The sequence below is a fragment of the Strix aluco genome, chromosome 8 (assembly GCF_031877795.1).
Source record: "Strix aluco isolate bStrAlu1 chromosome 8, bStrAlu1.hap1, whole genome shotgun sequence".
In the NCBI taxonomy this organism is placed as follows: domain Eukaryota; kingdom Metazoa; phylum Chordata; class Aves; order Strigiformes; family Strigidae; genus Strix; species Strix aluco.
In genome coordinates, this window is record NC_133938.1 from 158,270 (window position 1) to 285,666 (window position 127,397).

At 46.9% G+C, this 127,397-nt stretch overlaps 6 protein-coding genes, 1 long non-coding RNA gene and 2 other non-coding genes across 15 annotated transcripts; 1 reads left to right on the plus strand and 8 right to left on the minus strand.

Annotated features, from left to right (window-relative positions):
* Positions 1–5,796: 5,796 nt before the first annotated feature.
* LOC141926764 (uncharacterized) lies at positions 5,797–10,790 on the minus strand. The gene is made up of 3 exons (XM_074833154.1): positions 10,689–10,790; positions 7,081–7,496; positions 5,797–6,906 (listed from the first exon to the last, which is right to left on the minus strand). Exons 1-3 carry the CDS (start codon positions 10,788–10,790, stop codon positions 6,687–6,689), a joined length of 738 nt encoding a protein of 245 aa, XP_074689255.1. The 3' UTR covers positions 5,797–6,686.
* Positions 10,791–38,838: 28,048 nt separating this feature from the next.
* On the minus strand, positions 38,839–42,266 carry LOC141926765 (uncharacterized). Its single transcript, XM_074833155.1, has 4 exons — positions 42,225–42,266; positions 41,437–42,105; positions 41,193–41,283; positions 38,839–40,824 (listed from the first exon to the last, which is right to left on the minus strand). Exons 1-3 carry the CDS (start codon positions 42,264–42,266, stop codon positions 41,242–41,244), a joined length of 753 nt encoding a protein of 250 aa, XP_074689256.1. The 3' UTR covers positions 38,839–40,824; positions 41,193–41,241.
* Positions 42,267–44,351: 2,085 nt separating this feature from the next.
* NAA20 (N-alpha-acetyltransferase 20, NatB catalytic subunit) lies at positions 44,352–50,712 on the minus strand. Its single transcript, XM_074831712.1, has 6 exons — positions 50,432–50,712; positions 50,243–50,267; positions 50,036–50,126; positions 48,606–48,741; positions 47,459–47,604; positions 44,352–44,682 (listed from the first exon to the last, which is right to left on the minus strand). Exons 1-6 carry the CDS (start codon positions 50,482–50,484, stop codon positions 44,597–44,599), a joined length of 537 nt encoding a protein of 178 aa, XP_074687813.1. The 5' UTR covers positions 50,485–50,712; the 3' UTR covers positions 44,352–44,596.
* Positions 50,713–56,293: 5,581 nt separating this feature from the next.
* Positions 56,294–89,621, minus strand: MSH4 (mutS homolog 4). Of its 7 annotated transcripts, XR_012624086.1 has the most exons (21): positions 88,234–89,621; positions 86,167–86,328; positions 81,907–82,070; positions 79,033–79,143; positions 77,839–77,954; positions 77,032–77,205; positions 74,460–74,632; positions 73,610–73,677; positions 70,190–70,264; positions 69,703–69,767; positions 68,988–69,157; positions 66,330–66,466; positions 65,796–65,899; positions 64,841–64,965; positions 62,882–63,082; positions 61,550–61,668; positions 60,866–60,994; positions 59,211–59,385; positions 58,853–58,951; positions 57,461–57,549; positions 57,104–57,121 (listed from the first exon to the last, which is right to left on the minus strand). XR_012624086.1 is itself a non-coding variant. In XM_074831715.1 (20 exons), the coding sequence occupies exons 1-20, from the start codon at positions 88,508–88,510 to the stop codon at positions 56,931–56,933; spliced, it is 2,688 nt and encodes an 895-aa protein (XP_074687816.1). In that variant the 5' UTR covers positions 88,511–89,621; the 3' UTR covers positions 56,294–56,930. The 7 variants fall into 7 exon arrangements, 6 of the variants coding, with proteins under 6 accessions (XP_074687816.1, XP_074687814.1, XP_074687817.1 ...); XM_074831715.1 differs by lacking the exon at positions 58,853–58,951 and having other exon boundaries at positions 56,294–57,116; positions 62,882–62,950; XM_074831713.1 differs by lacking the exon at positions 58,853–58,951 and having other exon boundaries at positions 56,294–57,116.
* A 595-nt stretch (positions 89,622–90,216) lies between these two features.
* RABGGTB (Rab geranylgeranyltransferase subunit beta) lies at positions 90,217–104,394 on the minus strand. The gene is made up of 9 exons (XM_074831720.1): positions 104,369–104,394; positions 103,769–103,876; positions 102,503–102,700; positions 99,913–100,018; positions 98,444–98,496; positions 98,210–98,320; positions 96,132–96,257; positions 95,200–95,349; positions 90,217–92,407 (listed from the first exon to the last, which is right to left on the minus strand). The coding sequence occupies exons 1-9, from the start codon at positions 104,369–104,371 to the stop codon at positions 92,267–92,269; spliced, it is 996 nt and encodes a 331-aa protein (XP_074687821.1). The 5' UTR covers positions 104,372–104,394; the 3' UTR covers positions 90,217–92,266.
* LOC141926854 (small nucleolar RNA SNORD45) lies at positions 101,448–101,532 on the minus strand. The gene has a single exon (XR_012624231.1). It is a non-coding gene; the product is annotated as a small nucleolar RNA SNORD45 (small nucleolar RNA).
* On the minus strand, positions 103,524–103,606 carry LOC141926853 (small nucleolar RNA SNORD45). Its single transcript, XR_012624230.1, has one exon. It is a non-coding gene; the product is annotated as a small nucleolar RNA SNORD45 (small nucleolar RNA).
* A 140-nt stretch (positions 104,395–104,534) lies between the features above and the next one.
* Positions 104,535–107,427, plus strand: LOC141926277 (uncharacterized). The gene is made up of 2 exons (XR_012624087.1): positions 104,535–105,760; positions 107,106–107,427. It is a non-coding gene; the product is annotated as an uncharacterized LOC141926277 (long non-coding RNA).
* On the minus strand, positions 106,147–121,644 carry ACADM (acyl-CoA dehydrogenase medium chain). Its single transcript, XM_074831721.1, has 12 exons — positions 121,262–121,644; positions 117,918–118,017; positions 117,023–117,120; positions 116,842–116,911; positions 114,345–114,445; positions 114,192–114,272; positions 113,219–113,349; positions 112,247–112,355; positions 111,244–111,384; positions 111,073–111,168; positions 110,105–110,353; positions 106,147–106,523 (listed from the first exon to the last, which is right to left on the minus strand). Exons 1-12 carry the CDS (start codon positions 121,283–121,285, stop codon positions 106,452–106,454), a joined length of 1,272 nt encoding a protein of 423 aa, XP_074687822.1. The 5' UTR covers positions 121,286–121,644; the 3' UTR covers positions 106,147–106,451.
* Between the last annotated feature and the right edge of the window lie 5,753 nt (positions 121,645–127,397).

Genomic DNA, 127,397 nt, shown 5'->3' on the forward strand with positions numbered 1-127,397 from the left:
CAAATCCTGCGCTCTTTGAGGAGCCTCTGCTGTCGAGCCAAGGGGTGCTGCAGCCAGTCGACAGCCCGACTGAGCACAGCTCCTGCTCCTCACAGCCGCAGAGAATCGTAGTTCTGGCTAATGCCGGCTCCAGACAGCGGACACCCTGTCTCGTTCCAGCTCCTGCTGGCTACAGGTCTGGCTCGGTGACGCTTCAGCTCTGCACTGAAACTCCGCTTGATTTCAGCTCTTTCTCCTCACAGGCTCCAGCTACCGGCAACAGCCTGGGCTTTGACAAGGCTGTAAATCAATCACTGTCAGAGCTTGAGTATTAGGAGTAAACATCCGCCTTGTACATTCTCTAAGCATTCATTACTTTGTATTATTAATCAGGTCATAATTATTCTAAGCAGCGTACAAATAATTGCTGAACTCAAAGAGGGCACGTAGGGTCTGAAAAGCGTGTTTCCCCCCAGAGACCACCTCAGACGTGGAGTTTGGCCTGGTGCACACCGGCCTCCCAAGCTTCGGGGTCCCATGCCACCCCGACACCCACCCCCTGCTTTCCCCCGCAGCCCCCAGGGCCTTCCCACAACCCTCCGCCTCTCACCTGCCTGCAAAACCAGCCAAACTGCATTTTGCTTTTGGCCCCCAAACCAGCTGCCTTAGTGCCTCTTTATGAGCCCAAAAACCTGCCTGCTGAGCCTCTTCTCAAGTCCCAAAAATGCACGACTTGACCTTTGTTTCTGAGCCCAAAGCCACACAACTCCGTCTGTTTCTGAGCCCCTCAATCAGCCACACGTGTCTGTTCTCAAGCCACAGGAAGGCAAAACGTTGCCTCCATTTCTGGCCCACAGCACAGCTCACCCCGTCTGCTCTCTGACCCCCTCCGCAGTCCCCACGGGCGATGCCGAGGGGTGATGGTGGGGGGGGAATGCAGCCACCCCACAGCCCTGCACTCCCAGAGACCCACGGGCAGGTTTGGGAAGCGCTTGGGGATTGCAGCACTTCCGGGAGACGCCACCGCGCATGCGCACTGCCGGGGCACGGGCACACCGGTCCCGGGGGAGCCGCGGGCAGCCCGCGGGAAACCGCACGAACCCGCCCCAAAACCGCCCCTCGCGCTGCGCCGCGGGGCCGCGCCGGTAGCGAGGACTGTGCCGTGCCGCGCGCGCCCGGGAGCGACGCAGCTGCCGGGCAGCCGAGTGCGCAAAAACTACAGCTCCCGGCGTGTCCCGGGGAGCCAACAGGGCCGACCGGAAGCCCCGCTCACGTGACTACAGCGCCAGCCACGCCGCCTACGCACCCGGAAACCCGGCCTCGCGCGGCCCCGGGAAGCGCCGCCGCCGCCCGGCCCCGACCCGGAGGGGCTTCTGCCTCCGGTCCCGCTGCACTGCACGGCCCGCCCCGTCGCGGCTTTACCCGGCAGCCGCCAGGCGACCGACCGCGCGGCCCCGCTCACCTTCTCTCTGCTGCTCCCTCGGCTCGCACCGGCTCCTCCTCCAGCACCGCCCCGGACAGGGAAGGGCCGCTGCCCGCAGCCTCACTGCCCGCCCCGGGGGCTCCTCCAGCCCGGCCCACGCTCCCTCCCTCCCCCGCCGCGGTAACTCTAGCGAGCAGGACCGGGCTTAAGGCCAGGCAGCGTGTCCTCAGTGCAGTCTCTGGAAGAGGGCAGAGAGCAGCAGCACCGACCGTTATTGCCGCTGATCGCCCCCGGCACTTGTTCACGGGCGGCACCGGCGCTGCTGTTCCGCGCTTTGCGATCCGAGCACTCGCCGACAGCGCGCACGGGGGGGGGAAGCGGCACTTCCCGAGCATGACCCCGCGGGGGAAGGTGCGACCCCGAACAGGGTCCGGGCGGAAACAGTGACCCGCGGTCAGGTGCAACCCGGAATAGGGTCCACGCAGAAACAGTGACTTGGGGCAGATACTGGGGGGGGGGGTGGGGTGGGGGTGGGGGTGGAAGGGGTGTGGTTGCGTTGTGCTTGGGTTGTGATTTTTCAGCTGTGAAGGGAGGTGAAGTTGTTTTGTGGAGGGGGGGTTGTTTGGGGGTGGTTCATTTTGTAGTGGTGTAAGAGTTGTGTATGGAAAAGAACAAAAAAATAATAAGGCCGGTGCAGCAGTAGAATGTGGCCAAAATGCCTAGGAGTAGTCAATTTTATTTTTTAAAATCAAAATTTCATATATTTCATTACTCCCAGGCCACAACCATGTTCCCGTGCTGTTAATTCCCACTTAACTAAACAGAGAGGGACTAAGGGAGACAGAGAGAGACAAAGAGTCAAAGCGAGACAGAGAGAGACAAATACAGACAAACACACAGACGGAGGCTAAGGCAGAAAGAGAGTCAAAGGCAGAGAGACTCAAAGACAAAAGTCAGACCCAGACAGACAGAGAGTCAAAGTCAGACACAGAGGGGGCAAAGTCAGACAAGGAGTAAGACAGAGGAGCAGAGTCAGACAGAGGTAGAGAGAGAGACCAAGTCACACATCCAAAAAAACCACACGGGAGCCAACCCCCCCAACCACACCTTTATTAAAGCTACATTACAAAACAGCTTATACTTCTTTAATAAAGTTAGAACCAAGAGCACATACGCTTTCATTGAGCCTACATTGATCAAAGCCCTTTATTTACTTTGGAAACCTTACAAGCACTGCAAGCACCTTCGCTACATGCACATTACAAACCACCTTTTACATACTTATTAAACCTTGGAACCAACAGCAAATACACCTTTATTGAACCTACCTTACACAAAAACTTATGGACTTCAAAACCCCTACAACCATGATGAGTGCTTTACCTACCACTATTACCTCTCACAGCATTTATGGTCATTTCACACATGACCATTAGCATCATGGTCAGATTCTAACTAGATTCATAACTGTTTAGAGACTATGACATACGTGACTCCAGCAACACCATTCCCAAGGACCACACAAAATCACCCTGCCTGCAAAAATGCCATCCCTAGACTGCTCCATGTCAAAACATGGGCAACAACTGTCACCTCGCTGAGTGGCTAGGACCCGGGTGAAAAATGAAATCCCCCAGTTGGGTTGGTTTTTTTTTTTTTCCTAACTACTCAAAAAACAGCACCTGCAACAAGAAAACCCACATTACATTACGCAGTCATCCACAGGCAAACACATTGTAAACACACCACACATTCAGCTACCCCACTAACCACCCCCTGCTCTCAGCAAAGCCATCCCCCTCCCTGACAACCACAACACACCCTCACCCCGTGGGGGCATGGCTCCTCGGGAACGCTATTCCCGGGGGCCTCCAAAATCGCCCTGCCTGCAAAAACTCAGTCCCTACACCGCTCCGCATCCAAACATTGGCAACGATCGTCGCCTCACAGAGCAGCCAGGACCAGGGAAAAAAAAAAAAACAGCGGAGGGGGAAAAAAAAAAATCCCCCTGCTGGCATTTGTTATTCTATATTTTTTTTCCTAAGTATTCAAGAAACACCAACTACAACAGAAAAACCCATTACATTACGCAGTCATGCACAGGCAGACACATTCTAAACACACCACTCATTCAGCTACCCCACTAACCACCCCCTGCTCTCAGCAAACCCACCCGGCCATCTGACCCCCACAACACTTCCTTGCCCCATTGCTGCGGCACTCCTCAGAACTTGCTTCCCAAAGGCCTCCAAAATCACCCTGCCTGCGAACACCACGGCCTAAGCCTAACCTCCACCCAAACGCTGGCCATGAACATCACCTGACAGAGCAGCCAGGACTAAGCGACAATAAACCAGGTCAGGGAGATAAAGAAATCCCCCTGCTCAACAGTTTCTTCACTGTTTTTAAAAGACGCATTAACTCTCGCTACATTCAATATACCCTGAAATGAAAAACATCCTCACATACAAGGATAGACACCTTCTGAAACTAACACTCATTCAATATCTACTCTATCTAACCATCACCTGTCAGAGTGGCAGACCACCCCAACACCATAACCATGCCTGGAACTGCACCACCATACACCTCAAGCCATCACAACCGCTTCACGTGATTCCACACCACAGGCCCTCATACCTGGAAGAAGAGGAATATGTTTCCCTCTGTGTACCACTCCCGGTACTTCTTTGCTTTATTTTGTACACTGTGGCAAACTTCATGGAAGGATTGGCTTCTGGAATCCCGGTGGCCCTATTGTACCTGCAAAAGACAAAAGAGGGAACTCTAGAGCCTGCTTGCTGATAACTACTGGCCATATTAAGAAAATACTTAAACAGAAATACAACAAACATGGGGAACCCGAGGGGTTACCTCAGGGATAGAGGACACTGTCGAATGCCTGCAAGGGGCAGAGGAAGAAACCAGAGAATACTGAAGAGCGGGTCGGAGCAGTGTAACCTTTACCACGGGAGCGCTAGTAACAGCACGTGCACCTTTCTGCCTTGGCTCCCCAGCTGTCAAAAGGGTTTAACGACCCTTGTCTGGATCTCGTGCATGTATGTCTTTAAGGACTTAGCACAGGGATGATCTCTGTAGGTGAGTCCATGTCAAATGGAACGTGGCACTGGTTTCCTCAGCGCTACCGCAATACGAATCGTAATTGGTATTTCTGAAGGGTAACTGAGTCTTCACCTGGGATTTTTAGCTACATACGAGATCTGAAGAAACTCTTGGAGAACGACTGATCCCGGTGGAAGTGCAAGCTACTTCTCCACTGCATTTGACATCATGAGGTGCTCGGGCGGCACCCCGTCACTCACACCTGCAAGGCTTTCGGGAAAGAAGGAAAAAAGCCAGCCAGGCTCTGCAGCCTTTTAGGGAAAGAAAGCGTTAGCCTGACACGTGATTGTCGTTGGTTCCCGGGCATTCTCTGAGAGTTGCCCCCCGAGGGGGGATGTTGCCCCCCGAGGGGGGATACTGCCCCCGGCCACCTCCACTCCCACTCGCCAGCACTCACCTGCCAACACAACTTCTGAGCTGCGGATGAGCACAACGGGGCTCCGTTGCCTCAAGTTTGGGCACAGGCAGGGCAAACCCTTCCTGAACCGCTCAAGTTTTATTAGAGAAAGTTCAGGAGAAAGGGAGGGAGTGGAGGAAAACACTCCATGGTTGCGGAGTGGCAGCTGCTGCTGCTGCTTCACTTCCTTCACGGAGCTCACGGGTGTGCTGCACTTCTTGGCAGCTCGCTCAGGCACGTTCCGGGGTCTGTCTCAACTTTAACGGCATTAAAATAGAAGGTTCAGAAGTGAAGCGGTCGTGCCGATCGTTTACACCTTTACCGGTAGCAGCACCTTGCATTTCTCAAAAGGAACCTTTCCTGCTTCTGCCCCCAACTGGGCAGCAATTTGACCCCAGTCCACTCCGACGAACACCTTCGCTGTGGAAGCGGCACTCAAACTCACAAGTTCGCGGCGGTGACGCTTTCTTTTGACTTTCCTAAGGCGCAGGTTTGCAGCGCTTCTCGGAAGGAGATGGGAACACTGCAGTTACTGACGGCCTCCTCAGCCTCGAGATGCAGAAGGATGGAGGCCGAGACAGTCAGGGAGGGCCGGGGCCTTGTCCGCTCTCAGAAACCCTCCCCACTTTGCTCTGCACACCAGTCCCGTGCGGAACACGTGCAGCCGCGGCTCTGGCTGGCCCTAACAGCTCGCCCGTCCATCCCCTTGCCAGGAACTAGCGCCCCGCCGGCTACAGCCCAGCCCAAAGCCAAACCAACATAAAATCGCTCCTACAGCGACACCGTCCCACCACCAACCTCGTCTCTGGAAACCGCCACCTGATCTCCCCCTGTTTTGCTGATTAGGGGTATCAATTAAACTCGGACACCAGAGTGAAAAGTGCAGGCGTCTTTTACTAGAAATAATTAAGTAATATAACAGAATAATACAGAAAACATACAGTAAGAAAACACAGAATAGTGCACTCAAACAAACAAGAAAACACAGGGTAATGCATCAAATCATTACTACCCGAGAGAGAGGGAATAGCGATTAAGAAAGACCCATCACCACTTGCACCCGTTCCCATCATCCAGACCCGCAGGCGCTGGGCAGCCCCGGTTACAGCGAGGATTTGGAGAGCCTTTCCCGGCAAGTGGGAAGTCCTACGCGGTGCGTCCACCCGTAAGTGAGGCTTCCAAAGTCGCTGTGAGTGGGTCCAGCCTTATATACCCAAAAATCAGCAAGCCAGAATAGCTGGCACCTTTGATTTGAGCGGAAATATCTGGTTTCAATCTCACATTAGATTCCCCCAGAGCCTGGCCAGGGCTCAGGGGAGAAGCTAAGGGAGTTCCTCGGCTTATCTAATTGCATTAGGTGCAAGGTCTCGCATCAAGCCACAGCAACAGACAACGGTCTCCATGACCCTGTTGTTTTATCCACACACAAAGAAAGATAAATATACATTCAAGATAGCTACGTCTTCCATACGTATCTCGCTAATGATTACATACTGAGTTAGCAGCTTCGGCTCAGGGCCTGCTGCTCAGGCTTCAACACTTCCACTTTTTACATCAGAACCGTGCAGGTGCTGAAAGAGAAGCATTCAGAACAGGGGAAACCACCTCCAAATCCCTGCTCCCGACTGCTCTTCCCCCGGCATGCCACACAGCCTCAAAGGACACTTCGGGTGGCTGCAGAGCCCTCCCTCTCCCCACAGCTGGTGCGGCCACACCAAACTAAACAAAGGAGTTTCCTGACAACTTCAGGGAGTCGAGTCAACTTCAGGTGGATTTGGAGCAGTTTCTAAAACTCTGGGGAACTGCCAAGAACCAAGTACCTGCTTGAGAGGCACAGAAAACATCCCCAAAGGGGCAGGGATGCTTAAAGACTGCTTTCTCTTGCTTCTTCGGCAGTCCGCTGCCGCTCATCCCCCCGCTCGCTCTTACCTTTGCAGGTCCTTCAGCACGCGATGGTCGTCTCTTCCTTCTTCTCCGCCAGCTCCTGTAATGGCAGAAGGACGCCGTCGGGTCTGAGAGGGACGCCGGCCCCCGGACAGAGCTCGCCACAGCACCACCCGAATCCCAGAGGCCCTCCCACCTGCAACCCCGTATAACCTAACACCACCACCACCCCCCGCCTCCCCCAAAAAAAACCTCACAGATCGGCTTTTCTCACCCAATCGACGCTCCGGGGTTGCCACGCATGCAGTCCCGACCGGCGCTGGAGCTGGGCTCGGAGTCGGGAACTCTGGACAAATGGGAGCTGGGCACACAAAAGCGGCGGCCAAGGAAGCTGCGCCCCTGCTTACACAGGGGGCTCAAGCCGCTGCCGGCACTGCAGAGTGCCCGCGCCTGCAGGTCACTGGCCAGCCCCGAACTTACAGGGCAGCCTCTGCTGGCTGCCCAACGCAGGCAGCCTGCCCAGCCCTGATTACAGGGCGGCCGAGCGGCTCCTGGGGACAGAGGGCTCCACGGCTCGTGGCACTCGCCCCGAGTACGGGGCGGGCACGCTGGCAGGTCGCCAGCCAGGACAGGCGGCCACCCAGGCAGAGACCCGGGCTCTGAACACAGGCGGGTCGCATGCTGGCCGCGCTACAGCCACGGGGCTTCGCTCTCTCCTTCGAAAGGAGGGGCAAGGAGGGGCAAGCCGGGACTCGCCCTCCGCTCGCGGGCTCAGAGGGGACCGACCCCCTGTTGCTGCACAGAGCCCTTCTTTCCCTCCCGGGAAGTTTAAGCTAAGTACACTGCAGCGATTTCAACAGGGGCCTAAACGAGAAGCTCATTCGCTCGCTCGCTCACTCACACCCACAGACACAGACACAGGCAGGCACACACACACAGACACACAGACACACAGACACACACACACACACAGGGACAAACAAAACTTCCCGGAAGAGAGAGCGAGCTCTGTGCAGCCAGAGTCTGGGGAGCCATCCCTTCCCACGAGCAGGAGAGCAGAGCCCCAGACCTGCCCCGCAGGACGCACGCAGGCCACAGGGACTCAACGTGCCGCGGGGCTTCACGGGGTGGCCAAGGGACAAATGCCGTGACACGCCCCGACTCCAGGGGGTCACGCTGGCCAGGCCGCCAGCAGCCAGAAAGCCGCCGGGGCCGGGGAAACGGCCCTCCCCTGCTTACAGGGCGGGCGTGGGGTCCGGAGAGCCCCATTTCCCCCTCGGCGCGGAGACAGCGCCGCTCACTCTCCTGACAGGGCCGCCCTTCTCTCCGGGCAGCCAAACCGTGGGGCAAGGTGGCAAAAGACCAGAGACCCGAGCCCTGCTTACAGGGAGGTCACCCAGCGCAGCGCCGGCCAGGACACCAGAAGCGCCGGCAACGGTCTCGTGCGACCGCAGCCCCGGTAACAGGGAGGTCCCCTTTGTCCAGAGCTCCCTTCTCTCGCCCCGCTCCTCTCTTCAGCCCAACGCTCCTCACGATGCCTCGTCTTTCTTCTCCAAGAAGAACTGCTTGGAAGGAGAGTGCAGTCAGGCGCCAGCTTCCCCACCCGGAGGACGGAGCAGAGGCCCCAGCCCTGCTTCCAGGGCGCTGGCCCAGCTCAAAGCACTGCCAGGCCTGCCCGGGCCGGACCTGGGCCCGGCTCGCAGGCACCGTTGCCTCCCAGCCTCCTGCCTTCCCCCGCGCCTCTCTTCCTCCCAAGCTGCTCCTGGGGCTGACAGCACACAGAAAGAGGGCTAGGGCAGGGCACGCCCAGCCCTGCACGTCTCAGCCCCACGCCTCTGAAAGGCCGGGGCCAGGGACACCGGCCTGCTCACAGGGGAGGGTCCCTCGTCCCTCCCAGCACCTCCCCTTAAGCACAGGGGATGCTCACGGCCTTCCTTACAGGGGGTTCTCCCTTGGCTCGGCCCGCTCAACGAGCCCCGTGCACTTCAAGGCTCCCATCTACGCCCGAGTTATGGGCTGGCCGTCCTGACTGCAGCTCACCACCACGGTGGGCTTTAGGAGCCCCGCTTCCCGCCTCGGCTGCGGAGACGGTGCTGCTCAACCCCCTCAGACGCTTGCCACCTGCCCGGGCAGCCGAACCATGGGGCAACGTGGCAAAAGGCCGGCAAAAACCCAAAGACCCGAGCCCCGCTTACAGGGAGATCACCCGGCACAAAGCCGGCCAGGGCACAATGCCGGCCAGGGCACAATGCCGGCCAGGGCACCAAAGGTCCTGGTGACACCCTTGCGCGACCAGAGCCCAGGGACAGGGTGGTCCTGTTGCCCAGAGCGCCCTTCTTTTGCCTCCACTTGTTGCCCAGACTTCCTCCGCTCCTCCCCCCGCTCTCTCTTGCCTTTGAAGGTCTTTCCGCACGCGATGTTTGGCTCTTCCTTCTTCTCCGCCAGCTCCTGTAATGGCAGAAGGACGCCGTCAGGTCTGAGAGGGACACCGGCCCCCGGACAGAGCTCGCCACAGCACCACCCAAATCCCAGAGACCCTCCCACCCGCAACCCCGTATAACCTAACACCACCACCACCCCCCGCCTCCCCCCAAAAAAACCTCACACATCAGCTTTTCTCACCCAATCCACGCTCCGGGGCTGCCACGTGTGCAGTGCCGGCCGGCGCTGGAGCTGGGCTCGGAGTTGGGAACTCTGGACAAAGGGGAGCTGGGCACACAAAAGCGGCGGCCAAGGAAGCTGCGCCCCTGCTTACACAGGGGGCTCGAGCCGCTGCCGGCACTGCAGAGTGCCCGGGCCTGCAGGTCACTGGCCAGCCCCGGACTTACAGGGCAGCCTCTGCTGGCTGCCTACAGCAGCCCGCCCAGCCCTGATTACAGGGCGGCCGAGCGGCTCCTGGGGACAGAGGGCTCCACGCCTCGTGGCACCCGCCCCGAGTACGGGGCGGGCACGCTGGCAGGTCGCCAGCCAGGACGGGCGGCCACCCAGGCAGAGACCCGGGCCCTGAACACAGGCGGGTCGCACGCTGGCCGCGCTACAGCCACGGGGCTTCGCTCTCTCCTTCGAAAGGAGGAGCAAGGAGGGGCAAGCCGGGACTCGCCCTCCGCTCGCGGGCTCAGAGGGGACCGACCCCCTGTTGCTGCACAGAGCCCTTCTTTCCCTCCCGGGAAGTTTAAGCTAAGTACACTGCAGCGATTTCAACAGGGGCCTAAACGAGAAGCTCATTCGCTCGCTCGCTCACTCACACCCACAGACACAGACACAGGCAGGCACACACACACAGACACACAGACACACAGACACACACACACACACAGGGACAAACAAAACTTCCCGGAAGAGAGAGCGAGCTCTGTGCAGCCAGAGTCTGGGGAGCCATCCCTTCCCACAAGCAGGAGAGCAGAGCCCCAGACCTGCCCCGCAGGACGCACGCAGGCCACAGGGACTCAACGTGCCGCGGGGCTTCACGGGGTGGCCAAGGGACAAATGCCGTGACACGCCCCGACTCCAGGGGGTCACGCTGGCCAGGCCGCCAGCAGCCAGAAAGCCGCCGGGGCCGGGGAAACGGCCCTCCCCTGCTTACAGGGCGGGCGTGGGGTCCGGAGAGCCCCATTTCCCCCTCGGCGCGGAGACAGCGCCGCTCACTCTCCTGACAGGGCCGCCCTTCTCTCCGGGCAGCCAAACCGTGGGGCAAGGTGGCAAAAGACCAGAGACCCGAGCCCTGCTTACAGGGAGGTCACCCAGCGCAGCGCCGGCCAGGACACCAGAAGCGCCGGCAACGGTCTCGTGCGACCGCAGCCCCGGTAACAGGGAGGTCCCCTTTGTCCAGAGCTCCCTTCTCTCGCCCCGCTCCTCTCTGCAGCCCAACGCTCCTCACAATACTTCTCTTTCTTCTTCAGGAGCTGCTGCTTGGAAGGAGAGTACGGTCAAACGCCAGCTTCCCCACAGGGAGGACAGACGGAAGCCGGCCCCCCCCCCGCCCATACCCCAACACCCCCCCCCCCCCCCCGAGAAAACCTCACAGATCAGCTTGTCTCACCCAGTTGATGCTTCAATGCTCCCTGCAGGGACGACTGCGACGGCCACTCATCTGCTCCGGGCTCCTGGCTGCATCCAGCGGGGCCTTGGACCCTCCTCAGCCCCTACGGCGACAGTGCTCGCCCCGCTCCCGCCTTTAGACGGCGATGTCGCTGCTCCCCTGTCCCAGACTGCGACCCCCCCGCGTCAGACGGCGACGGCGCTCTTCCCCCCCCACCCCTCCTCCCCCCCCCCCGGGCGCCGGCTTCCCCCCACCCCAGGCGGCGACGGTGCTCCCCCACACAGACGGCTCCACACCACCCCGCCCGCCCCGCGGCGACGACGCTCTCCACCCCCCCACGGCGACGGCGCTCCCCCCCGCCCCAGACTGCGACCCCACCGCCTCGGACGGCGACGGCGCTCTTCCCCCCACCCCTCCCCCCTCCGGCGGCGACGGCACTCTCCCACCCAGGCGGCGACGGTGCTCCCCCACACAGACGGCTCCACACCACCCCCACCCGCCCCGCGGCGACGACCCTCTCCCCCCCCCCCCCCCCCCGCGCCCCCGGCGACGGCGCTCCCCCCCCACCCCAGACAGGTCCCACTACCCTTCCCCTCAGGTGGCCGCTCCGCCCCTCACAGCGGCGCTTTGCCCGGAGCGCCCTTCTCTTTCCTGCACTTGTTGCTCAGACTTCCTCCGCTCCTCCTGCCGCTCTCTCTTGTCTTGCGGGTCCTTCTGCACGCGATGTTTGTCTCTTCTTTCTGCTCCACCACCAGCTGTTGCAAGGGCAAGAAGGCGCCGTCGGGTCTGAGAGGGTCGCCGCCCCCGGACAGAGCTCGCCACAGCACCACCCGAATCTCAGCGCCTCCCCCCCTCCCCCCGCCCCGCCAAAAACTCACAGATCGGCTTTACTCACCCAGTTGTTGCTCCAGTGCTTCCCCCACGGACGACTGCGACGGCCACTCCTCTGCTCCGGACTCCTGGTCGCGTCTGGCGGGGCTGCACCCGCCCCCTTCCCCTCAGGCGGCCGCTCCGCCCCTCACAGCGGCGCGCGACTTTCCCGCCCTTCCCCTTCCCACAGGCGGGTCCCGCCCCCTTCCCCTCAAGCGGCCGCTGCGCCCCCGCATGGACTTTCCCGCCCTCACAGTCTATTACCTGGGCTACAGTACTTGATCTTGTCCAGAGAGTGGCGGTGTGGTTGCCTCTTGCCTCTCTGCCTATAAGCAGCGGATGCCATAATCCAATTATAACTGAAGCGAATTTTGTGTTTTATTAGCTGCTATTAAAAAAAAAATATTTTAGGGAAGTATACACACAGGGATACTTTTGTAACTGAGTGATCTGTTTAACCATCCTCCAAACCTTAATATACAATACTATTAGAAGTAGTAAACATATTAAAGTTGGAATTAGGAAAATCAGACCGAGTCCTGTTGGTGGTGGTGACCATCCAGATAAGCTTTCCCACCATCGATGTTCTTCAAGGAAAGAAAAGAGAACTGTCTCGGGGCGGAGGGGGGGGAAGGCTGAACAGGTTACCCCTTAGGATGCAGGATAAATCCATCTCGTACTGAGTTTCTTTTACTCCATTGTTGTCACTAGCATCCCATGCTAGAGGTAGGGGGGGTGCATCTACAATTGGTGAAGGTTTAAATGGCTGCTGTAATGCTCGTGGGTCAAGTATTAATAGGCATTTGTAATTTAGATATGTTTTTAATTCGAGTATCAGAGTTTTAATCGCTTCTTCATGTTCTGAATGCCAACTCCACCGTTTTCCTTTTTGTAAAAGCCAATGCAGTGGACAGGCAATGGAGAATCCAGGTACCTGTTTTCTCCAATATCCTAAAGTACCCATTACAAAGCTGTTGTAATTTTTTTTCTAGATTGGGGCATTTCTGATTGTTTCTACCCCCCTCTGGGAGTCTGGTAAAGGTATGCTGGCTACCCTCCCATGTAAATGCAAATTTTTGTTTTGCCTTCTTCCCCTAAGGGAAAAACCATGTCTTTGACATGTAGCACTGCCAGCCAAGGACGTGCAGGGACTTGCAGCCTAGTCGTTAAGGCTGCATTGCTGGGGTCTGCCGCTGACAATGGGGCTGTACTTAAGCACTTAAATGCCCATAATGGCCTGTTCAACGCCACCTCCCCCTCTGGTTTACTGACTGGCCAAACAGGAAAATTGGGGGGGGGGGGGGGGGGGGGGGGCGAGTTCTGGAAGTAATCTGTCGTTTTTCTAAATCTGCAATAGAAAGCTGCTTAGCAACTTATTTACTTACTTCTAGCAAGTTATAGTACTACTTATAGTATTTTTTAATATTGCTAAGAATCCTGCTTGCCCAGACTGTTCTGTGGAATTTTACCAAGGACTGCTGTGTTCATCAAAACAAAGCGGTTTACTGTCAAAATCTACCAAGAACTGCAGTGTTCAGCAAAATATCATGTTTTTGTCCTCGAGGAACAGGTGTGCTCTAACTAGTTGGGCCTCGGTAATGAGTAAAGATAGACATATACGGATGGTAGAAGTTTCACTGCTTCCCTTAAATAAGATAGCATGAGTAAACCAGCTGAAAAACATTTTTGTTTTTCAAGAAATTGGCTAAGAGAATCTGCGCATGCTCCGGGGAAAAAACAAGGTGAGAAAGACTACGAGCCTTCCTCCCAAAGACCCCGAAGACGCGCCCCCCCCCAGGAGGCAATGCACAGGTGCAAAGATAACATAAACTGCTGACACCAGCCTCTAGAACTAACCCAGCCTTACTCATGCATATGTATGTTTGTGTTATGTAATCCAGTGAATAAGTGTATCCACACTCTGTAACGTTTTGGTAAAAAGTGCTGTTGGTGTGCAAGGTTTGTGGAGAAATCCCCTTGCACCCCGGCCGGAGTAAAACATACCTGCTTTATAACTCCATTTCGAGTTGTAGAGTCTTTTTCCGCGAATCAAAGACCACTGCAGATCCACTGCAAGCAGCAGCGAAAACGACAGTACAGCGAGGCCTGTGCTGGTCATTATCAGCATCCCGTGGCGCTGCAGCTTCCAAGGTGCTGCTTGGAAGGAAAGTTCAGTCAGGCGCCAGCTCCCCCACACGGAGGACAGAGGGAAGCCGGCCTCTGGAGGGAGGTCCCCAGAGCGCTTCCCCCCACCCGCCCATACCCCAACACCTCCCCACCCCGAAAAGAAACTCACTGATCAGCTTTTCTCACTCAATCGGCGCTCAGGGGCTGCCACGTGTGCAGTACCGGCCGGCGCTGGAGCTGGGCTCAGAGTCGGGAACTCTGGACAAATGGGAGCTGGGCACACAAAGCGGCAGCAAAGCTCCCTTCTCTCGCCCCGCTCCTCTCTTCAGCCTGCCGCGCCTCAAGATGCCTTGTCTTCCACAGGAGCTGCTGCTTGGAAGGAGAGTACGGTCAGGTGCCAGCTCCCCCACCCGGAGGACAGAGGCAATCCGGCCCCCCACCCATACCCCAACACCCCCCTCCCTCCCCACCCCCCCCAAAAAAAAACCTCACAGATCAGCTTTTCTCACCCAATCGGCACTCCGGGGTTGCCACGCATGCAGTCCCGACCGGCGCTGGAGCTGGGCTCGGAGTCGGGAACTCTGGACAAATGGGAGCTGGGCACACAAAGTGGCAGCCAAAGAAGCTGCGCCCCTGCTTACAGGGGTCTCCAGCCGCTGCCGGCACTGCAGAGTGCCCGCGCCTGCAGGTCACTGGCCAGCCCCGAACTTACAGGGCAGCCTCTGCTGGCTGCCCAACGCAGGCAGCCTGCCCAGCCCTGATTACAGGGCGGCCGAGCGGCTCCTGGGGACAGAGGGCTCCACGGCTCGTGGCACTCGCCCCGAGTATGGGGCGGGCACGCTGGCAGGTTGCCAGCCAGGACAGGCGGCCACCCAGGCAGAGACCCGGGCTCTGAACACAGGCGGGTCACACGCTGGCCGCGCTACAGCCACGGGGCTTCGCTCTCTCCTTCGAAAGGAGGGGCAAGGAGGGGCAAGCCGGGACTCGCCCTCCGCTCGCGGGCTCAGAGGGGACCGACCCCCTGTTGCTGCACAGAGCCCTTCTTTCCCTCCCGGGAAGTTTAAGCTAAGTACACTGCAGCGATTTCAACAGGGGCCTAAACGAGAAGCTCATTCGCTCGCTCGCTCACTCACACCCACAGACACAGACACAGGCAGGCACACACACACAGACACACAGACACACAGACACACACACACACACAGGGACAAACAAAACTTCCCGGAAGAGAGAGCGAGCTCTGTGCAGCCAGAGTCTGGGGAGCCATCCCTTCCCACGAGCAGGAGAGCAGAGCCCCAGACCTGCCCCGCAGGACGCACGCAGGCCACAGGGACTCAACGTGCCGCGGGGCTTCACGGGGTGGCCAAGGGACAAATGCCGTGACACGCCCCGACTCCAGGGGGTCACGCTGGCCAGGCCGCCAGCAGCCAGAAAGCCGCCGGGGCCGGGGAAACGGCCCTCCCCTGCTTACAGGGCGGGCGTGGGGTCCGGAGAGCCCCATTTCCCCCTCGGCGCGGAGACAGCGCCGCTCACTCTCCTGACAGGGCCGCCCTTCTCTCCGGGCAGCCAAACCGTGGGGCAAGGTGGCAAAAGACCAGAGACCCGAGCCCTGCTTACAGGGAGGTCACCCAGCGCAGCACCGGCCAGGGCACCAGAAGCGCCGGCAACGGTCTCGTGCGACCGCAGCCCCGGTAACAGGGAGGTCCCCTTTGTCCAGAGCTCCCTTCTCTCGCCCCGCTCCTCTCTTCAGCCCAACGCTCCTCACGATGCCTCGTCTTTCTTCTCCAAGAGGAACTGCTTGGAAGGAGAGTGCAGTCAGGCGCCAGCTTCCCCACCCGGAGGACGGAGCAGAGGCCCCAGCCCTGCTTCCAGGGCGCTGGCCCAGCTCAAAGCACTGCCAGGCCTGCCCGGGCCGGACCTGGGCCCGGCTCGCAGGCACCGTTGCCTCCCAGCCTCCTGCCTTCCCCCGCGCCTCTCTTCCTCCCAAGCTGCTCCTGGGGCTGACAGCACACAGAAAGAGGGCTAGGGCTAGGGCTAGGGCAGGGCACGCCCAGCCCTGCACGTCTCAGCCCCACGCCTCTGAAAGGCCGGGGCCAGGGACACCGGCCTGCTCACAGGGGAGGGTCCCTCGTCCCTCCCAGCACCTCCCCTTAAGCACAGGGGATGCTCACGGCCTTCCTTACAGGGGGTTCTCCCTTGGCTCGGCCCGCTCAACGAGCCCCGTGCACTTCAAGGCTCCCATCTACGCCCGAGTTATGGGCTGGCCGTCCTGACTGCAGCTCACCACCACGGTGGGCTTTAGGAGCCCCGCTTCCCGCCTCGGCTGCGGAGACGGTGCTGCTCAACCCCCTCAGACGCTTGCCACCTGCCCGGGCAGCCGAACCATGGGGCAACGTGGCAAAAGGCCGGCAAAAACCCAAAGACCCGAGCCCCGCTTACAGGGAGATCACCCGGCACAAAGCCGGCCAGGGCACAAAGCCGGCCAGGGCACAAAGCCGGCCAGGGCACAAAGCCGGCCAGGGCACAATGCCGGCCAGGGCACAATGCCGGCCAGGGCACCAAAGGTCCTGGTGACACCCTTGCGCGACCAGAGCCCAGGGACAGGGTGGTCCTGTTGCCCAGAGCGCCCTTCTTTTGCCTCCACTTGTTGCCCAGACTTCCTCCGCTCCTCCCCCCGCTCTCTCTTGCCTTTGAAGGTCTTTCCGCACGCAATGTTTGGCTCTTCCTTCTTCTCCGCCAGCTCCTGTAATGGCAGAAGGACGCCGTCAGGTCTGAGAGGGACACCGGCCCCCGGACAGAGCTCGCCACAGCACCACCCGAATCCCAGAGACCCTCCCACCCGCAACCCCGTATAACCTAACACCACCACCACCCCCCGCCTCCCCCCAAAAAAACCTCACACATCAGCTTTTCTCACCCAATCCACGCTCCGGGGCTGCCACGTGTGCAGTGCCGGCCGGCGCTGGAGCTGGGCTCGGAGTTGGGAACTCTGGACAAAGGGGAGCTGGGCACACAAAAGCGGCGGCCAAGGAAGCTGCGCCCCTGCTTACACAGGGGGCTCGAGCCGCTGCCGGCACTGCAGAGTGCCCGGGCCTGCAGGTCACTGGCCAGCCCCGGACTTACAGGGCAGCCTCTGCTGGCTGCCTACAGCAGCCCGCCCAGCCCTGATTACAGGGCGGCCGAGCGGCTCCTGGGGACAGAGGGCTCCACGCCTCGTGGCACCCGCCCCGAGTACGGGGCGGGCACGCTGGCAGGTCGCCAGCCAGGACAGGCGGCCACCCAGGCAGAGACCCGGGCCCTGAACACAGGCGGGTCGCATGCTGGCCGCGCTACAGCCACGGGGCTTCGCTCTCTCCTTCGAAAGGAGGAGCAAGGAGGGGCAAGCCGGGACTCGCCCTCCGCTCGCGGGCTCAGAGGGGACCGACCCCCTGTTGCTGCACAGAGCCCTTCTTTCCCTCCCGGGAAGTTTAAGCTAAGTACACTGCAGCGATTTCAACAGGGGCCTAAACGAGAAGCTCATTCGCTCGCTCGCTCACTCACACCCACAGACACAGACACAGGTAGGCACACACACACAGACACACAGACACAGACACACACACACACACACAGGGACAAACAAAACTTCCCGGAAGAGAGAGCGAGCTCTGTGCAGCCAGAGTCTGGGGAGCCATCCCTTCCCACGAGCAGGAGAGCAGAGCCCCAGACCTGCCCCGCAGGACGCACGCAGGCCACAGGGACTCAACGTGCCGCGGGGCTTCACGGGGTGGCCAAGGGACAAATGCCGTGACACGCCCCGACTCCAGGGGGTCACGCTGGCCAAGCCGCCAGCAGCCAGAAAGCCGCCGGGGCCGGGGAAACGGCCCTCCCCTGCTTACAGGGCGGGCGTGGGGTCCGGAGAGCCCCATTTCCCCCTCGGCGCGGAGACAGCGCCGCTCACTCTCCTGACAGGGCCGCCCTTCTCTCCGGGCAGCCAAACCGTGGGGCAAGGTGGCAAAAGACCAGAGACCCGAGCCCTGCTTACAGGGAGGTCACCCAGCGCAGCCCCGGCCAGGGCACCAGAAGCGCCGGCAACGGTCTCGTGCGACCGCAGCCCCGGTAACAGGGAGGTCCCCTTTGTCCAGAGCTCCCTTCTCTCGCCCCGCTCCTCTCTGCAGCCCAACGCTCCTCACAATACTTCTCTTTCTTCTTCAGGAGCTGCTGCTTGGAAGGAGAGTACGGTCAAACGCCAGCTTCCCCACAGGGAGGACAGACGGAAGCCGGCCCCCCCCCCGCCCATACCCCAACACCCCCCCCCCCCCCCCGAGAAAACCTCACAGATCAGCTTGTCTCACCCAGTTGATGCTTCAATGCTCCCTGCAGGGACGACTGCGACGGCCACTCATCTGCTCCGGGCTCCTGGCTGCATCCAGCGGGGCCTTGGACCCTCCTCAGCCCCTACGGCGACAGTGCTCGCCCCGCTCCCGCCTTTAGACGGCGATGTCGCTGCTCCCCTGTCCCAGACTGCGACCCCCCCGCGTCAGACGGCGACGGCGCTCTTCCCCCCCCACCCCTCCTCCCCCCACCCCGGGCGCCGGCTTCCCCCCACCCCAGGCGGCGACGGTGCTCCCCCACACAGACGGCTCCACACCACCCCGCCCGCCCCGCGGCGACGACGCTCTCCACCCCCCCACGGCGACGGCGCTCCCCCCCGCCCCAGACTGCGACCCCACCGCCTCGGACGGCGACGGCGCTCTTCCCCCCACCCCTCCCCCCTCCGGCGGCGACGGCACTCTCCCACCCAGGCGGCGACGGTGCTCCCCCACACAGACGGCTCCACACCACCCCCACCCGCCCCGCGGCGACGACCCTCTCCCCCCCCCCCCCCCCCCCCGCGCCCCCGGCGACGGCGCTCCCCCCCCACCCCAGACAGGTCCCACTACCCTTCCCCTCAGGTGGCCGCTCCGCCCCTCACAGCGGCGCTTTGCCCGGAGCGCCCTTCTCTTTCCTGCACTTGTTGCTCAGACTTCCTCCGCTCCTCCTGCCGCTCTCTCTTGTCTTGCGGGTCCTTCTGCACGCGATGTTTGTCTCTTCTTTCTGCTCCACCACCAGCTGTTGCAAGGGCAAGAAGGCGCCGTCGGGTCTGAGAGGGTCGCCGCCCCCGGACAGAGCTCGCCACAGCACCACCCGAATCTCAGCGCCTCCCCCCCTCCCCCCGCCCCGCCAAAAACTCACAGATCGGCTTTACTCACCCAGTTGTTGCTCCAGTGCTTCCCCCACGGACGACTGCGACGGCCACTCCTCTGCTCCGGACTCCTGGTCGCGTCTGGCGGGGCTGCACCCGCCCCCTTCCCCTCAGGCGGCCGCTCCGCCCCTCACAGCGGCGCGCGACTTTCCCGCCCTTCCCCTTCCCACAGGCGGGTCCCGCCCCCTTCCCCTCAAGCGGCCGCTGCGCCCCCGCATGGACTTTCCCGCCCTCACAGTCTATTACCTGGGCTACAGTACTTGATCTTGTCCAGAGAGTGGCGGTGTGGTTGCCTCTTGCCTCTCTGCCTATAAGCAGCGGATGCCATAATCCAATTATAACTGAAGCGAATTTTGTGTTTTATTAGCTGCTATTAAAAAAAAAATATTTTAGGGAAGTATACACACAGGGATACTTTTGTAACTGAGTGATCTGTTTAACCATCCTCCAAACCTTAATATACAATACTATTAGAAGTAGTAAACATATTAAAGTTGGAATTAGGAAAATCAGACCGAGTCCTGTTGGTGGTGGTGACCATCCAGATAAGCTTTCCCACCATCGATGTTCTTCAAGGAAAGAAAAGAGAACTGTCTCGGGGCGGAGGGGGGGGAAGGCTGAACAGGTTACCCCTTAGGATGCAGGATAAATCCATCTCGTACTGAGTTTCTTTTACTCCATTGTTGTCACTAGCATCCCATGCTAGAGGTAGGGGGGGTGCATCTACAATTGGTGAAGGTTTAAATGGCTGCTGTAATGCTCGTGGGTCAAGTATTAATAGGCATTTGTAATTTAGATATGTTTTTAATTCGAGTATCAGAGTTTTAATCGCTTCTTCATGTTCTGAATGCCAACTCCACCGTTTTCCTTTTTGTAAAAGCCAATGCAGTGGACAGGCAATGGAGAATCCAGGTACCTGTTTTCTCCAATATCCTAAAGTACCCATTACAAAGCTGTTGTAATTTTTTTTCTAGATTGGGGCATTTCTGATTGTTTCTACCCCCCTCTGGGAGTCTGGTAAAGGTATGCTGGCTACCCTCCCATGTAAATGCAAATTTTTGTTTTGCCTTCTTCCCCTAAGGGAAAAACCATGTCTTTGACATGTAGCACTGCCAGCCAAGGACGTGCAGGGACTTGCAGCCTAGTCGTTAAGGCTGCATTGCTGGGGTCTGCCGCTGACAATGGGGCTGTACTTAAGCACTTAAATGCCCATAATGGCCTGTTCAACGCCACCTCCCCCTCTGGTTTACTGACTGGCCAAACAGGAAAATTGGGGGGGGGGGGGGGGGGGGGGCGAGTTCTGGAAGTAATCTGTCGTTTTTCTAAATCTGCAATAGAAAGCTGCTTAGCAACTTATTTACTTACTTCTAGCAAGTTATAGTACTACTTATAGTATTTTTTAATATTGCTAAGAATCCTGCTTGCCCAGACTGTTCTGTGGAATTTTACCAAGGACTGCTGTGTTCATCAAAACAAAGCGGTTTACTGTGAAAATCTACCAAGAACTGCAGTGTTCAGCAAAATATCATGTTTTTGTCCTCGAGGAACAGGTGTGCTCTAACTAGTTGGGCCTCGGTAATGAGTAAAGATAGACATATACGGATGGTAGAAGTTTCACTGCTTCCCTTAAATAAGATAGCATGAGTAAACCAGCTGAAAAACATTTTTGTTTTTCAAGAAATTGGCTAAGAGAATCTGCGCATGCTCCGGGGAAAAAACAAGGTGAGAAAGACTACGAGCCTTCCTCCCAAAGACCCCGAAGACGCGCCCCCCCCCAGGAGGCAATGCACAGGTGCAAAGATAACATAAACTGCTGACACCAGCCTCTAGAACTAACCCAGCCTTACTCATGCATATGTATGTTTGTGTTATGTAATCCAGTGAATAAGTGTATCCACACTCTGTAACGTTTTGGTAAAAAGTGCTGTTGGTGTGCAAGGTTTGTGGAGAAATCCCCTTGCACCCCGGCCGGAGTAAAACATACCTGCTTTATAACTCCATTTCGAGTTGTAGAGTCTTTTTCCGCGAATCAAAGACCACTGCAGATCCACTGCAAGCAGCAGCGAAAACGACAGTACAGCGAGGCCTGTGCTGGTCATTATCAGCATCCCGTGGCGCTGCAGCTTCCAAGGTGCTGCTTGGAAGGAAAGTTCAGTCAGGCGCCAGCTCCCCCACACGGAGGACAGAGGGAAGCCGGCCTCTGGAGGGAGGTCCCCAGAGCGCTTCCCCCCACCCGCCCATACCCCAACACCTCCCCACCCCGAAAAGAAACTCACTGATCAGCTTTTCTCACTCAATCGGCGCTCAGGGGCTGCCACGTGTGCAGTACCGGCCGGCGCTGGAGCTGGGCTCAGAGTCGGGAACTCTGGACAAATGGGAGCTGGGCACACAAAGCGGCAGCAAAGCTCCCTTCTCTCGCCCCGCTCCTCTCTTCAGCCTGCCGCGCCTCAAGATGCCTTGTCTTCCACAGGAGCTGCTGCTTGGAAGGAGAGTACGGTCAGGTGCCAGCTCCCCCACCCGGAGGACAGAGGCAATCCGGCCCCCCACCCATACCCCAACACCCCCCTCCCTCCCCACCCCCCCCAAAAAAAAACCTCACAGATCAGCTTTTCTCACCCAATCGGCACTCCGGGGTTGCCACGCATGCAGTCCCGACCGGCGCTGGAGCTGGGCTCGGAGTCGGGAACTCTGGACAAATGGGAGCTGGGCACACAAAGTGGCAGCCAAAGAAGCTGCGCCCCTGCTTACAGGGGTCTCCAGCCGCTGCCGGCACTGCAGAGTGCCCGCGCCTGCAGGTCACTGGCCAGCCCCGAACTTACAGGGCAGCCTCTGCTGGCTGCCCAACGCAGGCAGCCTGCCCAGCCCTGATTACAGGGCGGCCGAGCGGCTCCTGGGGACAGAGGGCTCCACGGCTCGTGGCACTCGCCCCGAGTATGGGGCGGGCACGCTGGCAGGTTGCCAGCCAGGACAGGCGGCCACCCAGGCAGAGACCCGGGCTCTGAACACAGGCGGGTCACACGCTGGCCGCGCTACAGCCACGGGGCTTCGCTCTCTCCTTCGAAAGGAGGGGCAAGGAGGGGCAAGCCGGGACTCGCCCTCCGCTCGCGGGCTCAGAGGGGACCGACCCCCTGTTGCTGCACAGAGCCCTTCTTTCCCTCCCGGGAAGTTTAAGCTAAGTACACTGCAGCGATTTCAACAGGGGCCTAAACGAGAAGCTCATTCGCTCGCTCGCTCACTCACACCCACAGACACAGACACAGGCAGGCACACACACACAGACACACAGACACACACACAGGGACAAACAAAACTTCCCGGAAGAGAGAGCGAGCTCTGTGCAGCCAGAGTCTGGGGAGCCATCCCTTCCCACGAGCAGGAGAGCAGAGCCCCAGACCTGCCCCGCAGGACGCACGCAGGCCACAGGGACTCAACGTGCCGCGGGGCTTCACGGGGTGGCCAAGGGACAAATGCCGTGACACGCCCCGACTCCAGGGGGTCACGCTGGCCAGGCCGCCAGCAGCCAGAAAGCCGCCGGGGCCGGGGAAACGGCCCTCCCCTGCTTACAGGGCGGGCGTGGGGTCCGGAGAGCCCCATTTCCCCCTCGGCGCGGAGACAGCGCCGCTCACTCTCCTGACAGGGCCGCCCTTCTCTCCGGGCAGCCAAACCGTGGGGCAAGGTGGCAAAAGACCAGAGACCCGAGCCCTGCTTACAGGGAGGTCACCCAGCGCAGCACCGGCCAGGGCACCAGAAGCGCCGGCAACGGTCTCGTGCGACCGCAGCCCCGGTAACAGGGAGGTCCCCTTTGTCCAGAGCTCCCTTCTCTCGCCCCGCTCCTCTCTTCAGCCCAACGCTCCTCACGATGCCTCGTCTTTCTTCTCCAAGAGGAACTGCTTGGAAGGAGAGTGCAGTCAGGCGCCAGCTTCCCCACCCGGAGGACGGAGCAGAGGCCCCAGCCCTGCTTCCAGGGCGCTGGCCCAGCTCAAAGCACTGCCAGGCCTGCCCGGGCCGGACCTGGGCCCGGCTCGCAGGCACCGTTGCCTCCCAGCCTCCTGCCTTCCCCCGCGCCTCTCTTCCTCCCAAGCTGCTCCTGGGGCTGACAGCACACAGAAAGAGGGCTAGGGCTAGGGCTAGGGCAGGGCACGCCCAGCCCTGCACGTCTCAGCCCCACGCCTCTGAAAGGCCGGGGCCAGGGACACCGGCCTGCTCACAGGGGAGGGTCCCTCGTCCCTCCCAGCACCTCCCCTTAAGCACAGGGGATGCTCACGGCCTTCCTTACAGGGGGTTCTCCCTTGGCTCGGCCCGCTCAACGAGCCCCGTGCACTTCAAGGCTCCCATCTACGCCCGAGTTATGGGCTGGCCGTCCTGACTGCAGCTCACCACCACGGTGGGCTTTAGGAGCCCCGCTTCCCGCCTCGGCTGCGGAGACGGTGCTGCTCAACCCCCTCAGACGCTTGCCACCTGCCCGGGCAGCCGAACCATGGGGCAACGTGGCAAAAGGCCGGCAAAAACCCAAAGACCCGAGCCCCGCTTACAGGGAGATCACCCGGCACAAAGCCGGCCAGGGCACAAAGCCGGCCAGGGCACAAAGCCGGCCAGGGCACAATGCCGGCCAGGGCACAATGCCGGCCAGGGCACCAAAGGTCCTGGTGACACCCTTGCGCGACCAGAGCCCAGGGACAGGGTGGTCCTGTTGCCCAGAGCGCCCTTCTTTTGCCTCCACTTGTTGCCCAGACTTCCTCCGCTCCTCCCCCCGCTCTCTCTTGCCTTTGAAGGTCTTTCCGCACGCAATGTTTGGCTCTTCCTTCTTCTCCGCCAGCTCCTGTAATGGCAGAAGGACGCCGTCAGGTCTGAGAGGGACACCGGCCCCCGGACAGAGCTCGCCACAGCACCACCCGAATCCCAGAGACCCTCCCACCCGCAACCCCGTATAACCTAACACCACCACCACCCCCCGCCTCCCCCAAAAAAACCTCACACATCAGCTTTTCTCACCCAATCCACGCTCCGGGGCTGCCACGTGTGCAGTGCCGGCCGGCGCTGGAGCTGGGCTCGGAGTTGGGAACTCTGGACAAAGGGGAGCTGGGCACACAAAAGCGGCGGCCAAGGAAGCTGCGCCCCTGCTTACACAGGGGGCTCGAGCCGCTGCCGGCACTGCAGAGTGCCCGGGCCTGCAGGTCACTGGCCAGCCCCGGACTTACAGGGCAGCCTCTGCTGGCTGCCTACAGCAGCCCGCCCAGCCCTGATTACAGGGCGGCCGAGCGGCTCCTGGGGACAGAGGGCTCCACGCCTCGTGGCACCCGCCCCGAGTACGGGGCGGGCACGCTGGCAGGTCGCCAGCCAGGACAGGCGGCCACCCAGGCAGAGACCCGGGCCCTGAACACAGGCGGGTCGCATGCTGGCCGCGCTACAGCCACGGGGCTTCGCTCTCTCCTTCGAAAGGAGGAGCAAGGAGGGGCAAGCCGGGACTCGCCCTCCGCTCGCGGGCTCAGAGGGGACCGACCCCCTGTTGCTGCACAGAGCCCTTCTTTCCCTCCCGGGAAGTTTAAGCTAAGTACACTGCAGCGATTTCAACAGGGGCCTAAACGAGAAGCTCATTCGCTCGCTCGCTCACTCACACCCACAGACACAGACACAGGTAGGCACACACACACAGACACACAGACACAGACACACACACACACACACAGGGACAAACAAAACTTCCCGGAAGAGAGAGCGAGCTCTGTGCAGCCAGAGTCTGGGGAGCCATCCCTTCCCACGAGCAGGAGAGCAGAGCCCCAGACCTGCCCCGCAGGACGCACGCAGGCCACAGGGACTCAACGTGCCGCGGGGCTTCACGGGGTGGCCAAGGGACAAATGCCGTGACACGCCCCGACTCCAGGGGGTCACGCTGGCCAAGCCGCCAGCAGCCAGAAAGCCGCCGGGGCCGGGGAAACGGCCCTCCCCTGCTTACAGGGCGGGCGTGGGGTCCGGAGAGCCCCATTTCCCCCTCGGCGCGGAGACAGCGCCGCTCACTCTCCTGACAGGGCCGCCCTTCTCTCCGGGCAGCCAAACCGTGGGGCAAGGTGGCAAAAGACCAGAGACCCGAGCCCTGCTTACAGGGAGGTCACCCAGCGCAGCACCGGCCAGGGCACCAGAAGCGCCGGCAACGGTCTCGTGCGACCGCAGCCCCGGTAACAGGGAGGTCCCCTTTGTCCAGAGCTCCCTTCTCTCGCCCCGCTCCTCTCTGCAGCCCAACGCTCCTCACAATACTTCTCTTTCTTCTTCAGGAGCTGCTGCTTGGAAGGAGAGTACGGTCAAACGCCAGCTTCCCCACAGGGAGGACAGACGGAAGCCGGCCCCCCCCCCGCCCATACCCCAACACCCCCCCCCCCCCCCCCGAGAAAACCTCACAGATCAGCTTGTCTCACCCAGTTGATGCTTCAATGCTCCCTGCAGGGACGACTGCGACGGCCACTCATCTGCTCCGGGCTCCTGGCTGCATCCAGCGGGGCCTTGGACCCTCCTCAGCCCCTACGGCGACAGTGCTCGCCCCGCTCCCGCCTTTAGACGGCGATGTCGCTGCTCCCCTGTCCCAGACTGCGACCCCCCCGCGTCAGACGGCGACGGCGCTCTTCCCCCCCCACCCCTCCTCCCCCCACCCCGGGCGCCGGCTTCCCCCCACCCCAGGCGGCGACGGTGCTCCCCCACACAGACGGCTCCACACCACCCCGCCCGCCCCGCGGCGACGACGCTCTCCACCCCCCCACGGCGACGGCGCTCCCCCCCGCCCCAGACTGCGACCCCACCGCCTCGGACGGCGACGGCGCTCTTCCCCCCACCCCTCCCCCCTCCGGCGGCGACGGCACTCTCCCACCCAGGCGGCGACGGTGCTCCCCCACACAGACGGCTCCACACCACCCCCACCCGCCCCGCGGCGACGACCCTCTCCCCCCCCCCCCCCCCCCCCGCGCCCCCGGCGACGGCGCTCCCCCCCCACCCCAGACAGGTCCCACTACCCTTCCCCTCAGGTGGCCGCTCCGCCCCTCACAGCGGCGCTTTGCCCGGAGCGCCCTTCTCTTTCCTGCACTTGTTGCTCAGACTTCCTCCGCTCCTCCTGCCGCTCTCTCTTGTCTTGCGGGTCCTTCTGCACGCGATGTTTGTCTCTTCTTTCTGCTCCACCACCAGCTGTTGCAAGGGCAAGAAGGCGCCGTCGGGTCTGAGAGGGTCGCCGCCCCCGGACAGAGCTCGCCACAGCACCACCCGAATCTCAGCGCCTCCCCCCCTCCCCCCGCCCCGCCAAAAACTCACAGATCGGCTTTACTCACCCAGTTGTTGCTCCAGTGCTTCCCCCACGGACGACTGCGACGGCCACTCCTCTGCTCCGGACTCCTGGTCGCGTCTGGCGGGGCTGCACCCGCCCCCTTCCCCTCAGGCGGCCGCTCCGCCCCTCACAGCGGCGCGCGACTTTCCCGCCCTTCCCCTTCCCACAGGCGGGTCCCGCCCCCTTCCCCTCAAGCGGCCGCTGCGCCCCCGCATGGACTTTCCCGCCCTCACAGTCTATTACCTGGGCTACAGTACTTGATCTTGTCCAGAGAGTGGCGGTGTGGTTGCCTCTTGCCTCTCTGCCTATAAGCAGCGGATGCCATAATCCAATTATAACTGAAGCGAATTTTGTGTTTTATTAGCTGCTATTAAAAAAAAAATATTTTAGGGAAGTATACACACAGGGATACTTTTGTAACTGAGTGATCTGTTTAACCATCCTCCAAACCTTAATATACAATACTATTAGAAGTAGTAAACATATTAAAGTTGGAATTAGGAAAATCAGACCGAGTCCTGTTGGTGGTGGTGACCATCCAGATAAGCTTTCCCACCATCGATGTTCTTCAAGGAAAGAAAAGAGAACTGTCTCGGGGCGGAGGGGGGGGAAGGCTGAACAGGTTACCCCTTAGGATGCAGGATAAATCCATCTCGTACTGAGTTTCTTTTACTCCATTGTTGTCACTAGCATCCCATGCTAGAGGTAGGGGGGGTGCATCTACAATTGGTGAAGGTTTAAATGGCTGCTGTAATGCTCGTGGGTCAAGTATTAATAGGCATTTGTAATTTAGATATGTTTTTAATTCGAGTATCAGAGTTTTAATCGCTTCTTCATGTTCTGAATGCCAACTCCACCGTTTTCCTTTTTGTAAAAGCCAATGCAGTGGACAGGCAATGGAGAATCCAGGTACCTGTTTTCTCCAATATCCTAAAGTACCCATTACAAAGCTGTTGTAATTTTTTTTCTAGATTGGGGCATTTCTGATTGTTTCTACCCCCCTCTGGGAGTCTGGTAAAGGTATGCTGGCTACCCTCCCATGTAAATGCAAATTTTTGTTTTGCCTTCTTCCCCTAAGGGAAAAACCATGTCTTTGACATGTAGCACTGCCAGCCAAGGACGTGCAGGGACTTGCAGCCTAGTCGTTAAGGCTGCATTGCTGGGGTCTGCCGCTGACAATGGGGCTGTACTTAAGCACTTAAATGCCCATAATGGCCTGTTCAACGCCACCTCCCCCTCTGGTTTACTGACTGGCCAAACAGGAAAATTGGGGGGGGGGGGGGGGGGGGGGGCGAGTTCTGGAAGTAATCTGTCGTTTTTCTAAATCTGCAATAGAAAGCTGCTTAGCAACTTATTTACTTACTTCTAGCAAGTTATAGTACTACTTATAGTATTTTTTAATATTGCTAAGAATCCTGCTTGCCCAGACTGTTCTGTGGAATTTTACCAAGGACTGCTGTGTTCATCAAAACAAAGCGGTTTACTGTGAAAATCTACCAAGAACTGCAGTGTTCAGCAAAATATCATGTTTTTGTCCTCGAGGAACAGGTGTGCTCTAACTAGTTGGGCCTCGGTAATGAGTAAAGATAGACATATACGGATGGTAGAAGTTTCACTGCTTCCCTTAAATAAGATAGCATGAGTAAACCAGCTGAAAAACATTTTTGTTTTTCAAGAAATTGGCTAAGAGAATCTGCGCATGCTCCGGGGAAAAAACAAGGTGAGAAAGACTACGAGCCTTCCTCCCAAAGACCCCGAAGACGCGCCCCCCCCCAGGAGGCAATGCACAGGTGCAAAGATAACATAAACTGCTGACACCAGCCTCTAGAACTAACCCAGCCTTACTCATGCATATGTATGTTTGTGTTATGTAATCCAGTGAATAAGTGTATCCACACTCTGTAACGTTTTGGTAAAAAGTGCTGTTGGTGTGCAAGGTTTGTGGAGAAATCCCCTTGCACCCCGGCCGGAGTAAAACATACCTGCTTTATAACTCCATTTCGAGTTGTAGAGTCTTTTTCCGCGAATCAAAGACCACTGCAGATCCACTGCAAGCAGCAGCGAAAACGACAGTACAGCGAGGCCTGTGCTGGTCATTATCAGCATCCCGTGGCGCTGCAGCTTCCAAGGTGCTGCTTGGAAGGAAAGTTCAGTCAGGCGCCAGCTCCCCCACACGGAGGACAGAGGGAAGCCGGCCTCTGGAGGGAGGTCCCCAGAGCGCTTCCCCCCACCCGCCCATACCCCAACACCTCCCCACCCCGAAAAGAAACTCACTGATCAGCTTTTCTCACTCAATCGGCGCTCAGGGGCTGCCACGTGTGCAGTACCGGCCGGCGCTGGAGCTGGGCTCAGAGTCGGGAACTCTGGACAAATGGGAGCTGGGCACACAAAGCGGCAGCAAAGCTCCCTTCTCTCGCCCCGCTCCTCTCTTCAGCCTGCCGCGCCTCAAGATGCCTTGTCTTCCACAGGAGCTGCTGCTTGGAAGGAGAGTACGGTCAGGTGCCAGCTCCCCCACCCGGAGGACAGAGGCAATCCGGCCCCCCACCCATACCCCAACACCCCCCTCCCTCCCCACCCCCCCCAAAAAAAAACCTCACAGATCAGCTTTTCTCACCCAATCGGCACTCCGGGGTTGCCACGCATGCAGTCCCGACCGGCGCTGGAGCTGGGCTCGGAGTCGGGAACTCTGGACAAATGGGAGCTGGGCACACAAAGTGGCAGCCAAAGAAGCTGCGCCCCTGCTTACAGGGGTCTCCAGCCGCTGCCGGCACTGCAGAGTGCCCGCGCCTGCAGGTCACTGGCCAGCCCCGAACTTACAGGGCAGCCTCTGCTGGCTGCCCAACGCAGGCAGCCTGCCCAGCCCTGATTACAGGGCGGCCGAGCGGCTCCTGGGGACAGAGGGCTCCACGGCTCGTGGCACTCGCCCCGAGTATGGGGCGGGCACGCTGGCAGGTTGCCAGCCAGGACAGGCGGCCACCCAGGCAGAGACCCGGGCTCTGAACACAGGCGGGTCACACGCTGGCCGCGCTACAGCCACGGGGCTTCGCTCTCTCCTTCGAAAGGAGGGGCAAGGAGGGGCAAGCCGGGACTCGCCCTCCGCTCGCGGGCTCAGAGGGGACCGACCCCCTGTTGCTGCACAGAGCCCTTCTTTCCCTCCCGGGAAGTTTAAGCTAAGTACACTGCAGCGATTTCAACAGGGGCCTAAACGAGAAGCTCATTCGCTCGCTCGCTCACTCACACCCACAGACACAGACACAGGCAGGCACACACACACAGACACACAGACACACAGACACACACACACAGGGACAAACAAAACTTCCCGGAAGAGAGAGCGAGCTCTGTGCAGCCAGAGTCTGGGGAGCCATCCCTTCCCACGAGCAGGAGAGCAGAGCCCCAGACCTGCCCCGCAGGACGCACGCAGGCCACAGGGACTCAACGTGCCGCGGGGCTTCACGGGGTGGCCAAGGGACAAATGCCGTGACACGCCCCGACTCCAGGGGGTCACGCTGGCCAGGCCGCCAGCAGCCAGAAAGCCGCCGGGGCCGGGGAAACGGCCCTCCCCTGCTTACAGGGCGGGCGTGGGGTCCGGAGAGCCCCATTTCCCCCTCGGCGCGGAGACAGCGCCGCTCACTCTCCTGACAGGGCCGCCCTTCTCTCCGGGCAGCCAAACCGTGGGGCAAGGTGGCAAAAGACCAGAGACCCGAGCCCTGCTTACAGGGAGGTCACCCAGCGCAGCACCGGCCAGGGCACCAGAAGCGCCGGCAACGGTCTCGTGCGACCGCAGCCCCGGTAACAGGGAGGTCCCCTTTGTCCAGAGCTCCCTTCTCTCGCCCCGCTCCTCTCTTCAGCCCAACGCTCCTCACGATGCCTCGTCTTTCTTCTCCAAGAGGAACTGCTTGGAAGGAGAGTGCAGTCAGGCGCCAGCTTCCCCACCCGGAGGACGGAGCAGAGGCCCCAGCCCTGCTTCCAGGGCGCTGGCCCAGCTCAAAGCACTGCCAGGCCTGCCCGGGCCGGACCTGGGCCCGGCTCGCAGGCACCGTTGCCTCCCAGCCTCCTGCCTTCCCCCGCGCCTCTCTTCCTCCCAAGCTGCTCCTGGGGCTGACAGCACACAGAAAGAGGGCTAGGGCTAGGGCTAGGGCAGGGCACGCCCAGCCCTGCACGTCTCAGCCCCACGCCTCTGAAAGGCCGGGGCCAGGGACACCGGCCTGCTCACAGGGGAGGGTCCCTCGTCCCTCCCAGCACCTCCCCTTAAGCACAGGGGATGCTCACGGCCTTCCTTACAGGGGGTTCTCCCTTGGCTCGGCCCGCTCAACGAGCCCCGTGCACTTCAAGGCTCCCATCTACGCCCGAGTTATGGGCTGGCCGTCCTGACTGCAGCTCACCACCACGGTGGGCTTTAGGAGCCCCGCTTCCCGCCTCGGCTGCGGAGACGGTGCTGCTCAACCCCCTCAGACGCTTGCCACCTGCCCGGGCAGCCGAACCATGGGGCAACGTGGCAAAAGGCCGGCAAAAACCCAAAGACCCGAGCCCCGCTTACAGGGAGATCACCCGGCACAAAGCCGGCCAGGGCACAAAGCCGGCCAGGGCACAATGCCGGCCAGGGCACAATGCCGGCCAGGGCACAATGCCGGCCAGGGCACAATGCCGGCCAGGGCACCAAAGGTCCTGGTGACACCCTTGCGCGACCAGAGCCCAGGGACAGGGTGGTCCTGTTGCCCAGAGCGCCCTTCTTTTGCCTCCACTTGTTGCCCAGACTTCCTCCGCTCCTCCCCCCGCTCTCTCTTGCCTTTGAAGGTCTTTCCGCACGCAATGTTTGGCTCTTCCTTCTTCTCCGCCAGCTCCTGTAATGGCAGAAGGACGCCGTCAGGTCTGAGAGGGACACCGGCCCCTGGACAGAGCTCGCCACAGCACCACCCGAATCCCAGAGACCCTCCCACCCGCAACCCCGTATAACCTAACACCACCACCACCCCCCGCCTCCCCCCAAAAAAACCTCACATCAGCTTTTCTCACCCAATCCACGCTCCGGGGCTGCCACGTGTGCAGTGCCGGCCGGCGCTGGAGCTGGGCTCGGAGTTGGGAACTCTGGACAAAGGGGAGCTGGGCACACAAAAGCGGCGGCCAAGGAAGCTGCGCCCCTGCTTACACAGGGGGCTCGAGCCGCTGCCGGCACTGCAGAGTGCCCGGGCCTGCAGGTCACTGGCCAGCCCCGGACTTACAGGGCAGCCTCTGCTGGCTGCCTACAGCAGCCCGCCCAGCCCTGATTACAGGGCGGCCGAGCGGCTCCTGGGGACAGAGGGCTCCACGCCTCGTGGCACCCGCCCCGAGTACGGGGCGGGCACGCTGGCAGGTCGCCAGCCAGGACAGGCGGCCACCCAGGCAGAGACCCGGGCCCTGAACACAGGCGGGTCGCATGCTGGCCGCGCTACAGCCACGGGGCTTCGCTCTCTCCTTCGAAAGGAGGGGCAAGGAGGGGCAAGCCGGGACTCGCCCTCCGCTCGCGGGCTCAGAGGGGACCGACCCCCTGTTGCTGCACAGAGCCCTTCTTTCCCTCCCGGGAAGTTTAAGCTAAGTACACTGCAGCGATTTCAACAGGGGCCTAAACGAGAAGCTCATTCGCTCGCTCGCTCACTCACACCCACAGACACAGACACAGGCAGGCACACACACACAGACACACAGACACACAGACACACAGACACACACACACACACAGGGACAAACAAAACTTCCCGGAAGAGAGAGCGAGCTCTGTGCAGCCAGAGTCTGGGGAGCCATCCCTTCCCACGAGCAGGAGAGCAGAGCCCCAGACCTGCCCCGCAGGACGCACGCAGGCCACAGGGACTCAACGTGCCGCGGGGCTTCACGGGGTGGCCAAGGGACAAATGCCGTGACACGCCCCGACTCCAGGGGGTCACGCTGGCCAGGCCGCCAGCAGCCAGAAAGCCGCCGGGGCCGGGGAAACGGCCCTCCCCTGCTTACAGGGCGGGCGTGGGGTCCGGAGAGCCCCATTTCCCCCTCGGCGCGGAGACAGCGCCGCTCACTCTCCTGACAGGGCCGCCCTTCTCTCCGGGCAGCCAAACCGTGGGGCAAGGTGGCAAAAGACCAGAGACCCGAGCCCTGCTTACAGGGAGGTCACCCAGCGCAGCACCGGCCAGGGCACCAGAAGCGCCGGCAACGGTCTCGTGCGACCGCAGCCCCGGTAACAGGGAGGTCCCCTTTGTCCAGAGCTCCCTTCTCTCGCCCCGCTCCTCTCTTCAGCCCAACGCTCCTCACGATGCCTCGTCTTTCTTCTCCAAGAGGAACTGCTTGGAAGGAGAGTGCAGTCAGGCGCCAGCTTCCCCACCCGGAGGACGGAGCAGAGGCCCCAGCCCTGCTTCCAGGGCGCTGGCCCAGCTCAAAGCACTGCCAGGCCTGCCCGGGCCGGACCTGGGCCCGGCTCGCAGGCACCGTTGCCTCCCAGCCTCCTGCCTTCCCCCGCGCCTCTCTTCCTCCCAAGCTGCTCCTGGGGCTGACAGCACACAGAAAGAGGGCTAGGGCTAGGGCTAGGGCAGGGCACGCCCAGCCCTGCACGTCTCAGCCCCACGCCTCTGAAAGGCCGGGGCCAGGGACACCGGCCTGCTCACAGGGGAGGGTCCCTCGTCCCTCCCAGCACCTCCCCTTAAGCACAGGGGATGCTCACGGCCTTCCTTACAGGGGGTTCTCCCTTGGCTCGGCCCGCTCAACGAGCCCCGTGCACTTCAAGGCTCCCATCTACGCCCGAGTTATGGGCTGGCCGTCCTGACTGCAGCTCACCACCACGGTGGGCTTTAGGAGCCCCGCTTCCCGCCTCGGCTGCGGAGACGGTGCTGCTCAACCCCCTCAGACGCTTGCCACCTGCCCGGGCAGCCGAACCATGGGGCAACGTGGCAAAAGGCCGGCAAAAACCCAAAGACCCGAGCCCCGCTTACAGGGAGATCACCCGGCACAAAGCCGGCCAGGGCACAAAGCCGGCCAGGGCACAATGCCGGCCAGGGCACAATGCCGGCCAGGGCACAATGCCGGCCAGGGCACCAAAGGTCCTGGTGACACCCTTGCGCGACCAGAGCCCAGGGACAGGGTGGTCCTGTTGCCCAGAGCGCCCTTCTTTTGCCTCCACTTGTTGCCCAGACTTCCTCCGCTCCTCCCCCCGCTCTCTCTTGCCTTTGAAGGTCTTTCCGCACGCAATGTTTGGCTCTTCCTTCTTCTCCGCCAGCTCCTGTAATGGCAGAAGGACGCCGTCAGGTCTGAGAGGGACACCGGCCCCCGGACAGAGCTCGCCACAGCACCACCCGAATCCCAGAGACCCTCCCACCCGCAACCCCGTATAACCTAACACCACCACCACCCCCCGCCTCCCCCCAAAAAAACCTCACACATCAGCTTTTCTCACCCAATCCACGCTCCGGGGCTGCCACGTGTGCAGTGCCGGCCGGCGCTGGAGCTGGGCTCGGAGTTGGGAACTCTGGACAAAGGGGAGCTGGGCACACAAAAGCGGCGGCCAAGGAAGCTGCGCCCCTGCTTACACAGGGGGCTCGAGCCGCTGCCGGCACTGCAGAGTGCCCGGGCCTGCAGGTCACTGGCCAGCCCCGGACTTACAGGGCAGCCTCTGCTGGCTGCCTACAGCAGCCCGCCCAGCCCTGATTACAGGGCGGCCGAGCGGCTCCTGGGGACAGAGGGCTCCACGCCTCGTGGCACCCGCCCCGAGTACGGGGCGGGCACGCTGGCAGGTCGCCAGCCAGGACAGGCGGCCACCCAGGCAGAGACCCGGGCTCTGAACACAGGCGGGTCGCATGCTGGCCGCGCTACAGCCACGGGGCTTCGCTCTCTCCTTCGAAAGGAGGAGCAAGGAGGGGCAAGCCGGGACTCGCCCTCCGCTCGCGGGCTCAGAGGGGACCGACCCCCTGTTGCTGCACAGAGCCCTTCTTTCCCTCCCGGGAAGTTTAAGCTAAGTACACTGCAGCGATTTCAACAGGGGCCTAAACGAGAAGCTCATTCGCTCGCTCGCTCACTCACACCCACAGACACAGACACAGGCAGGCACACACACACAGACACACAGACACACAGACACACACACACACACAGGGACAAACAAAACTTCCCGGAAGAGAGAGCGAGCTCTGTGCAGCCAGAGTCTGGGGAGCCATCCCTTCCCACGAGCAGGAGAGCAGAGCCCCAGACCTGCCCCGCAGGACGCACGCAGGCCACAGGGACTCAACGTGCCGCGGGGCTTCACGGGGTGGCCAAGGGACAAATGCCGTGACACGCCCCGACTCCAGGGGGTCACGCTGGCCAGGCCGCCAGCAGCCAGAAAGCCGCCGGGGCCGGGGAAACGGCCCTCCCCTGCTTACAGGGCGGGCGTGGGGTCCGGAGAGCCCCATTTCCCCCTCGGCGCGGAGACAGCGCCGCTCACTCTCCTGACAGGGCCGCCCTTCTCTCCGGGCAGCCAAACCGTGGGGCAAGGTGGCAAAAGACCAGAGACCCGAGCCCTGCTTACAGGGAGGTCACCCAGCGCAGCACCGGCCAGGGCACCAGAAGCGCCGGCAACGGTCTCGTGCGACCGCAGCCCCGGTAACAGGGAGGTCCCCTTTGTCCAGAGCTCCCTTCTCTCGCCCCGCTCCTCTCTTCAGCCCAACGCTCCTCACGATGCCTCGTCTTTCTTCTCCAAGAGGAACTGCTTGGAAGGAGAGTGCAGTCAGGCGCCAGCTTCCCCACCCGGAGGACGGAGCAGAGGCCCCAGCCCTGCTTCCAGGGCGCTGGCCCAGCTCAAAGCACTGCCAGGCCTGCCCGGGCCGGACCTGGGCCCGGCTCGCAGGCACCGTTGCCTCCCAGCCTCCTGCCTTCCCCCGCGCCTCTCTTCCTCCCAAGCTGCTCCTGGGGCTGACAGCACACAGAAAGAGGGCTAGGGCTAGGGCTAGGGCAGGGCACGCCCAGCCCTGCACGTCTCAGCCCCACGCCTCTGAAAGGCCGGGGCCAGGGACACCGGCCTGCTCACAGGGGAGGGTCCCTCGTCCCTCCCAGCACCTCCCCTTAAGCACAGGGGATGCTCACGGCCTTCCTTACAGGGGGTTCTCCCTTGGCTCGGCCCGCTCAACGAGCCCCGTGCACTTCAAGGCTCCCATCTACGCCCGAGTTATGGGCTGGCCGTCCTGACTGCAGCTCACCACCACGGTGGGCTTTAGGAGCCCCGCTTCCCGCCTCGGCTGCGGAGACGGTGCTGCTCAACCCCCTCAGACGCTTGCCACCTGCCCGGGCAGCCGAACCATGGGGCAACGTGGCAAAAGGCCGGCAAAAACCCAAAGACCCGAGCCCCGCTTACAGGGAGATCACCCGGCACAAAGCCGGCCAGGGCACAAAGCCGGCCAGGGCACAATGCCGGCCAGGGCACAATGCCGGCCAGGGCACAATGCCGGCCAGGGCACAATGCCGGCCAGGGCACCAAAGGTCCTGGTGACACCCTTGCGCGACCAGAGCCCAGGGACAGGGTGGTCCTGTTGCCCAGAGCGCCCTTCTTTTGCCTCCACTTGTTGCCCAGACTTCCTCCGCTCCTCCCCCCGCTCTCTCTTGCCTTTGAAGGTCTTTCCGCACGCAATGTTTGGCTCTTCCTTCTTCTCCGCCAGCTCCTGTAATGGCAGAAGGACGCCGTCAGGTCTGAGAGGGACACCGGCCCCCGGACAGAGCTCGCCACAGCACCACCCGAATCCCAGAGACCCTCCCACCCGCAACCCCGTATAACCTAACACCACCACCACCCCCCGCCTCCCCCCAAAAAAACCTCACACATCAGCTTTTCTCACCCAATCCACGCTCCGGGGCTGCCACGTGTGCAGTGCCGGCCGGCGCTGGAGCTGGGCTCGGAGTTGGGAACTCTGGACAAAGGGGAGCTGGGCACACAAAAGCGGCGGCCAAGGAAGCTGCGCCCCTGCTTACACAGGGGGCTCGAGCCGCTGCCGGCACTGCAGAGTGCCCGGGCCTGCAGGTCACTGGCCAGCCCCGGACTTACAGGGCAGCCTCTGCTGGCTGCCTACAGCAGCCCGCCCAGCCCTGATTACAGGGCGGCCGAGCGGCTCCTGGGGACAGAGGGCTCCACGCCTCGTGGCACCCGCCCCGAGTACGGGGCGGGCACGCTGGCAGGTCGCCAGCCAGGACAGGCGGCCACCCAGGCAGAGACCCGGGCCCTGAACACAGGCGGGTCGCATGCTGGCCGCGCTACAGCCACGGGGCTTCGCTCTCTCCTTCGAAAGGAGGAGCAAGGAGGGGCAAGCCGGGACTCGCCCTCCGCTCGCGGGCTCAGAGGGGACCGACCCCCTGTTGCTGCACAGAGCCCTTCTTTCCCTCCCGGGAAGTTTAAGCTAAGTACACTGCAGCGATTTCAACAGGGGCCTAAACGAGAAGCTCATTCGCTCGCTCGCTCACTCACACCCACAGACACAGACACAGGCAGGCACACACACACAGACACACAGACACACAGACACACACACACACACAGGGACAAACAAAACTTCCCGGAAGAGAGAGCGAGCTCTGTGCAGCCAGAGTCTGGGGAGCCATCCCTTCCCACGAGCAGGAGAGCAGAGCCCCAGACCTGCCCCGCAGGACGCACGCAGGCCACAGGGACTCAACGTGCCGCGGGGCTTCACGGGGTGGCCAAGGGACAAATGCCGTGACACGCCCCGACTCCAGGGGGTCACGCTGGCCAGGCCGCCAGCAGCCAGAAAGCCGCCGGGGCCGGGGAAACGGCCCTCCCCTGCTTACAGGGCGGGCGTGGGGTCCGGAGAGCCCCATTTCCCCCTCGGCGCGGAGACAGCGCCGCTCACTCTCCTGACAGGGCCGCCCTTCTCTCCGGGCAGCCAAACCGTGGGGCAAGGTGGCAAAAGACCAGAGACCCGAGCCCTGCTTACAGGGAGGTCACCCAGCGCAGCCCCGGCCAGGGCACCAGAAGCGCCGGCAACGGTCTCGTGCGACCGCAGCCCCGGTAACAGGGAGGTCCCCTTTGTCCAGAGCTCCCTTCTCTCGCCCCGCTCCTCTCTGCAGCCCAACGCTCCTCACAATACTTCTCTTTCTTCTTCAGGAGCTGCTGCTTGGAAGGAGAGTACGGTCAAACGCCAGCTTCCCCACAGGGAGGACAGACGGAAGCCGGCCCCCCCCCCCGCCCATACCCCAACACCCCCCCCCCCCCCCCCGAGAAAACCTCACAGATCAGCTTGTCTCACCCAGTTGATGCTTCAATGCTCCCTGCAGGGACGACTGCGACGGCCACTCATCTGCTCCGGGCTCCTGGCTGCATCCAGCGGGGCCTTGGACCCTCCTCAGCCCCTACGGCGACAGTGCTCGCCCCGCTCCCGCCTTTAGACGGCGATGTCGCTGCTCCCCTGTCCCAGACTGCGACCCCCCCGCGTCAGACGGCGACGGCGCTCTTCCCCCCCCACCCCTCCTCCCCCCCCCCCGGGCGCCGGCTTCCCCCCACCCCAGGCGGCGACGGTGCTCCCCCACACAGACGGCTCCACACCACCCCGCCCGCCCCGCGGCGACGACGCTCTCCACCCCCCCACGGCGACGGCGCTCCCCCCCGCCCCAGACTGCGACCCCACCGCCTCGGACGGCGACGGCGCTCTTCCCCCCACCCCTCCCCCCTCCGGCGGCGACGGCACTCTCCCACCCAGGCGGCGACGGTGCTCCCCCACACAGACGGCTCCACACCACCCCCACCCGCCCCGCGGCGACGACCCTCTCCCCCCCCCCCCCCCCCCCCCCCCGCGCCCCCGGCGACGGCGCTCCCCCCCCACCCCAGACAGGTCCCACTACCCTTCCCCTCAGGTGGCCGCTCCGCCCCTCACAGCGGCGCTTTGCCCGGAGCGCCCTTCTCTTTCCTGCACTTGTTGCTCAGACTTCCTCCGCTCCTCCTGCCGCTCTCTCTTGTCTTGCGGGTCCTTCTGCACGCGATGTTTGTCTCTTCTTTCTGCTCCACCACCAGCTGTTGCAAGGGCAAGAAGGCGCCGTCGGGTCTGAGAGGGTCGCCGCCCCCGGACAGAGCTCGCCACAGCACCACCCGAATCTCAGCGCCTCCCCCCCTCCCCCCGCCCCGCCAAAAACTCACAGATCGGCTTTACTCACCCAGTTGTTGCTCCAGTGCTTCCCCCACGGACGACTGCGACGGCCACTCCTCTGCTCCGGACTCCTGGTCGCGTCTGGCGGGGCTGCACCCGCCCCCTTCCCCTCAGGCGGCCGCTCCGCCCCTCACAGCGGCGCGCGACTTTCCCGCCCTTCCCCTTCCCACAGGCGGGTCCCGCCCCCTTCCCCTCAAGCGGCCGCTGCGCCCCCGCATGGACTTTCCCGCCCTCACAGTCTATTACCTGGGCTACAGTACTTGATCTTGTCCAGAGAGTGGCGGTGTGGTTGCCTCTTGCCTCTCTGCCTATAAGCAGCGGATGCCATAATCCAATTATAACTGAAGCGAATTTTGTGTTTTATTAGCTGCTATTAAAAAAAAAATATTTTAGGGAAGTATACACACAGGGATACTTTTGTAACTGAGTGATCTGTTTAACCATCCTCCAAACCTTAATATACAATACTATTAGAAGTAGTAAACATATTAAAGTTGGAATTAGGAAAATCAGACCGAGTCCTGTTGGTGGTGGTGACCATCCAGATAAGCTTTCCCACCATCGATGTTCTTCAAGGAAAGAAAAGAGAACTGTCTCGGGGCGGAGGGGGGGGAAGGCTGAACAGGTTACCCCTTAGGATGCAGGATAAATCCATCTCGTACTGAGTTTCTTTTACTCCATTGTTGTCACTAGCATCCCATGCTAGAGGTAGGGGGGGTGCATCTACAATTGGTGAAGGTTTAAATGGCTGCTGTAATGCTCGTGGGTCAAGTATTAATAGGCATTTGTAATTTAGATATGTTTTTAATTCGAGTATCAGAGTTTTAATCGCTTCTTCATGTTCTGAATGCCAACTCCACCGTTTTCCTTTTTGTAAAAGCCAATGCAGTGGACAGGCAATGGAGAATCCAGGTACCTGTTTTCTCCAATATCCTAAAGTACCCATTACAAAGCTGTTGTAATTTTTTTTCTAGATTGGGGCATTTCTGATTGTTTCTACCCCCCTCTGGGAGTCTGGTAAAGGTATGCTGGCTACCCTCCCATGTAAATGCAAATTTTTGTTTTGCCTTCTTCCCCTAAGGGAAAAACCATGTCTTTGACATGTAGCACTGCCAGCCAAGGACGTGCAGGGACTTGCAGCCTAGTCGTTAAGGCTGCATTGCTGGGGTCTGCCGCTGACAATGGGGCTGTACTTAAGCACTTAAATGCCCATAATGGCCTGTTCAACGCCACCTCCCCCTCTGGTTTACTGACTGGCCAAACAGGAAAATTGGGGGGGGGGGGGGGGGGGGGCGAGTTCTGGAAGTAATCTGTCGTTTTTCTAAATCTGCAATAGAAAGCTGCTTAGCAACTTATTTACTTACTTCTAGCAAGTTATAGTACTACTTATAGTATTTTTTAATATTGCTAAGAATCCTGCTTGCCCAGACTGTTCTGTGGAATTTTACCAAGGACTGCTGTGTTCATCAAAACAAAGCAGTTTACTGTGAAAATCTACCAAGAACTGCAGTGTTCAGCAAAATATCATGTTTTTGTCCTCGAGGAACAGGTGTGCTCTAACTAGTTGGGCCTCGGTAATGAGTAAAGATAGACATATACGGATGGTAGAAGTTTCATTGCTTCCCTTAAATAAGATAGCATGAGTAAACCGGCTGAAAAACATTTCTGTTGTTCAAGAAATTGGCTAAGAGAATCTGCGCATGCTCCGGGGAAAAAACAAGGTGAGAAAGACTACGAGCCTTCCTCACAAAGACCCCCGAAGACGCCCCCCAGGAGGCAATGCACAGGTGCAAAGATAACATAAACTGCTGATACCAGCCTCTAGAACTAACCCAGCCTTACTCATGCATATGCATGTTTGTGTTATGTAATCCAGTGAATATGTGTTTCCACACTGTGTAAGGTTTTGGTAAAATGTGCTGTTGGTGTGCAAGGTTTGTGGAGAAATCCCCTTGCACCCCGGCCGGAGTAAAACATACCTGCTTTATAACTCCATTTCGAGTTGTAGAGTCTTTTTCCGCGAATCAAAGACCACTGCAGATCCACTGCAAGCAGCAGCGAAAACGACAGTACAGCGAGGCCTGTGCTGGTCATTATCAGCATCCCGTGGTGCTGACGGCTGCAGTCTCTGTTGTGGCATAACTTTGTCAGCCAGAGCTCCTGGCCGCTGTCCATAGCCGGGAAGGGCTCCGCCTGTCGCTTTATGCCCTCGTGCCGTGAGAAGCGCAAGGCCAGGCAGAGACACCCCACACAAGTCCGAGGTGGGCGCAGTCAACAGCACCCCAGGGCAGGAACAGACAAGCGCAGCCTCAGCACGGCCTCTGGAAGAGGGAAAGAAGCAGCACTGACCATCATTGCCGTAGATCGCACACGGCCGGAGCCCCACCTTCCACTTCCCACCACGCAGCAAGGCATCACAGACCCTATGGACACCTACCAAGGTGCATGTCCCGTGCAGAGAGCCCACGGGGCACCACAGAGACGGGGGGAAGGCACCGCATACAAGACAAAACACAGACACCACAAATGGCACGAGGACACAGACACAGGCCAGAACATGCACGTCCTGTGGGACAGACCCTGCTCTCTTCCCACAGACTTAAGGAAGCCTAAATAGCCCTCTCCACAGCCCTGATGGTAGAGCCTCTGCTGGCCCCACCCTACCCACGGCTTTTGCCCCTTGACTTACCTTTCAGAGAGCACGCTCCAGAATCCATCCTCATCAGGAGCACATCATCTCACTGGGATGCTCCCGCATTCAACAGGTTCCTCTTCATCACCTGCAAGACAGAGCGCCGCCAGTCACCGCAGACGTGGAGTTTGGCCTGGTGCACGCCGGCCTCCCAAGCTTCGGGGTCCCATGCCACCCCGACACCCACCCCCTCCTTTCCCCCGCAGCCCCCAGAGCCCTCCCACAACCCTCCACCTCTCACCTGCCTGCAAAACCAGCCAAACTGCATTCTGCTTTTGGCCCCCAAACCAGCTGCCTTAATGCCTCTTTCTGAGCCCCAAAACCTGCCTTCTGAGCCTCTTCTCAAGTCCCCAAAAACGCATGTCTTGATCTCTGTTTCTGAGCCCAAAGCCACACAACTCCGTCTGTTTCTGAGCCCCTCAATCAGCCACACGCGTCTGTTCTCAAGCCACAGGAAGGCAAAACGTTGCCTCCATTTCAGGCCCACAGCACAGCTCACCCCGTCTGCTCTCTGACCCCCTCCGCAGTCCCCACGGGCGATGCCGACGGGTGGGGGGGGGGGGGTGAATGCAGCCACCCCACAGCCCTGCACTCCCAGAACCCCACGTGCAGGTTTGGGGAGCGCTTGGGGATTGCAGCACTTCCGGGGGCCGCCACCGCGCATGCGCACTGCCGGGGCACGGGCACACCGGTCCTGGGGGAGCCGCGGGCAGCCCGCGGGAAACCGCACGAACCCGCCCCAAAACCGCCCCTCGCGCTGCGCCGCGGGGCCGCGCCGGTAGCGAGGACTGTGCCGTGCCGCGCGCGCCCGGGAGCGACGCAGCTGTCGGGCAGCCGAGTGCGCAAAAACTACAGCTCCCGGCGTGCCCCGGGGAGCCAACAGGGCCGACCGGAAACCCCGATCACGTGACTACAGCACCAGCCCGTCGCCCACGCACCCGGAAGCCCGGCCGAGCGCGGCGCCGGGAAGCGCCGTCGTCGCCGCCCGGCCCCGACCTGGTGCGGCTTCTGCCGCCGGTCCCGCCGCACCGCGTGGGCCCCCCCGCCGCGGCTTTCCCCGGCAGCTGCCATGCGACCGACCGCGCGGCCCAGCTCCCCTTCTCTCTCCTGCTCCCTCAGCTCGCACCGGCTCCTCCTCCAGCACTGCCCCGGACAGGGAGGGACCGCTGTCCGCAGCCTCACTGCCCGCCCCGGGGGCTCCTCCAGCCCCGGCCCGCGGGTGGAGCCCAGCAGGAACAGTGGGCCATTCCCCCACCCCCACAGTGAATCATCACCCCTCCCCTGGGCTCCCTCACAGCCCCTCGCCCGGGGCAAAGGAAGCACAAAAGGCAGCCAGCAGACAGCAAGTGTTTATTCAGTCACACACATAACAAGTCCCAGAAGCGAGTCTGCTCCGGGGCTCGGGGCCCCTAATGCTCCCCCTGCACCTGGCACACCCGGGCGCTTGTTCCCAGAGCCACGCTCCTCAGGCCGGCCGGGAACACTCAGTCAGTCAGTTGGCTCCTGGAGCAACGGGCTGCTGGGCAGAGCTGGAGACTGCCAAAAATGAGGAGCAGGGTGCAGGACACTAGAAGTCAGGAGAAAAGGGGCAGCCGGATGGCCAGCGGTGGGGGGGGGTAGTGAGAAAACATCAGGCAGGAACAGACAGCAAGCAAAAGACAATAAAGACAGGGACAACGAAAAGGACAGAGGCACAGCAAGGTGGGAAGGGAAAGGAAAAACCAGCAGCAGGGACAGAGGATGGAGGAGGGAGTGGGAGCAAGACAGGAAAATAAGGATAGGGAGCAGCATGGAGATAAAAAACTGGGAAGAGCAGCATGACAGAGAACGATTAAAAAATTATAGGGGCAGGGAGCAGGGCAGAGGGATACAGTGAGAAACAATGGGACAGGGAGCAGCATAGAGCAACAGAATAAAAAAGGAAAAGGGAGCATAAGAGAAACTAGGGGGGCAGAGAGAAAAACAGGTAGGACAGAGCAACAAAGGGAAAGAGAGTCAGGGAGCCAGACACTGGGACAAAAGAGGACTGAGTAATACAGAGAGAGATGCAGATTGGGACAAAGATGGAGAAAGTAAAAACAGTGATGGGCTGGAGAACCTGCTTCTGACATTCTGTCACTCCTAATGTCACTTCCATGGCCTCAAGAATGCAACATGGCACAAGACAGAGGAACAGGGGAGTGAAAGAAAAGGAACAGATAACTTTTAAACAAGAAAAAACAAAGAAGAGCAAAACAGTTGTACAGAATGAGATAATGACGTGGGGCAGACACAATGAGAGAGCAACGAGAGCATGAGGACACTGGACAGACAGTGGGAGACAAAAAGGGACAGAAAGCTCAATATAAGGATGGAAGAAAACCAGGAACAAAACCCAGTATTAATTACACAGTGAGGCTAATTAAAATGGAAATAATCTACCACCTTGAACAGAATGGCTCACCATAGCAGTTTAGCCTGTAACTCGTCTAAATTTAGCATCTGTTTCTTGGCAGGGTGTGCAGGACTATAAAACCCATGATAAAACATGGAGGGAGAAACATATTTACAGGAGCAAGATAAATGGATTAGCTGTACAAAATCTGATACAACTTAGTCTTAATCCTAGCTTGTGCAAAATAATACTCTGATCTCTGAACTTCCTTTCTGCAAATTCCATTTATCCATGCTTCTCCTTTAAAAAAAATAAATTGAATTATCTCAGTGTCAGATATATGGTTGTTTGAAGATGCTGTGAACATAAGGAGAGACTTCTCTTTTGCAGGTTCTTTGGAAATCCTACACTGACCTTGAAATTGAGCAAGAAGAGTGTGAGAAAACAAGAAATCTTTACCACAGATTATTTCAGCAGACACAGCATGTTAACACAGAATTTGTCCTGAATCTGGTCCACAGTGCACAGAAAGCCTCAACTGCTTTAGTTGTCCATATTTTTCAAGTCAACAGCAAACCTAATGTCAGTCCTGTGCCTGTGCCATGAGGACATTTCTACATTATAACAGGTTTATCTTCTATGCAAGTATTAATACATTGCCTTCCCCTGCTGTGTTTTTTGGGTATTGTGCAGTATTTTCATTGGTCATGAATAAATGCAGTTGAACAGTTGTTACTGTTACTGACTTCAGTTATTTTTGGTTTGAAAGAAAACAGCATACATGAGGTAATTCATTTTAATAGTCTCTGAATTTCCAATATTTGTAAGGAAAAATAATGGGTAAGTGCAGGAGTATGCAGCCATTACCAACAGACGCAGTATTAGTAAGCTTCTCAATATTGCTTTTTGGTATTTTATGGGGAAAACCACTGAGCCTAAGTTTTCTCCTCCGTAAGTTCTTGGGGGCTGGGGGTTGGAGGAACTTGATGCTCTTAGTAAGTTGGCTGAAAAAAATCACAGCTTACAGTTACTCAATGTCTTCTGGCCTCACAGGATGAGGCAGAGGTATGATTGATTTCTTCTCTGTATCTCTAGAAAGAGCTTTTCTCATATCTGTGGCAAAAAGAAAAAAGGCTATTACAGTAAGACAGTCATTTCACAAAGCCATATTAAGTGAATTCTGTACTACAATAAGATCATTTTAAATCAAGATTTCACAGAATATCTGGAAGGGACCCATAAGGATCATCAAGTCCCACTCCCTGCTCCTCACAGAACTACCTAAAACTAAACCATATGACTAAGAGCATCATCCAGATGCTCCTTGAACTCTGACAGGCTTCGTGCCGCGACGACCTCCCTGGGGAGCCTGTTCCAGGGACTGACCATCCTCTCAGTGAAGAGCCTTTTCCTAATGTCTGGTCTGAACTTCCCCTGACACAGTTTCATTCCATTCCCTCATGTTCTATTGCTGGTCACCAGAGAGAGGAGCTCAGCATCTCCCCCTCCATGAGGGGGAGGTTGAGGAAGTTGTAGACTGGGATGACGTCCCCCCTCAGCCTTCTCTTCTCCAAGCTGAACAAGCCAAGTGACCTCCTAAATCTTGCCCTTGAGACCTTTCACCATGTTGGTCACCCTCCTCTGGACACACTCCAATAGTTTCATAGAATCACAGGGTGGTTTCAGTTGGAAGGAACGTAAAGCCCATCCAGTCCCACCCCCCTGCCCCGGGCAGGGACACCTTCCACTAGCCCAGGTTGCCCAAAGCCCCGTCCAACCTGGCCTTGAACCCTTCCAGGGAGGGGGCAGCCACAGCTTCTCTGGGCAACCTGTGCCAGGGCCTCCCCACCCTCACAGGGAACAATTTCTTCCTTAATCTCATCTAAATCTCCCCTCTGTCAGTTTAAACCCGTTACCCCTCGTCCTATCCCTACACCCCCTGATCAAGAGTCCCTTCCCCCTTTCCTGCAGCCCCTTTCAGTCCTGGGAGGCCGCTCTAAGGTCTCCCCAGAGCCTTCTCTTCTCCAGCTGAACCCCCCCAACTCTCTCAGCCTGTCCTCACAGGGGGGGTGCTCCAGCCCCCCGAGCATCTTCGTGGCCTCCTCTGGCCCCGCTCGAGCAGGTCCGTGTCCTTCTGATGTTGGTGCCCCCAGAGCTGGACCCAGCACTGCAGGGGGGTCTCCCGAGAGCGGAGCAGAGGGGGAGAATCCCCCGCCTCGCCCTGCTGCCCACACTGCTCTGGGTGCAGCCCAGCACACAGGTGGCTTTCTGGGCTGCCAGCGCACGTTGCTGGCTCACAGTCAGTTTTCCACCCACCAACCCCCCCAAGTCCTTCTCCTTGGGGCTGCTCTCCATCCCCTCCTCGCCCAGCCTGGATTTGTGCTGGGGATTGCCCCGACCCATGGCAGGACCTTGCCCTTGGCCTTGCTGAGCTCCATGAGGTTTGCCCGTCCCACCTCTCCAGCCTGCCCAGGTCCCTCTGGATGGATCCTTCCCTCCCTCCCCTCCATCACACCACACAGCTCGGTGTCAGTGGGAACTTGCTGAGGGTGCCTCGATCCCACCGTCCATGTCCCCAACAAAGATGTTAAACAATGCCGGTCCCAACTCCGACCCCTGAGGAAAGTCACTCGTCACTGCTCTCCACTGGGACATGGAGCCATTGACCACAACTCTGAGTGCCACCATCCAGCCAATTCCTTGTCCACCGAGTGCTCCATCTGCCAAATCCATGTCTCTCCAGTTCAGAGACAGGGATGTTGTGTGGGACAGTGTCACACGCTTTGCACAAGTCCAGGGAGATGACGTCAGTGGCTCTTCCCATATCCACCAGCGCTGTAACCCCATCGTAGAAGGCCACCAAATTTGTCAGGCACAGTCTGCCCTTAGTGGAGCCATGCTGGCTGTCACCAATCACCTCCTTATTTTCCATGTGCCCCAGCATATTTTCCAGGAGGATCCACCCCATGATCTTGCCCGGCACAGAGGTGAGACTGACTGGCCTACAGCTCCCCAGGTCTTTTTTCCCTTTTTAAAAATGATGTCCTGAATGTCATTCAGCAGCAATGTTATCAATTGAAATATAACACCACATGAAACTCAACTGAATGGAAAGGAAATGCCAAGCTAAAAGGACAAATAGATGACTTAAGGCATCTGCAACAACAGTAGATGTCTGTCCATAGCTCTTGTATTTCACAGTACTCACGCATATCAAAGTAATAGTGCAAGAACAGAAAAGATATGCAGCATGGCCACGTAACCCTTCAGTGAGGATACTTAAAGAAAAGAAAGTCTAGAAAGAGGAAGCAGCTCGTATTTCAGTTTTGATAACAGAAGTAACATTAACATAGTTTAATTTCCATGTTCCTTCCCTTTTAAATTGAAAAGGCCACCCAATTCTCTGTCACTGTTGACCACTGACACTTGTAAATTTGTAGTTAGACATCTGAGAAAAACAAAGTTTCAAGTCCCTGCTATGGGAAGAAACAAGGAAAGCACTGCAATTGCTTCCCCCAATAATATTAGCAAAAAGCCCAGCTACTGGGTGTGAGCGTTGCTCAAAAAGAAAAATTATATAAGAAACTGCATTTTTATTTTCACCTTACCTACACGATAAATGTCTTTGTACTTACTAATTTATTCTTGTTTCTTAGTTTATTTTGTCACAGATGCTACAAAACATGTAAACTGCAAGATTAAGTTTTGTAACTGATGTAATCTTCAGTAGGAAAAGCTATCTAAAGGAGTATACAAAATCCCGTTCATCAACAGCTATCTAAACTTGTTTTATATTTAAAAGAAAAAAAAAAAAATATCATTCAAACCAACCCAGGAACCCTCAACATCAGAAACTTACCATTCAACTTGAGGCAGAACAAGTACTTACCATAAGCATCTTCATCTGGCTCTCCATTGCTAGCAGAGTAGTACTCTAGTACTGTCCGGTACACACTGTAGCCCAGTTGCTTATACATATTTACTGCAACCTGATTTGATACTCTCACAAAGAGATCGACGAAAAATCCACCCTTTCTTTGAAAAAATAAAAAGCCAAAAGACCACAGTAAGTATAGCAGGTGAAGGTATTTCTAAGTAATAACCCATAACTTGTAGTCAGACCCAAAGCAGGTCTGATGATGTGGTATGCTCATCAAACCTCTTTCACACTGTAATAACAGATGCACTCCTTTACCAAGGGACAAATCCAGTATAGGCACAAATTTAATTTTATTTTTGTCACATGACTATTCTTTTACACCAGCCAGTGGGTTCAGAATTATGAACAGAAGGAACAGGACAAGATAAACACCCACACAAGCCTCATATCCATGATAAATGATTTAATCCACATTTTAGATTGCATTGGTTTAGGGACTGCCTCCTTCAAAGTAGATGGCAGGGGGGAGTGGTGGAGTTACAGTCACAAAATTCAGTTGCCTAATAGGAGACAGCCCTTCTCCTCACAAGGCAAGTTTTTCAAAACAGCATAATATTTTCCCATTTTACCATCTACAGTTGGGTTGCCCTACCAGCATGAGTTGAGGACACTTCCCTGTGGGTTCATCTGACACTAAATTAAATTTTCAGCAGGTACAAGCAATCAATCACAAGATAGAAAGTAAGCTAAGATACTGTCTGCCATCCAGAAGTTGTTCAAGATTGTGCCTAGGGGAATCACACAAAGCCCATGATTACTGAGTGAGTATGTTGGGGGCCCTACAGGAAATAGTGTTGCTGTTTCATTAAGCACTTTTTCTGCCAAGAAAAGGACCTTTTATACAGTATTTCTACTGGAATTCAGGCTACTTCCTATGCATTCTGGCAAGTTAGCTTTCATAGAAACCTTGAGATCAAACCGCCATGCAACATTTTTAATTCTTGTTCTCTAACTATGGGGAATTTCAGCAAATCAGAACACTACTTAAAGCAAAATTCTGGGTCTGTTTCATGCAAATCAAATATCTAAGTCATGGACAGGTGGGGGTAGAAAGATTACTTTAAAAGATAAATTTAAAGATAAGTATAGTACTCACTTCTCTGAAATTTCTTCCAGTAGTTCCATCAATTTAGCAGCCAAACCCAGCCGTCGAAATTCTGGTGCAACAGAGAGAGCAGTAACGTGTCCATGCCATTCTTCCCTAGCCACAGAGCCTTCTGCTTTACCCATTACTGTGAACATACAGAGCATCAGAGCAGTAGCACCTTTGGAATAATGCACCACCCACAGCCACATGTCTTCACAAAAGAACCAAGGAGTATATAAACGAACACTGCAATGACTGTGGTAAAGGCTCAAACAGGGATGTCTATGCTATTACTCTGTGATTCAGCAACCACTAAAAATGTCATTTTGCTCAAGTATTGCAGTAGTTTCTTAACTACTGTAAAAAATAAAAAAACTTTTGCAAATTCATTGTTGAAGGCATGATTTCCAAGTGAAAATTTTAAGCAACTCTCATGAGTCTTTGAATGGAATTCAGGATCTGACTAAAATAAGGGAGGAATGAAGGCCTAGAAGCCCCAAACTAACTCACCATCCTGGCAACTACTGAAGATTTTTGGTGACTATGGGGCAAAAGAGCTTGGGAAGCTTTGCCAATCTGGCAATAGAAGGTTAAGGCCCTGCAAATACGGTATGTTTAAGGGGGGGGGGGGGGGGGAAAGGTTGTTTTGGGGAGGCTCCTTTGTAGTTCCTATCCTTTCTATACAGAGCCAAACCAGTGTTAGTTCACTAATGAATATTCACGCTTTCACACAGTACTCATAAACATCAGTCACTGCTAATATGCAACTGATGTGGTGAATATGGCGAAACCTTCTGTACAGCAAAAGCTTTAAGCTTTACTATATTAAATACTTTATTTTTCAAGTCTCCGCAAAGACACTTATTCTGTCCTGTTCTCCCCCCACGCCCCTCCCAAAACAGGGGAAAAAAACATGGAAGGAATAAACAAACCAAGAGTTCTATTTGGAATGATTTCTGAAAGACACAAATATTCCACAGCAAATAAGCAAACGACATCTAGACCCAGCTCATTCGTTCCCTTACAATTCATTCCCTGTGCAAAACCCAAGCCCAGCACTTTTACTTACAGATGACTGACAGCGTGTGAGATCAGAGCTGAGTACAGGGACTTAATTCCGGGATAACAGAAATGCTTGTGCACATACATTCACCTGTATAAAACCTGGGTGGACGTTACCACAGCCAGCAGTCCTTGCCCCGCCAGGAACATCAAACTGAAAACTACTGCTGTGAGTTCTATGCAATACCCTTTGGCACCTATGAAACCGGAAGATGATACATAACGTTCCTCTCCCCTGCTGGGTGTTTGGAAAACGCAAAGAGTAAGAAAAGCTCCCGCGTTAGATTATGAACACGCACATCGCCTATTTATAGAAACACGCGATGCCGCGAGACGGTAACGCGGGGCAACCCGGTGCGGGGGCCCGGCACACTCACTGTAACCCATCAGCTCCCCGCCGGGCGCCTCGGCGACAATGAAATACTCGGGCCAGTGGGCCAGGTACTGCAGGTAGAAGGGGATCCCGTACTGCGGCCACGGGTTAAGGACCAAGCTGTCGCCGCCGCGGCCACCCGCGCCAGGCTCCGCGCCCCGCGCCAGGCTCCGCGCCCCGCGCCCGGCCTCCGCGGCAGCGGGAAGGATACGGTCTCCGTCAGCGGGTCCAGGTTGCTGCGGGGGAGAGCAACGCTCACCGCGGGCCCGGGGCTCGCCGGCCGAGGGGGCCCCGAGCGCCCCGGGGGGAAGGGGGAGCCCCTCGCGTGCGCCCGCGGGCCGAGCGCGGCAGAAAGGGGGGCGAGGGGCCGGGGGGCGAGGGAGAGGCGGGCGGCACTCACATGTTGTTGAAGCGGAAGAGGTCGTCGCAGGTGAAGGCGCGGAGCGTCGTCATCCCGGTCCCGGTCCCTGGCGCTGCCACCGCCCCGGACGCGCTCCCGCCGCTCAAGGGCCTTTTCCGCCACCGGGACCCGGCAGCGGAAGCCGCGCGCCCCGGCCCGACGCCTGGTCGGAGCTCCCCCCCGCAGGAAGCCACACCTCCCGGCAGGTGCCGGGGCGCAGCACGGCCGCCCCGAGGCCCGAACGCTGCGGCTCCCGCCGCCCTCCGCGGGCCCCGAGATTTGCCCCTGCGGGTCTTCGCCCCGCTGGGGCCGGGGGCTGCCCCGCGACCGGCCCCTGCCCCTCCGGCAGGGCTCCGAAGCGTCCCTTCCCCCGCTCCCCGTCACCCGCTGCCTTTCCTGCGGGTCCCCGGTCCGCTAACCCCGGCCGTCGCCGCCCCGGCCCCCCGCTGCGCCGCCAGCCACCGCCCCGTGGGTGTCGCCGCGCTCGGGACGTTCCCAGGCGCGGGGCCCGCCCGGCCCCGGCCCCCCGCGGCGGCTGCAGCCGCAGGGCAGTTCCCAGCGCCGGCGGCTCCGCTGCCCCACGCCGGCCCCGGCCAGCGCACCCGCCCCGCTCAGCCCCGGGACACGGGGACCCCGCCATCGGCCACCCGCCCCCTCCTGCCCTGCCCCTGGCCCAGAGCAGCAGCCCCGGGGAACACGGGGCCATGGCCGCCACCCCAAAGACACTCCGGTGTTCTGGGGCTGTGGAGGTGCCCCCCAGATCCTGTCAGCAGTTTGCTGAACGCTAAAAGAGCCTGGGGGTGCACCAAAAGGAAGAGTATTAAGGGGAGAAGAAAACAAATGCAAAGCTCTTGGGATGAAATAAAGGGAAGAACAAGAAAATACCAGGGGATGGCAAGGGTAAATGGAAGACTCTGGGTGCACAAGGCAAAGGGAGAGATACATGGAAGGAGAAACGGCTGATCTTGAAGCACACCAAAAAAACATCAGGAAAACTCGGAGACGGGAGAAAGCAGGAAACTTTGTGGTATGTTGCAAGACAAATGCACGGCTCAGGGGCAGACAGGAAGGCACGTGGAGGACTCTGGACCAACTCAAAATGTGAACTGAGGGATTCAGAGGGCAAATGGAGGGCTTTTGGGTACATCAAACTACAAATGAAGGACCAGGGCAATCCCCTGCAGCCCTGTGAACAGCACTGGGGTTCTTCCAGAACCCCCAGGGACCCAAAGGCATCTGAGACACTTGGGGACCAGCCCCCATCCCCCTCAGGCACAATGGGTACCCTCTTACCCTGCGCACTGTCCTCAGGCACTTTTTACTGAGTGCAGAGACTGCAGGAACCACGGCAAAGTGATAGAGTGCAAAGAATAAAACAACTTTTAAATTAATGCACATAACCACCACTCGGGAGTGACTGCCACAGCCCTCCAAGGGCCAGCACCCTCTCCCTTCCCCTGACACCTTCAGAGCCATTACTGCAGTAGCATTCCTCAGTTGGGTGGGTTCTTCATGTGACAAGTCACTGAGTAACTGCCAGACTCTCCTCTGCTTTTTCCTTCAGGGACAGGATTCAGTTCTGGTATTTCAGAGGAAAAAAAAAAAACTCTGATCGTGCCTGTCTGCACCTCTGCCCTACCCCTAGAGCCCTGCAATAAACTTCCACAGCTCTCACCTCCCCACAACAGCCTCAGTGCATGATGCCCGCACTGCATCAAAGCGAGCCATCGGAACCAAGCTCAGAGCTGAATGCTGGGGGCACAGGGGGAGGTTACTGCCAATATTCTGACCAGAAAAGTAACATACAGTGAGGAGTTAGCGGTCAGCATAACTCTTTACCTGAAAAGGTGGAGGCTAGTGCTGTGCTATGGCCTACACTGGAAGCGCAGCAGAACAGAACACGCACACCAGGAATGGTTGCTCTTTATAGGCTTGGTTTTGGCCGCCATTCCTAAGTGACCTCACGCAGATGGCCCACGTCAAACAGACGTTGCTAGAGAGACCTATGACACAACAGCGTTTCAGAAAGCAGAGGCAGGTGCAGGCTAGTGCTGTGCACAGGTGGAAGAGGAGCAGAATGGGGCTAATGACACCGGTTTGCATTAAGAGAGAAATGTGGCTCAGTGACAGCATCACAATCACAATTCAAGATGCACTGGGTGGCAGTCCTGCCTAGGGGGACAGAGGCCCAGGAAGCTTGGCAGAGGCACGTAAAGAGAAAAAGTGATGCAGAGCTAGACAAACACAGAGATGGATGAAGGGCTAGAAAAAGCTAAGAATGTATAGCCAGATGGACAGGGACACAGGTACAGAAAGAAAGGGATGGAGGGCCAGAAAGAGTAATGGAAGACCAGACAGAGGGACAGGGAGTGGAGAAGGGGAAAAGAGGGATGTAGAGGTGGACAGACAGATATAGGTCAGAAAAGATGGATGGAGAGCCGGGCAGGGGGTAAGGGAACTAGACAGACAAACTGAGTGAGACAGAGAGGCGTACAGAGAGATGGGCAGAGAAAGGAAGGGATGGGTTGCCTAATGGGGGACAGCAGGGACTGGGTGTGAAAGCAAAGCATGAAGAGCTGGACAGAGGGACAGGGAATGGAAGAGAGGAAAAGAAGGATAGTAAAGCAGAGGGATGGAGTGAGAAACAGATGAGGAGCTGAACAGAGGAATGGGAAGCATGTTGTAAAATATGGAACTGAGTAGAGCTCTAGAACTGGTTTGACTGAATAAAAAGTGCAAGATTGAGTTGTGCTTGGAAGCAAAGATGGGTAAAATGTTGCTACAGAAAAAAATAACATTTATGAAATTCTTGAGAACAAGGCAAGGGAAAATAACAGAAGACTGGCAAGGAGGATTGTAAACATGCCCAAGTGACTTGCAGCTAGGGTGCAGAAAACCACATACATCGTACTAATTGTTTAGTCTTGTGTATTTGACAAGTAGAACATTTGTGTCTAGAGAACATATCCCTTGACAGACCCAGAGGCACTCTACTGACCACGCTCCAGATTCCTGCCCTGCTGTGGGAAAGGTCAAAGCACAGTGGTGAACTACGCCTGCGTGAATCCCTGGCACACAGGCAGCCCCAGCAGGGCCATGGATCCTCTAGCAAGGACCCAGCTCCGCGGTGCCTGTGTCCCCGCTTGTGTACCTCTGCCCAGGTGCTGCTCTGGGGATCCCCTGGCCACGAGGTAACAAAAATAAATTTACTCTTTGCATTTCATCCATGGTTTTGAGGTTGTACCTGCGTCCTGCCTGTGCCAGCTCACACAGACCTGGATGGTGCTCTAGTGATTCTGAAGGAAGATTTGCTTAGTTTGAGGTTATACTGTGGGTTCGAGTTTTGTCTTTGAAAATTCTGGATGGGATGCAGTGGAAGGCGTTTGGGTACATGTTTCAGGATAGTGAAAGATGCCTCTCTTGACCTAGAATTTGAAATCAGGAGATGCTGGGAAGGTTCTGGCAGACAGTGCACGGCAATGTGAGATATGTCAGATCTGTGGTAATTTAAGGGACAAGGTTTTGGTAGGAGAAAATGGATTCAAAGTCTGTCATTGCAGTGGAACTGTGATGAGGATTTCAGAGTTGCCAGGAGCAGGAGGGACTGCTTTTCAGGATGGTGGTGGAGCTGTGATGGGGGATATGAAAGTTGTTGGGAACAGGAACAGACCACTTTCAGACTGGTGGTTCTTGATCCTTTGAGGTGTTAGTAAGTGGGGTATAAAGTTACACCAGTCTCCCATTTGAGATTCTTTTCCTGCAGAATCACAAGGATTATTTAATGACACACCCTTAAGAGGAGAAGCTCAACTGCTCACTTGAGTGCTGTGGTTATGACAGACTCTCCAGCCAAACTGGACTTTGGACTGTTTTGCTGCAAGATCAAGCCTTTATTTCTGAACTGCTAGACTAAAGGCACTTCTGTTACTGTGACCAAAGCTGGTTCAAAAACTGGTTATGGTTACAGTAGGCCTTACTATGTATCGGATTAATTCCCAGTATTGTAGCCTAAAGCAGTATTGTCTATTCAGTAAGGTGGGTTTTTTTAATGATTACACATCAATACATAGTTCTGTTAGTATTAAAACTGTACAGGTCAAGTCTTGGGTGGCCATCTCTGCTGACTGAAATACAGGTTGAAAATGTGTAGCCAAGTGGAAAGCAAATTTCAGAAGTAAATTTAGCCTTGGTCTTTCAGACCCAAAGGGGTGACAGTGAATTCTAGTGTCTTTTTGGTTTATGAGATTTTTGCTTTTTCTGTTTATCAATTGCCTTGTCCCTTTGCAGGCCTGTCGCTGCCAGGAATTTTGTGGAGGAAGAAATAAAGACCTAAGAAAGTGAGTGTATGTCTTTCTGTGCTGGCTTTGGATTCTCAATTCACACTCCAAATAACATTTCTTCTGTCAGGCAGCCTTGTCTCACAGACAGGTGGAGATAGCAGCCCTGGTTTTGAGGAAAGTCTGCATTAAAAAGCTGAAGTTAGTGCAGACAGTAAATGCATTGTATACTTTTCTAGGACAAGACGTTTACAGACTATGCAAAATAGGAATCTTGTCACAGAGGTGAATGGTCTGTTCAAGTTTCAGGGGTTTATCAGACAACGTTGCATGCCTTTTGACTTCTACTGTCAGCTGTTGACCAGGCTTAGTTTAAAAGCTCGCTCTTCGTGTTTGTCACTGAGATTGGCACCTTGAGCGAGCAACTGCAGGAGCAAGAGAAGGGCATTTAAAAAACCAGCAATCTGACTTGCTTCTCATGCAGTTGTGGAGAGGGGACAGGAAAAGACAAGCCTTCTGTTGCCCTCTGAGCTTTCCGTTTCCCTGCAATTCCCCCACTGTAAACTTCCTGAGATCCGCTTTGCTTCAACCAGCATTCTCAGATTGGCAATAAAGCTCACTGTACAGCCCTCGGAGGTACTTATTTTTTTTTACTTTCTCCATGGAGTTCTGGACAATGCTAGCAAAGACCCTAAAATTCAAGCCAATTTGTCTACTGAGGACTGTTTACAGGTGATGCAAAAATGAGTCTGAAAGTACCTGTATTATCTTTTTGTTTTCTGGTTGCTCTCCTTGGCATCCAGCTGTCTTTAAAAAAAAAAAAAAATAAAACCTCCATATTTAAAATCTGTTTCAAGAGAGCAGTATGCAGAGTATTTACACACCCAGTCCAGAAAGAATGGAAGCAACCCAAAGTCTCTGAAATAAGGTGTGCAAAAGAGGGGAACAGTTCTGACAGGGTCAGACTACTCCAGGCTCCCTGGCACAAGCCCCTAGAAGGGTCCTGTTGGGTGCTGTGGTGGCTGACCCCAAGAGCGAGACACGCACCCTGTCCAGTCAATGCCTGAAACGTGCATCCCTTACTGCCTGGCTCCTCTTAAGAAACCTGAACGCAAAATACTTTTTTCTGCCATGATCCTCGCTGGGGTAGACAACAAATATTTTACTGATGGATATGAGTGATATAACTGGCAACATTTAAGGCCTGAAGAGAGGGGAATTGTGGTTAATAGCTTAAATCAATAAAAAAACCTTCTTAGGTAAAAAACCACAGTGCACCCACTACAAATGTTATTCTGTTGCAGTGGTATGTTTACAAAGGTAGATACATAAAAAGGAAATATATTTATAACTATATATAAAAATATATCTGTTGTTATAAAGTAGATACTGCACTGTTGCGTATTACCCATTTTAAGATACACACACAATAAATTATACACACATACAGATATATATAAAATACATATATAAGAACTCTTGGTCAAAGTTGGTTAGTAGGAAGTGAGGAAAGAATCCCTTCAAGCTGGACTACATGGCTGCAGTCACTCAATTAAGTTGTACTTAAAAAAAATAATCAAGGAAGGAGGATATTCAATTTTATTGATTTCCTGTTACTCACTTTCTAAACAAAAACTGACCAACAGTGTCAATACTACAGTAATTCGCTGTTACTGCGTTACAAAAAAAGCTCTGGCTGCCCAGTTCTGGAGAAGCAGCAGTCCTGGACTGCCTACATTATGTTGGACTAAACGTAATGTCTGAGAGAGCCAGAGCCCTCCCTGAGCAGGGAACAACAGGACTCATGGATGCACACTCCAGAGTGCAAGTAGAGCTTGCCTATGCAAGGCGAGTGGGGGGACCATCTATTTCAAGGACTGCTTTTTGTTAAGCAAGATCTTCAGTATCAGATGTAAGAGCTGTAATACTGATACACTGCATAGAAAATACTAAACATTACACAACTTTTTTGCCTCTAAAATAATGAGACATATAGTTCATTATCAGAAAGAACTGTGTTCCTCAGACAAAGTAAATGTTTTTATTTCAGGTATGTTTTGGGGTGAAAAACCATGAAGGATGTGGTCTTTCAGTAGTGAGTATAATTTAGATTAAGAATTAAGAATTTTAAAACATCAAAAACCAGTGTTTTCTAATACTACGGAAAAAAAATAGAATAATCTTTCAGTCACAAAAATTCAAGCAACAGCCTATGTTACACATCACTGTTGCTCACCATTTTGACCGGGTGCAGGACAACTGGCTTCATACTTTTTCTTCAAGCCTTTCAAATATATACGCAAACTGTCGGGATCCAGTCGAGAATTTCTGGCAGTCTGAACCAATCTCATTGCTAAATGGTATACAGCTCTCTGTTTCATCATCTCAGGAGTACTCTTCTGCCTGTGCTGTTCTTGAAAACATACACATGCATTAAAATATTAAATCAATTATGTTCTATTACTAAAATACTATCACTAGCTATTTTCCAGCCTATTTCTGATCTCCTGATTCTTGGTTTGTACACCAACATTACACCTAATACTCCTTAACCCTAAGGAATGCTTTGTGTTGTCACCTAACTGTGACTTTCAGTATAATCTCTTATAACTGGTTCCAGAAATACAAATTTTAATTAAATCTATTTTCATAAAACCATAGGCAGTGCTTATCCTATATCCTTTCAGAAACTGAAAATACATGAGTTTTATAAAAACTGTGAATTACAACATTATAATTTTCTACTACATACCAAAATTTGTTTTGCAATACGATTTGTGATTTCCTTTGCATCCAAAATTACAGATGATGGTAGGGAGGAAACTTCTGCAGCTTTTAATCCTAAACATATAAAACACAGATCAGGATTTCTGATGTAATTTTTTTTTCCTACCTTCCACACTGTGTTTGCCAGAATTAACTTAGCCTATTTTTTTAAAGGGTGAAGTTTTAATTTTTATTAAAATAACTTTGATACAGATTTTCTCTGTGTCTTTTTTTTTTCCTTTTCCTTTTAATAATAAACAACATGGCTTTGAGAGCTACAAAATAAAATGTCTACTTTGTTGCAATGCTACATCTAAGATACACTTTCATATGAAGTTACTGCTGGTGGTAATACTGTAACTGGGCAGGATGAGACACATTAGGGGGTAAGACGAAAAAAATGGCAGTGGTGTTAACAGCTTTCTCTGTTTAGTTTTTTCATTTGGCAGGCCGGAAAATACTGAGGTTGTGCTAAACGTGCTCTCCATTAAATTCAGACATCCAGTGGGTATGGATGTCATGTTCCAACTTCCACTCTGTTGCCAGTAGCCAAGCTGCCAGATATTCAGGGTAAGAAACAGATGTAAAACATTTTTTTTCTGCCCTAATACATTTTTCTTTACTTCTTCCTTTGCCTGTGGCCCTGGCTGTCCTGAGGAGATTCTGTGCTTCATTGTGTGCTTTAATGCTGTAGGGTTAAAAATGAAAAAGGGTTGAGAAAAGCCCTTGCACTCTTACTTAGAATCTAGCTTTGCTCAAGTAAAGCCAAGACACCAAGTTACTAAAGGTCTCCTCTGAGAATACTCTCTAAACATACAATTTTTCTGAGTTAATGGTGTTGTAGCATCTGAAATTGAGCTTGTGCTGCCAAAGGTAAAGAAACTTATTCTGAAATTCTGATAAAGACACATTTTAAATCCAGTTAATTGAAGCTTGACTGGAATAATTGGAGTCTTCAGTTACCACTAGCTTGCAAATGTCACGTGTAGCTAATTTCCTATTGATTAAATGTCACCTAACTCAAGGATCCAACTTCAGAATCCAGTATTTGGAAACATATGGATTTCCGTAACTCTTTAAAACATGTAGCTATGCCTTACTGTCACTCACTCATTTCTTTATTGACCCATAATCCATCAATCTGTACAGTCTTCAGTATGATTTATTCTGAAGTTAGAAGAGATGTAAACCCACTTTCCTGAGAACACCGATTCGTTAGCGCAACCTCTCAAAACAGCCTTAGTCTGATACACAGTAAAATTCCTGTCCTTTTTTAAAGCAACTTGATTCCTTTTTGCTAATCAAAAAGGACCAAGCCGCTATTTAACTGATACATCCTTACTTATGCCAGACATGTAAGAGTTTACATAACACAAACCTCAGCATTCACAGCTTTAAGTCTCTCTGAACTTTCACTCACTTCCATAAGTGGAGATTAAATCAACTCAAGAACTGTGTGCTCAGAATGGCTCATCTCCTTCAAACAGAGGTGAATCAAGTATCACTATGAAATTTCATGTAAGTTCTTCATACTACCCCAAACTACTATGCTACTACATGGTTACTTAAAACACACAAGTAATTGGAACATGTTACAGATCTGCAGTCGCTACTCTATGAGAGAGATACAAACTCAGCAGAAATCTGTCATCAGAAAAATATTGTTAGATGCCTGATAACTGAAATAGTATCTTATATAATCTTTACTAAGTTGAAGTCATAGTGGAATCCGTTACCGTAGTTCTTTTCCTCTGTATATCCTCTAGAGAGTGTGTAAGTGTAAGCAATTTTCTCCTTATTTCCAGCACTGCTTCTCACATGTTGCACTTCAAAATGGTGATTTTCCACATTGGGATACAAAGCATCTATATGACACAATTCCAGGAAATGTGTAGCAAACAATGTAAATGCCTGAATAAGGAAACAAGAAAGAAAATTTATTTTGGAAATGATCCTGGAATAAATTACAATAAATAAGAAAAATTAAGTGATCTCACAGATGCCCAAGCTTTCCTCCAAAACACTGAAAAGCTGTCTTTAAATTACTAAAGCAAATTAAAATCTTTAAGTGATAAGTTCTACCATCGGCAACGCTATTTCTCCCAACTGGGGATTCTTCCACTCCTTTCTCAATAGAAGGAAAAGAATATCAGAAGTAACAGGAAATCCATGATGCTTACAAAATTTGACTAGGGTTAATTTGAATGACTGTCAAATGGTTGCATTAATACTCTCGGGGAATGTTTTGCCAAAAGTACAAGCCACAGAAAATATCTGAGCTTTTCAAATCAAACCACAGAAGTACTCTGAATAAACTCTGATGAGAAACTGAACACCTAAACACTTATCTCAAAAAGCTGACAACAACTTGAGGTTGATCACCTAACGAATAACAGAGGTGAAACTTCCAACCCATCTGAAACCATCTTCCACTCTTCTAAACAAGCCTCTAACCTCTGTGACCAATTCCTAAGTTGTGTGACACCACCACTGTACTTTGGGAAGGCAACAGCCAGGTAAAGAGGTTCACCTTCAGCATTCAGGCATACAAAGCTGTGCTAAGCAAAACTAAAGAGACTGGGTTATTCTCTTTCTAGACAGAAACACAAGCTTGCAAGCAAGTTGGAAAGAGACTGGCTGGGATAGTCTTAATTTTCGTCATAGTAGCTTGTAAGGTGCTATGTTCTGGATTTGTCACCAAAACAGTGCTGGTAACACAGGGGTGTTTCTGTTACTGCCGAGCAGCACTTGCACAGCATCAAGGGCTGTTCTGCTCCTCGCCCTGCCCTGCCAGCGAGGGGGCTGGGAGGCACAGGGAGCTGGGGGCGGGCACAGCCGGGACAGCCGACCCCAGCTGACCCCAGGGACGTCCCAGACTGTATGACGCAGCAATTAAAAGCCGCGGAGAAGAAGAAAGAAGAGACATTCAGAGTGACAGTGTTTGTCTTCCCAAGTAATCACTTTGCGTGATGGAGCCCTGCTTTCATGGAAATGGCTGAACAGTCGCCTGCTGATGGGAGGTAGTGAATGAATTCCTTCTTTTGCTTTGCTTGTGTGGGCAGCTTTGCTTTACCTATTAAACTGTCTTTATCTCAGCCCACACGTTTTTACACTTTTACCCTTCTAATTCTCTCCCCCATCTCACTGTGTGGGGAGTGAGTGAGCAGCCGGGTGGTGTTCAGCTGCCTACTGGGGTTAAATCACAACCACCAGTGAACAGAAGCGCAGGTTGGGCAGCATTTTTTCTCTATCACTGATTTTTGCTATTCACTAGTTAGGAAAAAATATCATATTTTGGCAAGAAATATCTACAAAACTGAAGTTAAATTATGAGAAAATACTGTATGACAAACTAATTATGAGGTTTAATTTTTTTTCAAAATAGAATTACCTTTAAATTCAACAGATATTCACAAGCAGCGTAACAAATGCCAATACCTTCTTCAGCACTGGTACCTCTACCCAGTTCATCAATTATGATGAGTGATTTGTCATTAGCATTTTGTATGATGTATGTTATCTAGGAAAATATTTAATATGTGTTATCAGTCCTATAAATGCATTCTTTAAAAACTCAAATAGGAATACTGCTACTAATAGGAATACTTTGTGTTATTAAGATGAAACAATGCAGAAATTTTTAAAAAATCTTGTCACATCCACAAATTTTACCTTTTCACAGCTTTCAAACAGCTGTCATTTCTAATCAGGCAAAGACTCACACTACAGCACTCTTTCTCTTTTCCATTGAACATATCACTTTCTCTCAAAATCATATCAGTTTGGGAGAGGCAACTGACAGGGCTTAGGCTCCTACAAATAATCATTTAAGGTCTAAGAAGTAACAAAATGTTGACACTACTGTTCAGCAGAGCACTGGTTTTCACTCGTATTGGGATATCTTTTTATTTAAAATATGCCTGGTTTTCTGTGGTTTAGCATTAAGTAACAGATGAAAGCTGAATTTTTGACTGCTTTCCAAAGTACACTCTTTCAGTGGAAATATACTAGTATAATTTCTATTAACTTAGCAGTAAAAATGGGCCTTGGACCCTGGGTTAGCTATGTTTAATACCTCTTTCATTTCCTTCATGAATGTTGATGCATTTGTTTCTATATCATCATCCATACCTATTCTGGTAAAAATTTGCTCTGCAATTCGAAAAGAACAATACTCTGCTGGGACATAAGAACCTACAAAACAAGTAAAATATGAGTTTTCTCATATCAGTGTGACAAATGGCAATTTGCCTGACTATGTCAGCAGGGGGAAAAAAAAAAATCAATCACTTTTACACTTGGTCTTTATGCACTGTAGAGAATGCATCTTATTCTATAAAGTTTCACAAGAATATGTTCTACCATTACTTTATAAGAAAAAATTATTATGTAGATACCATAATTAAAGAAGCTTATCAGTAAAACCTTAAGAAATTGTATGCCTGAAGCTGTGTGTCAGTCTGAAGGGATGCAAAAGTGTAAATAAACACTAGGATTAATTTACACTTCTGTAGCCACTAAATTACTAAACCCAAGGAATCTTAGTTTCCCAAAACCAAGATTATATTGCCTTTGTCCGAGTTTGAGGCGTATTAGTTTTACTGAATAGAAAAGAGCAGGAAACCTGCCAAAATAACTGTTACAGTCTCCTTTATTCATATTAAACTCATGTTTTTGAGGGCAATTCCTGAAGAACTTGCAGTTGTTGGGGACTGGACCCACAAACGCATGGTGGAAAATTTTATTCTCCACTGCTAAGTAGTTTCATTCTAGTAGAGTTAGGGTCAGCCTACTGAGGTCTTTTTCCTGTGCTACCAGACTTAATTTATCTCCAAGGTAAAAATCATGAGGAATTCCTGAGTATAGGGATGAGTCTCAGTTAGACTTTATAAACATTTGTTTTACTTTTATAATTTTAGTGACAGAACCTTGAAGTATTTATTACTACTTTTATTTTAAGTAGTTGTTTATTTATCTATTAATTCTATATGGCTGCAAGCATGTTTCTCTACATAACTGAGGTATGCTCAAGTTCATCTGTTCCTTTTGGATGACTAACACATACGTAGCCCAGTGGGCATACTTCAAGGACACTCTCTATCAATCTAGCATAAGGTGCTCTAGAGAATTAAAGCATACAACTGTGCTCCTCCTAAATACAGACTGAGGAGGCTTCCAGACACGCAGACAGGGCCCCATAAGTTTCCAGTGGCAGACCCAAAACCTTGCAGTGGCCTCTGTCAGCAACACGAGAGAGCTGGTAGGAGCAAATGGACTAAAAATTGCCTGTTACTATTTAGACAGAATGTTATTCTAGAAGCCAAATCATTCAATCTCATAAATATTTTTAACTAGAAAACACTAAATGTGTTGCAGAAGATTACTAATATGGTATACTCTTACTCACCAATCTGTGCCATAATTTGACAGAGAGCTATCTGTTTTAGATATGTTGACTTTCCACTCATATTTGGTCCTGTAATAATGACAAAATTGTTACCCCCTGTCAGATACGTGTTGTTAGACACAGGTTTTTCCACAGCTATCTTTTCAAGAATGGGATGCCATCCCTGCTTGATCGCTAAAGTATCCGTAAATTCTGGACGAACTAAACGAGAAGAAGGATGTAAAACATTGCAGAGTTAGTATGAAAACCTTTACATTATTAAACTAGTGCATTCTGAAGTTAAGTAATTCTTGCAGAGCAGAAATCAAACTCTGTGGTCCTGACTCCCTGATCTTTACTTTCATGTAGTGAGCCAGACTAACATGCAGCATTTGGGAAGAATTACCAGCCACTTTCAGGCACAGATTCTGATTATATGCAAGTCTTCATGATTTATTACTACAAAAAGAATCCCATAACTAACACTTGATTTCTAAATTAACATTCTGTGCTTGTGTTCTGTAATAGGTAGGGTTGGACTCCAGTAATAAAGAAAAGTACTGAGACTGAAACTTGAGAAGTAATTAAAACAGAAAACCTGCAAGCCAGTTTCACAGTTAATATATTTTTAGTAGTTTATTTTTATACTGCTATGAGTATATAAAGTACAGAGGTCATGAACCCTGTTACTACTAAATATGTACCTTATTATTTAAGCACAGGAAACAAGGAAGTAGGATTCCTTCTATTTTTGTTACATTTTATCATATTGATTATTTGGGTGTATACTATGCCTGCACAGATCCATTCCATACGGTGACTATCTGTATGTATTTCTGTCAGATTTCTGGACCTACTCTGTATGCCTCCTTTTTGTCTACCTCCATGGCAGTACCCCAGGCTAACAGAGAAGCATTGTTAAATCTGGTGGTCTGTTTAAATGGAGCAGCCTTCAAGCAAGAAATGCCAAAACCGTTTTTCAGGTTTAAACATTGGGGAACTCTTAATTACCTGGTGTAGGTTTTAGTCATTTAATGATTTCGATGAGAGAATCAAGTGGCAAAGAGGACTGAAAGCTACAAATGACAGTCCATTTCTTTTGGCGGACACACATTCATGCCTGGCTGTGCAAACTGCAGGTGTAGATTTATGGGGTAAGCTATGTGGCTTTGGTCTCCTTACTGCTGAAGAAAACTTGTGCTCAGATTCATTTGGTGGTTAAAGGCTGTGATGCCTCACTGTTCAGTTACATATCAATTCACGTGCTATGACTGGAACCATCAGCACGTGAAGATTCACAGGACATACTGCAAAGTGAACTGATCCTGCTCATGAACTGGAAATTACATTGCAGCATCAGTAATGATGAGCTAATGTACCCCCTGAGATGGCTTCCAGATCTACACAGTATCTACACTGTACTGTAGATAAGTATCTCATGTCAACATTAATTGAAGACAACGTGCTCATTTGTACATTGCAGAACTGGGCTAAGGAAGCCCGGGATGAACAATATGCAGGTAAGCACATGATTCTGGACTCCTTAGAACACTCTACTTCCAAAAATGTCTAAAAGTGCAACAGAAATTGAAGCAGACAAATAAACGTAGCCACATATTTTATTTTACGGTATATACTTAATGTTGATCTGCTTATATTATCTTGTGCCCTTTAAACTCAGAATGTTCACAGACTTCATGCTTTTAAACAGAATATGCTTAAACCGGCTATCTTGAAAAAACTGGCTATGAAGGCTTACAGCAGCTGAATGTCAGAATGTAATTTCAATAAAAGGAAACAGAAAGAACATCAGCACAAAATGGGCAATGATAGAGCAGAGACACCCACCTAGAGCCTACCAAGACCCAGAAAAATAAATGACGTGGGCTTAGCAATTGGAAAAGTAGAAAAAACAGCCTGGATATTCTCCAACAGGAGGGTCTTTACCTGGCCCATGACAGAATCAAAGAAGAAACTTACCATAATCAGAAAGAGTGCAGGCATGGGCAAACGAAAGCAGCATATCCAGCATTGACACAATGTCAGACAGCTTGTACAGGCAATGGATGTGTTCATAGATCTCGTTCAGTAGTTTACACACTACTCTGAAATAAGACACTGATTTAGTTGTTGCACAGTACATACTGTCATTTTATACAACTTACAGAAATAAAGGAAGTTAATACTGTTCATAATCCATACATGAGGAGTTTAGTCCTAAAATGCAATCACCTCTGCCAGATACAAGCAAATGAATAAATTTCTTTGAAGCAAATTAAGTTCTTATACCATCATCTCAGATCAAATTCTGCTATCAGACACGAGACACATAGCTCAAATACCAACAGCTCATAAGAAAGCTTCACAAAGAGAATTAACTAAAAATATAGCTATGGAATCAAGCACGTTTTATTAACATGTCACATGCGACTCTAATTCCCTCAGGCCTTCACATTAATAAAAACCCCACATGGTTTCTAGAAAGAATTTCCATAAAATTGGCATGCAACATTACACTTAGTAAGTCTTCTGAAATAGAGAGCAGAGCAACATGACATGCAGTAAGGACAAAAGACAGAAATAGACAGTTCTACTGTAAATGCAAGGAACTGATTGAAAGTAACGATAGCACATTACAAAACTAATGCATTCATTGTGTCATTTTGCGTAGATAATTCACCCACAAAAATCTAACAAATATGGTGGCCACCCTTATTAATAAATGCCTATATATTTGTAATCACGTTTAATACAATACACACTTTGTGGTGGTTTTTTTTTGTTTCGGGAAGTACACTCGATCAGCGTCGCTCTGGATTATTTCTGTAAGTAGCCATAACTTAACAGAAAGATAGCTTTAAGAAGACATGTAATGAGCTGTTACTTGGACAAAACAAATGTGGTTAGCAAATATTAAAGTTTTAAATGGTCTTACAAGTAGGTCATGTGATATATTTCTCTCAGAGACTCCTGACATCTCTCATTCATTTTTATTAAGTCTGCTGAAGTGAAGCTATATGTGTTTTTCATTTTAGTGATCTACAGGGAATTCAAACCAACAATAAGAACTTGTTGTATTATCAGAAACAAAAACAGTTTCTTAAAAGCTAACTGGGAACAATACAGTGGAAATAAAGTGGAAAAAACAATGCCTCATTTCATTCCTCCCATATAATTTTTTCTGAAAAATCCATATAAGAGAATGCAGTTACCAGCAAGATATACAACTTCGTATTTATACACAACATAACTGCATGTAATTGCACATTTCTGACTGTATTAAGTGTAACTAGAAATAGGGCAGTTATAGAAACATACCAATTATACCTTCATTTACTTCTAGGTATCTTCACTGAAATTATTTTAACTGTTGCTTAAATTACTGTATAATGTGTACTTTTAATGTATTACACATTTTATAGACATTAAGTATACAAACATATTATGAAAAAACATCTAGTACAGATACCTTTGTAAATTCTGAAGGAAGTTGGCCATTGGGTAATGTTGCACAATCAGCATTCATCTGGATAAAAAATCCACGGGCAGAGCTGAAACTTGTTTTCATTGGTAGGTTGTACTTTTCTGCGAGCTGTGTTATCATACCTACATACCACAAATAAAGATTTGATCCAAATTACATATATTCATGTGCATACACACACATACGTGTTTGTGTTGGTACAACGATGCATACTGTTAATGTGATTTATAGGCACTGAATGCGTCAGGTAAGAGGAAACATGGCAAAAGGCCTTAGAGGTGGGTGTCCAGGGAGTTATTTAAGTAACATATTAATGTAACAAATCTGGCTGCATAAAGCTATTGGGAAAAAATTCCAGTGGGGAATCATCCCAGGTGGGCCTAACTACGGAAAGTTTGCTCAAGCACTTAGTGTCAGTAGACACAATATGAACTGTAGACTAGGGACTCAGTTTTTAACCAGTTCATGATTCTAAGCCATCTTCTTTCCCCAGACTGAGGGTAATGCTCTACATTTCTAATCTGCCCCTTAAATCCATCTTGTTCCTAGCTGAGAAGATACCGTATGCGGGTAACTGTTAGATGACAGAAGAGTATGTACTGTTAAATCATGGACATAATTCTGAATACTGCAAAGAGGGTAATAGAGTAGCACTCCTGTGATAAGAAAGGATGGAGTTACTCATTGGTGTTTCCCTGCTGCTCATTGCTCTAAGCTTGCCCACCCTCGTGTTCCAACCACTCACAATGTAGAGTAGCAACTTGGGACATTCTGGATATAGAACCACAGAACAGTGTGGGCTGGAAGGGACCTTTAAAGATCATCTAATCCAATCCCCCCTTCCACAGGCAGGGACATCTTTCACTAGATCAGGTTGCTCTAAGCCACATCCTACCTGACCTTGAATACTTGCAATGATGGGGCATCCACAACTTCTCTGGGAAACCTGTTCCAGCATCTCATCACCCGCATCACAAAACATTTCCTCCTTACGTCCAACCTAAATCTATCCTCTTTCAGTTTAAAACCATTGCCCCTTGTCTTGTCAATATGGGCCTTGGTAAAAAAAAAAAAGTCTTTCTCCCTCCTTACGAGTCCTCCTTACATACTGAAAGTCTCCCCAGAACCTTCTCTTCTCCAGGCTGAACAACATCAACTCTCTCAGCCTGTCCTTACAGCAGAGGTGCTCCTACCCCCTGACCAGTTTTGTGGCGTCTTCTGGACCCTAACAGGTCCATGTCTTTCTTGTGCTGGGGAACCCAGAGGTAGATGCAGTGCTCCAGGTGGGGTCTCAGCAGAGCAGAATAGAGGGGGAGAATCCTCTCCTTCGACCTGCTGGCCGTGCTGCTTCTTATGTAGGCCAGGACGCGATTTGCTTTCTGGGCTATGAGTACACATTGCCAGTTCATGTCCAATTTTTTTGTCCACCAGTACCCCCAAGTCCAGTATCCCCAAGACCTTCTCTTCAATCCATTCATCCCCCAGCCTATATTGATACTGGAGATTGCCCTGAACCTAGGTGCAGGGCCTTGCTGGACTTTAAGAGGTTCACACAGGCCCACTCCTCAAGCCTGTCACGGCATCCCCTCCCTCTAGTGAATCAACTCCAGCACTCAGCTTGGTGTTGTCTGCAAACTTGCTGAGGGTGCACTCAATTCCACTGTCTACGTCATCGATGAAGACATGAAACAGTATTGGTCCTAGTATGGACCCTTGAGGGACACCACTCATTACTGGTTTCCACAACCATTTGCTGTAACTCTTTGCATACAGCCATCCAGCCAATTCCTTATCCATCTCATATCCATCTCTCATTCCTTACTCCATTCGTCAAACCCGTCTCTCTCCAGTTTAGCAACAAGGATGTTGTGGAGGACCGTACCAAATTTTGGAAGGTTTAGGAAATAAAAATCAGCCTCTTTACTTTTCACTGTGTACTATGTAGAATGGAAGACAAAAAAGAAACAGGAAGCTCACAACATATGACTGATGCAGCAGTTTCTGATGCTCTTTTAAGTTTCCAATTATATAGTAAACTAAGAAGATGGTCCTTTAGCTAGAAATCAACATTTTATACTAAAAAAAAAGGAGATCCATTCCAGAAGGTAAGTTTTTTTCTTCTATTTTGACTTAATGAAAAACAGGAAGGTTACTAAAGCACAGTAACAGAGATTATGCTAAAATTATTTCTGTTCGTATTTTCCAACTCTTAATAGCTTGGCTAAAAAGTAGTCCACAGATAGATCAAGACTGCTTGAATTAAAATACCTGTTCTTTATATTTAAGAAGCTAAACCAAAGATTTACATGTTTTATATAGAATGTCTTAGTGGGCATATTTCTGTTATGTTACTTTAACTTTTTTGTACTTTCAGAGGATAAGTATAAGCAACAGAGTTTTAAATATAGGAATCACAATATAGTTCAACTTCATTAAAATAAAACAGCTTTTATCAACAAAATGAGAATCTTAGTATGTATCTCAAAAGTACTTCAGTTACTTATCAATGACAATCAGCTTATACTACTAATAAATACTTTTTACATATGAGAAGTTTACAACATGTATGCCTATATGGCTTCTATATGCCAGGTGCAATGTACTTTGAACTCCAAATAAATAAAAATCTTGATTTAGAAATACCTGCTATGTCATCAACAATTTCTGTGTATGTTCTACGAGCTATGTCAAGGAATTCATTGATGTTAGGCTTAACAGCATAGCATTTCTGGGTCCTCATACTCAGACATCCTTTTGTGTACCTTGTATCATCATTAATTACAGTTGTAATCTTTTCAAGTATTATTCCAAATCTGCAATATTAGTTGTATTGTTAATTTGCTACATAATACTTTACGATTTTTATTTGCAATATCATCCCAAAATTACAAATAAGAGTATTACAAATAACTGAAGCAAATTATCTACTGTTAAAACCAAACACTAAATTTCATGTCTATTTTTGCCTCAAAATGAAGATGACTACACCCAAGTCTGACCAAAGATATCATTCAAATCTTCAGGAGATATAGATTATTTCTCAAATATGCAGACAACAGTTGATTTCTGCATTATTATGAAGACTCTAGGAAAGCACTACTTTTGTCTTTTCAGAATTATTTCTAATGGAGTGCAGTTCATCAGCAATTGCAGCATCATAGCTAACTTCCTGGTTTGCTTTTCTCCCTGTATTTGTTAGTTGAAAATTAGAATTTTTGACAAGTAAAATCAGCTTTTACACAAAAGAATTGAGCTATACCTATAACTACAAATAAGTAAAGATGCAACATCTTTAATCTTACATTCTTAAGAAAGATGAGAGATTCTAGCATACTAGCTAAAGTATTATGATAAATACCTTGTATCTTCAAGAGAATTGTAATAAGCCTTTAGCAGCGGTGTGTTACAGCTACTTAAAGCAGCCTGTTGAAAAAATGGACATGAGCAGTCACTTCTTTTAGTAGCTCTTTTAAAGGACTGAAAGTTCTTAGATTCACTGAGGCTTATTAGCGGTTGCATAAGCATCTTACAGAATCTGAGCAGGTGTTTCAGTTAAATGTTTGTTATAAAACCAATTATTCAGGTAATGGTAGGAATTCAGTTCTTAAGAGTATTAGACTCAAACACGTATTTTCAATTGGCTTAAGAATTAACAGACTATGTCGGCAGTACTGTGTTCTGCAAGACATAAAATGTTTTTTTGGACTTGATGATCCTTATCGGTCCCTTCCAACTTGAGATATTCTAGTCTATAGTCTATGAAATTTAACAGACTGTACTATATAAAAATAAGGACAAAACGGTCCGTACTTTATTAAAAAAAAAAAATGACAGAGACAGCTTACTTTTAGAGGCTCCACAAGTTCTAGAGTATGCTTCAGGTAGATTAAATTAGTTATTTTTGATTCAGCAGTTTTAACCTGTTGGAAAATTTAACAAATATTGGAGTGTTTGTATGTCTGCCTGTTTAAAAAAGTACTTAAGAACTAGCAGAACTCATACTGTTATCTGTAACAGGTTTATTGCTAAAATACTTTATAAGTTCACTTCAACAACTCCATGTGTAACTGCATAAAAAAATGTTTATCTGAGTTTTATGTTGCCTACTGTGATAGTTTTCCCACCAGTAGCTCATATTTTCACAGGTCTGCACTGATAACGATTGACTCTGAGAACACTCTGCTAACCCAAGCCATGAAAACTTCTTTTGGTCTTCTACATACACATAGCTCTATACAAGCTCTACATAGCTTGTAGGATCTTTGTACATGCTGCATTTTAGGGTCAAAGAGAAAAAATTAATGAATACCACCATAGTCAATAACTCTTCTATATGATGTTACTTCTTTATTATTCATTAATGACTAAAATGCAAGCCAATCCTTTACTGCATCTGCAATTAATTTGTTTGCAGTCACTCTGATACGTAAAGCATGATGATTCAGAGAAGCAGTTGACTTTGGTTTTGTGCTAGAGACTTAAGTCCTACAGATTTAAGTGCTATGTCAGTGGATCAGCCCTGGTTTAACTTTTGTACTTCCTGGAAATTAATTTAAACCAAAAATACTGGCACCTCCTCCCTCTGAGAGAAGGAATCAATCTGTCACACGTCTGGAACTTCATCAGGCACAGAATCTACTGAATTTTGTTCTTCAGATGGGTGACCAAGTAATCCAGAGCAGGTGGTCCTCATTTCCACCAGAAGTTGGATGTTCATCCAACTTCTGAGGATCTTTCATGATTGAGACAAGAGGGTCTTTACAGAAATCTGTGGAGTTTTGTTTGTCCAGATACCTTTAATTTGCTTATATATGCAGATTTCATAAGAGGAAGTGCTTGATTTTACTGATGACACAATTTTTCAAGTAACACATCTCAGCAAGATTGTCAGTTGACAGTCCTCCTTAGAATGAGAGAATACTTACGTTGAACATACCACCCACACTTCTAGTGATTGAAACTGTAGACTTTCAGATGAGCACCTCATCTGTGGACTGGTGGAACATTTTGCAATGAAAATATTTATGGATAGTGGGAGTGGAACATACTGAATAGGTTAATCTAGCATTTGATAAAAGCAACCGAGTTAGCACTTGAATGAACACGTCTGTTGCATGAATAGTAAGCTCTGCTATACTGGAGCCAGTCAAGATTGAAAACACTGCAATTAGAAGTTTGGTGTACATGGTCCTGTGTACATAAAGGCATCCAGTCTGACAGTTTTAGTCATACAGCTGATCCTTCATTCCCGTTACAGATCTCTACAAGGAAATAGAGGGCAATAAACATTCAGCTTTTTGGATATGACATTAAAGAGATTTATCTGCATTTACTACAGTCCTGCTGGAGCCTGTACCTGATTTCTTTAACTGGCATTAGACAAGGAATTTATCTAAGCAGGTTAGTCAGCAGACAAGCATAAGCCTCAGAAGCACTGGCGGAAATATCCTACTCAAGTACAGTAGGCAAATGTAACGTATGATGGAATGGTTACAATATGCTTAGTAGAAAAAAGTTGAGGTTCAGTTATCTCAAGCTCATTGTGGTTAACTGTTGTGCCTCGTCTCAACCAAGATCCAGTAGTAAGCTACATGTATTTATCCTGTTTTAATATTTGTATTACATGTGTTAACATACAGATTGATATACGAGGCAAGGTCTGATAAAAAAAAAAAATCTTTCTTTGAAACATGTTAATAGTCACTAGGACGGAGAAAGCTTTTACACCACTTCAGTAATTTTTATTTACAGACTACTTAAAAAGAGCTGACCTCCAGTCTAACAAAAACACACTGGCACACTGAAGGAAGAGAAACCTTAGTTCAATTAATCACAACTATCTCCTGATTAAAAATGTTACAGTGTGATTTTCAAGGCAAAAGATTAAATCTGTCTCGAGCTCCTAAAAGACTTCAAAGGGCAAATTCGCTACAAATACTAAGGAGGAAAGAGGGGTTCTAAGGAACTTGAATCTGAAAGTATATTCAGTAATTCTCCCAAAGGTGATCTGTGATGGAAGCTTTCTCTGTTCATCGAGTTCCTGAATGCACTCTAATGGATGCAACATGAGGCATAAGGCACTCGCACAGACTGAAACCATGGCTGCCACTGTCAAGTCGGTAAGGGATAAAACACCTTCCTGCTGAAGCCTTAATATAAGCAGATAAAAGTACTGCTTGTCTTTCAACTAAACGATGTTCTTGTAAGCATTTACAGCTTTATTGTCTACTTATGCTTTTATGAATAATTGCTTTTATCTGCATTTCATTTTGGTCCACCTTGTAAGATGTGCGACTTAAGGTAACAGGTAAGAGCAGGGAACTCTCTTAATCCGCAAGACAGGACCTGAGAAAATTCAAGAGTAATCAATTCTCCAATGCATTACTTATTCAAAGGTTAAGAGAGAAGCATGGCTCAAATTGAGAGAAGGGACTTCCAGACACCATTCATAGCCCAGGTATCCCTCTGTGTGCTCGAGACAAAAGGTTCTCTGCTTATGGGAACAGTCAGTGCAAGGGAAACTTCTGTCTCATTTGGTACTGCTTATGCTGTCAAGTGAGTACACTGTTTTCTGTAAGATGGTGGTTGTTCACAGGAAACAACTCCCGCATGAGAAAGTTGCCCTTAGCTCATACAATGTCTGTGTTTAACAGGTAAGTCCCATTTTCAGCTTTGTACGTTTACACAATTGACTTAACTGAATACAGATTTAAGTTGAACTGTATTATAAGCACAGCTAGCAAAGTCAGAGTGCTTCTTAAGAACCTTTTTCAAAATAATTTTTCAGGCAATAAAGACTAATTTCTATTGATTTGTATTACATGAAAACTAAGAAATTATTTCATTTCCAGTAAGAAAGACGCTCCAAAAATAAGAGAGTAAGTTTCTGTTATACACTTTTTCCTTTTACGCTGATGTGAAGAAAATCCCTCTCTCTCATCCTAGTACTGTCAAATAGGACGTACACTTATGAAGAATGAAGGTGGGGAGTGATGAAAAAGTAAACATTTTTGGAAGTCAATTTGCATAAATTAAGATGAATGTGATACTGAAGCAAACCCAAATTTTTCTAACGTTCTCCTATGAGAATCTTCTACGGCTGTAAAAGAAGATACGCTCTCAATCTACAATAACATTATTCCATGTCTTTTTAAGGTGCAGTCTTTTTCTTATCACATTATGTGTATTTATATAGATATCACATTTATATATTACATGTTATATAGCCAGATAACTGATCATCTAAGGTGTATTTCAAAACATACTGTATCCTGCTTTGGAATTTGTACCAAAACTGAAAGTAGTTGTTCTGTATCCAGGAATTTTGAGATAACTGTAAAGCAAAAGCAAACAGATCAGAAATTGAACTGAAATTGAACAAAATCTATTTTATTTTAAATGCACACAATTACTTCGCAATACTTATGCTAATCTTTTTCTCTCATTCCATCTTCACAAATTACTTACCAGGGAAAAAAAACAGGCTAAAAATAGCTGCTATCTAAATTATTTTGTCATAACTATACTTACTATACCTAAGATGTAGTGATTATTGTACAGCTGGACACACATCAATTCAGCAATATTCTTTTTGTTAGATCAAATCCTACTTCTCTTGTCATAAAGATTAAGATTACATGATCCAGCTTCAGGTGGACTAATTCATACTCTGATATTGTATTTTTTCTACATTTGTCTGGACCACTATGCTTTATGAAGCAATGGGAAAAAAAAAATAGGCATACACAACAAGTATCACATCAATGATGCCTTTGTTTTTAATGTATACATTATGTATTCTTGTATACTTCAAATGTAGTGCATATTTAGCTGTAGATGTAAAGAGAAAAACTCAAGTTCTTCAAAAAAGCTATTGACTCACTAGCTTCTATTCACTTTATCGGAGAAATTCACTTTTCTTAGAGAAATACTTGAGAAAAATACTGCTATCATAATAAAGATTATTTGAAAAAAATCGTGTCCACTATGTGTCACCTGACAAATCATTTAAAAAAACACTTTTCAAACATACTGAGTCACACTGCATACTTTCACAGATTATAAAAAATGTTTAAAAAGCAATATAATACTATGTATTAAAAGATAAACTACTACCTGATTGAAGACCAAAAAAGAGCTCCTCATCCTGGAGTAATTCCTGAACACAGTCCAGTCTTATATTAATTGTTTCAGCATCAACTAGTGGCTCCAGGATATTGGATCTAAGTCTTCGACTTCCACCTGGAGTTTTAGTGTAATTTAGGACACCAAAAAGCGTGTGGCCATTCCTTTGAAAAGAAAACAGACGCAAAGAATACACTCACAAAATTAAAGATGGTAAATGTCAAGTGACATTTTCAGGTAAGAGTATCCTACAAATCTGAGGCATGCTTTTGGGATGCTTAGCACCTCCCTATTTGCCATATATATTATATGAACTACAGCAGTTTAGGAAGTCAGGTAATTTAATGTAATTTAATGTAATATTAGCCCTCATTATATCATTTTCCAAAGCACAGGAATACATTTGTACTCAGTATTTGCCTCATTTTTTGTAGCAGTATTCCACTCCTACTGCAGTGGTGCAGTTCACATTTTCCCTCTCAATTGAACTAATTAAAACCAAACAGACTAACCCTATGAAAGGAGACAAATTATAATCTGAGATCAAATATTAATCAGAACATTTTCATTAAAATACATTTCTGAAAATTATTTAAAATATTTAGAAGTCCAAGAGAGAAATACGCTTTGATTTTATTTTTTTAAATAACTGACAGTCAATACAGGAGCCAAATAATGGGTTTCTGCTTTATAAATACTATTTTCGTGTTCATGGCTTTTACATGTTACACATCCCAGGCTCTCACACTTAAGGGGTGATTGTATCTGTTTAAAATAAACAGTCTATAATGTTTATAACCAGTACATACCTAAACAGTTTTAGAAACCTTCAATGCTATTGGCTTGAAAGGCAGCCAGTGAAAACACTGAGGCCATGTAAGCATATTGATTGAAAACAGAACTTGAATAGGGAGAAAACTGATACAAGTATACAAAACAAACAGCATAAAAATATATGGTACAGAAACTCCTGAAATACCATGGTATTAGAGAACAAATCAAGAGTCAAGAGAATTAAAAAAGGAGGAAATTCAAGACCAGGTTTATTAAGGACTTATTCACCATAAGATGCAACTTATGACAACACTTAAAGGGAACTCTACATTTGGGGTAGTATCCACACTGCCTACTTTTAAACAACTGAGGGCTTCACAAGGCTCATTTCCCTATACAGTAAATGAAGAAAGACAAGTCCCTCCAGAATTACTATTGGCACCATAACTTGATTTAGGTGTTTCCAGTGCGTGCCTGTACTATTAACTTTTACCTGTTAATATCTGATACAAAGACATCTATAACCAGGCTTCAGGGGTAAGATCTATGCCATGGAAATAGCTGTGTGTGGCCTGATTCAAACTTGTCACTAGGTCAGCAAAAATTCTGCAGCAATAATGTTAAAAAAAAAGAGAATCTTAAAGCAGTTCACTGTTGCTCAGTTCCTCCTGTGACCTCCTTCCTCTCAAAACCACCTGTGGAATTAGGATCAGCTTTCAGAGGGTACCAATCTTATGAGTGGCTGGCTCCTGCAGTTACAGAAGCAGCAATGGAGCAAACAGGAAGGAACTGGGGGCAGAGCATGACAGATGAACAGAAAGAAACGACAGTTACCTCCCACTTCTGAAGAACAGATCTGTGTACTCTGTGATCCCCACAAAATATTAAAAAAAAAGAAAAAAAAAAAAGAGCAGTGGCAGAAGGGTAAGGACAACTGATCTAGTCAAAGATGTCCCTACCCACAGCAGGGAGGTTGGAACTAGATGATCTTTAGAGGTCCTTTCCAGTTGAAGCCATTCTATGATTCTATGACATCTCTCCTAGTGGAAATACTTGGAGTGAGGAATCTCCAGAGTCCGCTTTTGATAGCAGGGCGATGAGTGGACTTCTAAACAGAGGTGGATCTCAGAACTTGGCAGGCAGCAAAGTGCAAGTTCCAAGCCTTTCTCTTTCTAACCTGAAGCGTAAGAGTAGTGAGAAGGTAAGCCTTGCAGTTTCTTCTGCCTAGAAGGCAGTGAAGGAAGTGCTGGTGAAGGAAGTGCTCCAAGCACTGTTCCCACTGGGGAGAATTACCATGCAATCAAGTACCATACTGCACATGACCATCATATTATAGAAATTACTTTGTTTGCCACTATTCCTTAGAGATAAAGGAAAACAAAACCACCTTTTGAGCCTGGTGAGTTTATCTTGTGTTAAATGAATAAAGTCTAGGCATTTTAATCCAACATAAGCAACTTCCCGCAGAAACGTTGCCTCTTTCATTTCACAATCTGTGAAATTTTGCATCAGCATTATTTATAAGTTTGAATAAAATATATACATCAATGTAAAGATGACTATGTATCATCTCTTCCTGCGATTCACTTATAGGATTTCCTATGCTAGAAATTTTGCGCTGAATTGTAATGCATTTCTCTGAGTATTTCTTTTTTTAAAAGCTCTGTATGGTATATAGTTCTGTCATACAGAAATAAATATAATGGTCACCTCTTTGACACAACCATCAAAGAAACTTGGTGAAATACAACTTTATAAAAGTGTAATTTGCAAACTTAAATATTCTTACCGAGAATCTCTGTTATTAATTACTAGTTCAAGATTTTGCGCTGATGATGAATCTATCATAGCTGTTTTCTCACTCCCCTGGAAACGCACCTTGAGTGATTTAGGAGCATAAACTGAATTTTGAATAAATTCCACATATTTTAGCAAAGCTGCAGCAGCTGCAAGACAGTAATACCTTGGAAAGAAACAATCTTTAATAAATGCTCAGTAGTGCTATTTAAATACCACAAAGCCAAGCGGTGCACTACAGAAATCACACTCACACTTCTACTTGACAATTACTGGAACTGATAGCACTGAAAAAGCAGTATGTTTTAAGTATGCACTAACCCATGTATAGTGTACATATATGCATGTACATCAAATAATCATGAATGTTTGAGTCTCTGTACACTTGACAGCCCACACTAAACAGCTGGTATTGTGAACACATGTATTTCAGCAGTTACATGTGACTTGAAATGAAGACCCAGGTCACCAAGTATAACTACTTAAAGTTGTTGGTGCAAGGAAAACATCTGCTGTGGCCAGAAAGGCAGGCAATCATAGCTGTTAAGTTGTATCTTTAAGGAAAGAATGAAAACGAGAAAGTGGAAAGTTGTAAAAACTCAACAAAAAACCCCATCTGTAACGGGCTTTCTATTTAAGTTTCTAGATATATCAGAAACACTGGAGAGCAAAATAAAAGAACAGCTCTGTTATGACTTTCTAATTTTTGCAACAAGCCACAGACTTGTGTACTAAGTATGTAAAAAGCTGTTAAAAACTTATCTAGACACAGTTTGGTTTTTTCCTTATTTATACATACTTTGACTGAACCTCCATGAAAATTGTGCTGAATTCAGACGCACACAATTGTTCTATGTATTCCAAACCCTTGGTTTCATTGAAGTATTTTCTTTGGACAGTTGTAAAAGTCACATTCTGTGAAGATGGGGGGAAAAGCAAACAGTTTAATGTGTTAGACAGTTTTTCATCATACAGGCTTCTCTATTTTTCTAGTGATATATGTTTCCAAGAAAATCTATCTACCGATTCAGCAATCTGTCTTTGTAGAAGTATTCACTCTAGCTTATGAGGACATGCAAGCCACACGACTCTCACTCATCTTTCCTTCTCTCTGGTGATGAGTACATATAAAAAGACTCATACTACTGTTTTGAGCAAATTCATATAGGCTTTTTCTTGGATATTGCTTTTCCTCTCAAGAACTAGCTATTCCAAATTTTGAATTTAACCTGGATTTGGTTAAAATTGATGACTTTTCAGGAAGAGTTATTTTCATGATAGTATCGATGCTCACATTCAAACTGTAGCTTTCCCTTGCCATGGTTTAAGCCCAAGGGATTACTATCAAGTCTTCAATGGTAAACAGGGAATAAAGATATGCAGGTCAACGTAACTGAATCTGTGTGATGCGCGAGTGATTTATGCAAGAAAAAGAGGAGAGAGATCAGGAAGTAGAAGATGACTTGTGAAAAAGCCATCAGCAGTGTAGACATGGAAGCAATTCAAGTAGTAATTAATGTAACTTTTTAAAAGTTCTGAGGCTTTACTACTCATAAATTACATATACTAGTTAATCTCACCCTCTTTTACCCTGCCAGTGCTCTGTTTCCTATTCTGTGATACATTAGCCCCATTTATTTATCTATCAGGTTGAGAGAAAAAAGGAGCAGCAAAAGAAAACGCTTGACTTTTTCATCTCTGAATCTCATCCTAGGTTCAGTATTGCTCAAATTACTTCAATGCCACAAATTCAAAACTTTCTCCTTTAATCAGTAATATACTTATGTCTGTAATTGTCAGGATTAGAACTAGCAGCATTGGAGCTGCATTTAGGTTGTTCTCTACCATGGCAAAGTTAGGCCTGAAAATCATCGGAAACACAAAATCTGACTGCATTTAAGGTTTCAGAAGTTGTGGAAAACCCTCAAATCACCAATCGTATAGAAGTGATCAACAAGAACTCTAAAATAGGGAATGAAATTTAAGAACTTACCTTGAAATGTTCCGTTATCAGACTGAACAATTTTGTTGTGTTGCCTGCATCACAAGCAGTGTTTGACATTATTATTTCTAGTGGTGTTAAAATCTTGAGTTTAGTAATAACCTGAACAAAAAATTCAAAATAATTCAGTAAAAATCCACATATAATCTAAAATATTTTACATGATAATGAAGCAGCAATGAAGAATTATAGAATCCTTGTATTTTAAAATCACAGTTCTAGCCTTGTAAATAAAGACCAAATTTTCTTCTAACTTCCACACTGAGTCAAATTTATCTGTATCTATAGATACATATATATAAATATACATGAAACAAAATTTAAACAGAGGTGTGTATTCCCTCTTACTTAAATGCAAACACATGCTTATTGTCAAAGCAAGAGATAAATATCCAAATTTATATTCCAGAGCTATGATGAAAGCAGGATTTATTTTCTACAGAAGGCAGCTTTCTGGGCTTCTGGGCTTACAGCTGAAAAGTTAATGGTGTTCTGGAAGACGAAGAAATGCAACAGGTCTGAATATTAGTAATATTTGGATTGAGACTTGTTTTAGACTCTGTTCTAACCTCCTCTTATAACATTTATCTCAGCCTTACCTTTTTCAGTATGGCTCAAAATGCACATATATAAACCAGCTTTGCTTTGATTGTTATACACACCTGCTGTAGGGATTTAAAGTACACTATATGCTTTTCTATTTGTTTACTGTACGAGAAAGGACAAACATCATTATGCATTTATATCATCGTCCACAAATTCTAAGGGAAGAAACATGAAAAAATGGGCTATATTTTAAGTGCTTAGAAGTTAAGATGTGAAAGCACAGATAACAATGGAAAGGGGAACAAGCATAAAAAAAATACACAAAATAAATCATCTAAGGGTATTGGGGGTGGGAGGGAGAGCTGTTACTGCTGGTCATATCCAATAATCATCAGGAAGTTTTTTTTCAGAGGCATCATAGTTAAAGCAAACCTTGAGGAACTTAAAGAATACAAGAAAACTTTACTGAATTAATTTACAGAATATTCAAAAATAAAAGGGTGCACAAGAAAAAAAAATACAATAAACTTGATATCAATCACTAGCAAAACACAGAGAGTGACACTGTAAGAAAACAGATGATCAGCAGATAGACAGTACTGTTAGAGATAAAAAGATTAAAAACTAGGCCATGTAGTGCATTTGGGAAAAAGTAGTTGTATACTAGCAGTTTGTTTTTTGTTTTTGGTTTTTTTTTTTTTTGGACTTGATGGTCAACCAGGTATGCCCACAGAATGGAGAACTCGTTATAATCTAGATGTAAAATTACAAAGATGTGTGTACATTTCTATTTGTACATCTTTTAGAATGGTAAGGGGAGGAAAACACTGAACTATCTGCCCATGCCCTGACAGGTGGTTATGAAAGATGTAAGCTTACCAAGTTACAAGCCTGAGTGACAGATAAGTCATGTTATCAGAAAGTATGAAAGACTTAAGAGAAGTAATTGCATTTTATCATTAAATTCCAGACAAAACAAAGAGGTGGGGAAGGAGTTTGGACAGCTAAAATATTCTCAGTTTGAGAAAGAAATTTCATGGGACAATAATAGTTCTTAACCCTGAGGCAGTAGAACACGGGAGCCTCTAGACTTATAAACCCAGATACTGCTTGCTAAAAAGAAAGCCTTTTAGTCTTAGAAGTAACTGTAATCTTTATGAAACCATTAAAATTAGTAAAAAATTTCCATAAAAATAATCTGGTTTCCTTGCAGAATTCTAGTCTTCTCATTCTTTTGATTACATGGAACTTTTTTGTTCTAGGTACAAGCAAACCAATTTTTCACTTTCAAACCTTTAAGTGAACTGTTATTTAAGTTGCCGCATCATCACCTGAATGTCTACATTTTCTTATGCACCCACATTTTCAAGGTGCATGTCTCATTTTGATTTTTAGTACTGTATATTACAGAAGTATTTCTGTAGCTGCCAGGTTCAATATGTACTTAATGTGCGTTAAGATCAGGATAAGCTTTAAAGGTACTAATGATCAAAAAAAAAAAATAATCATAGAATGGTTTGGGTTGGAACAGACCTTAAAGATCATCCATTTCCAACCGCCCTGCCACGGGCAGGGACACCAAAATTACATTATACAACATATATTTTAGTGAATAGATTTAATAGCTGTTTATATTCTGAATCATATCTATTTATTCTCCTAATTAAATTTCATTTTTATTGCTTTGAATACTGTAAAGATGCTACAAGCTACATTATTTCCTAGCATGTGTAACTGCAACAAAACCATTAAATACGATGTTTTATTAATGCTGGTGATGCATAAACCAGAGAGCTTGCTCTCCAAATTGATGTAGAGTATGCAGTGCTGGTAGGCAGAACACCTGGATGTAAACTGAGTGAATTTCATTTCCTGAGAAGGAATATTTATGCAACCATACAAAGCCAGCCCTACAGTTACCCTAACACACATACACACACCCCCCTCCGCCCACACACACCTATTTATGCAGTTCTGCTCTCAGAGTTGTTCTGCCTGATGAAAAATATTTGCAAGTTCTACCACCATGTATTGCCTGATACTCCTCAAAACAAGGCATCTCACTCCCACATAGTTCAAACACAGTATTTTTTGCAGAAAGGCTATTTTGCAAAACATTATTTTCTCTTCATCTAAAACCTGAGGCACAGTAAACAGCAGTCCTTTCAACGCTGGACATTTTCTAGAACTTGTTACTTTGAATTTTGAGGAATTTCTTCTACAAGCTAAAAATTTAATTTCCCATTAGTCATAAGCTTTTTTAAGAAAGTCACAATAATTAGCCTGTAAGGGACACAGTAACTAAGTATGCAACAATACCTTGGCATAAGTTGTATTGTCTGCAAATTGTGATAAAATCACCTCAGGATTTTTTAAGTCAATACTGGCCATTCCTACTTCACCTCTGGCAAGGCCTCTTCCTTCTACTACGGCTACAATAACCGACGCAACAGTATGAGAAGAGACTGCAGATGAGGATGTAACTGTAAAAGAGTTGCACACATTCGGTTATGAGCCACTACTTTACATTCACAGAATCATACTTCGACATTCCAAGTGAAAAATGTGTCTATATTCCTATATCCATGAAAAGCCCTTTCAATTTACCAAACTTAGTTAAAAATGCTGGTTGTTGAACTCCTTACTTGCCATACCATACAGACAAGGCATGCTTTCCAAAGTACAAACACCATACTCTTACATTAAAAGGCTGACTGAATGCATTCATTTAAGATTGTCAGAACTCATCACATTTCTGTGAAAATACAGTTTGAGTCACTATCTTTGTACTAAACAAAAAGGATGGTTAGTACATGCCAAAAGGCAATGTATTATTAAACATATGCCATTTTAAATTCAAAATGATGCACAGCTATTACTGCTACTTAAAATCAGGTGTATTAATTGCAGAGAGATACTCTTAAGTTAATATTCCACTGAAAGCACAACTCCGAGGTGGCTTAGGTCTCATTAAGTTAGGAGAAACAAATGTTTATTTTTTTATATATATTTCATCTGATTTTACGTTAAGCTTATTAAACTACTGCAAAATATGTATCTCTGCAGTATGCTTGAGACTCAATAATTTGATTCTCATTTTGGTTGTTTTTTGAAAAACATTTTTAATATCTTAAAATTGGTTTGGCTTAAATTTTCCCAAATATCATCACAAACTCAACTAATCTCATCACCTTCTTCAAATACCCAGCTATCTCTCCAAGACACCCCTTACAAAGGTTAAGTGTGAAAATTAAGATTACAGCTCTTTAACACCTAATGTCTTTCTTTTGGAAGACCCTAAACCTCATTTTCTTATCTAGTCTCTTTGTTTTCCCATGTAGATAAAACCACCAACCCAGCTGCTCCAGCAATTTGCCCAACATAAGATCAATCTACTTTGGGATTGTACTATAGACCTACAATAAACCTGATGTTTATACCTAAATTGAACTCTACAGACCTATGATTCCTAATCTTATGTCATTCAGATCCAAATAGCTAATTTTGAAAATGGGGCTATTTTGCGTGCAGCTGTGGTTTATTGCAGTATAGCTGAATGGAGATGAATTTTGACACATTCCTTCATCTCACTCCTCCCACACCACTGAACTTTAAATAGCACTGACTTAAACCCCAAGTGTCTTCTAGCACTACTGTTTTGGTGCCGAAAACCTAAGAACTGGGGGGATCTGGGGGGAAAATGAGCTGACCCTGCCACTTCCCTCTGGATGCCTGCCATCACAGATCTGTGCAACGTCTTAACCAACAGTAATAGAGTCCACACACACCTAATTATGCTCCGCTATTTAAGCAGCACTGCTCTGAAGTGCTAAGTTACACTACTTCCTACATATGACATTTAACTCATGGAGTGTACTGAACTTCCTTTAATCTATGAAAGGCCAAAAATATGTATACAGTGCTTCTTTTATTATCTTGGCTAATTTTCATTTCAGCTTTGCAAATATTGTTGCATTCTTCCAAATTCTGCTGGAAAAGCTATTAATGACAGTTTGTTTGGAAAACTGCAAGCAAAGATTGTGAGACTGTGCTATTCAAATGAGCAAATGTGTAACCTGATGAGCAGTACTGAAGTAATTACCACACTGAAAAGCAGCAGCTACATACACTTTGGTATAACTTCTCAGACAAACTGGAAAAATCTTTCATGATCTCAATCTTCTTAACTTTTATCTGAAAGCCAAACTAAGCCTTAAAATAGCTGCATTGAACAGATTCTTCACTTAATCCTTCTTGAATTCACTTAAATATTCAGAAGAGATGCCATTATTAAATAACCATTAAGTCTAAAGTATTCAAAATAAGACAAAATACTTGCATATAAAAAGCATGTCCCATTTACACTTTCAAAACCATCTAAACCAGTATTGGATTTTGATAGCACAGACGTATCTACTGATCTGAAACACCAATAAACTCTACATGCTTTGTAGTGATTATTTACATTCTTTTCCACCATTACCTTCCCTTGTTCCTCACAGAATTTGCTCTCAAAAAGCAATGGAGTAAGAGTATATTCTCAAAACAGAACGATCCTGCTGAGAAGGCACAATACACCAAACTTGCCATTTTCCTCTGAGTAAACTCAATTTGCACCCCAAGAATCAAAACTAACCCTACTAGGAATCTGGAAGGGCAAGATCAGAATTAGAGTTTATCCAAGAATTGAAGATTAAAAGGCTGTTTGAACTGCAACTGGCTACCACCTGAGCGAAATCTTTGATCCTGCACACAGCCGAATCTAAACCTTCATTTGTTTGACCTATGTTCTGTAGGCCACAGGATGTCAGCAACAGCACTCACATAAAATTTCATCTGAGCCCTGCTGAAAACCTAACTGTTATTCTGAATCTTCTACTCAGAACAACCCCTGGCCCATCATCATCAGCTGATCACAATACTAACTCTTCTTTTAAAAGCAAGTAAAAGGTAAAGATAATAATAAGTACTTTAGATTAGGTAAGGTAATTACACAAATTTTATTTGGAAGATGGTTAGTTTTTCCAGTTTGTCACACAAAAATAACCTACAGTGACCAACCAATGTTCTTCAGAAAGTGATATTCTGGATACGCTGTCTTCAGTACACATCCATGAAAGACTGATCAAGGGATGTCACATACAATATAGAACATATCAATACATAAGGATAAACAAGTATTCAGACCAGCACACACACAAACACAGAGCCATAGAATCGTTTAGGTTGGAAAAGACCTTTAAGATTATCAAGTCCAACCATTAACCTAACCCTGCCAAGCCCACCACTAACCACTTGCCTGAACACCACGTCTACACGTCTTTTAAATACCCCCAGGGACGGCAACTCCACCACTTCCCTGGGCAGCCTGCTCCAGTGCCTGAAAACCTTTCTGGTGAAGAAATTTTTCCCAATATCCAATCTAAACCTCCCCTGGCACAACTTCAGGCCATTTCCTCTTGTCCTGTAGCTTGTTGCTTGGTAGACCAACACCCACCTCACCACAACCTCCTTTCAGATAGTTGTGGAGAGCAGTAAGGTCTCCCCTCAGCCTCCTTTTCTTCAGGCTAAACAACACACATGTAAAATCAAAGGAAACTGAAGACGTGGGTTTGTTTCATTGTTAAATTGCATAAAGTCTAGAGAAATCTGCTCTGTGGGTTTCAACATCATAGTAACTCTGACTCCCCAATTCCTGGAGTAGTCACAAAGAAAACTGTGGATCAGCTGTAAGAAATTACAAGCTTCGTGTTACTTACATTTTGCAAAACAATAATTCAAGTCAGTGGCAAGTGGAGAGCCAATCTGTATTCTTACTGGAAATAGGTAATTTTTTTAAAATAAATTTTTAAATAATTTAATTGCTTCAGAGAATTACCATTAAATAACTTTAAGAACACTAAATACTGAACTGATAAGGATTAGTCAGACTGTGAAAGAACTTTAAACCCCATTACTTCTGCTCTACCAGAGCACAGATACACGTAACACGGCACAAGACATCATTACCCTGTAACACAACTTTGTTCATAAGAAGCACTACAAAATGTACACGCAACGTGCTACCGTGTAAGTGTTCTTCTGAAGAACTAGCTTTCTACACCTCTGAAGATGCCAATGAAAAATGCATAAAACTTGCAAGAAGAAACTGGAGAATGACTTCATGATATGTGATGTACAATGCATTACAAGCTTAAAAATAAAATCCTAATTAGAAACGTGCATAAATTTGAGCTCTTCAGTCACCACACAAACCAACCCGTCCACAAAAATAATTCAATTTTGGACAACTTGAAAGAAGTCTGAACTCTAACTACATTGATAATTTATACATGAATGCAAAGTAAGCGACAAGAGGTTGCAGTGCCAGAACAATCTACCCAGTATCTAAAGCAGTATTTTCCCCCATGGGTGCATCCTCATAGGCAGGCATCCCCTGCAGTACAAAACACATTATGTTTTGTGTTTTGAATATATTTCAGTATCTTACTGTATCACATTAAAAAATAAAAGTATGTTTAATAAAATAATGTTAGAAATGTAAGTAGGACTATTTCCTTTAAGAGCTGTTAACCTTACCTGAATACCCCATAAGAGGGGTATGGCTTCTGCAAACAGATCTACCACAAGAGACAGGTGTTTTTCCTACACATGTGCTATTCAGGCCTTGCACAGAAGAGCTCGTGACATTCAATGTGCTAGCATTCTCTACACAAGAACTTCTGTCCCCAAAATATGATTCTGAAGAGGGGGGGGGGGAGGAAGAGAAAAAACTTGTGAAAAACAGACACATTAAATTGTATATCATTTAGCTGAAAAAAAAAAATTGAATCAGGTTTTATTCAGAAAACAATATATAAATATACAGCTTAGAAAATTTCATTTTTCTTACTAGAGATATCCAAGCAACAACCTTTAATGTCATTCTATAAAAACTCTCCCAAAGGATAAAATGAAATAAAAATCAGTCTCTTTTGAAAACAAGCTTGTATCAATATGGTTATTTTCCACAACAACATTACTTGAAGCACCAATAAAAATCTTTGATTACACTACTGAAATAATACAACGGAAGTCACTTTACAATGCATAATTTCATATTCTAATGAATTCTACATTTGTGAAAGAATGCTATACATCAGCTCTATTTCACATTTGCCTATGTTCTAAAATCCATATCTGAAACTGCACACATTTATAATTTTTTTTAAAGTTGAGCATTCTTTTTAAAAAAAGGACAATAAAGAAAATCAAGAACCATCCTCAAGAACCCCTCCAGCTGAGAATCATCTCCCTTTGCATTTATGGGGTTCAACTCTTAGAAATCATACAATAATCTGGGATGTGTGTTATCCACATATCTTACACTTTATCTACATTTTTAAGTCCAGTAAAATTTCTTTTTCCTCAAACCATTCTCTAGTTTCAATAAATTATTTAAAGTATTTTACTTATTTTCCATTCTCTTGACTGAAACAACATCATGTCCTTAACCTAGTTTGGATAATTGCTTTTTAAGATGAAAAATGAATTAAAATATAAACAGAGTTTTTCCACTTAAAACTTACAACATACCAGGTAATGAGTCATGCAAACCCAAAAGTTTCCCTTCTATTACATTAAAAATTGATCTACAAGACGAAATACTTCAGTATTGTTCTCAGATGATCCATTAACTGCGTGACATTTTCTCATGGTTGGTACAAAAATATTTACGGCACTGGGGTTTTGGGGGGGGTGTGTATGGTGGTGTTTGGTTTTTTAAAATCTTACAAAACTGTGACAGCTGAAAAAAAAAAACCATTATTAGTTCAGATGGAAATATTTTTTTTTAAAGACTGGCCAAATCAGCATTGCAATGCATATAGATGATTTTTAAAAACAGCATTCACTTAGATTTTGGCTTAAGTTCATTCAGAAGTTTGGCAGAAAAGACTTTTATATTACCTTAGAATGTACAGAACCTGGCAATAACATGGGGAAAAATGTAATTTTAAAGACCATATGAACCAAACCATCTATATTTTTTTAAACCAACATTTAACAATAACTTATGTCCTACTCAAATTAGCATTCTATGTTTTGTTTGGGTTTTTTTAGGATGACTGATCACGTACGTTACCCAAACCCGTGTTACCTTCCTTCCCAATTTATACATAACGGACATGTGTGTACTTCAGAACGCATTTCAGCAAGCGTTCAAAGAATTTCCAATTCTTTTTACAGTTTTTCCCAGTGAAAAAAAATACCATTTGAATCATTTTTTTCAGCCTGCCAAGATACAGACAGTAGGATCAAGTCTGATGAACCAACAAACCAAACCCAAACCCATAACCAACTGAATGTGGTTCAGCCTCTAGCAAACCTAATACTGCGTTGCAATTCAAATCAGTTTGACTCCTGCAGGGAACTCGGATACTGCTATCTAAAAAGCTTACACAAAGACAGTAGTAGTTATTTAAAGAAGCGCGAGGAACGACTACCATTGTTCTGACGCGCTGAACGAAAAAAAAAAGAAGTTGCTCTGACGAAGAGATGCTACTGCCCCTTCACCGTTTGTAACAGCTCTTTCGAAGCCCGGAGGAGGGCAGGAGGACAAAAGAAAGGGATGAAGACCCGAAGAGCGATGGCAACGCCGCACCCCACCTCCTCTTCCGGAAACCGGCGGCTGCGCCCTGCTACCACCGGCAGCCCGGCTGGGAGCGAGCCCTTCCCCGCTGGAGCTACCCGGCCTCGCCCCGCCGCTGGAGAAGTCGCCGGTGCTGTCGGCCGTGCTGCGCGGCGTCTGCAGCAGCCCAAGGGTATAGCGGGGCGTCTGCTCCGCCCGGCCGCCCAACCCCGCCGTGGAGGAGCTGCGGCCCGTATAGGACTCTGAGGCGTCCGCCCGCCTCCACGCGTCCGCCCCGCTGCTCGCCCTCAGCATCGCCGCCAGCCCAGGGCAGGCACCAGCGGCGCCGCGGCGACCGCAGCCCCCCCGCCGCCTCCCTCAAAATGGCGGCACCCGCCGCCCTCCCGCGCATGTGCGCGCCTCTCCCGCCAACACTGCGCGCGCAGCCCTGAGGCGGAGCGGGGGGCGGCGCTAAACAAAAGCAACGGTGAAGCTGCCGCTAGGAGCACAGCCATGTAGGATACAATAGGAAATACAGATGCTGGGCAGGCAACAGGTTTCATTATAAATATGCAATTACAGACAATAAAGGGGTGACAGGAACACAACGACAGGGTCTGCTCTTTCAAACAGCAGTAAAGCATTTAAACATAAATTGTCCCACATTCACTCTTCAACATTCAGAAACTTCTAGCATGAGTTCACAGATGTTTTCCTCCTGCTCAAGAGTTTAGATACCAAACATCCCCATTAAAGCCATAAAGCTTGTTTACATCTAGAACTGTGTCCTTCTGTGCATGTTTTATAACACTGTAACACTGCTTTATATATTACCATGTAACATACACCACTAACACTCTCAATTAATATGTTGACTAGACAACATATTGTTTCTGGATTTTAGTACATCTGCATTAGAAAACACTCCAAACCGAAGCCAGCCCTTACTAGGCCACAACTCTTTGTGGACAGGTGTAGTCTGATGGCTATTCAGCTTCACAACAGCTTTACCCCGTTGCAGCTCCTCAGCTGACATCTGGATGGCATCACCCCCGCCTCCTCATTCAGAACAGGCCTGGGCTCTCAGCAATGAGCTTTACAAATCTGAGCATCAGAAACTTTACGTTCACTGCAAACGATGGAAGACAGGAGGTGCCAATTCCAGTTACCGCCACTGTCCTGAATTTCAAGTCCTACACTGAACTTCCCATATGCTGTTAGACCTGAAGCTGCTGTTAGACCTTCTCCTCTTCTCTGCCAGAAATCCAAGTGAATGGCAAGAAAAGCAGAAACAAAAGGAATGTCCATCTTCCACCTTCCTTCCTTTCTTATGGTCATGAATCATAAGGCTGAATTTGCCTAACCAAGCTATCTCAACAAAACTGAAAGGAAACAGCTTTGGAATAAAGCACGTACCTCTGGACTTAACCACGTTCTTTGAAAGTCACAGAATGGTTGTTGATTCCACCCCCCCCATTTTCTTTTAATAAACATATCCACAGACACACAATTTTATGTACCTGAATTACTCATTACTCTTTTGCACATTCTCATACAGCATCCTGCAAAATTTATTTCTGGGAATGCTGGCTACACTACAGTACTTAAGATCAAATACTAAGATAACGTCAGTGTCCTGGTTTAGCCATGATGGGGTTAAGTTTCCCCAGCAGTGGGGGGAAGCTCTAGCCGGGTTATTCATATATCATGTTGACGTCACATCCTGGCGCGAGTGTGGGAAGAATTGGTGATCACCTGGGTTGGCGCAGATGGTTCTCTCGCTGCTGTATCAGTATATATTTTGCTCTGTTCATTGTTATCACTATTACTGTTATTGTTACTGTTTGCTGTGTTGCTGTTGCACTGTTGTATTAAACCTCTCCTTATCTCAGCCCCGGGGCTTTGTATTTCACTCCCTTTGTGGGGGAGGGGCAGCGGCTGCGTGGTCTCAGACCCGGGCAGGGGCTAAACCATCACAGTCAGGATCTTTCCATATAAAGACTTCCATGGGAAAAAAAGTTATGAAAGTACAAATTTCTGAAAGCCTTTAATAAAGGACCTGTAACTGAAGATTGAGAACAGCAGATTATTTACTGCAAAGTTTCTAACTACATAAACCAAGAAAATCTAATCAATACTTTTAACAAAATAGAGGTAGACAGTAACAATGTCATCTGCACCAAAATAATGTAAGTCTTAACATAGACACACAGGGCAACTAATTTTTTTCACAGTACGTTTAACAGAAAATGTGATTTTGTTTGCATAAGAAAAATTGTGATGACTCTCCTCCTACAAATACAGTAGTTTGAAAAACTGATGTAAAGAATGGAAGAATATTCTTTAAAAGTTTTTAGTTTGTGCACATACTCACCCGTTTTTTAACCTATAATCTTACAAGATCTTTACAAATCACAGCTGATGTAGGAAATGAAATTGACCAGACCTTCTTCAGAGAAAAACTCCAATAATATTAAAAGGATTTCAACCTACAGTGAAGTGTTCTACACTGTCATGCAGTGTCACCCACATATTAATTCCCAGGTGCATCAGTCTATACTAGACTAGAAATTCTGAAGAGGATTCTATTTTGTCTACACAAATTCCTATGTACTGAACAGTGCCTTCTTAGATGAACAGAAGTATCACTTGCAAAGGTAACCTGGAATGAGAAAAATTTATTTGAAAATGTTGTTAAACTTTACTGTTTAATAAAACCTGATCAGTGCTCATTCCCTCAGACTCAACACAAAGCCTACTCTAACTTTTTTCCAAACCTTGAAAAAGAAATTAATTCCAGGCGTTGACCAAAGAATTCATCAGGCAGCTGGACACCTAAAAAGAGTAGAGTTTTTACCTTATGTAAAAGCCTGCTGAGAAGGGTTAAAAAAATCATTAAAAATACTTGAGCATTCAAATACACATTCTCTCTCTGAAATTCCCTACAAGTAAAGGTCTACCAAAATGTTACTTTGTCCAGTTCTAGCTTACCCTCTACTAACACAAATGGGCTGGATAAAACTAACCAGCTGGCTTTTAAAACTGTGGTTGAAACAATTTTAGACCTCCCTTAAGCATAAGTACAGAGATTATCAAAGATTTCCTCCCCTTCACAATTACCTTTTACTGTATATTTCAACAGGAATATCATTCAGTCTCAGCCAGGGTGTGTAGAATGTAAATTAAGAGGCAATTTTAGGGCTTCTGTGAAGACAAATAGGACTTCAATCCTTGAGAGAACATGTATTTTCCATGGCTAGTTTTATTCTCAATTACACCACAATCATGTGTTGGCAATTATTGTCTTAAAAGCTATGAAAGCAGGATTTCAACCCAGCAACAAATTTAGGATCAACTCTATATTCAGTTATAAGTCACTGACCTACAGGGACCTTCTCTAGAATGCTTGATGTTAGCAAGTTTCACTATATGTACTCAAGGTATGCCCTACTTCAAATATCAGCGAAATTTTATCTAAGGGACTCATCAATAAATGAAGACATTTACATACTTAATGGAACCATAATTTTTGTTTTCACTGGTATCAATTACTATCAGAATGTTTCTCATTATATAAAAGTGATGGCAAATGTCAACAAGAAGAACTAAATACACAAGTGTGTGGCATTAAGTGCATGGCTTAAGTAGGGTTCTGTTTGGGATTTTTTTTTTATATTATTTTCAAGTGCTTTGTGTGATCCACCATCAAAACATGCTTGTGTAAAGACAGATGCTAGCATTGTTGATATCACAGGAATACAAAAATTAAGCATTCACACTATTGCTTTGACTTGAATATTAAAAAAAAAATGCAAAGGCCCATATATTTAGATACAGAAATGTTTCTACATCTCTTATATACAACCAAAGAACACGTTACACTCAGATTATTACAGTCAGCCTGTTCTGATACAGTTTACAAAGTGACAAAGCCCACAGTAAAGCTATTGCTTTACTTTCGCAATGTAAACACATTTCAAAGAAGAATATGCTAACAGTTTCAGAGATGAGATTACTTAAATCAGTAAAACCAAAGCAACTGGGCATGTCAACCTTTTGTCCCTACGAGGCTTAGCTTACAAGCTCAGGCTGTACATTTATTCTTTGAAGGACATCTTCTGGCATACAAAAGACAGGGCTGACAGCCTTAATTTGTTCTTCTCCTAATAAAGATAGTCCAGCAATTCCAAATAAGGTGTGAAATGGATCCACCTGGGAGAAGAAAGAAACATTTGCATCCGTTTTCAAAAGTCAATCAGCTTTTCATCTGTACGGAATAAAGCTTTTGTTTGCTAGCAAGAGAACTGCAAATCTCCATGCTGGAAAAGACAAGGCAACTGAACAAACTTTCATTTGTGCTGGCACATGTTGACAGGCAAGACAATTTCCACAGCATGCACTTACAATACTATGATTTACTCAGAGATGCTTGCTGATCGTCTGCTGCTAAGATGATTTTCAACTCTGAATTTGGCAGGAAGCACTCATGTGTCTCTATTAGCATGCAATGTCATAGGGCAGCAGAAACAAAGATTATTTTCAAAGTAAATTTGATCATTCACAAGTACCACTTCCATAAATTCCTCATGTGCTCTTTAGCAACATTATAATGCTCTTTAATGATCTCTGAATACAGAGCTGTGCTGTAAAATCTTTAGAGGGGAGCAGCAACCTACTGTGCTAGAAAACTGAAAGGAAAAAATACAAGGAAGAAAAAAACCCAGAAGAGACAGGAGCAGTTATGTGGTATCCAAGTACTCCTTCACTGTATGAACCTTCCCTAAAAGCATGTATCACTGCATGCAATAGACTATAAAGTCTCATGACATAAACATCCTATCAGTGGAGTTAATTAGCCATTCTATAAAATCCTATCCAAAAGTACCTGTGCTGTCTGGTGCAGCATAGATCCTGTTTGCACTAGTGGAACTTCTGGATCTTACTGCAAAGGTCCTATACTGCAGTAAACTAAACTGGATTAGCATGTTACATACAGGATCTCCCATCACTTGATGACAGTCTAGAAGGCTCAAATGACACTGGCATCGCAAGTCTTGCTCCTCAAAGGTTTGGGGACCACATTACACGTGTGGTCAAGGCTCAGACATATGTTTACTTGCTCCTTCCCAGAATGAGTGTGTGGTCATTTAGAGGGGTAAAATAAGTAAGTATGTAGCAATATAATAATAATAAAATGGTACACTTTAGGAATAGCAAGACAGAGTTTCCCTGTACAGATGAACAGGCCCAGAAGGGAGATGGTTGCCAATGGGAAGCGTGCAAATGAAGTTACAGATTGGACCTCTCGATGAACAGTATTTATGTTCAGGGAAACCTAGATTCCCAGAAGATGTATCTACTGCTATGTTGTCTGCTCCTTTCTGCAGTTTTCTTTAAAGCAAATAAAGGAAAAAGCTACTGAATTATAACTAAGAGCTAATAAGCACAGCTACTAAGTTATTGAGAACTAGCTGCTTGCAACTTAATAAAAGATGACAGAGTTGTCTTATGGTTCAAAACCTGGAATACAGTCACAATGTCAAATCAAAAGGCTAGAACCTAGAACTAATTAAAAAAAACCCAAACTACACTCCCCCCCCGAAAAAAACCAAACAAACAAAAAACCCCTCACAACTCCCCCCCCCCAAACCAAAACCAACACCCCCCCCCCCCCCCCCCCCAAACCAGCAAACAAAAAACTGCCCAAAAAACCCCAAACCAACAGGGTCTGTTAGGAATGAATTTCTGTAGGAACAAAGCAAAAACCTGCAGGCATCAACGTTTCTATGGCAGTGCCTGCTTCAACAATGCATGACAGGTAAAAATAATACAAAATGCAAACACTCTCCCAAAGGTGCCTGCATTAGATATAGAGGAAAGACTCTGCAAAGTTGTTCTTCTAGCAAGACAAAAATAATTCAATAGCTCAAGTTTAATCTTGAAGCCAGAAAAGCATTAAGACTAAGTGTTAGGCTTTTCTTGGAGAATTCTGAAAAGGAAAAAACTCTTTCTGTGAGCTCCTTAGAAATACAAAAATCCTCCCACTTTAAGAACACCAAAACACTTTCCAAATGACAGACAAGAATAAAGAGATTTCTCCCCCTCCCGAAAGTGGGAATAATGTATCAGCTTGCAAAGAAATAGAAAGCTAACTTCAGTTTTTAATGCATTGCTGGAGAAAGGAGAAGACGCAGTTAGCTAAGACTTCCCCCTGACTGTTGACAAATAAGCAGACAAGTGTTCTATAGGAATTGCATTGAGGTTTCATAATACTTTTATCTGTCCAACACCTTTGAAAGACATGAACTTTATTTGCCATTTTACCTGGACAATCTCAATTATTTCCACTTGAAACCAGAGAGAACAGACCAGCTAAACCACAATTGCTCTCTCAACCAAGCAGAAAATCCACACCACCAGCCTCTTTATAATGTTATCACAAAAGCTGCTTCCTCCCTCAGCTAAATGCCAGTGAGAGTATTTATTCAGTGGGTGGGCCAGCACATAACAGAAGTTAGCATATAAGGATTCTTAATAAAAACTTATGACTCATTTAGATCAGGCAAAACCACCAAGAGAGTTGAAGACTACTTAACCTGCGCTGGACTCTAGCTTGAGTATCATTTTACAAAACAAAACAACCCCCCAAAAAACCCACCCATCCTCCAAAAAACACCAAACACAGTATTTTTGCAGAGGTCTTCCAAGTGGACTTCTGAGAAAAGGTTTGTGCAGCCTGTGTTACGGGAACCAAACCAGAATTTGTAAGGAATGGCAACTGACTGCAGTGCGGGATACTACAGTGCAAGCGCAACACAAAACACGTGCTCCCCCAGTAAGCCTTCGAACACGACTCTACCCTATTCTCTCCTTCAGAGTAAACTGCAGGCTCTGCAAAATGCTTGCACCTGGATCATGAGTTCAGTTACACTCAAAGGAGAAAACTTACTTTTTCAGTTGAAATTTTCACTTAAGTATATTTTATTTAATAAAGGATTATTTACCATATCTCCTGGTCTGTCAGCAAATCCTCCAGTCTCCTCATCCTGGCAAGCCAAAATAAAGCAGCGCAGTTTCTCTCTGTCAATCCAGTGTAACCTACCAATCATCTTCAAAGATGCTAGCACCCACCATGAATAACATACATCAGGTAACTGCCAAGTAGAGGAACAGATTGTTATTTGTTTTAAACATGACACTGCAAATTTTATTGGTGATTCTGCAAATTACTAGGTGTGCTGTCATAATACTGTTGCAGAGAAACTACATAAAGAGTTTCTTTGGGGTAAAAGAAAACAAAGTTCCTGGATGCAGTATCTTTCAGAGGACTTCCCTTTTTCAGGAAGGGAAAGTGTCTTTTTCAAATCTCTTCCCTTCTTCAACAAAACTGCAAGAATGTGATTTTGAAACAGCCTCCACCTTCTGTGGGAGAGTCTAAAAACACCCAGCGCCTTTTTCAGAAGTAAGTATGAAGAACTTCATGTCAACTAGTTCCATTTTTAAAAAAAAATCTGTTGGTTGGTTATCTATTTGCCAGTGGAGATTATTCTAGGTTACACAATTTCCTAGTGTGATGTGGAACACTACTAGACCCAGGATTTATGTCCAGTAAACCAGTAATTTTTGTACAAATCCTACAGGAGTAATCATTCCCAATGTCAGAAAATATTCAAGTCCTGATTTAACAGGATACTGGTTCAAATGGTCAGCAAGATGTACTTCAGCATGTGCATTTTCCTAAACTGAGGACTCAAACTAAGCATAGCTGAGGACTGCCTAACAAGTATTAGTGACAAAATGAAGAATCAAAATGAAAGCGTGACTTCTTTGAAAAGTTTACTAATATTTCATAGAAGTCATGACATTTTCCAGAAGTACTTCAGCTTTAGAAAAAATAATCTCTATTGAGGTTTGAACAAAAGCAGCCACCTAATACCTTCTCTGGTCGTCCATTGAGGCCTCCAGAAGGTAACTGACGTTCACAAAGCCACCAACCCAGCAAGTCAACATTTATTTGATGCAACTGGTCTGTTATAGCCAGAAATCCTGTGCAACAATAGATCTAAAATTACAGACATAAATTTTTTGTGTATTTAAAAACTAAGTATAGTTTAGCAGACTAAATGCAGGAAGATCTCAAAGGAGGAATACAGTCATGCAAGCACAACACAAAATAAGCACACATTTCAACTCCTAGTTTCAAATGTGCTCTACTTTTCCATTAGAAAAGTATGTTATTGTTACAGTTGCTTTTGTATAAAAGTACCAGTTACACAATGTAATTATAGAACAGGAAGATTTTACTAATGCAAGTTTTGGAAAAAGATCATAAAAGATCAGGTAGAAAGATACAGTTTTATTTTAAAAACATAGACTCTCAAGCCAGAGTACTCAAACTGATTTCTGCAGGCTGGGTACAGCCTTTATGAAAAATCTGCATCCAGCCTATGGTTTGCTCCTGTACGTGCCTCTTACCCTAAGGCTTGTGGAGAGCAAACTAAAGACCAAATGAATTCTCTAGCAGAAACAGATTAACCCTGGTCATGAACTATCCTGGCAATCCCACATATATCTAGTCATGTCAGGCTTACTTTCAATGTGCCACGTAATATGTGTGCATTGATTAATCCCTGTTTATTTTTTCCTGGACAATAACACTTATAGTGCAACAGGATATTCCGGTCACATTTCATGCAGTCACTAAGAAAGCAGCTAAGCACAAACTGCAAGAAACCACAATATCAACTGAAGACTGCTCGTAATCGCCTTACAAAAAAACCCAACAAAAGCACACATCAACAGGGATGTGCCTATCCAAGAATACTGCAAAATAAATGGGCTATTCCCAGAAAACTTTTGAACTTCTGTGCAGGGGAAGGAGTTGCCCTTTACAGCATTTTAAGGAGCATGTGAATATGCACAGCAGATCTAATCCTCCCAGGAAATGCCAGCTGCAGACTGGGTTCAGCTACTTAATCTGACTTCCCTGAACACTAGAACACAGTCCAGCCATTTAGACTATATGGGCAATGCTACTGTAGATAAAACTCGTAAGATAAGGTATGTGTACCAGGTTTAATTTTTTTTTTTTCCTGATTTAAAAAAGGCAGGGGGACACACGACACACCCAACACTTTTTCTCAACAAAATACCTCTAGTATTTTCATGTGCTGAGGTGAATCCTGGCCATGGCATTGCTCACCATGATTATGCAAAATAAACAGGTGATTGCAACAGCATTAAAATATTCATTAGAAGTTGATTTCTATTAATAAATTCAGGTTAAGCGCAATAATCCCTCCCTTGAAAAAAATAAAAATAGGAAACATAGTTTTTATCTAACTTATTTGCTGGAAGAAGTCATTGAGATTCTCTTCCTTGAGAGATCCCTTTATGTGTTCCAATTATACTACTGCATTCTCTTCTCAACTTGAGCATTTTCACAACTCACTGTCACTAGTAAAACACTCTTTAGTGCCTACAACAAAACATGATCAGTGTTCCCATGCCCGAGTTACGCATCTCGTCCTAAAACTGACCTTCCTCAAAAAATTAAGCAAACCTCCCCTTGAGAAGGTTCAAGTCTTATTTTTGAGTTCGTCAGCTGATAAATATCAAACATAGTATACAATTGACCTTTATGTTTCATTATGATTTGTGTCAGACACAGTGACAGATCTCGTCCAATGTCTGCATTAATATCCATTTCAAATTCTCTAAAAATCCTCATTCTATTGCAACTTCACTATGTGAAGATTGAAATACAGTCCTAAAAGTTGTTCCCTTATGATCTTTTCTTTTTTTCCCCACACTACAACCTCCTGAGTCTCTACTCATCTCCTCAGATTTCTCTACCTATTTGTTCATTTGTTTTAACTAAGGTACTAAAATTAGGCATTTGGGAAACAAGAAAGGTTCACCAATTGACATCACTGATAAATGTTGTAAAGAAACATCTGCAGGCAGTACGCGACGCTTGGTAATTTAAATATCTCCATATAAAGAAACACTCACCTGTCCCGCATGTGATTCAGAACCCGGTCTACAACCAAATCCTCCATCAAAGTTCATACAGGACAAAACAAATTCTACTGCCTTCCCCACATCAATAGCATCCAGCTTTCCCTGCAAGTCAGAAAAGCAACTAATGCACTTTATATTCTACCAAGCTCATTAACTACAGAAACTTCAGCAGTATTTGTGCAAGTAATACTATAGGACATACCTATATAATGATATAGGACTTACCAGAAGTGCAAGAGTTGCTGCAGCACAGAAGGAGAACCTTGTATCTATTTCTCCTAAAACACGGGGAGTAGAGAATGAAATAAGAGAATTTTAATTAACAGTAACAAAAATACATTTAAAATCACCACTGAAAATACACAACAAAATGTTAAAATACTAGTTAAAAACTGCCCCCATACTGTTTCCTTTTCCAGCCCATGTATGTTTACTGCACATAAAAGTGTACAACTCATTTTGGGCTGGTGTGTAGTCAGATATATATCCAAACCAATTCAACTAGTGGTAATTTACAAATAAGTACATAATTTTAGAGTTTATCTGTAGTGCTCTACTAGATAATTGCAGACAGTGGACTCAGAAATACTCAGACACAAGTCTTGATCTGCCTTAAATCCAGACAGCAGTAGAAGACATTTTTGTTTTTAGAGGAAGGCTGGTGAAAGTTGTGAGTTTTCTTTTGCATATGCACAGCTGTAAGCTAAACAGAAAACGCTACACCTACAGGAGAATGACTGCCTGGCAATTCCACACCAATACAACTCTCTTAGCACAAACTCCAAGCAATTAATACTTGAAGTCAAGATTTAAAATTGAACCCAGACACAAACATTCAGTTTTTTGGTCAAACTGATGCAAGACTTTTCTTCTTAAGAAAACCACAAGCTGAAACATATAAAACAAACACATGCTATTCTGTACTACATCAGGTATAACACTCCTTCAGCTGTGCTGTAACTGCCTTTCAGAAATAATGTAAATCCATTGTGCACTCAGTACGTTTGTTCAATACTTCAGCAAAAAGGATGCAGCAAACTATGAACCGTTTTAACACATAACTCCTACCTTTACAGCAGCGTACATATACTGCCATGATCCTGATTACTGAATTCTACCAGAACAATAACATGAGTGATATGCAAGAAATTTTATTAAAATTTAAGCGTTCCATAGGGACAAGTGTTTTTAGAGTGACTAAATATTTGTGTTACAGTTTAAAAATACCATATCTGTTCATAAAGAATTTATGTGCAGAAACAAAATCAGTATTAACAGAAGTTCATGAGAACAAAACTAGTTTTTCTCATTCCCATATAGTGAAAGATCCTTTCACAGCCAACACGGATAAAGATCATAACTGACTGACATTAAATAGCAAGTATGAAACATTCCTTATGGAATAGCACATCTAGTATATCGAAGTACTGTCAAGTTACAAATGCCCAAAAGCTTTCTTCTTTAAGAGCTGGAGAATTTATTTTTAATACAAAAATGGAAATGAAGTTTAGAATATTCATGAAAGGAATGAAATACAGCTCTGTCCTTCACAAAACCTCATTTTTCATAACTCAGAAAATAAAAGTGTTCACACGCAAAAGTGTTCATAAGCAAAAAGACCATCCAAAGAAATGTTAAGTTCACAGACTTACACATGTCAACCTAGTCACTAAATTTAGGTATCTAAAAATTACCCCATTTGTCTCCAGCAAATGATCCATCTTCTTTTTGCAAGTTCTGTATATATTCAACAATTTTATTTACATCAACAACATGGAGACTATCATATAAGATAAGAATCTGAAAAAAGAAAAAGACAGTAATAATCAAAGAGGCAAAAATTTTTAAAAATTATTTCTTTAAAAAGAAAAAATCCTGGATTTATAAAAAACTTTGTTTAATTGACTGTGAATATTATTTGGTAAGGCTTATTACAATAAATTTTCATTCACTGCAGTTCATCTATCTCTGTCTAAAAACTTTAAGAAATTCTCAAATGAAAATACAGGCAAGTCAAGCTGAACTCTTTCATGCTTTGTTACTTTCCAACTTCCAGCTCTCCTTTCAAAACCATAATCAGGTTTATTTGTTTGCTAGCATTATGTAGAACAGTGACTTGATTATGGTTAAATTTTGTAATGAGGTAATGACATCCTAGACTTAAAAATCTGTAGTTTGTACACTGCTGCTACTTGGACATGTGCAAGTGTAAGTCAAGCAGTTAGTTACTAATACCACTTACAGTCCAAGCGTGCAGCAATTTATTAGTTTTGAATTATAAGATTTTTATTTACATCCAATTTTTAAATGTAACAAGGAGAACCAAATTGCAGTAATTTAAGAAAAAGTATGAACAACATAGTTAGATGCAAACTGTACGGTCAATATACTCAGGAAGAAAAATAAAGGTCACAGTAGGGGATACAGAGTTTTCTGAGCTAGCACTGATTTGAACCAGTAAACCCACATGACACAATGTCATGCAAAACCAGTACTGTTTCCGAGCGCCAGCTGGCTTCCTGTTTTTACTCATAACTTGCATACTCTGTATAGACAGTAATTAAGGATTTATTATAAATAGCATAATAGAAAGAACAGTTGAAACTAAACAATATTATAGTGCAATCCTGAAAAATACCAACTATGACTTTGAACACCTAGAGTTAGCTGGAATCTTTTAACTGTTAGATAAAATTTAAGTCTTACCGAAATGCAAAAAATTTAAACTCCAACAGAAAATATATAATCATAGCATGCTCCTTAAAAAGCAAATCTGAACAAATTACTATGAACTGTGATCAAAGGAAGATGCGACCTGACCCTTTAACCATTCTGGATATGTAGATAGGACTCAGTGGTGTTTGTTCACTAAGACCATCCATGCTCATAGGACATGCTGGTTAAGTTTACCACAACAATTTTACATCAGCACTTGCTAACACTTCAACTTCACACATCTAGAGCTGCATTCAGTTAACATGAAAATATCTCCTAGTAACACCAAGTATTTAGAATCACAGAATCATCTAGGTTAGAAAGGACCTGAAGATCATCTAGTCCAACCATCAACCTCACACTGACTGTTAAGAACTAACATCTCTAATATGTAAAAGGAAACAAGCTCATAATTGTACCCCATTTTCCTTAATACTGGATTAGAACTCGTGAAAGGAGCTTGATGAGACAGTTTGGAAAAGTTCAAACCTCACAGCCTAAAGTTTTAGTTTCCGGGTTCTCAGAGTAATTCAAGAGCTAAAGCGGTGATAAATATAAACTTCAGAGCAGATAATACATGCCAACACTCCTCACTGACCCAAGAAAACAGCATTCTTCTGTTCTACCTAAGGGTTTCAAATCTAACACCTTAAATCCAACACACTTTCTTCCTAAAACAGGATGCTATCTTATTCATTTGTAACACCATTTAAATATTTCTTCCATAAGATCAGACTAGAGATATATTATGCAAGTAATTGTTTAGAAGCATTTGAGCCTTTTCGGTACTTTTTTCCAGGACGGTTCACATGAGAACAACAAAAACAAAAAACAAACAAACAAAAAACAGACACAAAAGACAGTGAGAAATTAAACCTGTAATGGTGATAGTATAAAAAAATTAGATTGAGAATTACTTTTTCTCAGGGGAAGAGTACACACCAAATAAATAAATAAAATGCTGAACAGACTGGCATCATTTTTAAGTTATATCCAAAAAAAGCAGATTGGAGGAACAGAACAAGAACTGAGTACTACAATGCTTTTTTGTACATTACTAAAGTCTAAACACACTACACATAATTATACATTTTACATATAGTTTATATAAATATTACATAATTATTAATTAATATGTTATATAGCAATCATAATATATAGTAACATACACATTAAAAAATAAAATCCCAAACTGTACTCTTATTCTGGTCATACATATCTTTCACCTCAATGTACACTAAGAATAATTTATAAAATCCAAAATTATCTACAAAAAACTCCAGTAAAACCTGTACCTAAGAAGTATTTCAGGAAGACTGTTACTAAATTTATCAAGAATGTAGTCACCATTAAATGATCATTAAAAGCACAATGCTCCCAAATCTGACAATTTTTTAGGAAATGATACAGCTAAATCCTAAAGTTTTGTACATTAGGGGGTTTTGTTTGAATAAGGTACCAAAATAGTTTCTGTCATTGGCATCCAACAGTACCTGGTTCATAAATCAGAAGTCATCAAAATCATTCATTACAAATGTTTTTCTTCTAAAATTACCCTGTTACGTTTACCTGGACAGCACTGAGGGTATACAGAAGATGAGGATCATGACCTGTGCTGGCACTTATTCCACCACATTCATGTTGACATGATTTGATGAATGCCAGAATTTCTTCTTTGTTCATTCGGTGCAGCTGCCCCATGAGATCCATTGCTGTCAGCCCCCAGTAAACACCACTCATCCTCAAATACTCCGACATACAGTATTCCTAAATAGAGCATTATTTTAGTTCTTAATCAGATAAACACATCATCAATAGAGAGCAGTGAAAACACACCAGTTAACATTTACAAACAGCTTTCAATATGTCAACCATCTTCCATTCCATTAACAACTTACTATGATCGGCCACTCACAAGTATTCTGCACATCACGTGTGTGTACACACACGCGTACATACAGACACGCAGTACACGCATGTATCTACACATACTACACACCCTTCCTCTGCTGTATTTTCTAGTTCAAAGCATCAAGCTCAATGTCAAACACATACAAGCAGTGAGCCAGCAGTTCACTTCAGATCTCCAAATTACCACTCAAATTACCACCCCAACTAATCTCAAAAATAGCAAGTCTAACATTTAGTGAAACTTACTTCCAAGCGTCAAAACTGCCACAATCTAAAGTTGCACTAAGAAGTGACATTTCACATTGAATTCTCTTACAGTGATTACATCAGCTACACTACCCATAAACATGTTCTACATGCAGTACTTTTTAAGCACAAGAACAAATCATAAGCAGTAGTGCTGAGACGTCTTGTGGACAGTAAAGGTAACTGCAACTTTTCTTCAGACATAAGCAGTTATTGACATTTTTCACCTACTGGAACTGGAATTCAATTATTGTGGGCTACATCTGATGACCCACGACTGTAAAACTGATGTTTGTTAAAGTTTTTATCAAACCTAGCAAGCACGAAGCAGTGCTGTGGTGAGATTCCATATGCTGTCCCATCAAAATGTATAAATGCAGCTATACTCCTCGTGCATTCTAGTACGTGAAGAAGCAACAAGCAGTTAATTTCTCAGGTCTCAGAGTAATTCTAGAGCTAAACCGATAATCTTCAAATTTATACTCAGATAATACATGCCAAAACTCATCACAGACCTAGGGAAATTAACAAAGACATCTTTCTTTTATACTTTGGATTGCAGGGCAAGGAACAATTAGCTTGTGAGCATGCATATAACCCTTAACTCTGAGCAAGTAAATAAGGGTCACTATCGCTGTTAATAAAACCACCGCTGTACTGAAACAAATCAATACCTACATAATCATCTTTCTTTGTTCCGTACGAAGCTATATAGTCCGCATGTTTCTCTGAAAGCAACGTGCTTGGGGCATCGGGTTTTATTACAACATCCTTTTGCGGCGTCCCCTGTAAAAAGCACCAACAAAACGTCAGTTTTATTGTCAGTTCAAGGGGTTTTTCCACCTCGGCATCCTTCAGCTAACGCTAGCAGCAGCCACTGGGAAACGGACGGCTCTGTCCGCTTTGAGCACGGGGCAGACCTCCTATCTCTCATCGTCACTCTTCAGTCTGGCTAAATCCTTCCCAGGAAAAGGCTACGAACGAAATCTTTCTGTAAAGTTGAGAAAAAACACCCATCCGCCCGAAAAAACGGGAGCCGTTCACTGCACGCGCAGAGGACCCCGCGCCCCACCCCGCGAAGGCCCTGCCCGGACGCCGACCCCGAGGCCCCACAGCCCGGACCCGGCCCGGCGAGCGCGCTCCCGGGCCCGCTCGGAGCCGCGGTGGCCAGTGCTGCCAGTACCGCCAGTGCTGCCGCCGCCGCGGCCGCCGCCCCGAAGGCAAAGGCACGGGCCGGGCCGGGCCGGAGCCTCTCCCGAGGCGGGCAGCGGTACCCACCATGTTGGCCGCCCGCACCGGAAGGAGCGGCGGGGCGGGGCAGGAAGTGACGCCCCGCGGGGCCTCGCAGGGGCGGCCTCCGCGCGGCTCCAGTCTCGGCGCCAGGCAGGAGCGCGCCGAGCGGCCCGGCCCGGCCCCGCCCGAGGACCCCAGCCGGCCGCCGCCGTCAGTGCTGCAGGGCCGGTGCCGCACGGCGCCCGGGAGCCCGCGGAGGGGCCGCTCCGAGCCTGGGGTGCGTACGAAGGCGCTCGGGCTTGCCGCAGGGTTCTCAGGAGGGAGCAGATCCAACACGGACTCCAGCTGTGCGCTTCCCTGCACCACAGCCGACAGGCCAACGTTTAGAAACAGCTTGTTTCCTTCTGTTACCTCAGTTCTATGGAAAAGCAAATTTAGCCACAGAGTGGGTAAGGATAACTGCCCCTTTGTTCAAAAAAAACCCCTTTGCTTCCTAATTAAAACCATCTAGGATGATTATGCTATTGATTACCAGCACGATGCTGGCACATGTTCCCCACAGACCCGTGCCAGGGAGGAGCAACCATTCTGACTCTACAAGGAATATCCTGTATAATGCTGCCTCACATAGAACAGTCAACAATAAGCTTGTTTTTAATATATATCAAATACTTAGCAAGGATGTTGCATTTTTAGTCTACCTGCAGGTAAATAAGTTGGTGATTTATAGTCATTAAGCACTGCAAAACTGACACTGATGACAGTAATTGTACCATCCAGCACTAAATTCAGATGACGGATGAAAGAGGCCACAGCGAGGCAAGGGCATTTTGGTAAGAAATTGCAAATGAATTCACAGAACCGTTGAGGTTTGAAGGGCTTCTTGAGATCATTGAGTGCAACCCACCTGCCCAAGCAGGGTCAGCTGGAGCAGGTTGTCCAGGACTGTGTTCAGTTGTGTTCTGAGTGTCTCCACAGATGGGATCCCACAGCCGCTGCCAGTGTACGACATCCCTCACAATAAAAAGAAGTGTTTTCTTGTGTTCCAGCAGAATTTCACATGTTTTAATTTGTGCCCATTGCCTCTCGTCCTGACCCTCCCCACTGCGCTGCACCCCATCAGGTATTTATGTACATACACAAGACCACCCCGAGCCTCCTCTCATCCAGGCAAGAGACGTGACAGATGCTCCAGACCCTTCATCCTCTCTGTGGCCCTAGGCTGGATTCCCTCCTGTTAAGTCTGTATCTTGTGCTGGGGATATAAAACTGGACACAGTACTGTGCTGGTGAGGCCGTAACCTGCAGAGTGATTCGTTCAAGGAGTCCAGGGACTGTCTCTTCTGCCAGCACAGCCAAGAAGGGGCTATCCAAGGTTAAAAAAAAATAAATCTCTCAACAATTCCTTCTTCTCAGCTGTTCTTTCTGCAAGCACAGGTAAGTAAATACACTGATGGAAAGGAGTAAGAGGTTTAAATATACTGGATTTGAAATAAACACGATCTCCTAAGTCTTTATTAAGGAGAAGCTACAGACTCATTTGAAGTGAATCATCCTAATTGAACATTTACTTACTTAAGTGTGCAACAGTGCAGAAGGGCACATTCTCTCAAGCTGACACTGTTCTGTTGGAGCGTCCAATCCTCAGAACAGACAGACGTGCAACCAACAGCAATGCTGAACGGGAAAGGCTGTTCAGCTGCTGGGGCAGCAGCACAGTGGGAACTAAAGTACAGCTATTCCCGTATTTCAGACACTGGACAGCTTACCCAAAACACAATTTAAGTGATGTGACAAGCAAAATGAATAAAAAACAAACACGGTTGTCTTAAAAAAAATTTATTAGAAGGCACCAATGGCTCAGAAATAACATTCTGATATCTAATTTTATAGTGAGAAAACATTGCATTGTGAGGTTCTCATTTCTTGCCCATTTTCTATTTGAACAACCAATCACTTCGGAATTCAGAACATTTAGAAAATACCAGCTTTGTTAATGTACAGAATAAAAAGATTCTGAATGGCTTTTCTTTCCACCATACCTTTGTAATTCTATTGAGAAATGCAGTAAAATCCTCTTCTGTGAGAACAGAGAACACTACAGCAGCGCCACACTTTATACATTTCTTTAAGCCTTAAATTTGGCAACATGTTCACGAGCTATGATCATCCTTTGAATCTGAGCAGTTCCCTCATAAATCTGAAAAGAAGAATTGCAATAATGTTAGCTAATGATTTTTTAAAACGTTTTAACAGATCTACACTTTAAAACCCTCATGGCACTAATCCTGTGTGGATTAGAAAGACAGAGAAAACAGAGCAAATTCCAGGGTGACAGAGTAACTACAGTGGGCTAAACTGAATAAATGACATAAAAGATACTGGGAGACAATCTTGTTCTCTCAGGTGCTCTTATCTAAACTCAGTAAGGTTCTCATGAAAATAAACAGATATGGTGGGTGAAGAAAGATGAGGAAAATTTATCTGAGAAAGAAAATACATTATTTAGGTTTTACAAAGTAGGATTTAAAGCAATAGGTGGAGGGAAGGAGGTGACTTGTGCTGAAAGTGTATTTTCTTTGACTAGCCTTCCAAGGTCATGCCCAATGTTCGTTCCCTTTGATCCATTTATTTCCATTGCCTCTTGTTAACTAGTACTCTCTGCCATACAGTTTTGTCTGCTGTTTTGGTTTTTTAATCACTGTGGGAACACTAAGACTGGAAAGGAGGACTTGCAGCTGGGGTGTCAAAAACCACATATACCGCACTAATTGTTGTTTAGCTTTGTGTGCTTGATGGGTAGAACGTCTGCGTACAGATACAGAGGCCTGTGATAGACTGAGAGGCACCGTATTGAACACCCTGGAGATTCCTGCCCTGCTGTGGGAAAGATCAAAGCACAGTGGAAAAGTACACCTGCAAAAATCCCTGACATACACAGGCAAAAGCAGTGGGTTCAAGATCCTTTTCTTCCTTCTCTTTCTGGGCAGTAAGGACCGAGCTCTGCTGCACCTGTGTCCCCGCCCGCGTGCCTCTGCCCGGGTGCTGCTGTGCAGATCCCCCGGTCGCAAGGTAACGAGAATAAATTTACTCTTTGCATTTCATCCGTAGTTTTGTGGTTGTTGCTGTGTCCTGCCTGTGCCAGCTCACACAATCACGTATTGCATTTTCTGCTAGAAACAGTCTGCATTATCCCTCTGTTCGGTTTGTTTCCTGGCAGCAAAGTCAAAGATAGACAGCATCTATGAAGCTCTAATGCTGAAGGAGGCCACACGCCCCACAGCTACACTGCAATGATATGTGAGGCCCTGAGGCAACATCATTTAGGGGTTTAAGTGTTTCAGCTCCCAGTTCTGCCAGAACTTGGTTTGGCAAATTGCTCAAATTCATGCAAATTCACTTTCTCATTCACTTATAGGAATAATCTTCCCAAGAACCTTACAAAGCTTTCTGAAAGTAAAGATGCTATAACCTGTGTTCACAATAGGGTTTTTGTTCAGAAGAAATTGCTCATTCCCAAAGGGAATTCTCTGACTGCTGCTGCTTACCCCATGTCAATCCAGTTCATAAAGCAGTCGGTGCCTTTTGGAGCAAACTGAAATGGAAGCTCCGCTTTATATACCAACTACCCACCAATCCCTAGTGAAGACATAATGGTCCAGGCCTACAACTGGATCCTTACAAATCCAGGTGTATGGGGGATGCACAGTTCAAGGGACCAGGGAGGCTTGCTCTGAACTCAGCCTGCCCAAACTGCTTCTGGTGTAGCTGTCGGGGCCTCAGCAGCTGTTCTTGCAACCTGCAACCTGCTCCTATTGCACTGAATTACTTGCTGATGGAGACAGCCATGGAATTCAAGTGTAAAGACATCAAAACTCACAATCTTCTTAAGTAATTACAAAAAAGGTTCTGGTTTATAAGTTGATGGAAATACTTTCAAGAATCGCTGACAATTAAAGAAGGGAAGTTTTCCAAATTTGAGAAAGGAAACTAAGTTAGAGTTTCTACCAGAGTAGCCTAGACTTGTAGCCGAACAAACCTAGCGCAGAGTAAGGACATGTAAAAATGTTACCAGTGAACACAGTATTATAAAACTGTAATACTGAAAAAGATCAAATATATGGAAGAAAAGTTGGAAACCCAAGTTTTTGTACATGAAACCTATGGCCAAAAGCATATACCATCTGGAATTGGGCAGCAATACAGTTAAGCACAGTGAAGTGTAAGGTATAATCAAGAGGCATGGACAAAATAATTGTAAAGACAAAAGCCTTTCCTGAATTATTTTGCGGATGAAGTGGAACAGAAGAACACAAAAAAAATTAATACTAAATCTGATTAATCTGAACAATTGAAAAAAAAGTCTACTTAGCCATGCATTTGTGATGGATCAGTGTAATGGAAAATCTACATAACTGGGATCCTGAAAAATCAATCTCGGCTTTCAAATAAAGTTCTAACTCTCACAGCACCTTTCTCTAGAAAAGCATGCAACCTGACAGGAAAAAAGGCCAATCATAATAAAGTCCAATTAATCATTTATTTCCTCACTCACAGAAGTGCAATTAGTTCTAAGAACCTTTAGATTCCAAAATAGTGGTTGTCTTTCCTTAAATAGAGAAAAATAAATTTTGGCTAGTGAGAACAATAGTTTTCATTTTAAAGTCAGCTGTAAGAGAAATATTAACTACCTAGAATCTTAAGAATGACAGCTGTTATAGCTAACTACACTACAGGTCATGGTCTGCATGCATCTCTTGATATCATCTATTTTGATCTGTTTTATCCAGTCACTAATAATGTCACAAAATGTCATAATGTCAATAAAGATTACTGGTTTTGCTGAACACATTTAAAATATTCTTGCTGAATAAAGAACTGTAGCATAGTATATGCTAATAGAAGAATTGTGACATGACATGGAGTAATTTCTTGGCAGTAACACTGCAGAAAAGAACCTGGGGATTACAGGTGGCTATGGGCTAAACATGAGTAAATATGAGAAGGTTTTGTTGTTAAAAAAAAGGACTAATCATTCCAGATGGTGTCACACTTCCCTTAATACAACATATGCAAGATAAATAATTCCATGATACTCAATACTGGTGATATCTCAACCAAAGTGTTCTACCCAGCTTATGATAACAAAGTTTCAAAGAGAAGGTTTAGAGCACAGCAACAAATGAGGAAGAGTCTGGAAACAGAAAGGAAAAAAAAAGAAAAACAACAAAAACCCTGCCAAAAACCCCAATCAAACAAAAAAACCCCACAACATAAAGAAAAGGGTGAAGAAGCTGCTTAAGTGTTCAGGCTGAAGGAAAGCTAAACTACGGGCAGGCACCAGTCCAGGATACATATGGAAGGTCAGAGAATTTCCATCACTGAAGGTTTTCAAGAACAGCATTATATATAAACTCACAGAATACCAAAGCAAGCATTGGTATTTTGATCAGGTTTTTTCTACGGTGTTTTTTTTCTGAGAGTTCAAAAGCTTCAAAACTGAGTCCAAGAACTTCAAAGAGTTACCACATTGGGGGAAAAAAAAGAAAAAACATAATTTATTTCTCTTATGTGGGTTCAGTTGTTGGTCCAGTGCAATGACACTTATATGCACGAAGATGCCTGATTTGAATAACTCTTTCTTTAAACTGAAGGATTATTGCTTTCATTCTAAAAACTTTTTTTTCATATGTGTACATCACGATTTGAAATAAGTAGCCATTAGTTTCTTTCATATAAAATTTATCCATTACTATAAAGATCACTCTCTCTTTTACTTACCTGGTAGATTTTAGCATCTCTCATTAGTTTTTCTACAGGATATTCAGTATTAAATCCATTTCCCCCAAAAATCTGTACTGCATCTGTAGCAACTTGGTTTGCAATGTCACCAGCAAATGCCTTTGCAATGGAAGCATAGTAGGTGTTCCTGCGACCAGCATCGACTTCCCATGCAGCTCTCTGGTAAGCCAACCTCGCCAGCTCCACTTTCATCGCCATTTCAGCAAGCAAGAAAGATACTGCTTGGTGCTGTCAATGATGAAAGAAACGAGGTTAACACTGCCCGCTTAAAATTCTGTGACATCTAAGAAAACCATCATCTTCTTAATACAGTGTTCTCTTCAACAAACTCCATAAATTGTGCTAGAGGAGCTCTACAGAATATAGATGAGGCTCTTGTAATTGTATGTTGAATTAGACTTTAAAGTTTTTAATTCTCAAATCCATTTAGTCACAGGGATTAAATACTGAATTATACATTTCTTCTTTACTATTTATGAGATTGATATTTGCCTTGCTGTTTATTCATACTTCTTTAAAACTGGTAAGCGGTGTGATTGGCAATGTATTCTATTACTGTTAATACTGTGTGTCTTGTTTCACATACCTCAGAGGTTTTTTCCTTTCCTGAAAATCCCTGTTTAGTAGCACTGAAGAACTTAAGTATGTCCTGATAGTACACGGGTTTCAGGTTTTTGGGCAGAGTTTACTTTCTGCTTTTACTATTATCACCAATGATAAACTACAGAAAAATGCCTGAAGATACCACATAGATTAGCTTACTGAAATGGTGCTGACCTACATACTTGGAAACGCAAAAATGGCAGAGATATAATATAAAAATTAAGGAACTAAAAAAATCAAGAAATAACCTTGAAAAAATCAGTAGTAGTACATGTGGTGTGAAAACATACCTTTTATTTATAGTCTCTCTCTCTCTACCCCCCCCCCAACCCCCCCCCACTTACTTCAACAATTGCTTTCCCAAAGGTTTTTCTCTCCAAGGCGTATCTAGTGGCTTCATCAAGTGCTCTTTTTGCTAATCCAACAGCACCAGCTGCTACCTGAATTGAATACAGCACAAAATAAAAGATCAGAAATTCCTGCTGTATTTTATAAATTTTATTTCTGATACTTACGGGTGGTCTGGTCTTATCAAAAGCTCCCATTGCGATTTTAAAGCCAGCTCCCTCAGCTATTAATACATTTTCTTTTGGGACTCTCACATCTTCAAAGACAATACCTCTTGTATCTGAGCAGCGTTGACCCATATTCATTTCCTGAAATGGGAAATTTACAGAGGTGCAAGTACACTGGGTTATTCAAAGGTACAATACATTTTCATTCTTTAGTTTACTCAAAGCATAAAGTATGCTTTTTCCCCCCAAACACTTCATCTAAAAACTACCACATAGCAACAAATACTAGTTTTGCACTTGCAGACCAGCATGCCCTTATTTGTCTAAGATGGGCAGTTAACCTTCTGCTTATATGAAATCAGTTCTGTAGCTGTAATCAGTCTTGTTGTCTTTCTCTAGTTCAACTCTATCCGTTGAGATGGAAGTGGAAAAAGTAAAGAATCTAATATGCAGGCAGTACAGGTGTACTACAAGTAAATAATGAAATAAATGAGCTTTACAAGTTTTCAGATTCCTTTCCAAATGTTCAAGATCCAGTTTTGCATAGTACTAAAAATAGTACTTTTAAAAAAATTATTTTTAAAGAGAGAAGTAGCAGCAGTGTCTCCAATGCCTTGTCCTCGACCAGCAATAGCTAAAATTAAAGCTCACTCTGTGTATTTGTGGTTAAAGTTGTCCAACTTGCTTCTTATCCTTCCATGGCATACTACTTCTCATTTATTGGCACTTGTCAATAAAATAGTTCTCAAAGATTCTTTTGCAGCTGTTCAAAGTCAACTTACTTTACACCATTCTGAATAATTCCTTACTGAATTAATAGCATCATAATTAAGTATGTCTTATGATTAGTTTCTGTATGTTGTGAATATGAAAAGACCATTGTACATGAGCATATGAAAATGTTCAGTTGCATAACAGTCTTTCTTCTTTAATGGTAATTTGTTCCATTATTGGTTTAGAACTGAACAGTAATTTCTCGCTTGTCAAGGGATACAGTCTTCACCTTTCTCCCAATTTGGATTCCAGGGCTATCTGCTTCCACAATGAATCCAGTAAAGGCTTTGCCTGCAGGAGCTTTTGGATCTGGATTGGAACGAGCCAGCAAAAAATACCTAATGTAAAATAAAGAAGAAGGATGCTGTTTATCCTCACAATTAACAACCAGATACTTGTTTAACTAACATTTTAGATGTTTTTATGTGCGTTTCTGCCATATACTAAATTCTATCTGTAAGTTAACAACCTTTTTTTTTTGCCCCTCCCAAAAATAAACTGAGAAGGAACGAGAGAGAGGAAGTTTCAAATATTCAAGATTTCATAAAATTTATGAATTTATCCAAGAAAACCAGCTTTTGGATAAATGTATAAAGTTTTTCCACTTGAATTAAGAAGAATTTGTGTGTTGCAAATCAGTGTGATGTAAAACACAATGAAAGAGGTATATATCGTAAAGCATGCTCCATAGACACCACAGCAATATCTGGATTCTTTGACAGCTAGAAGATGTCTTCCCTTCAGAAAATAAAATTCACAATCAACAGTGTTTCTAGCTTCACTAGAAGTGAGAGGGGCTTCTGGTACAATCAGAAGCAACTGATCTTAATCACCCCAACTACAAAGCAAGGTAGCTAGTAACGTGAGCCTCTTGAGTACTGACATCATACTGTTGCTGTCCTGCCCTGAAGAAAAAGCAGAACTAATTTTGTTTGGTAGCAGCAAGATTCGAGAGGTCTTCTTGAGTGGGGAGTTGTCATGTCATCGCTCATTTTCCTTTTTAGGCTTTGCACAGCACTGAGACTGCATTCTTATATCTATCCTCATAAACTGGTCAGAGATTAAAGTGTAGTGTGTTGAAACATGATGAACCTTCACATTTATAACAGATCTTTAAAGAATTTGACTTGGGATGGGGGACAGGGAAGCCACTATATAACATAACAACAGAAAGTATAACATGAGTTAACAGGTAACACACCAGTTTGCTTTCCCACCATTTGTGATCCACATCTTCTGACCATTAATAACATATTCATCTCCTTTCTTCTCAGCCTTTGTTTTTATACCAGCCACATCAGAGCCTGCTCCAGGCTCTGTTACACAGTAAGCCTAAAAGAAAATAAAATGCAAAATCTTGAGGAATAAAAGTTCAATTTTTAGGCAACCACAAATTATTTCAGACTATGTGCATCAAACTGATCTGTAAAAGGAACTGAATGATAAAACCCAAAAACATTAAATAAAAAAAAAAACAACAGAACAACCCAACCCAAAAACCTGGACACCAGCTGACTGAGCAAGAATCCACACATATATAGGTGAATTTTCTTTATAAATCCGTAATACAATATAAAATTGTCTTTTAATCAAACAGAACCATTCTGTAACCCTTAAGTCATTACCTTCCTCAGGCTTCACAAACTCTGATGTGAAACCTGAGGATCTTTAAAATCTGAAAATAAAAGCACTGAGTAACATTTTGTTTACTGTGTCCTTCATTTTATGAGGCTTAGTTGTTCAGATTTTAATGCACTGCACATGAATCTTCTTTCTATGTAACAAGTACTGCTTATATAATATTTAACATCACAAATAGAGTTTAACTCCCATCCAAGTTGAGTTTCTCCTTACAAACCTCGTATTTTTCTTAAACGCCTACACCCCCTCTTGAAAGGGAAATAAAAGGTATTAATTTTTGATAAGTGACTTGGGATGGGGATGACTTTGCAAGTAATATCTTCTATCTGCTTACTGAATGTATCTCATTAGCTATTCCCTGACTTTCAGTAAATGCCACTGTTTTATTTACAAACCAAAATGTGCTAAGTTTTGAGTACATGTCAGTGTTTTCCGGGCGGTGGGGGGGGCGGGACTGTGAAGAAAAAAAAAATTTTTAAGAAAAGAGTATTACTATGGTTAAGAACATTCTACAGTGTAGCAGTTATACTTACACACATCATTGGTTCCTCTGTCATTCTTCCTAAGTACTTTTTCTGCTGATGCTCATTTCCCGCAATGATTACTGGCATTTGCTGAAAGAAAATATTTCGATCTTTTAAAGTGCACAGATTCTAGTTTAAGGGACATAAGAAAAGACAACTTACCCCTAGGGAATTTGCTTCAATGGCGGTTTGAACCCCTGTACATCCATAAGCTAACTCTTCTGTAATCAGGCATGCTTCGAAACTGCCAAGGCCAAGACCACCTACAGTTGAAATATTTCACTTACTAAAATGGCTTTAAATTGTAACATATTAGTGATTTACACAAATTAATTAATAAAAACGTATTCCCCCACATACCTTTGATTGTGTACCGTGACTGATTATACATTCCCATGCAGGCTTTTTAAATAAAGTTTTGTCAGAAGAGTAACAGGTGATTTGAAAATTACATATCACAGTTCCAGGGTTTATGTGTGATTCACGTGGGACAGGTTGCACAAAGTGGCAAGAATGTACCACTCTAATTTTTCTACTACTATACTTTTGAGAATTAAGAGTTCTTAGGAAGCAGAGAAAGGGCTCCTGAGCTACCACAGCACTCAGGGGAAAAAAAAAATATCCGTATTAGTCAGACAACCAACTCAGCAATCTGTTTCTAAGAGAAGCCAATGCTTTGGGAAGTACATATAAACACAGTAACAACACAACTATACTTCCTCAAAAATATTTTCCCAAGCCTTCAGGTGACTTCCTCAGCCAAAGAGATACCTCTCTTTGGTATCTTTGTTATGCTAACCCTTGACAGATATTTCTACTGTGAATTTGCCCAGTCTCTTTTTTGAATCTATGTAAAATTTTAGCATCAATATCATCCAGGGGCAATGAGTTTCACAAATTAACTACACACTGCATATGGAACCATCTCCTTTCGTTGTTCTGAACCTGCCATCTGCTGACTTAATTTGATGCTTTCTAGTTGTATTGAAAGGGACAGTGAACTATCAGTCTCTTTTCACACTCTCCATGACACCACCGTTTCAGTCATTTCTCATACAGAAGCTACATCTCACAGAGAAGATACATCTTTTATAATCTTTGTCATCCTTTTAGGAATCTCTTCTGTTTCCACAATACTCTTTTGAGATAGAAGGATCTGAGTATACAATGAATTAAAGAGGCAACTGCAATTTGGACTCAGGCAGCACCGTAATTATGCCTTCTGCTTTTTTCTTCATTCCCTTAAAGGTCCCTACTGACCTTAAATTTTATGATTTTGACCACTTCTGAGTATTATGTTGACATTCACAGAGCTATATATTATAAACCCAAAAATAGCTTTTTTGAGAGGCAGTAACTAGTTCAGAACATACCATTTCTCTGTGAAGTTTGGATTGCTTTTTTCCCTTCATGTGTGCATCACTTTTCCGGTTTTGAATTGCATTTGCCATTTTGACAGTCACTCAGTTTCATGACCTTCCCCTTCAGCTCTTTGTACCAGCCACATCTTTTCTACACTGAATAACTCAGTATTATCAGTAAACTCTTATCCCCTCAGTATTGACCCCCTTTTCCAGTTTATTTATAGATATTCCAAATAGCACAAGACCCAGCAAGGTTGTGCTGCTAATTTTTCCACAATGAAACCTGATTATTTTTAAAACTCGTTTTGGATGTTCAAGCATTGTCTATCAACCAGGCATCCCTTATTCACACACTTACTAGCTATTTCAGAGAACTCCAGTGATTTTATGAGGCATGACTTCCTTTCACAAAAACCCTTCTCTAGCACATCATGTTTATCTGTGTCCACTATTTCCATACTTCATCCTACTTGCTCTTAACTTACATGCTGTATCAGGTTTACTAGTATGTATTTTCCCAGATCTCCCTTACAGACTTTTCAAAGCAATGGTGACCAATTTGCCACTTGTAATTTTTTATTTAATGATCAAGTGATTATACACTGCAGTAGTTCAGTTATTTCAGACTTTAGTTTTTGTAGAATTTGTGGCTGAATAAATCTAGCCCTCGCAATTGCTCCTTTGGTCTCTTTGTTCCTTAACCTCGTGTATTAAGTTTTTGATACAAGATATACCTTCCGATTAGTCTTCCAAAAAAAAGTGTCTGCTATGGACACTTCCCTAACTTCTTTTTCAGGTAATACAACTTTTTCAGGTAATACAAATGCAAAAAAAACCCCAAACAAAAAAAAAACCCACTATATTTTTTCCATGGTAACTCATAGGCCTAAACACTGCCAAAGCACTGCTGTACTGCACCTACTCTAAACTGAAAAACTGTCCTTCTGGAATAAACTCTTAAATTGCTCCAGCCGGTGTCAGAGACCGGAACAAAATCTGACCTTCTAATTTCTCTGCCTAATCAGCTGACACAGTGCACTAGGGGAACATTAGGCAGTTGTAATCAGGGCAGGAAAATCTGGACATAAATTACTAAATCATAATCTGTCTAATTTGTCTCCTGATTACACCCACACCTAGTAACACTTGTATGTATCAACCTGCCTACTGATTAAATTTAGATTATTCAAGTATGCAACTGTTTAGTTTATACAGAATCCATAATTACACATATAAATCTCATCTAATGCCTCTTCTTTGTTTCATTTTACAGACTAAAAAGAATGTTTACTTACCACAGCTTTCTGGTATGTGTGAATTCATAAGACCAAGTTCCCAGGCCCGTTTTATAAGTGGAAAAGGATACTGAAATACACAGGGAAAAAGAATCTTCTGATTCATCACAATCAACATTTTAAATTTTATGCAGGTTAACATAAAAGTCTATTTTTTTCGCTCACATTATTGTAGATTTACCTCTCCAGTTTTGTCATATTGTGCAGCAACAGGCATAATTTCCTCCACAGCAAATTTACGAGCAGTAGCTTGAAATTCTTTTTGTTCATCAGTAAGTTCTATTTAAAAAAAAAAAAAAAGAGGTCACAAATTCTCTACTACCTTTAATTTTGCCAGATGTCAGACTATGAGAAAAGAGAAAACAAGAGTGTCCTTTCAGGACAACCCAAACCACCACTTCCTGGGCCTCTCCAGGAAGCAAAAAAGCTCAGCTTCCTCTTCCTCCTGGGAAAAAACCTCAATTGATCCCTCATCAACACCTACAATGCATTTACTTACTTCTGATTCAATTATCCACAAAATATTGAAACTGGAGTAGAGAGGACTGTGTAACATAGAATGTATTACCAAAAGAAACAAGAAGAATGCTGTGCTAATTAAATGGAGTAAGAGAAGGAGGTAGATGTCATCTGAAGACCCTGGCTATTCACTTTCAAACATCTAGCTGCTGACCCACTAAGTTTGCTTTATGTATATAGTATGCCAAGATGAGGATGAAATTCTTTGTAACATTTCTTTATAACCAAGTTCAACTATGACTACATTTAGTTACTTTAACATAGTGAACAGCAATGTGACATAATTATTCAAAGCTAAGAGACTCTGGCAATAAAAAAGCTTGACAGACATGACTTAAAAAAGAAGAAAATCTTATACACGCTACAGACATACCTGACTTGCCTGAGCTGAGAAAGAAAGCAATTTTGCTTTTCAAACATTTTCCTTAAAAGAACAGAAATCTATTTATATTAAACATATTAATTTTAAATTCATGTTGAACTGCAATACAGGATTTTTTTTAACTCTGCAATTTGCCCTTCATTGCTGTATTTCTTCCAAAAACTGTAATACCTACCAAAGTTGACGCCAACTCCAGGTTTGCCTACATGTAAGTTTTGAGCAGGTTTACTAGAATGTGACCTCCATCCATGCCCTGCAATCATTGGAAGCATTTGCTAAAGAGGAAAAGAACATGAGGTGTAAGATCTTAACAGCTCAAGTCTCCTAAAGCTACTAGCCTGACTGCAGCACAACTTAAATGTAGAACTCCTCTTTAGAAACAATATCACATCAAGTATAATACAATTACTGCAGTGATAAAAGAATTCTTGGGTACCTGAAGTTTTGTTCCTGTGGCAGTCAGCGTTCAGATGAACTGACAGCTATACCAGGAATCCCAGGCTTCAACAGCACTGAGAACGAGTGAACTGCTGTATCCACTTTTAAGTACTGCACATTTGATTATTTAAAAATAATTAAGCGTAATAAAAATTTATGTTCACAGAGACATAGCAATATATATTTCCTTCATTCATACACACAGTCATCAAACCTGATTTTCTCGCCAACTAGTGAATATTCTAGCCAATGTTTACCCACATGCTGATTTAGCAAGACTTTAAAAACAACCTACCCATTAACCAATGTCTATCAGAATATTTTGATAATGTCCCAGACTCATGTCTGCTTTCCTTTAATAAGCTGGTGCCATGGTCACTTGGAGTATAATAACAGTAATCACTAAATAGGATAGAACTCAGCAGACTATCTGAAGTTTATTTTTCTTCCTAATACTTACCACAAATTTATTCTTTTCCATTGTAAGTGCTTTCTTTGCTTTTTTAAGTTTAGTGCCTGCAAAACCAGCTATTTTCAGAATGCCTAAATACTGTGCAAAAACATGTCTGAATTTGATATTAAAAGGTTGTTTTACTCTCATCCTTCAATAGTTACGAATCTCTGAAATGTTTGGAAAAAGTGAAAAATATTTAATTGGATAAATTTCTAGAAAGACCGAAATCAGTACTGTGCAGAAACAAATTAGACTAAACACTGAGAAAAAGCTTGTTCTTAATTTTCTTATGTGAAAATGTCGGAAGAAAAAAAAGTGCTATCAGATCAGACACTTATTTTGTAACATTAAAAAAACTGAATTAATCATAATAGTGCAAAAATACCACAGAAATTTTACTGAAAACTCTAGAAGACAAGGACATTACGGAAATTTACATAGCTGGGAAGGCAACTAGTAGCTTCAAAATAAAGTTGTGGTAGGTAACTGTGCTCTTAAAAATACGGATGCTATGCAGAGATGGTTAAAGTCACACCACACGAAGCATGAAGAACACAGGCAGTAATAAGTATCAACACTGTGAAAAAAGTATTTCCAGAGGGTATTGAAAACATCTATACAGTTGAAAGGAGAAGAAATGCAGAAAGACCACTGCTTGGCATAGCAGAGGGGGAGGCTATGACATAATTGAATACTGAACTGTTAGGCCAGTTTATTAATAGTTCAGGATTGCATTCTCCAGCAGGCAATATATAACTCAAGTTTTCACAAGCCACAGACGTTGCAAAATGGCATCTTGCTAAGGTCTATGTTACTGCTACCACTCTTACACAGAAAAGTAAAACAAACAAACAATACCAACAAACATCTAGAAAGACCCCGATCCTTCAGAACATTTTATACCTTAATCTGGAAAAAGACAAAATGAGGTTGAAAAAAAGCCAGATGATTGTAATTTTTTTTTTTTTAAAGGAGCAGCCCTTGATAAGACACATACGTAGCTTTGCCACCAAAAAGTTTTGCCAACACTAGAAAAAGTACTGAATTCAAACTAACGCTAAGAGTGACACCCTATAGGAAAGAAGCTGTCCAATTTATACTAGAGGACTTATACCTATTGTGGGTTTTGTACCAGAGTAGTATGCAAGGTCAACACTGAAGGTTACTCTGGAAAAACTCAACACTCCCCCCACAAATAGAAATATGAATTAGACAGATGGGATTCATACCTGGAAGTTGCATGAATGATCAAGTGACAAAGGATCATGAGTTGCTACGTGTAAGAATTTAGATGACCATCTGTCTACTCTGTCAACTCTTCTATTGTCTCAGAAGAACAGTTGCCAGTGACAAGCTACTGCTAGTGATGCTCAGATGCAATTCCTACTGCATTTTCTTGCACTACTGCGTAAGCTCTGTCACTATCAGAAATATGATCATTAAAGTGGCAACACTGGAATAACCTGTTGTCAGAAAAAGGGTATAAGAATACACATGGGAGTGATGCAATCTTTATTACCTTAATGCCAGAAGAACTACAGAACTTGTTCAAAAAGCTGCACATCCCAGAAGAAGACAGGGCAACAATAAGCTGAGGTCACTAACCTTGACTGTCCCTCACAGGACACAGGACAAAACTGAAAAGAGTTGTCAAGAGGAGTTTGCTGCTGGGGTAACGTGTCAGGAGGCTGAACCCGAAATACCAGCGCCCTAGGGTAGGCATCCGCTAACTCTCTGCTTCCCTCCCTAAAGCATTACTGTGGGTCTACAGAACAGCAGCGGGCTCCAGATGGGGACCGCTCCCCCCACTGCCACGGCCACGCTCTGGACAGTCCCTCCTGGGCAAAACAAGGCGGCTGCCAGGGAGTCCTGAGGAAGGGCCCTGCAGGTGATTCGGACTCACGAATGCCTCGAGGTGCAGAGACCAGAAGGCGGCCTGTGTAAATGCGAAGCAAGGGACTACCTGAGTTTGAATAATTTTTACATTCTAGTTTTAAGCTGGGGGTTATTGCTGGTTCAATATAGCAGAACGTTAGTACTTCAGAAAAACAATTACTATACATCACACATTTTTAAAAGTTAGCATAAGTAGTACAGCTAGGGATGTTTAAGGAAATGCATTGTGTAAAATATCCCGATGTCTTGGAGCCCTCTCCACCGTTCCCGTGGCGCAGGAGGTGCCAGACATACACAGGGTTCTCCTAACGCCTCCCCAGCCCGGCCTTCGGCACAGGAAGAGCCCCAAGGTTGTGCAACAGCTCCGGCGAAGAACAACAGATTGCAGCGCCCATTCACACCACGAAGATTAAGGCCATAATATCGCGGACAATAGCGCGCAGACAGCGAGCGGATTTCAGCCCTGCGCGGCTCTGCCCTCCGCGGCAGCCCCTCGGCCTTCCGCTGCCAGGGCCGGGAGCGGGCCGGTCACGGTTGCGGCACCCGGGCTCGCCCCGCGGCGGCCGCCCGCGCCCCACGGCCCTGAGGCCGCCGGAGCTCCCGGCCCCTCGCCCCGCAGCGCTCCCTCGGGCTCCGGCCCTTCTCGGCCACCGGACCGCCTGCCGCCCGCCCAGCCTCCCCCCGGCCCGGCCCCCCGGGCCTCGTGTCCTTCAAGCGCCCCGGCCGCTCACCCGGGTGGCCCTCAGCGCGGACATCTTGGCGGGGGTGCCCGGCGCTCGCGGAGGCTCCCGCGGGGCGGGGCAGGGCGGGGATCCCGAGCAGCCGGGGGCGGTGCCGCGCAGGCCGCCCGTCTGGCCGAGAGCGAGGGGCGGCTGGAGGCCGGGCCCTAGGCCCTGGGCATTGAACCTTGGACCCTGAGCCGGGAGCCCTGGGCCCCGGGCCTTGAACCTTGGGCCCTGAGCCGCGGGCCCTGGGCCTTGAACTTTGAACCGGGAGCCCCGGGCCCTGAGCCCGGTCCGGGAGCCCCGGGCCCGGTCCGATCCGCCCCCGCCAAGGCCGCGCTGCTCCCCGCGGGGGCCGGCGGGCGGCTCGTGTGCGCGGGCTCGCCCCGGCCCGCTGCAGGCGGGTGCTGCGGCTCAGCTCCGCGCGGCGCGGGCAGGCGCGGGCCCGTTGGTGGCGGGCGGGGCGCTTCGGCGCAACACAACCCTCTAGGCTTCTCAAATGGGATTTTCGTACGAATGTGAGCTTTAACACCATTCTTAATTTGAGATACCACAGTGATTATACTGTGTTGATGTGCTCACAAATGCTCTCGGTTCTGGCTGTATGTTAAAGCAAAAGCATGCATTTTGTAAATTACCTGCAGCGCATAAAATACATTCTTTTTAATATTACTGCTTCAGTGTCGTAAAGCGGTGTTATTGAGGCTTTCACTAAAATAACCCCTTGAAGACAAATAGCTACTTCGATTTATCCATGACTTTCTTTGATATGTAATTTTAACAGAATTACCAAAGCATAAAGCGCTTTTCTGGAAGATGGATTTTGGATAACATTTTGCATAACAATTCAAAGTAAGGTGTCCAAATATTTTTAGCACCATTATTGCCTTAGTATGTTTGGTTCTTAATTGCTTGGTTTGTTTCTGACAGTTCAACGTATTGATTTTGTACTTAATACCAAAGAAACACTTCAATAGGAAGCTATCCATTTTTCGGCATATGTATCAAGTGATTAAAAAGAAGCTGATTGTAATGTTGTGTGGGCTTTACACTGGCATGACTCCAGGTGTTTGCCGAACGGAGGCAGGTAAGCAGCTTTGACTTGGTGTACGGGCTGCTGATTTTTCACTCCAATATCAGTGGATTCCCCTGGCCTTTAAGGGTACTTGAGTAAAAGGCATAAGCATAGTTTATAACTTTATGTTACTTAAGTATTTAATGAAGATTTTTGTATGTTCGTCCTGTTCTAAATCTATTTTCAAGTATACCATACCACTGGATTGTATGGCTGTAGGGCTTTTAAATACCAGCATTCAAGTCTGCATTATGTGTTCCTTTTTATATAGGGTTCTGTTCTGTAGGTCATGTTCTGAATATAGTGTGGGAGTTTTAATTACTGAGCAGTCCATTTTCTGTTCATATATTATTTGTCTATTATTTGTGTGGTTTGTGTATACGTAGTATCTCTGTATTCCTCAGTTTATTTATCATCACAACAGCCCGGTTTGTGATGATACATAAGGAAAAACATTAATCTCATTTTAATGTTTTAAAAGTTTAATTTTAGATCTGCAGCATGGATTTTGCTATGCATATTCTAACTAGGATGACACACATACCAAAGTCCTAAAGATGGGTAAATGGGTTCAGACTCTCACATACACTCTCACAGGTAACAAGCAACTCCAGCTGACTGAGTCAGGTGCCTGAACACCTGTAAGGGTGTTATACACTAAGCATGTTTACTAGCTCTAGGAAGGGATTTAAATACTACAGTGCTCAGAACTGAGACATTATTTCTAGGTGCCTTTGAGATTAAGATCCCTAACCCTTCAGTAAGTAAATAAGCTCTTCTTTGCACTGAGGCAGAGAGACAGCCTGGAATGGGGCTGAGGACATCCCTAGGGCTGAGAGACTGAATAAATTGGTACACTGAGGGAACATTGACATGAGGAAGGAATGAGGACCAATACTGCTGGATTTATAGAGTGAAATGGTTGGATTGAGACCTGATAAGCATTTTGGAGGGTTTTTGCTTTGGGCTGGATGTAATACCCCCTAGTAAGTGGTTGGAGCACATTAGGTGCACTCCTAGATCGTGTCTTCCAGTTAGTTTCATCCAAAATTCAGTTCATGTGCTTTGAAAACTCTCTGTGAATCAAGTAAGGCGCAGTAAGAGGGGACAGTTGGGAGATTCACCCCAAAACTACACAGCTTACCTGAACTAAACTGTTCATGTAGACACAGACTGGGAAGGTGGTTGTCTGGAACTGTTCAGCTGAGGAAATTGAGTCAGGAATACACCCTAACATCTGCTGTTCTCCCAATTTGCATTACACTAGAAGCATCTTTTTTGTGTGGAATTTGCTACTTGCCCCCGGAAGACGGGTGTCTGTGTACTTTCTGGAAGCAAGCCTCTGTATTAAAAAGCTGCTAACTATCTGTGATCTCCTGCAGTGTTGTAGAGGTTAAAGAACAGTAAGAGTTCCAGAAAAAGGAAGGAAAGAGTGCAGAGGTATTCAAGGACATTTCTGCTAAATGACAGGAGCAACTGGCGTAAGGTACTAGAACCAACTCTTGATTAAGGTCACTAGCTAATGCAGCTGCAGTTATGCAGCTGTACCCTTGCTCACCTTTCTCCACTCCCTCAGATAATTTTCTCACTACTTCTCTTCACATCTCCTTCTTGGGTAGATGAATGAGAAATTTTTTGACGATGCCTTGTTAACAGAGTTTTTACCAAGCCAGCCTAGAGGGGAAGAATCAAAGCACCGGCGACCTCCACCTAGTGGTCTGTGTCTGGGATATGAAAGGTGGTGAGGTTATCTGTCAAAGCCTGAACCGCTTGAACTTTGAGGATCAAAATTATTTGCATAAGGAGTAGCATTAGATAGAAGTTTCTGTTGTTAGGTGCATCTAGCATTTTTAGCATTTCTCACAGATGCAAGAAATACAGCATCTTTCCTTCTTATATTCTCAAACCCTTACTACTCTGTCATACTTCTTATTATTCTCTGGTCATTTTTATTACTATAAAAATTGTATACTACACCATTTATTGCATTATTAACCTAGAATACTGTCTTTTATACTAACCACCAGAGTATGTGATGCTTATTGCTGAAATGTATAAATTAGCAAGTAAACATAGTAAGAATATTACATGACAAACTACAGCTCATTCCTTAAAGAACATCTGTGTTCTAGGCTTAAGTGTTATTTTTTTAGTAGTAGTTATAAATGTTTTACAGTTTATTTTTTGTTAACGACAAAATGTATTTTAGCATTTGCTAGTGAACCTTCATTTTAGAAATGGAGAGCAACTTGGATTTCCTGCAGTCATTTATGTAATGCAAGTTACCGAGGCTGCTGCAGTAGATGAACATGGTAAAATTGAGTGTGTAGGTCCTGCGTTAATGATCTACAAAGCAGAATCCTTTTCAGTGTAGTACAGTGTGACAAGCATGGCAACATCTTCTTAATAAAATGATTTAAATATTTTTTTTGTTTTCTGTGATCCCTGCTACAATAGTAACTTAAAACGTCTTAAGCCCAATATTTTTTTCCCTAGACTTCTGTTGCAATCTCATGTAAGTTTTTAACTTTGTCTTGGGGATTTTTTTTACAGCTTTTTCATGGACTTTAAAACAATAAATTTATTTGGGAGAAAAAGAAAGGAAAACACCTATATGGAAACCTTTGAATTATCTAAAAATGAAGATAATGTGATGCCTGAATTAAAATATTTTCAAGTATATTTTTAGCTTGTTTCATTCCTGGGTATCACAAACATTACTTAATTCCAAATTCTCAATCTTTTTTAATTACGAAGCCGTATCTGCTCAAAGTCTTGGAGGCTTTTGACTACTATATGTAAACACATCAAATAATTTTTTCTTTAATTTCATAAAAACATACTGAGTTGCATTTATGTGACTATCTGTTTTGCCGATCGAGGATGCCAATTAAACTCAGACACCAGAGTGGAAAGAGTAGGCTTATTTTACTGTTAATAATTAAAGGATGTAACTAAGTAATACAGAAAATAAGCAATAAGAAAAATACAGAAGAGTACACTTACTTATTACTGCATACGGTTAAGCAAGGCAATGTACCTAATCATCACTACAGGTAGGGGAGAACAGTGATTGAGAAAGATCCCTCACCACTTGCACCCGTTACCAATGTCCTGATCCGCGGTCGCTGGGCAGCCCTGGGTGCAGCAAGGATTTGCTGAGCCTTTCCCGGCGAGTGGAAGTCCTGTGTGATGCGTCCACCCGTAGCTGAGGCATCCAAAGTCGCGGCAAGCGGGTCCAGCCTTATGTACCAAAAATCAGCAAGCCAGAATAACTTACACATCTGGTTTCATCCTCCTGTTGGATTCCACCCAAAGCCTGTCCAGGGCTCGGGGGAGAACCAAGGGAGTTTCTAACAAGGCCGAACACTCGGGTTCTCAGCCATGAACAAGGCTGAGCAAGGAAAGTTGGATACATTCTCTCAGCATTTCATCCTCACTACTGATTATATTCTGTGTAAGCTACATCTTTCACTAGTGAGCATACGTATTTTGATAATGATAACATACTAATAATACAGATTTTACTAATTAACAGATACTAATAATGGATAACGTTTAGTTGTGAGGTTCATCTAGAGGTCAACTTTGTTTCAGGGCCTATTATTCAGCCCTAGCACTACACTATCTAGCATGAACTATAAAGAAAAAGAAGGGACAGATACGCAGAGCTTGAGAACAAATAAACGTTCAGTTGCATTTTGTAATAATTTTGGCCTGTATGACTTTCTGAAGACACAGAAAGTCAGTGGAAAGCTCAGAAGATAAATTCTGAACCATGCCTTAGAGTAAAGATCACCTGTCCTGATTTTTTTCCAAAGTATGACAGAAATTCACTTTAGAATATTTCAGGACTAACTACTTTAAGAAACAAGTACTTACTTACGCAACCATGGCTTTCGCTTGTGTGAAACATAAACACGGTAGTCATTAAAAAAAATGGAGTGGGGTAAGGTCTATCTATGTGTAAAGGAAGCATTTAGGACATTTTAGCACCAAATCAATTTTAATCATCATACTGAGATACGATGCAGCAGGCACTTTAGCAGCTAAAAATATCTTCAAGAGGTGTTGTTTGGTACACTTCTTGTCGAATCATATATTAATAAATGCCCGGTTGCAGTGAACACACCCCCCCAAACGTATTTAACACTTGTAGGTCAGATACCAGAGCGGTAAAGTCATAAAAACGGTGTTTTGTCAGGGGCATGCAGCTCCGGCGAGGCGGGAGGTGCCCTGCGGGCAGAGTAGCGGCGGGGGTTGCGGAGGGGCTGCCGTGAGCGGGGTTTTATTTCCTGAAATACCGGTGAGACTGTGTGTGACTGCACCAATGCTCACGTTAACAGCGTGCGGGAACGAGACCGTCTAAATGAGTGCTGATCTCAGATACAGTGTAGGCACTAATTTTACAGCAAAATCTGTATAATTATTTTTAGCAAGTGCAGCAAGTGACAAAACACAGAGTAAATTCTGCCTTAAATCGCAAGAGTTCAGTTTCTGTAACAGCTGACAGAACTTGTGCCCGTGTACTGAAGACAGAATTCAGTGTAAGGTAGAGTTCAGAAAGACTAGCCGAGGTCACAGCCCTATTGAGGCACATGCAGTGAAAATGTAAAGAGAGAAATCTTGTGTTGGGATCCTGTGAGAAGAATGGGATGGAGAATACAGGCACAAGAGGGTGAAGGTTGAGATTTTCATCTAACATTCATGTGACAAATGATAGGACCTTTGAGATACTGATAGCTAAAAGTCATTTTGCCATTGAAGTAACAAGTCTTATCCTAGGTCAGATCAAAGGTCCGTCCAGCGTAGCATCCTGTTTGTGGCAGTGGCAACAAAGAAAGTGTAGGGAAAGGTTCAAGAACCCAAAGAGCATTTACCAATAATGTAGTGAGCAGGAAAAGGAGGAAGCCATAAACAAGAACATAGAGATGCAAAACTGACTGACAAATAGTAAGGGAGGCAGTGATGAGACATAAACCTGGTCAGTCATGCTAATTGATGAGGGAATGTTTATTTCAGTAAGATTATCTGATCAAAGGTCTTGTCAAATGGGATACCAATATAAAA

What these genes read in the sequence shown, in the direction of transcription:
- LOC141926764 (XM_074833154.1), bottom strand. Translation starts at nt 10,790, where the DNA reads ATGGGCGGGGGGGGGGCCGGCTTCCGTCTGTCCTCCCTGTGGGGAAGC. An exon ending in CTCCTGAAGAAGAAAGAGAA is followed by an intron (nt 7,497 to 10,688) that starts GTATTGTGAGGA and finishes CCGTGGCTGTAG; the next exon opens with CGCGGCCAGCATGCGACCCG. An exon ending in AACCCCGGAGCGTCGATTGG is followed by an intron (nt 6,907 to 7,080) that starts GTGAGAAAAGCC and finishes CTGCCATTACAG; the next exon opens with GAGCTGGCGGAGAAGAAGGA.
- LOC141926765 (XM_074833155.1), bottom strand. Translation starts at nt 42,266, where the DNA reads ATGGCAGCTGCCGGGGAAAGCCGCGGCGGGGGGGCCCACGCG. An exon ending in GCGGCGGGGGGGCCCACGCG is followed by an intron (nt 42,106 to 42,224) that starts GTGCGGCGGGAC and finishes CTGGTGCTGTAG; the next exon opens with TCACGTGATCGGGGTTTCCG. An exon ending in TTGGCTGGTTTTGCAGGCAG is followed by an intron (nt 41,284 to 41,436) that starts GTGAGAGGTGGA and finishes TCTGTCTTGCAG; the next exon opens with GTGATGAAGAGGAACCTGTT.
- NAA20 (XM_074831712.1), bottom strand. Translation starts at nt 50,484, where the DNA reads ATGACGACGCTCCGCGCCTTCACCTGCGACGACCTCTTCCGCTTCAAC. An exon ending in CTCTTCCGCTTCAACAACAT is followed by an intron (nt 50,268 to 50,431) that starts GTGAGTGCCGCC and finishes TCTCCCCCGCAG; the next exon opens with CAACCTGGACCCGCTGACGG. An exon ending in CGGGGAGCTGATGGGTTACA is followed by an intron (nt 48,742 to 50,035) that starts GTGAGTGTGCCG and finishes GTATGTTCACAG; the next exon opens with TAATGGGTAAAGCAGAAGGC.
- MSH4 (XM_074831713.1), bottom strand. Translation starts at nt 88,510, where the DNA reads ATGCTGAGGGCGAGCAGCGGGGCGGACGCGTGGAGGCGGGCGGACGCC. An exon ending in ATATATCACATGACCTACTT is followed by an intron (nt 64,966 to 65,795) that starts GTAAGACCATTT and finishes GTCTTATTTCAG; the next exon opens with AGTAGTGTGTAAACTACTGA. An exon ending in CTGCACTCTTTCTGATTATG is followed by an intron (nt 63,083 to 64,840) that starts GTAAGTTTCTTC and finishes CTTCTCGTTTAG; the next exon opens with TTCGTCCAGAATTTACGGAT.
- RABGGTB (XM_074831720.1), bottom strand. An exon ending in CAGCAACTCTTGCACTTCTG is followed by an intron (nt 98,321 to 98,443) that starts GTAAGTCCTATA and finishes TCTGACTTGCAG; the next exon opens with GGAAAGCTGGATGCTATTGA. An exon ending in TCAATGGACGACCAGAGAAG is followed by an intron (nt 95,350 to 96,131) that starts GTATTAGGTGGC and finishes TCTACTTGGCAG; the next exon opens with TTACCTGATGTATGTTATTC.
- ACADM (XM_074831721.1), bottom strand. Translation starts at nt 121,285, where the DNA reads ATGTCCGCGCTGAGGGCCACCCGG. An exon ending in ACACATACCAGAAAGCTGTG is followed by an intron (nt 114,446 to 116,841) that starts GTAAGTAAACAT and finishes TTTCAACTGTAG; the next exon opens with GTGGTCTTGGCCTTGGCAGT. An exon ending in TTGGGAAAGCAATTGTTGAA is followed by an intron (nt 110,354 to 111,072) that starts GTAAGTGGGGGG and finishes CATCATTGACAG; the next exon opens with CACCAAGCAGTATCTTTCTT.